The sequence below is a fragment of the Nerophis ophidion genome, linkage group LG28, assembly GCF_033978795.1.
Source record: "Nerophis ophidion isolate RoL-2023_Sa linkage group LG28, RoL_Noph_v1.0, whole genome shotgun sequence".
Classification (NCBI taxonomy): Eukaryota; Metazoa; Chordata; class Actinopteri; order Syngnathiformes; family Syngnathidae; genus Nerophis; species Nerophis ophidion.
The window spans coordinates 23389193-23518974 of NC_084638.1; the positions used below are offsets into that span (position 1 = coordinate 23389193).

The 129782-nt window shown below is 40.2% G+C and overlaps 4 protein-coding genes across 11 annotated transcripts in view; 1 reads left to right on the forward strand and 3 right to left on the reverse strand.

Annotated features, from left to right (window-relative positions):
* The window catches only part of agla (amylo-alpha-1, 6-glucosidase, 4-alpha-glucanotransferase a), a 145174-nt gene extending 125835 nt beyond the window's left edge, over positions 1-19339 (reverse strand). Inside the window, exons 1-5 of one of the 4 annotated variants that reach the window (XM_061890481.1) lie at positions 19201-19316; positions 17594-17686; positions 12958-13079; positions 4318-4528; positions 3948-4117 (exon numbers count right to left, since the gene is read on the reverse strand). In XM_061890481.1, the coding sequence (XP_061746465.1) occupies positions 3948-4117; positions 4318-4528; positions 12958-13045 (469 nt within the window). In that variant the 5' untranslated portion in view covers positions 13046-13079; positions 17594-17686; positions 19201-19316. Of the gene's footprint in view, positions 1-3947; positions 4118-4317; positions 4529-12957; positions 13080-17593; positions 17687-18881; positions 19005-19200 lie in introns of those variants that run through there. The other 3 variants (XM_061890482.1, XM_061890480.1, XM_061890483.1) reach the window with 3 other exon arrangements.
* A 7072-nt stretch (positions 19340-26411) lies between these two features.
* On the reverse strand, positions 26412-46844 carry LOC133544980 (uncharacterized). Its single transcript, XM_061890246.1, has 7 exons — positions 46624-46844; positions 43102-43246; positions 42932-43027; positions 40776-40920; positions 38802-38947; positions 33051-33190; positions 26412-26790 (listed from the first exon to the last, which is right to left on the reverse strand). Exons 1-7 carry the CDS (start codon positions 46721-46723, stop codon positions 26642-26644), a joined length of 921 nt encoding a protein of 306 aa, XP_061746230.1. The 5' UTR covers positions 46724-46844; the 3' UTR covers positions 26412-26641.
* A 5328-nt stretch (positions 46845-52172) lies between these two features.
* Positions 52173-107633, reverse strand: lg28h5orf22 (linkage group 28 C5orf22 homolog). Of its 4 annotated transcripts, XM_061891241.1 has the most exons (11): positions 107435-107633; positions 101396-101541; positions 95880-96029; positions 95669-95799; positions 85890-86164; positions 77153-77215; positions 69753-69874; positions 65256-65322; positions 61514-61653; positions 54433-54636; positions 52173-52439 (listed from the first exon to the last, which is right to left on the reverse strand). In XM_061891241.1, exons 1-10 carry the CDS (start codon positions 107501-107503, stop codon positions 54480-54482), a joined length of 1320 nt encoding a protein of 439 aa, XP_061747225.1. In that variant the 5' UTR covers positions 107504-107633; the 3' UTR covers positions 52173-52439; positions 54433-54479. The 4 variants fall into 4 exon arrangements, with proteins under 4 accessions (XP_061747225.1, XP_061747224.1, XP_061747226.1 ...); XM_061891240.1 differs by lacking the exon at positions 52173-52439 and having other exon boundaries at positions 53440-54636; XM_061891242.1 differs by lacking the exons at positions 52173-52439; positions 77153-77215 and having other exon boundaries at positions 53440-54636.
* LOC133545550 (zinc finger protein 771-like) lies at positions 107252-120875 on the forward strand. 2 transcript variants are annotated; one of them, XM_061891256.1, is made up of 2 exons: positions 107252-107306; positions 119956-120875. In XM_061891256.1, exons 1-2 carry the CDS (start codon positions 107285-107287, stop codon positions 120588-120590), a joined length of 657 nt encoding a protein of 218 aa, XP_061747240.1. In that variant the 5' UTR covers positions 107252-107284; the 3' UTR covers positions 120591-120875. The 2 variants fall into 2 exon arrangements, with proteins under 2 accessions (XP_061747240.1, XP_061747239.1); XM_061891255.1 differs by lacking the exon at positions 107252-107306 and adding an exon at positions 110510-110794.
* The last annotated feature ends 8907 nt before the right edge of the window (positions 120876-129782 follow it).

Sequence of the window (129782 nt, forward strand, 5' to 3'; positions counted from 1 at the left end):
TAGTGAGCAGTAGAGAATATGAACATATTTAGCTTTTTTCATTATTGACGTATTTCTTGCTTTCATATCATTGTTCCATCCACCTATCATTTCTTTAATTTCTTCTTTCAATTCTTCTTTAAATTCATGGGAGTATTTTTTGTAGTACCCCTGTATCATGTCCTGTGTCCTGTCTCAAATCTTGTTTCCAGGTGTGTCCTGTGTCGGCAGACACCGAGTGTTTCGGGATTTCAGTCTTTCCTTTAACTTTTGGCATCGCGGCAGGTCGATGACGTCAGTGCCTTTTGTGTCTTAATGGCAGTTGCTTTAGCGACTTGCGGCACTTATAACTTGTTTGTTTCAACAAATTTGTACCTTTCGCCGTTCAGAGATCAATTTAAGGTATCAGTCTGTCAACTTGTATCACTCTGCGACGTTGGAAGCACTTTAAAACAGCTGTAAACTCGCCGTAGCTTTTGGTTGCCAGGCAACCGCTTTGAAATGCGGTAAGACGCTGATGGCTTGCGTCTAACTGCTTTTTTCAGCGTATCAGTGCCTCTACACTGACCAAAATCAGGTCGAAGATGCCAGGTGACTGTCCTGTGGCTGTGATCGCAAATAAGTGGTCAAAATCTTCAGACTCAACAAAAACTCCGGTAGCAAAAGCGGAGCCTTTTTCTTTGCGTCCTTTCTCATTGACAGGAAGTGTCATCTTGTCTCATCAGTCTTGTACATATTAGTCTTTAATTACTAGTTATTTGTTCATATTTAATGTTTACTTTGTCCAAAGAGAGCGCAGTCTACTGAAGTTAAATTCCATTGCTTTTGGAGGGCCCCTGGTGGCCGCGGGGCCCTAAGCAAGCGCTTAGTTTGCTTATGCCTTGGGCCGGCTCTGGGTCAGACCATAAGCCGCACACCGCATAAACTGTAGTAAGCCAAGAAAAGCATAAGCCTCTCCCTCAGGAAAATATTCCAACACGACAACAACCACTGTCTGGCTTTAGAGGCCAACGGTAAAGGTGATCAAGAATGTCTCCACACCTTAAATTAAACTACAGGAGTGGCACAATCCGTGTGTCTCGAGCAAAGCGAGTTATTTACCTGTGCGTTGCAGTCATGCTATTTTGAATTCGCTAACCCTAACTTAAGTGAGAGGTATTTTGCGTTCCGGAACATGTCGGAACGCAGAAGCCGCAGAATCACGCGGGCTGACGATATGCACAAGCCAAACTGAAATGCTAACATTAGCATGCTATCATCAAATGCCAAGTTTAATGATGAAAATTGCAAAAAAAAAATTCACCTGCAAATAGTTGACAAATGTTAAGTAAAAACGTTATATGACTGGGCCTAATTAGCAAAAAAAAAGTTAGCATGCAGATATTAGCATGCTGGCAGTTGACCTACAAGCATACTTGCCAACTTTGAGACCTCCGAATTCGGGAGATGGGGGGTTTGGTGGTAGCGGGGGGTGTTTATTGTAACGTCCCGGAAGAGTTAGTGTTGCAAGGGGGTCTGGGTATTTGTTCTGTTGTGTTTATATTGTGTTACGGTGCGGCTGTTCTCCAGAAATGTATTTTTCATTCTTGTTTGGTGTGGGCTCACAGTGTGGCGCATATTTGTAACAGTGTTAAAGTTGTTTATACGGCCACCCTCAGAGTGACCTGCATGGCTGTTGACCAAGTATGCTTTGCATTCACTCATGTGTGTGTAAATGCCGCAGAATCACGCGGGCTGGCGATATGCACAAGCCAAACTGAAATGCTAACATTAGCATGCTATCATCAAGTGCCAAGTTTAATGATGAAAATTGCAAAAAATGTTTCACATGCAAATAGTTGAGAAATGTTAAGTAAAAACGTTATATGACTGGGCCTAATTAGCAAAAAAAAAGTTAGCATGCAGACATTAGCATGCTAGCAGGTGACCTACAAGCATACTTGCCAACTTTGAGACCTCCGATTTCGGGAGATGGGCGGTTTGGTGGTAGCGGGGGGTGTATATTGTAGCGTCCCGGAAGAGTAAGTGTTGCAAGGGGTTCTGGGTATTTGTTCTGTTGTGTTTATATTGTGTTACGGTGCGGATGTTCTCCCGAAATGTCTTTTTCATTCTTGTTTGGTGTGGGTTCACAGTGTGGCGCATATTTGTAACAGTGTTAAAGTTGTTTATACGGCCAACCTCAGTGTGACCTGCATGGCTGTTGACCAAGTATGGTTTGCATTCACTCACGTGTGTGTAAAAGCCGCATATATTATGTGACTGGGCCGGCACGCTGTTAGTAAGGAGAAAAAGCGGGCGTGACGACAGGTTGTTGAGGACGCCAAATGCAGTTCCTTTTAAGGCACGCCCCCAATATTGTTGTCCGGGTGGAAATCGGGAAAAATTCAGGAGAATGGTTGCCCCGGGAGATTTTTGGGAGGGGCACTGAAATTGGGGAGTCTCCCTGGAAAATCGGGAGGGTTGGCAAGAGCAAGGAGCATAATGACTTTGGAACCGTTGAAATCCGTTGAGAAATGGGGGCTATGTAGAAGTTTGTGTCCATCCATTTTTAATGGGGAGAAATTCCTGGTAATTTTGGGTGTACTGGGAATTTCCGGAACTGGGAAACATGCTGACTTGAACATACCGGATGAGAGGAGTATGGGAATGGTGGAACGGTTCGAGTGGCTGTCCTTTGTCACCGATTCTGTTCATAACTTTTATGGACAGAATTTCTAGGCGCAGTCAAGGCGTTGAGGGGTTCCGGTTTGGTGACCGCAGGATTAGGTCTCTGCTTTTTGCAGATGATGTGGTCCTGATGGCTTCATCTGACCGGGATCTTCAGCTCTCACTGGATCGGTTCGCAGCAGAGTGTGAAGCGACCGGAATGAGAATCAGCACCTCCAAGTCCGAGTCCATGGTTCTCGCCCGGAAAAGGGTGGAATGCCATCTCTGGGTTGGGGAGGAGACACTGCCCCAAGTGGAGGAGTGCAAGTACCTAGGAGTCTTGTTCACGAGTGAGGGAAGAGTGGATCGTGAGATCGACAGGCGGATCGGTGCGGCGTCTTCAGTAATGCGGACGTTGTATCGATCTGTGTGGTGAAGAAGGAGCTGAGCCGGAAGGCAAAGCTCTCAATTTACCAGTCGATCTACGTTCCCATCCTGACCAATGGTCATGTGCTTTGGGTCATGACCGAAAGGATAAGATCACGGGTACAAGCGGCCGAAATTAGTTTCCTCTGCCAGGTGGCGGGGCTCTCCCTTAGAGATAGGGTGAGAAGCTCTGCCATCCGGGAGGAACTCAAAGTAAAGCCGCTGCTCCTCCACATCGAGAGGAGCCAGATGAGGTGGTTCGGGCATCTGGTCAGGATGCCACCCAAACGCCTCCCTAGGGAGGTGTTTAGGGCACGTCCAACCGGTAGGAGGCCACGGGGAAGACCCAGGACATGTTGGGAAGACTATGTCTCCCGGCTGCCCTGGGAACACCTCGGGATCCCCCGGGAAGAGCTAGACGAAGTGGCTGGGGAGAGGGAAGTCTGGGTTTCCCTGCTTAGGCTGCTGCTCCCGCGACCCGACCTCGGATAAGCGGAAGAAGATGGATGGATGGTTCGAGTGGGGTGAAAAATGTTAGAATTTGCAAGTTTAAAAATTGGCCCTTTTCATTTTCAATGGGAAACATGTCCCGGAGAACCCGGACTAAATTTATTCGGGGGTAAAAATTTCTTATGGCAAGCCAGTAAAACAGTGCTGTAAAGTAATGTTGACATGGAATGACATTTAGATAATTGTGCTGAATTCTGTTGAGGGAGAAGTTCATATAAGCTTTACATTGTATCAACGTGCCATCTCTTCAGTGTTGTCCCAGGAAAGGACGTCATAAAAGAAATAATATTTACTTACTAATAGACTTTTTTTTTTTTTTCAATATTTAATTTTGCAAGGAACTCACCTTCAGCAACTTGTACAAATGTAAAAAAAAAAACACACACCTGATTCCTTTGCAACTCTCAGTCTGGCTGGCCAGTCGTCCAAGTCCCCCAAACACTTGGACAAATATGTCTGAATGGTGACGCAGTCCAAAGGAAGGACATGGTTGTCTGGTCCCACGTGAAGGAGAGGGTTGATCACGATGTAGCCTCCTCCCGACTTTTCTGCGTCACTGTTAGAAAATACGTACGATATTATTGTCACGCGCTCTGTGATGGTTTGGTCTTTTGCTTGTGCAACTTTTCAATAACCAAAATATGAGCACTCTAATCAGGACCTTTTCGTAACTGTAAAGGCACCCAATGCGACCATTCTTAAAAAAAAAATCTGAAGTGATCGGACCGCTGACAGTAGTTACAAGCAAGATCTTACCCAAACCCAAAGTAGTACTGATAAGAACCGGCCACTTTGACATCCAGAGAGCAGAACTTATCAGAATCATCCTCCCGTCCTGACGACACGTTCCAGGACAAAACACGGAAAGTGTTCCGTTCAAACCGCTTTCCTTCTGGTGGGTAGTTGGTTTTCACCGTAACTTTCCGTCCTTGGAGACTCGGACCGAGACGGAACTGGAGCTCAAAACCTGAAGAGACATGAACCATTTTCAAGTAATTAGGTCTGCAGTCTTTACAGTAGACCATTACCCTTAGATGTTGTGTTACAGGCAACTCATCTCACCTGTTGGTACCTGGTTTTGTGTATTTGGGATCAAAACTATAGAGCAGGGGTAGGGAACCTATGCCTCTTGAGCCAGATGTGGCTCTTTTGATGACTGCATCTGGCTCTCAGATAAATCTTAGCTGACATTGCTTAACACGATTAGTAATGAATAATTCCGCTGGTAATCACGATGTTAAAAATAACATTCAAATTATAAAATATTCTCATGCATTTTAATCCAACCATCCTCTTTTTAATCGCACCTGTTCAAGATGTCGCATTAATGGTAAGAAGTATTATATTTATTATTGGTTAGCTTTAGAACAGGGGTAGGGAACCTACGGCTCTAGAGCCAGATGTGGCTCTTTTGATGACTGCATCTGGCTCTCAGATAAATCTTAGTTGACATTGCTTAACACGATTAGTAATGAATAATTCCGCTGGTAATCACAATGTTAAAAATAACGTTCAAAATATAAAACATTCTCATGCATTTTAATCCATCTATCCGTTTTGTACCGCACCTGTTCAAGAAATAACAATGTTATTAAAAATAATTAGAGACTTATTATACTCTAAAAATGTTGGTCTTACTTAAAGGGGAACATTATCACCAAACCTATGCAAGCGTCAGTATATACCTTGATGTTGCAGAAAAAAGACCATGTATTTTTTTAACCGATTTCCGAACTCTAAATGGGTGAATTTTGGCAAATTAAACGCCTTTCTGTTTATCGGTCTTTTAGCGATGACGTCAGAACGTGACGTCACCGAGGTAACACACCCGCCATATTCATTTTCACATTACAAACACCGGGTCTCAGTTCTGTTATTTTCCGTTTTTTCGACTATTTTTTGGAACCTTGGAGACATCATGCCTCGTCGGTGTGTTGTCGGAGGGTGTAACAACACTAACAGGGAGGGATTCAAGTTGCACCACTGGCAAGAAATCTGCCGCCAGACCCCCATTGAATGTACCAGAGTGTCTTCACATTTGACCGGCGATGCTAAGACAGACATGACACAGAGATGTATGGATAACCTGCAGATGCATTTGCAACCATTAAGTCAACAAAATCACAAAGGTGAGTTTTGTTGATGTTGTTGACTTATGTGCTAATCAGACATATTTGGTCACGGCATGACTGCCAGCTAATCGATGCTAACATGCTACACTAATCGATGCTAACATGCTATTTACGCTAGCTGTATGTACATTTGAAACTAGATACCCACATTCAATGCGAAACAAACACTTACCAATCAACGGATTTAAGTTGCTCCAGTGTCACAAGATGCGAAAGTCCTGATCATTTGGTCCGCACATTTTACCGGCGATGCTAATAAGGCAGCCATGCTATGGGCCACTTCATTAGGTACACCCACGCTATGGCCAAATAGCGTCAATAGCTATTTGCTCAATAGCTTCAAGTTCTTCTTCAATTTCGTTTTCGCTATCTGCCTCCATATTCCGACCATCTGTTTCAATACATGCGTAATCTGTTGAATCGCTTAAGTCGCTGAAATCAGAGTCTGAATCCAAGCTAATGTCACTATATCTTGCTGTGGTAACCGCCATTGTTTGTTTGTATTGGCAGCCCTGTATAACATCACAGGGAAATGGATAGTGGTTTCGAAGATAGCGAAAATAAGGCACTTTAAAGTTTTATTTAGGGATATTCCGGGGCCGGTAAAATTTTGAAAAAAACTTCAAAAAATACAACAAGCCACTTGGAACTGATTTTTATTGTTTTTAAGCCTTTTGAAATTGTGATAATGTTCCCCTTTTAAAAAATGCACGCATTTAATTGTATTCAGTGGTAAAAAAAAATATTATATAGCTCTCACGGAAATACATTTTGAAATATTTGGCTTTCGTAGCTCTCTCAGCCAAAAAGGTTCCCGACCCCTGCTATAGAGGCAAGGTTGAGATATTAATAAAACACTTTTGCCGCTTTCCAAACGAACTGTCTGAAATTTTGAGACGACTGCGACATATTTTGCCTTAAACCCACCATGTGGTAGAGCAGTGGTTCTCAACCTTTTTTCCGGGATGTACCCCGTGAACATATTTTTAATTCAAGTACCCCCCTACTCTGGGGCTTTTTTAGCGCCCCCCAGTGGCTCTCTGGAGCTTTTTCAAAAACGTATGAAAAATGGAAAAAAATGTTTTAATATGGTTTCTGCAGGACTACGCTGCAATGACATGACATGATACGTAGCAACGACAATAATCCAGCCCTGACTGGAAGACAAAGCAGGTACAAATAGGAGTGGGCTGATTGACACCAGGTGTGGCCAGGTGCCAATCAGTCGCAGCTGAGGGGAAACAGCGCACAGGGGAAAAAAACAGGAAACAGACAAAATAAGAGCGCTGACAGGAACTAAAAACAGGAAATACTAAACGCACACAGACAAAAAACTGAAACACAAACAAACTGTCAGGGCAAGCCTGACAAACAGATGATACAAATGATAGTTAAAAGGTGCATCAACTAAAAGCTTTACTAAAAAGAGAAGTTTTCAAATGGAAGTTTCAACACAGTCAAGATCACAGAAGGACTGGTGCAAATTGTACCAGAGTCTGGGACCCATAGCCTGGAATGCCGGATCTACACAGGTTTTAAAACAAGTTTTTGAAGACTATATGCTGTCAATATTCAGTGTTTTATCGTTCATAGATAATATTGTTAATACCACATTCTGTAAATTCTGGGGGTCTCACGTACCCCTTGGCATACCTTCAAGTACCCCCAGGGGTACGCGTACCCCCATTTGAGAACCACTGTGGTAGAGGTTTACCCAAAGTGCTTTGCGAGAGTTCACCACGAGAGTGCGCAAGCGTGATCATATCACACCCATCCTCAAATCACTCCACTGGCTCCTTATTGCAACCCGGGCTCAAGTCAAGATTAACCTGGTAACTCATCAATGTATCTACGGCAACGCCCCCTCTTACCTCAAGGACCTAGTTTCCCCTCAACCTCCGCTCCTCAAACACTAACCTCCTCAAACCCATCAGGACAAAGTTACAATCAATGGGCCGTCGGGCTTTCTGCTCGACCGCACCCGAACTCTGGAACGATCTCCCCGATCATCTTAGAGCACCACAGTCTGTCGACAGTTTTAAGAAGGGACTAAAACCCACCTTTTTAGCACAGCTTTTATCTAATTTTTAACTCTGCCTTCTTGTTTTTAAATACACTGCTTGCCTGTTTATCCAGTGCTTTCATTTCTATCTTTATCTATGTTTCTGTTTTATCTAATGTTTATCTAGGGTGTGTCATGTTTTCATTTCTATTTTATTTTTTGTATTATATATTCTAACTTTCTACTTTTTTTTTTTTTATACATTGTAGCACTTTGAGATTTTAACAAATGTAAAGTGCGTTACAAATTAATTATTATTTTTTAATTTTTTATTCAGTTGTAGTCCAAAGTTGTAGTCAATTTCTAGGGATATAGTGGGGCAAAAAAGTATTTAGTCAGCCAGCGATTGTGCAAGTTCTCCCACTTAAAATGATGACAGAGATCTTTAATTTTCATCATAGGTACACTTCAACTGTGAGAGACAGAATGTGGAAAAAAAATCCAGGAATTCACATTGTAGGAATTTTGAAGAATTTATTTGTAAATTATGGTGGAAAATAAGTATTTGGTCAACCATTCAAAGCTCTCACTGATGGAAGGAGGTTTTTGTCAGAGTTGCCACTGACAGTTTGTTTGTGTTTTAGTTTCTCCTCTGTGTTTTTAGTATTTCCTGTCCTTAGTTCCTGTCTAGTGCTCTTATTTTGGTTCAGCTTCCTGTTTGTCTCCCTGTGTCCTGTTTTCACTCAGCTGCGGCTGATTGGCATCTGGTCACACCTGATGTCAATCAGCCAGCTCCTACTTTACCTGCTTTGTTCCTCATTGTATTGTCGTTGCCACATGTTGCTCTTGTCGTGTCGTTTTAATACAGCTACTACCTGTCGTGCTACATTTTGTCCTGGCCGTCGTAGCGGTAAGCTGTTTCTGTTAACATTAGCCATTTCCAGATTTTCCTATTTTCTACCTGCTAGCTTCCACGCTAGGTCCTTTTTTGTTTCTTGTTAGCTTCTATGCTAAAGACCCTTAGTTTGTAATTCCGCCCATGTGCGTGCTTTTTGTTTGTACCCTTTTGGTTTTGGTTTTGTCTTAGTATTTAATTAAATCATGTTTACTTACCAAATGCCCGCCTCCTTCTCTGCATCTTGGGGTTCGACAACAAATAACTCTGACAGTTTTGGCTCAAAATCTCACGATACATGGCCCCATTCATTCTTTCCTTAACACGGATCAATCGTCCTGTCCCCTTAGCAGAAAAACAGCCCCAAAGCATGATGTTTCCCCCCCATGCTTCACAGTAGGTATGGTGTTCTTGGGATGCAACTCAGTATTCTTCTTGCTCCAAACACGACGAGTTGAGTTTATACCAAAATGGATACATGGATGATACAGCAGAGGATTGGGAGAATGCCATGTGGTCAGATGAAACCAAAATAGAACTTTTTGGTATAAACTCAACTCGTCGTGTTTGGAGGAAGAAGAATACTGAGTTGCATCCCAAGAACACCATACCTACTGTGAAGCATGGGGGTGGAAACATCATGCTTTGGGGCTGTTTTTCTGCTAAGGGGACAGGACGATTGATCCGTGTTAAGGAAAGAATGAATGGGGCCATGTATCGTGAGATTTTGAGCTAAAACCTCCTTCCATCAGTGAGAGCTTTCAATGGTTGACCAAATACTTATTTTCCACCATAATATAATGATATAATATAATAACATAATAAGAATACACCCCTATTTTAATGACTGGTGGGCATCGAGGTGCCGGGTTCGATTCCCTCGAGGATGCGTTGACGTGAACACAACAAAGGTAGGACCTTTAAAAGATTTAACAAAAAGGGAGCTCTGAACAGAAATACTGGAGCAAATAAAAGGCAAACCAAAAACGCTAGTATGAAAACTAGGAAGTAAAACTAGACAAACTAAAATTAAACGTTGGCACAAAAGAGAAAACAAATCATCAGTATGTAAACTTGGAAAAAAACAAGTGGCTTAGCGTGAGAAGCTAGCGAGAATAGAAAATCAAAAACCCAGACGTACAGTTGCGTGAGAGCAAACTATGGACCCAGACCGAATGAACAGAGAAGACTGGCTTAAACAGGAGGGTGATCATTACTAGCAGGTGTGCGGGGCGAGACTAGCAGGTGGACTGATGAGTGACCATGGTGACAAAGCAAACAGGAAATAAGGAGTTAGATGGAGAGATATACAAAATGGAAAAATAAATAATATGTGGAGATCCGAGCAGCGGATCGCAACACCTATAACATCACAGATGCTGGCTTTTGAACTTTGCACAGATGGTAGCTTTTGAACTTTGCGCTTATAACAATCCGGACGTTTCTATTTCTCTTTGTTCCGGAGGACAGGACGTCCACAGTTTCCGAAAACAATTTGAAATGTGGACTCGTCAGACCACAGAATACTTTTACATTTTGCATCAGTCCAACTTAGATAAGCACAGGCCCAGCGAAGCCGGCGGCGTTCCTGGGTGTTGTTGATAAATGGCTTCTGCTTTGCATAGTAGAGTTTTAACTTGCACTTACAGACGTAGCAAACAAACTGTAATTACTGATGGTGGTTTTCTGAAGTGTTCCTGAGCCCTTGTGGTGATATCCTTTACACACTGATGTCGTTTTTTTGATGCAATACCGCCTGAGGGATCGAAGGTCACGGGCATTCAATGTTGGTTTTCAGCCTTGCTGCTTACGTGCAGTGATTTTTTTTCTCTCCAGATTTTATGAACCTTTTGATGATATTGGCAACACTAAATTGGCCCTAGTGTGTGAATGTGAGTGTGAATGTGGTATGTCTATCTGTGTTGGCCCGGCGATGAAGTGGCAACTTGTCCAGGGTGTACCCCACCCTTCGCCCAAATGCAGCTGAGATAGGCTTTAGCAACCCCGAGACCCCAAAAAGCGACAAGCAGTAGAAAATGGATGGATGGATTTACACAACCTGCCAACTTTGCTGGTGTTGCGTTTTGTAACATGACATTAAAGGCCTACTGAAAGCCACTACTACCCACCACGCAGTCTGATAGTTTATATATCAATGATGAAATATTAACATTGCAACACATGCCAATACGGCCGCTTTAGTTTACTAAATTGCAATTTTAAATTTCCCGCAGAGTTTCTTGTTGAAAACGTCACGGAATGATGACGCGTTTGTGACGTTTCGAGTTGGAGGGGACATACTAGCTCAGCACCACTTACGGCTAAAAGTCGTCTCTTTTTATCGCGCAATTACACAGTAATTTGGACATCTGTGTTGCTGAATCTTTTGCAATTTTGTTCAGTTAATAATGGAGACTATAAAGAACAATGCTGTTGGTGGAAAGCGGTGTATTGCAGCTGTCTTTAGCACCGAGACACAGCCGGTGTTTCTGTGTTTGTTGTGAAGCTTTAACACAGAGCGGTCAAGCGAATATATTTCTCTACGTCAGGGGTGCCCATTACGTCGATCGCGGGGGGTGTGTCAGTCGATCTCCAGCCAGGCTTTTAAAAAAAATAGACCTAAAAATTAGTGATCATCAATCTTCACCAAGACGTCACTTAAATGACATTCACGGTACCGGAGGGTCTTGTGAGATGACGCTGGCTGCTGCAAGATCATTATTATGAAAATATGACCGAGAGGAAGACGAGAAACACTTTTTATTTCAACAGACTCTCGCGCCGTACCTTCCGTCAAAACTCTAAAGGCCGACTGCACATTTCCTATCTTCACAATAAAAGCCCTGCTTCATGCTGCCTGCGCTAACTAAATACAGAGTCTTGGAAAACTGGCGTGCACAAGCGATCCCTCAGAAAGCTGGCGTGCACATCACTTGTGCACGCCAGCTTTCCGAGACTCTTATTTTGTTAGCGCAGGCAGCATGAAGCAGGGCTTTTATTGTGAAAATAGGAAATGTGCAGTCGGCCTTTAGAGTTTTGACGGAAGGGACGATGCGAAAGTCTGTTGAAATAAAAAGTGTTTCTCGCCTTCCTCTCTGTCATTTTTTCATAATAATGAACTGGCAGCAGCCAGCGTCATCTCACAAGACCCTCGGGTGCCGTGAATGTCAATCAAGCAAGCTACGGAATTTGCCGCCAATGTTTTTCTTGTAAAGTGTATGGAAGCTGGATGAATTAGATGCCAAAAACCAACCACTTTCATGTGGTATTGTACAGAAAGGACAACTTTTTTTCTCCTCCATTTGAAAATGTGGGCGTTATCATTACTGTCTGATTCCAATCAATGCAAGTCATCAGAATCAGGTAATACACCAACTTATATTCTTGTCTTTGTGAAAGAAAGACATCTATATGTGTTACACATGCTTGTATTATCATTAAACACATTTAACTTGTTTACAAAAATGTCTCTTTCATAAATAAATAAATATAAATGATATATATAAATGAGGTAGATCCCCTCGAGTTGGTCAATTGAAAAGTAGCTCGCCTGCAGAAAAAGTGTGGGCACCCCTGCTCTACGTCAACCAGCATGTTTTGGATGGGAAAATTGTGTTCTGTATATCTTACCGGAGACATCAGTGGATTATTCGTCCTCCTGCAGTAGCTGTCAAAAAAGGCAGCTGTGAGCTTGGCTCCTCCGCCTCTCTCTGAGACACTGCGTGTTCACCGCAGCCATCCGACTTTGAGGTATGTCTTTACAATCTCACTAAAACTCTATTAAAAAAATAAGCAGATAAGGGATCTTCCAGAATTATCCTAGTAAATGTGTCTAATTACATCTGAAACGCTCACACTGCCGCCGCCCTGAGCCGTCGCTTTTTATTTTATTTTATTTTATTGTCTAGTCCTTCACTATCAATATCCTCATTCACAAATCTTTCATCCTCGCTTAAATTAATGGGGAAATTGTCGCTTTCTCGGTCCGAATTGCTCTTACTGCTGGTGGCTCACATCCTAAACAATGTGAGGATGTGAGGAGCCCTCACACCGGTGACATGATGCGCACATACTTCCGGTAAAGGCAAGGCTTTTTTATTAGCGACCAAAAGTTGCGAACTTTATCGTGGATGTTCTCTACTAAATCCTTTCAGCAAAAATATGGCAATATCGCAAAAAGATCAAGTATGACACATAGAATGGACCTGCTATCCCCGTTTAAATAAGAACATCTCATTTCAGTAGGCCTTTAATTGCTCCAAATGTTTGGGGAAAAGCCTCAGATAAAAAAACAAGAAGAAAAGAGTTCAAGACTGATTATGTAACGGACGTGAGAGAGTAAATTCAAAGCTGAAAAGAAGCCTCACCTTGATCAAGTCTGAACAGGGTCCGGGACAAATCATCTTTGTCATTCAGTATTAGTACTCGGATCTGCTTCAGGTCTTTGGGCAGCATCTTGAAAGCGTCTCTTAGGCCCAGTCCTCGTCACCTGGAAAGGACACCTCACTTCATCATCAAAATAGACAAATGCTGCAGGTTGCCAGACCTGAGGGATATCTGCATGAGTTCGAGTCTTCTGGATACGCCACAGCCGAGACTGATGTCTTGCCAAAAACTGAATCTGCTGATGCATTCTCTGTTTATGGATGGGTGTAGAATCCGGTATTTTTTGGCACAGACCGAATCCCGCCAGGCCTACCGGGCATCGATTCACACGTAAAATCCAACAGTGCCATGTTTCGGTACTTGGTTTGCCGGCTTTTTGCACTTTGGCACTTGCCGATCACTCCAGCAGCACTGAGAGCAGACTCAGCCGGACTATGGAAGGTCTTTATGACTAGCATTTTTAGCAGTGGATTCCCCAAAATAGCAAGGCAAAAAATAAAATCCATCAAGCAGTGCGGCTTCATAGCTTACCAAATTCGTACTAAAACATTCCGATAGATTTTTGAGCGCCGTGTGTAATGTTCTATATTTTCAATGGAACATATAAAATGTTGGTGTTTACTTGAGTCATATTGCAGTCTACACGTATCTCTTATGTGTAAATTTCCCGCGAAGTGTCGTGTTGAAAACGTAGCGGTATGATGACGCGTGCGTTTGACGTCTCGGCTTGTAGCGGACATTATTTTCCAGCCTGATCCAAGCTATTAGTAGTCTGCTTTTAATCGCATAATTACACAGTATTCTGGACATCTGTGTTGCTGAATCTTTTGGAATTTGTTCAATTAATAATGGAGAAGTCAAAGTAGAAAGATTTGGTGGGAAGCTTTAGCCTTTAGCCACACAAACACACGGTGATTCCTTGTTTAAAATTCCCGGAGGTGAAGCTTTACTATGGAACAGAGCGGTCAAGCGAACATGGATCCCGACTACATGTCAACCGGCAGTTTTCGGTGAGAAAATGGTGGTAATAAGTCGGCTATTACCGGAGAGCAGCGGAGCCAGCGTCCTCCTGCAGCTGCCGTGACTTCCCTCAGAGACTCTGGCGTCAACACACCCGTGGAAACACCCCTCCGACTTTCAGGTACTATTTAACTCACTAAAACACTAGCAACACAATAGGCGGATAAGGGATTTCCCAGAATTATCCTAGTAAATGTGTCTATAAACATCTGAATCGCTCCCACTGCAATTGCCTTTTTTATTTTTAACTTTCTCTACGTCAACCAGCATGTTTTTGGATGGGACAATTGTGATATATATATATATATATATCTTACCGGAGACATCAGTGGATTATTCGTTCTCCTGCAGTAGCTGTCAAAAAAGGCAGCTGTGAGCTTGGCTCCTCGGCTTCTCTCTGAGACACTGCATGTCATTGCAGCCATCCGACTTTGAGGTATGTCTTTACAATCTCACTAAAACACTATTAAAACAATAAGCAGATAAAGCAGGGGTCGGGAACCTGTTTGGCTGAGAGAGCCATGAAAGCAAATTATTATAAAATGCATTTCCGAGAGAGCCATGTAATCATTTTTAACACTGAATACAAATAAATGTGTGCATTTTTAAGTAAGACCAACATTTTAAGAATATGATAAGTATCTTCTTCTTTTTAATAACATTTTTATTCTGAAGCTAATGAATAAAATAGTTCTTACCATTAATGCGACTTCTTGAACAGGAACGGTAGAAAACGGATGGATGGATTTAAATGCATGAGAATGTTTTATATTTTGAACGTTATTTTTAACACTGATTACCAACAGAATTATTCATTACTTATCGCTGTGTTTTTCAACCACTGTACCGCGGCACAGTCTGGTGTGTCGTGGGAGAGATTATGTAATTTCACCTAATTGGGTTGATAATATTTTTTGCAAACCTGTAACTATAATTTAAAAATGTGCTGTTATTGAGTGACTGTGCTGTCTAGAGCTCGGCAGAGTAAGCTTGTAATACTCTTCCATATCAGTAGGTGGCAGCAGGTAGCTAATTGCTTTTGTAGATGTCGGGAACATGGTATGTCGTGATCACAATATGCGGGAGGCAGCATGTAGGTAAAAAGGTATCCAACACTTAAACTATATATAAACAAAAGGCGAGGGCCGCTAAGAAAAGGCATTGAAGCAAAACAAAACTAAAACTGAACTGGCTGCAAAGTAAACAAAAACAGAATGCTGGACGACAGCAAAGACTTACAGTGTGCGGAGCAGACGGCGTCCACAAAGTACATCCGTACATGGCATGACAATCAACAAATTCCACTCAAAGAAGGAGTGCGTCCGCACAACTTAAATAGTCTTGATTGTAAAAACAAAGCAGGTGCGATGAATAGCATTCAGGGAGGACATGAAACAGCTACAGGAAAATACCAACAAAAGAAGAAAAGCCACCAAAATAGGAGCGCAAGTCACACAGGAAAACACCGAAAAAACTCAAAATAAGTTACGGCTTGACAGTACACCTACATAGACACAAGAGCTATTGCGAGAACAATTTTTTTTTTGTCAATATCGGCTATTGAGTTTAATTTTTTTTATGTTTTCTGCTGGTGGTGTGACTCAGAATTTTTTCAATGAAAAAAATGTGTTTTGGCTCAAAAAAGGTTGAAAAACACTAACTTATCATGTTAAGCCAGGGGTCGGGAACCTTTTTGGCTGAGAGAGCCAAGAAGCCAAATATTTTAAAATGTATTTCCCTAAGAGCCATATAATATTTTTTTTTAACACTGAACACAACTAAACATGTGCATTTTTAAGTAAGACCAACATTTCTAGAGTATAATAGGTTTCTTATTCTTTGTAATAACATTGTTATTCTGAAGATAACTGTGGAGGGGGCGTGGCCTGCCGGCCTGCAGTGAACTGGGGTGTGCCAGGACTGGCCTCTGAATAAGCGACAGGTGCGTAGACGGCCCACCTGGGCCTTTTTTATCTAATCACCTGTCACTCTGTTATAAGCAGCAGCCAGGAGGAGAGACGGGGTTGGGGCTGGAGCCAGAGCGCGAGCGAAAACGAAAGAGAAAAAGACAATTGCTGGAAAGCAACTGAGAGACTTATTGAAAAATAAAACAATATTGTAACCCTGAAACAGGCTCTCATTTCGGTGCTTGGTGGTCTGAAGAACCCCCAGGAGGGCAAGCCCCACACTAACCAATAATAAATAAATAACTTCTTACCATTAACGCAACGTCTTGAACAGGTGCGGTAGAAAACGGATAGATGGATTAAAAAATGTACGAGAATGTTTTAAATATATATATATATATATATATATATATAGAGCTTCACGGTGGGAGAGGGGTTAGTGCGTCTTCCTCCCAATACGAAGGTCCTGCAGTCCTGGGTTCAAATCCAGGCTCCGGATCTTTCTGTGTGGAGTTTGCATGTTCTCCCCGTGAATGCGTGGGTTCCCTCCGGGTACTCCGGCTTCCTCCCACCTCCAAAGACATGCACCTGGGAATAGGTTGATTGGCAACACTAAAATTGGCCCTAGTGTGTGAATGTTGTCTGTCTATCGGTGTTGGCCCTGCGATGAGGTGGCAACTTGTCCAGGGTGTACCCCGCCTTCCGCCCGATTGTAGCTGAGATAGGCGCCAGCGCCCCCCGCGACCCCAAAAAGGGAATGAGCGGTAAAAAATGGATGGATGGATGGATGGATATATTGCCATATAAAAATATGGCAATATCGCAAAATGATCAAGTATGACACATAGAATGGACCTGCTATCCCCATTTAAATAAGAAAATCTCATTTCAGTAGCTCTTTAACAATCTTGACGGTCTTCCTGGACCAAAAAAATACAGGTATTAGGTAAATATCTGTAGTCGTGGGCAGAGTAGCCAGAAATTGTACTCAAGTAAGAGTACTGTTACTTTAGAGATTTATTACTCAGGTAAAAGTAAGGAGTAGTCACCCAAATATTTACTTGAGTAAAAGTAAAAAGTATGTTGTGAAAAAACTACTCAAGTACTGAGTGACTGATGAGTAACCTGTTCGTTTAATGATTACGGCAACAAATAATGCACAAAAACATAAAAATATCAATGAGCAAATTCAGAGCCAGGAATATCTCTTAAGCAACCAAAACAATAATATATATTAAATAATGATACATTGAAATAAAAAAAATTAAGGCAAATTGAGCCACAATAACTTAACAGCACCATAGGCTCAGTAGGCATTCATTGATTGATTGATTGAAACTTGTATTAGTAGATTGCACAGTACAGTACATATTCCCTACAATTGACCACTAAATGGTAACACCCCAATAAGTTTTTCAACGTTAATCAATTACTTAATAAATGACCAAGTCGAGGTGATCTACCTCATATATACATACACACATATCATATATATATACATATATATATATATACATACACACATATCATATATACATATACATACCTTTATATATACAGTATATAATTTATATTTATTTATTTTGCCGTTTTTGTTCACATGTTAAAGGTGTTTTAATGAATATACATGCATGTTTAACATATAGATTCCTATCTTTAATAAAGACAAGAATATAAGTTGGTGGATTACCTGATTCTGATGACTTGCATTGATTGGAATCAGACAGTATAGTGCTGATAACGTCCCGGTTTTCAAATGGAGGAGAAAAAAAGTTCCTCTTTTCTGTCGAAAACCACATGAAAGTCGTTGGTTTTTGGCATCTTATTAGTCCAGCGTCCATATTCGTTTTTATACACTTTACAAGAAATACATTGGCGGCAAACTCCGTAGCTTGCTGGCTTGTTTGCGCTGGCTTTCGGAGACTCTTATTTTGTTAGCGCAGGCGCGATGGAGCGGCACTTTTATTGTGAAGACAGGAACTGTGCGATCAGTCTTTAGGCTTTTGACGGGAAGTACGGTTGAAATAAAAAGTGTCTTTTTTCCTTTACACTTTTAATTGATTGGTTGATTGATTGAAACTTTTTTTAGTAGATTGCACAGTTCAGTACATATTCCGTACAGTTGACCACTAAATGGTAACACCCCCATAAGTTTTTCAACATGTCTGGTTCTACGTGTGACGGTCACGTGACCACCTGGCTCTGTTTGATTGGTCCAACGTCACCAGTGACTGCATGTGATTGGTGAAACGCAGGCATGCGTAGTTCCTACTTTGAATGCGTGTCTGACAGAAACAAAACAAACAAAGCGTGCATTAACAGATCGATAAAAAAAAAAGTAGCGAGTAGCGAGGTGATTGTAGATAAATGGAGCGGAGTAAAAGTAGCGTTTCTTCTCTATAAATATACTCAAGTAAAAGTAAAAGTATGTTGCATAAAAACTACTCTTAGAAGTACAATTTATCCCAAAAGTTACTCAGGTAGATGTAACGGAGTAAATGTAGCACGTTACTACCCACCTCTGGTCGTGGGCCAATAAGAAACAAGGTGCGGGCCACAAATGGCCCCTGGGCCTCACTTTGAACACCCCTGGCTTACAATTATAGTACCTGACATAGTAATTATATCTCATTTTGATAACCGATAATTCACATGGAAATAATGAGGTAGTTGCCCAACCAGAAGAAACGGTCGCAGTCATTGGAGAGCCTGAAATCCTTCCTTCCGACCACAAGGTCAGGAATCCAGCTGATAATGTCAACGTGTATTTATAAAACTATATCACTGGTAGCTCACTTGGCATACGTTGCCCCTGTCAACCCTCCACCGCCACAACAATTTAACATGAATACCTGCACGGCGGAACTAAAAACGGGCATAAATGCGGGACAACGTCGGGCTAAAGCCACTGAGGTTAGCCGCTAACGGACCGGACGCCAGATTCCGTTTAGAACTGAAAACATTCCAGTTTGTCTTACCCACTGGCGAACGATACGACGGGACGTCAAATGACACGCAACGTATTTTCAATGCGTTCACACCGGCCAACTGTTCGGCATACTTCAATTCCCACCAAGTGTCTGCATTTGCAAGAAAAAACGGATTGAAAGCGAACTTCATAGGTGACGCAGTGGGAGGAATAAACCCTGTTAAAAGTCTAAAAGGTAGTAAAGTCACAATGGCAGTTCGACATTAACAAGGCATGACAATGAAAACACCCACAAATTTGTTATTTACACCCAGGTTCGGCCGCTTTGTCGAGCAATGACAATGTAAATAAGGTTGACATAAAAGTACCTGTTTCGTGAGTATTCTCCTTCCTCTTAAGAAGTCTATTCGCGGGGCAAAGTGTGCATTTGTGCAACAACTCCGCTGCACTGGGGCATTCGCGAGGGGGCGTGGCATGTGCGCAGCAGGCTGTCGGGCTTACCGTAATAACAGTGGGAAAAGCGCAACACGTTTTGGGTGAGTCAAAACCCAAATAGACATCATTAGTGCACAAAAAAAATCCGAATCGCAATTCTTATTCATCCCAATACTAAATGGATTCATAATAAAAAAAAAAAAAGTATTATTATTTGTATTTTTTTTATGAGAACTACATTTTTAAAGGCCTTGTAACGCCAAATTTCTTCCCCTCCTACAAACCCCCGCCCCCCCATTTACTTCCGGGGTCATGATTAATACAGACGTTTTGTTAACGCTATATTATAAAAATATAACGCTATATTATAAAAATACAGACGTTTTGTTAACGCTATATTATAAAAATATAACGCTATATTATAAAAATATAACGCTATATTATAAAAAATACAGACGTTTTGTTAACGCTATAATATAAAAAAAAAAAATAAAAACTTTTTTTTAAATCTTTTTTTAAAGGTTTATTTATACATTTCAACAATTACAAACAGTAAGTCAAACAACAATATAAAACATTATAAAACATTATGAAAACAGTACAAAACAGCGCCAGGGGGTTGTAAGTTCAAAATAATAAAAATAGAATACAAAAAAAAATATATATATATATATAATAAACAAAATGCAAAGTCGTAGGCTTATTCAGATTCATCAAACAACTTAAATTTGGAACACAGCATCATCGTTTTCACAGCTTTTTTGTTGTTAGAGGTAGAGAGCGTTTTAATGTAAAGTTCCAGATCTTTTTTAAAGGCACAAAAGATAGGACGGGTATTAAGAAACTTACATTTATGAATATAAAACTTAAGCCAATAAAATAATGAGGTTGCAAAGGTAGAATTCCTTTTCAAATTTTTGTTCATACAGTGTAAAACCAAAAATCACATCTTTAAAGTAAAGCACAAATTTGTCATAAATATTGTCCAGGATGAAGCGACAGATGCCCTGCCATAGTGATGGAGTGTTTTCACAAGTCCAAAACAAGTGGTTGACAGTCTCTGGGTGCATGTTACAAAAGGTGCAGGTAACATCAATGTCCTTCTTGTATCTAACCATCACAGTCTTTACAGGGTAATAGCGATGGATGATTTTAAATGATATCTCTTTGACTTTGTTGGTAAGTAAATACCTGTTAGGAAGGGACCACGTTTTGATCCAACAGATGTCATTTACAACATTATTCCATAAGGAAATTACATAGGAGACAGACACACAATCATTTTGGAATAAGCTGCGGATTTTTCTGTTATTTTTTTGATCAAAGCAAAGTTTCCCCACAGGAGTGTCAAGTGGATCATTCACAATTTTTACTGCAGAAAGAGGAGGTGTGTAAGCCCTGTACAACATAATAACACCTGTTGGGATGGCATCAAATACAATAGCAAATTGTTTGGGAGTCACAGGTATCTTAAATTGGTTGAGAAATTCTGGTAATTAAAAAGTTGACCTTGCTTATTGAAAAGCTGACTCACTAAAATAATGTTATTGTTAAACCAATTATTGAGGAAAAGAGATTTCCTTTTGTAACATATGTCTTTATTGTTCCAGATGAAATATTTGGTAGGTGAAAAATTGTGCTTGTATACAAGAGAGCATGCTAGAAGGGCTTGTTTGTGGAAGTTTGAGAGCGCAGCAGGAATCCTATCAATGTTATAATTTTTTAAAAACTATTTACAAACACAAGCTATGGGATGACGCATTTACTTCCGGGGTCACGTTTCCTCTTATGTCAGTGGTCCCCAACCACCGACCGTGGCCCGATTGGTACCGGGCCGCAGAAGAATTTAAAAAAAAAAAAAAAAAAAAAAAAAAAAGTTTTTTTTTTTCTTAAACATAAAAAGCACAATATACACTTACAAATAGTGCACCAACCACAAAAAAATCCCTTTTTCATGACAAAGAAGAAAAAATAAAAAATTAAAAAAAGGACACCCCCCGCGGGACAAATTATCAAGCGTTTACCGGTCCGCAGATATAATGTTTCGCATTAAATGTGGGTATCTAGTTTCAAATGTACATACAGCTAGCATAAATAGCATGTTAGCATCGATTAGCGTAGCATGTTAGCATCGATTAGCTGGCAGTCATGCCGTGACCAAATATGTCTGATTAGCACATAAGTCAACAACATCAACAAAACTCACCTTTGTGATTTTGTTGACTTAATGGTTGCAAATGCATCTGCAGGTTATCCATACATCTCTGTGCCATGTCTGTCTTAGCATCGCCGGTCAAATGTGAAGACACTCTGGTACATTCAATGGGGGTCTGGCGGCAGATTTCTTGCCAGTGGTGCAACTTGAATCCCTCCCTGTTAGTGTTGTTACACCCTCCGACAACACACCGACGAGGCATGATGTCTCCAAGGTTCCAAAAAATAGTCGAAAAAACGGAAAATAACAGAGCTGAGACCCGGTGTTTGTAATGTGAAAATGAATATGGCGGGTGTGTTACCTCGGTGACGTCACGTTCTGACGTCATCGCTAAAAGACCGATAAACAGAAAGGCGTTTAATTTACCAAAATTCACCCTTTTAGAGTTCGGAAATCAGTTAAAAAAAATACATGGTCTTTTTTCTGCAACTTCAAGGTATATATTGACGCTTACATAGGTTTGGTGATAATGTTCCCCTTTAAGCAAACTCCACGTTCACCCTCTGTAGCAGCTCAGGATCAACAGCCCCTCTGTCATCATGGCTTCCAAGCCCCCACTGCGCCTTGGCCTTTTATATCCTGCAGAGACTGGTACAAATAACAACATAGCAACAACATTGTTACGTCTCGCCTCGATTACTGTAACGTATTATTTTCGGGTCTCCCCATGTCTAGCATTAAAAGATTACAGTTGGTACAAAATGCGGCTGCTAGACTTTTGACAAGAACAAGAAAGTTTGATCACATTACGCCTGTACTGGCTCACCTGCACTGGCTTCCTGTGCACTTAAGATGTGACTTTAAGGTTTTACTACTTACGTATAAAATACTACACGGTCTAGCTGCCGATTGTATTGTACCATATGTCCCGGCAAGAAATCTGCGTTCAAAGGACTCCGGCTTATTAGTGATTCCCAAAGCCCAAAAAAAGTCTGTGGGCTATAGAGCGTTTTCATTTCGGGCTCCAGTACTCTGGAATGCCCTCCAGGTAACAGTTCGAGATGCCACCACAGTAGAAGCATTTAAGTCTCACCTTAAAACTCATTTGTATACTCTAGCCTTTAAATAGACTCCCTTTTTAGACCAGTTGATCTGCCGTTTCTTTTCTTTTTCTCCTATGTCCCACTCTCCCTTGTGGAGGGGGTCCGGTCCGATCCGGTGGCCATGTACTGCTTGCCTGTGTATCGGCTGGGGACATCTCTGCGCTGCTGATCCGCCTCCGCTTGGGATGGTTTTTCATGCCGGCTCCGTTGTGAACGGGACTCTCGCTGCTGTGTTGGATCCGCTTTGGACTGGACTCTCGCGACTGTGTTGGATCCATTATGGATTGAACTTTCACAGTATCATGTTAGACCCGCTCGACATCCATTGCTTTCCTCCTCTCCAAGGTTCTCATAGTCATCATTGTCACCGACGTCCCACTGGGTGGGAATTTTCCTTGCCCTTATGTGGGCCTACCGAGGATGTCGTAGTGGTTCGTGTTGTGGTTTGTGCAGCCCTTTGAGACACTAGTGATTTAGGGCTATATAAGTAAACATTGATTGATGATTCCAAAATCTGTATCGTTTTCAACCCAATAAATATAAACATTTCATGTAGCCCATCAGTGAAATCATAAGATTAGTGTACTCCCCAAAATAGTTGATTGTCTATCTGAAATACTTCTGTTCTTTCCTGGCTGCATCCAAGAGTTTTTTGTTTAGGGTGAACTTCTTGTACATCTCCGTGCAGGGTTGGGTGAAATTGACACACACTTGCAGCTCAGCCTTGACGCTGTCCACATCCAGACGATTCCTCTCGTTTCTCCATGCAGTTGTCAACATTGTTTATCCGTACCCGCATGCGGTTCAATCGCAGCTTTCTTACGTCGACATCACATCGACAAAGTGTGCAGAAGCCATGGAATGAGTCTCGACTGCTTTTCGAGGTGTAACTTTCTGTCAATGTCATGCCGCAGCAACACATGGACCTTTGTTTACTTTTTTAACCAATGATAAGCAGATTTGTATCCGACACCGCTCTTAGACAATCATTTGATATGTTACTGCGTTGGGGGCATTTTTTCACGGTCTATGATTGGCTATCGCGCTGCAGCAGCCCAGCAAAGATGAAAAAACTCCGCTCTTCAATCCTATGGTGCCTCAAAATCCGGTCACCTGGTCTCCCTATACGGAATATGTACTGTACTGTGCAATCTACTAATAAAAGTTTTAATAAATCAATCAATCAATCAATCAAAATGAAACATATGCCAACTGTTAGTTTGTTAATGTTAGCATGGTAGCATGCTACATTTAAAATACAAGCTTTTTGTGCTTATTTTTCAACCGTTTAACCTAGAGCAGGGGTCGGGAACCTTTTTGGCTGAGAGAGCCAAGAAGCCAAATATTTTAAAATGTATTTCCCTAAGAGCCATATAATTTTTTTTTAACACTGAACACAACTAAACGCGTGCATTTTTAAGTAAGACCAACATTACTAAAGTATAATAGGTCTCGTATTCTTTGTAATAACGTTGATATTCTGAAGCTAACTGTGGAGGGGCGTGGCCTGCGGGCCTGCAGCAAAGCGGGGTGTGCCAGGACCGGTCTCGAAATCAGCGACAGGTGCGTACATGGCCCACTTGGGCCTTGTTATCTAATCACCTGTCACTCTGTTACAAGCAGCAGCCGGAAGGAGAGACAGGGTTGGAGCTGGAGCCAGAGCGCGAGCGAGAACAAAAGAGGAAAAGACAATTGCTGGAAAGCAACTGAGAGACTTTTTGAAAAATAAAAAAATATCGTAACCCTGAAAAAGGCTTTCATGTCGGTGCTTGGTGGTCTGAAGAAGCCCTAAAAAAAACAATAATAAATAAATCATGCAATTTCTTGAACAAGTGCGGTAGGAAAAAGGATGGATGGATTCATGTTTAATATTTTTAACATTATTTTTAAAATTTTGATTACAAGTGGAATTAGTCATTACTTATCGTGTTAAGCAGTGTCAGCTCAGATTTATCCGAGAGCCAGATGCAGTCATCAAAAGAGCCACATCTGGCTCTAGAGCCATTGGTTCCCTACCCCTGACCTAGAGCATGGGTGTCAAACTCTGGCCCGCGGGCCAAATTTGGCCCACCGTGTAATTTAATTTGGCCCTTGAGGCAATATCAAATTAACATTAGAGCTGGCCCGCTGGTATTGTAACACCGCATTCACCGCTAATACTCATACTTACCAACCCTCCCGATTTTCTCGGGAGACTCCCGAATTTCAGTGCCCTTGCCGAAAATCACCCGGGGCAACCATTCTCCCGAATTTCTCTCAATTTCCACCTAAACAACATCATTGGGGACGGGCCTTAAAGGCACTGTATTCAACGTCCTCTACAACCTGTCGTCCCGTCCGCTTTTTCTCCATACAAACATTGTGCCGGCCCAGTCACATACTATATGCGGACTTTACACACAAACAAGTGAATGCAAAGCATACTTGGTCAACCGCCATACAGGTCACACTGAGGGTGGCCGTATAAACAACTTTAACACTGTTACAAATATGCGCCACATTGTGAACTGTGATAGCAAAATTACTTATACTTGTTTAAATAGATGATGTTCTTTGAACTGGGTACCAAAAGTTGTTTATTAGGTTGAGGAATGTGACGCTCTGCAAGAGGCCTCTAATCTGATCGGGCTCTTTCTCCTGTGTCTTTGATGTGACATGTGGACTATAGTTGACGTGGGCATGTGTTTTTCCTCTTCCTGACCCTCAACAGAGCTAAATTGTTCCCCTTTCCTGAGTGAACGACACCCTTTCCCCTTCACAGGACTTTGGGTATTCATTCCACTGGTGTACTGTATGTAAATGAGCATGGAGGGTGGGACTTCTGAGAATGTATAATTGTCATGTCAAATTCTAAAGGAGTTAGAACAAGCTGGAACGAACAGATGTGTCGTTCTGGTTTGGTCTCGCTTTGCTAAGCTTGTTATCAAATAGACTCCCTTTTTGGACCAGTTGATCTGCCGTTTCTTTTTTTTTTCTCCTATGTCCCACTCTCCCTTGTGGAGGGGGTCCGGTCCGATCCGGTGGCCATGTACTGCTCGCCTTCGTATCGGCTGGGGACATCTCTGTGCTGCTGATCTGCCTCCGCTTGGGATGGTTTCCTGCTGGCTCCGCTGTGAACGGGACTCTCGCTATTGTGTTGGATCCCCTTTGGACTGGACTCTCGCGACTGTGTTGGATCCAATATGGATTGAACTTTCACAGTATTATGTTAGACCCGCTCGACATCCATTGCTTTCGTCCTCTCCAAGGTTCTCATAGTCATCACTGTCACCGACGTCCCACTGGGTGTGAGTTTTCCTTGCCCTTATGTGGGCCTACCGAGGATGTGGTAGTGGTTTGTGTTGCGGTTTGTGCAGCCCTTTGAGACACTAGTGATTTAGGGCTATAAAGGGCTATATAAGTAAACATTGATTGATTGATTGATCATTTGTTTGTTACTTTAATAAATCATTTTAAAGCTAAAAGGATTGTCTTTAAGAAATGTCCACAACAGAACCCACACCAAACAAGGATGACAACCACATTTAGGGACAACATCCGCACCGTAACCCAACATAAACACAACAGAACAAATACCCAGAACCCGTTGCAGCACTAACTCTTCCGGGACGCTACAATATTTGAAAATCGATTTTGCATGTCACTATAAAGTTATACAAGACTTGCTCGTTCAATATTCAATGCAAAACTTGTTTGGGTCCCTATTAAAAGGTTCATTTGTTCAACCTTGGCCCGCGGCTTTGTTCCATTTCAAATTTTGGCCCACTCTGTATTTGAGTTTGACACCCCTGATGTACGCTGTCATCTTGCCGACAGAGAGTGCGAGAAAAATAGGGGAATGCAAGCTAGATCCAGGGGAGTGTGGTAAACAAAACTGAACTGTTGATCTTGGTGGAAGATGGCTTTTAATATTGACCTTATAATTGACAAAAGTGGTTTCATGTTTACATATTGTGCACATGTCTATAATGACATACAAAATACTGTGGTTATAAATTCGGTATTACTTCAAAAAGTTGGGGTTTGCAGGATGTATGAGTAGAAAAGCATTAGTGGTCGGTCTTACCCAAGGGAAAGTGTACTGCGGTCTTAAAGAATGGCCAAAATCCTGGGTATTTAGGATAAGATCTTCACTTTGCTTCCATCAAGGGGCGAAACCAGCAACCGCGTGGAGCCCGGAGAGAAGAGGGGTCTCCATTTATTCCTCCAGATGACGTTACAGACTCGGAACACCAGCAGGATGCACGCCAACACCAGAAGAGTGACTGAAGTGAAAGGGATCCGTGCGGATTATTCATCAAACAGGTAGAAACATACAATAATAGAACTTGGACATTATAAAAATACATTTGTTTGTATCCATGATCAAATGTCAACTTTCTTTAACAGTAGAACTACCAAGGCTTTCTTATCCCCCCCCTGCAAATCCCAGAAGGCAGCCAAAAGGCAGTTAAGTTTAACATTTACCAGTCAGTGACCGACAATTAGCCACCTTTCTTTTGTGAATGCAGTGGAATGTTACTGTAGGACTGTCAGTAATATTAAAATCTCTAATCTGAGAATTTCTTATGTAGGACATATTTAAGTGCAAAACTTCCATTGACTTTTTAGGTTAACATTTTATTTGAGAGTGTTTTTGTTTCTGTTAAATCTTCTTGTAAAATGTAAATCTTTTTCTCAAAATATTCCTACAGTGAATAACTGTTTTTTTTCATAATTGTGTGAATGCTCAAAGCCATCACACACATTTTTTTCAACATCAAAATTCATTAAACTTCTTCTTCGTTCCAGATTTTGGTACGCTCAACCTTTCACATTTTTCATCCGATTCAAACCGTTCCAACTTCAAACTGTTCAGCCTATTCGAGAATTGCGGGCTTTCCCTTTACAAATTTCCAAAATTCCCAGATTTCCCAGAATTCCAGGTTTCCCGGGACATTCAAAAGGAATTGGCCATTTTTCAAACTTCCACCATTTCCACATTTTTCAATCGATTCAAACCATTCCACCTTCAACACATTCCACCATCCTGGAAATTCAAACTACCTTTGTTCCAAGTTTAAAAAAAAATCAAGGATTTTCTAGAATTCCTGGTTTTCCAAAGCCCTATTTCCACTCTTTTTTTTGGTGACTACTCCTTCCACATTTTTCAACGCATTGTAACCGTTCTACCGTCAAAACATTCCTCTTAATTCCCGGTTTTCCCGAAATTCCGTAATACCATTTCTCAATTCAACTTGTTACTACTTCAAAATTTCTCGACCGATTTGAAAAATTCCAACACCAACCATTACAACTCATTCAAGTTTTTTTTAACCGTTTAAAAAAAAAAACTCTGCTTTTCCCAAAATTCCCACATTTTTGGGAAATTCTCATTGAAATCAATGGGACATTCTTCAAAGTTCCAGAACTCACACATTGTTTCATCTGATTCAAACCGTTCCAACTTCAAACTGTTCAGCCTATTCGAAAATTGCGGGCTTTCCCTTTACAAATTTCCAAAATTCACAGATTTCCCAGAATTCCAGGTTTCCCGGGATATTTTTCAATTTCAAAAACAATTGGCCATTTTTCAAAATTCCACCATTTCCACATTTTTCAATCGATTCAAACCATGTCACCTTCAACACATTCAACCATCCTGGAAATTCTAACTGCCTTTGTTCCAACCTAAAAAAAATCCATTATTTTCCAGAATTCCTGGTTTTCCAAAGCCCTATTTCCACTCTTTTTTCTGGTGACTACTCCTTCCACATTTTTCAACGCATTTTAACCGTTCTCCCGTCAAAACATTCCTCTTAATTAGGACAAAATTTATGTTGTTTTTTAAACTGGAAAAATTCCCGGTTTTTCTGAAATTCCAGGAATTCCGTAATACCATTTCTCAATTCAACATGTTACTACTTCAAAATTTCTCGACCGATTTGAAAAATTCAAACACCAACCATTACAACTCATTCAAGTTTTTTTTAACCATTTAAAAAAAACTCTGCTTTTCCCAAAATTCCCACATTTTTGGGAAATTCTCATTGAAATCAATGGGACATTCTTCAAAGTTCCAGAACTCACACATTTTTTCATCTGATTCAAACCGTTCCAACTTCAAACTGTTCAGCCTATTCGAGAATCGCGGGCTTTCCCTTTACAAATTTCCAAAATTCCCGGATTTCCCAGAATTCCAGGTTTCCCGGGACATTTTTTCCATTCAAAAGGAATTGGCCATTTTTCAGACTTCCACAGTTTCCACATTTTTCAATCGATTCAAACCATTCCACCTTCAACACATTCCACCATCCTGGAAATTCAAACTACCTTTGTTCCAAGTTAAAAAAATTCCATGATTTTCCAGAATTCCTGGTTTTCCAAAGCCCTATTTCCACTCTTTTTTTTGGTGACTACTCCTTCCACATTTTTCAACGCATTTTAACCGTTCTACCGTCCAAACATTCCTCTTAATTCCCGGTTTTCCCGAAATTCCGTAATACCATTTCTCAATTCAACATGTTACTACTTCAAAATTTCTCGACCGATTTGAAAAATTCCAACACCAACCATTACAACTCATTCAAGTTTTTTTTAACCATTTAAAAAAAAAAACTCTGCTTTTCCCAAAATTCCCACATTTTTGGGAAATTCTCATTGAAATCAATGGGACATTCTTCAAAGTTCCAGAACTCACACATTTTTTCATCTGATTCAAACCGTTCCAACTTCAAACTGTTCAGCCTATTCGAGAATTGTGGGCTTACCCTTTACAAATTTCCAAAATTCCCAGATTTCCCAGAATTCCAGGTTTCCCGGGACATTTTTTCCATTCAAAAGGAATTGGCCATTTTTCAGACTTCCACAGTTTCCACATTTTTCAATCGATTCAAATCTTTCCACCTTTAACACATTCTCCCATCCTGGAAATTCAAACTACCTTTGTTCCAAGTAAAAAAAAAAATCCAGGATTTTCCAGAATTCCTGGTTTTCCAAAGCCATATTTCCATCTTTTTTATGGCGATTACTCCTTCCACATTTTTCAACGCATTTTAACCGTTCTGCTTTCAAAACATTCCTCTTATTTCCTGGTTTTCCCGAAATTCCGTAATACCATTTCTCAATTCAACATGTTACTACTTCAAAATTTCTCGACCGATTTGAAAAATTCCAACACCAACCATTACAACTCATTCAAGTTTTTTTTAAGCATTTAAAAAAAAAAAACTCTGCTTTTCCCAAAATTCCCACATTTTTGGGAAATCCTCATTGAAATCAATGGGACATTCTTCAAAGTTCCAGAACTCACACATTTTTCATCTGATTCAAACCGTTCCAACTTCAAACTGTTCAGCCTATTCGAGAATAGCGAGCTTTCCCTTTACAAATTCCCAGATTTCCCAGAATTCCAGGTTTCCCGGGACATTTTTTCCATTCAAAAAGAATTGGCCATTTGTCAAATTTCCACCATTTCCACATTTTTCAATCGATTCAAACCATTCCACCTTCAACACATTCCACCATCCTGGAAATTAAAACTACCTTTGTTCCAAGTTAAAAAAAAATCAAGGATTTTCCAGAATTCCTGGTTTTCCAAAGCCCTATTTCCACTCTTTTTTTTGGTGACTACTCCTTCCACATTTTTCAACGCTTTGTAACCGTTCTACCGTCAAAACATTCCTCTTAATTCCCGGTTTTCCCGAAATTCCGTAATACCATTTCTCAATTCAACTTGTTACTACTTCAAAATTTCTCGACCGATTTGAAAAATTCCAACACCAACCATTACAACTCATTGAAGTTTTTTTTAAGCATTTAAAAAAAAAAAACTCTGCTTTTCCCAAAATTCCCACATTTTTGGGAAATTCTCATTGAAATCAATGGGACATTCTTCAAAGTTCCAGAACTCCCACATTTTTCATCTGATTCAAACCGTTCCAACTTCAAACTGTTCAGCCTATTCGAGAATTGCGGGCTTTCCCTTTACAAATTTCCAAAATTCACAGCTTTCCCATAATTCCAGGTTTCCCGGGATATTTTTCCTTATCAAAAAGAATTGGCCATTTTTCAAACTTCCACCATTTCCACATTTTTCAATCGATTCAAACCATTCCACCTTCAACACATTTTACCATCCTGGAAATTCAAACTACATTTGTTCCAAGTTAAAAAAAAAATCAAGAATTTTCCAGAATTCCTGGTTTTCCAAAGCCATATTTCCATCTTTTTTATGGCGATTACTCCTTCCACATTTTTCAACGCATTTTAACCGTTCTCCCGTCAAAACATTCCTCTTAATTAGGGCAACATTTATGTTGTTTTTTTAACTGGAAAAATTCCCGGTTTTCCCGAAATCCAAGGAATTCCATACTACCATTTCTCAATTCAACATGTTACTACTTCAACATTTCTCGACCGATTTGAAAAATTCCAACACCAACCATTTCAACTCATTCAAGTTTTTTACTATTTAAAAAAAAAAAATCCCTGCTTTTCCCAAAATTTCCAAATTTTTGAGAAATTCCCATTGAAATCAATGGGACATTCTTCAAAGTTCCCGAACTTCCACATTTTTTTATCTGATTCAAACCATTCCAAATTCAAAATATTCAGCTTGTTTGGGAATTGTGTGCTCCACTTCAACAATTCTAAAAATAAAAAAAAAACAAGATTTCAGTTTAACTTTGACATTGGCGCATTCACACGCTATTCCTTCAGGACTTTATTTAGTCTTGAAAAATTTCATCATTTGAAATTTGAAAGTTCGACTCCTACCTTGTTTACTTCCGTGACAACCATCTTAAAGTTTTGTAATGAATCAGAAATATTAAGCAGGACAGTGTTTTGCATTTTTCCCATCATGCATTGCAAAGGATTTAAAGGGGTATGATTTTGAATTACGTGTTGTGCTTGGACATTTTTTTATAACATCCACAAAGTTCAGTGAGCAAGTTGTGTTATTTGTGACCATGTTTTTTTTTTTTGGAGTGGGTCATTAAAGGGGAACATTATCACAATTTCAAAAGGGTTAAAAACAATAAAAATCAGTTCCCAGTGGATTGTTGTATTTTTTGAAGTTTTTTTCAAAATTTTACCGGTCCCGGAATATCCCTAAATAAAGCTTTAAAGTGCCTTATTTTCGCTATCTTCGAAACCACTATCCATTTCCCTGTGACGTCATACAGGGCTGCCAATACAAACAACATGGCGGTTACCACAGCAAGATATAGCGACATTAGCTCGGATTCAGACTCAGATTTCAGCGGCTTAAGCGATTCAACAAATTACGCATGTATTGTAACAGATGGTCGAAATTGAAGAAGAAATTGAAGCTATTGAGCGTATAGCTATTGACGCTATTCGGCCATAGCGTGGGTGTACCTAATGAAGTGGCCCATAGCATGGCTGCCTTATTAGCATCGCCGGTAAAATGTGCGGACCAAACGATCAGGACTTTCGCATCTTGTGACACTGGTGCAACTTAAATCCGTCGATTGGTAAGTGCTTGTTTCGCATTATATGTGGGTATCTAGTTTCAAATGTATATACAGCTTGCGTAAATAGCATGTTAGCATCGATTAGCGTAGCATGTTAGCATCGATTAGCTGGCAGTCATGCTGCGACCAAATATGTCTGATTAGCACATAAGTCAAAAACATCAACAAAACTCACCTTTGTGATTTCGTTGACTGAATCGTTGCAAACGCATCTGCAGGTTATCCATACATCTCTGTGCCATGTCTGTCTTAGCGGTCAAATGTGAAGACACTCTGGTACATTCAATGGGGGTCTGGCGGCAGATTTCTTGCCAGTGGTGCAACTTGAATCCCTCCCTGTTAGTGTTGTTACACCCTCCGACAACACAGCGACGAGGCATGATGTCTCCAAGGTTCCAAAAAATAGTCGAAAAAACGGAAAATAACAGAGCTGAGACCCGGTGTTTGTAATGTTTTGAAAATGAAAATGGCGGGTGTGTTACCTCTGCGACGTCACGTTCTGACGTCATCGCTAAAAGACGATAAACAGAAAGGCGTTTAATTTGCCCATTTAGAGTTCGGAAATCGGTAAAAAAAAATACATGGTCTTTTTTCTGCACCATCAAGGTAAATATTGACGCTTACATAGGTTTGGTGATAATGTTCCCCTTTAACCTGAATTACTGACGCTTTGCAGCAATTGTGCGATTGGATATTTAAAAAACAAGTTGGAGGCAGATTCCTTATTAAACTTACGGCCCTAATCTAGTGGTACACCAAATAATCAATTAATTTAAGTACAGTGTTTTGATTTCTTATATTCAAACACAGTGTTGCTGTTCAAACCATGTGTAACGTTACAGTTGCCCAAAAATATTAAATACACTTGTTGGATAAAACCTCTGCCTTGTTTTTTGATGAATACTTAGGCCTGCTACGCTACTGTATTTTTATGTTGAACCATATTGTTTTCTACTCCCTCTCCCAATATTGTTCCGCTCCTTCTTTTCTGTGTTGCATGGAGGCATGTTGTGCACCTGAATTAGATAAAGGACAAGTGAACCCACCCATGAAAATGGTGTTGGGGGTGGGGTCAGCCGGGACAAAATGATTCCAGATGTTTCCAAGCAGCGCCACAATCACGACGGGGTACACGGTCAGAATGTTGCGCACCCAGCGATCCAGGATCCAGTTTTCAAGGATGAACCTAGACAGAAATTAATGTTAGCATTCCTTATTTCACTTGGATGATTTACACAGCTGATAAACATTATTATTGTTAGCATGATGTACACAAACCCCGTTTCCATATGAGTCGGGAAATTGTGTTACATGTAAATATAAACAGAATACAATGATTTGCAAATCCTTTTCAACCCATATTCAGTTGAATGCACTACAAAGACAAGATATTTGATGTTCAAACTCATAAACTTAATTTTTTTTTGCAGATAATAATTAACTTAGAATTTCATGGCTGCAACACGTGCCAAAGTAGTTGGGAAAGGGCATGTTCACCACTGTGTTACATCACCTTTTCTTTTAACAACACTCAATAAACGTTTGGGAACTGAGGAGACTTAATTGTTGAAGCTTTGAAAGTGGAAATCTTTCCCATTCTTGTTTTATGTAGAGCTTCAGTCGTTCAACAGTCCGGGGTCTCCACTGTCGTCTTTTACGCTTCATAATGCGCCACACATTTTCGATGGGAGACAGGTCTGGACTGCAGGCGGGCCAGGAAAGTACCCGCACTCTTTTACTACGAAGCCACGCTGTTGTAACACTTGTCTTGCTGAAATAAGTAGGGGCGTCCATGATAACGTTGCTTGGATGACGACATACGTTGCTCCAAAACCTGAATGTACCTTTCAGTATTAATGGTGCCTTCACAGATGTGTAAGTTACCCATGCCTTGGGCACTAATGCACCCCCATACCACCACAGATGCTGGCTTTTTAACTTTGCGCCTATAACAATACGAATGGTTATTTTTCTTTTTGTTCCGGAGGACACCCCGTCCACAGTTTCCAAATATAATTTGAAATGTGGACTCGTCAGACCACAGAACACTTTTCCACTTTGCATCAGTCCATCTTAGATGAGCTCGGGCCCAGCCAAGCCGGCGGCGTTCCTGGGTGTTGTTGATAAATGGCTTTTGCTTTGCATAGTAGAGTTTTAACATGCACTTACAGATGTAGCGACCGACTGTAGTTACTGACAGTGGTTTTATGAAGTGTTCCTGAGCCCATGTGGTGATATCCTTTACACACTGATGTCGGTTTTTGATGCAGTACCGCCTGAGGGATCAAAGGTCCGTAATATCATCGCTTACGTGCAGTGATTTCTCCAGATTCTCTTAACCTTTTGATGATTTTATGGACTGTAGATGGTAAAATTCCTAAATTCCTTGCAATAGCTCATTGAGAAATGTTCTAAAACTGTTCGACAATTTGTTTACAAAGTGGTGACCCTCGCCCCATCCTTGTTTGTGAATTACTTAGCATTTCATGGAAGCTGCTTTTAAACCCAATCATGGCACCCACCTGTTCCCAATTAGCCTGCACACCTGTGGGATGTTCCAAATAAGTGTTTGATGAGCATTCCTCAACTTTATCAGTATTTTGTTGCCACCTTTGCCAACTTCTTTGTCACGTGTTGCTGGCATCAAATTCTAAAGTCAATGATTATTTGCAAAAATAAATTGTTTATCAGTTTGAACATCAAATATGTTGTCTTTGTGGCATATTCAACTGAATATGGATTGAAAAAGATTTGCAAATCATTCTATTCCGTAATATTTACATCTAACAATATTTCCCATCTCATATGGAAACAGGGTTTGTAATAACAATAAAGCAAGTAACCCTTTCAAAGTTTCAAAAAAGTGCCATAAGTTTCAAAAAAAGTGCCCAACATTACATATTTGGTCAGAATATGACTTTAGTTACGGTGAGGCTAGTTTTCTGGATTGTCTTCGCTGACGCCCATAAAGCAAAGGAAAAGGTGTAATATTGTTTGTGGTACGGCGCCATCTTTAGGACGAGTTCGCTCACCACAAGTGCTGCTGGGTGAGCGTCTACAGTATTTCCTTCCGTTTAGTGCTTTCAGCCGGAAGTACAAGTATGGATCCTTCATCACTATAAGCAACATTTGTAAGTTTTACAATATAACTACAACAATTCTTACTGACTAAACCGTCCCATGTGTGATGTCTGTAGGAGTTTTTTTATGCATATTTGTACGTGCTGTTGTTGTATAGCATCGTTAGCATGAGCTAATATGTTAACACGTTTACAAGTGTCAGTGTTAGCATTATTAACTTACAAAGGCATTCTTTTTGTGTCGTTTCAATTTCACAAATTCCTCAGTAAATTCACCAAAACGTCACGGAGGAGTTATACAATATTTCTTTCTGTTGAGTGTTTTGAACTGGAAGTAGAAGTCCAACGCCGTCTTCTAGTCATCTATAGCGTTTCTACTCGTACGGATTTTTCATTCATCACTCCATGCAACGTTTGCAAGTTTTACAATATAACTACAACAATTCTTACTGACTAAACCGTCCCATGTGTGATGTCTGTAGGAGTGTTTTCATGCATATTTGTACGTGAAAAACGTTTCTCACTGACGGCCATAACGCAAATAGTTTTAAAACAAACCAAGCCGACACTGAAATGGTGTGTTATCGTTTGTGCTAAGGCGCCATCTTTTGGACGAAATTGCTGCATTGCTCTTCTGTTTAGAGCTTTGAACCGGAAGTACAAGTGCTGTTCTGTCCTCTAGCCGTCCATAGCGTTTCTACTCGTATGGATTCTTCATTTATCACTCCGAGCAACTTTTGTAAGTTTTGCAATACAACTAAAAAAATTCCTACTTACTAAAGCGTTCCGTGTGTGATGTCTGTAGGTGTCTTTTCATGCATATTTGTATGTGCTGTTGTAATGCAGTGAATAGCATCGTTAGCATGAGCTAATATGTTAACACGTTTACAAGTGTCAGTGTTAGTATTATCAACTTACAAAGGCATTCTTTTTGTGTCGTTTCAATTTCACAAATTCCTCAGTAAATTCACCAAAACGTCACGGAGGAGTTATACAATATTTCTTTCTGTTGAGTGTTTTGAACTGGAAGTAGAAGTCCAATGCCGTCTTCTAGTCATCCATAACGTTCCTACTCGTACGGATTTTTCATTCATCACTACATGCAACGTTTGCAAGTTTTACAATATAACTACAACAATTCTTACTGACTAAACCGTCCCATGTGTGATGTCTGTAGGAGTGTTTTCATGCATATTTGTACGTGAAAAACGTTTCTCACTGACGGCCATAACGCAAATAGTTTTAAAACAAACCAAGCCGACACTGAAATGGTGTGTTATCGTTTGTGCTAAGGCGCCATCTTTTGGACGAAATTGCTGCATTGCTCTTCTGTTTAGAGCTTTGAACCGGAAGTACAAGTGCTGTTCTGTCCTCTAGCCGTCCATAGCGTTTCTACTCGTATGGATTTTTCATTTATCACTCCGAGCAACTTTTGTAAGTTTTGCAATACAACTAAAAAAATTCCTACTTACTAAAGCGTTCCGTGTGTGATGTCTGTAGGTGTCTTTTCATGCATATTTGTATGTGCTGTTGTAATGCAGTGAATAGCATCGTTAGCATGAGCTAATATGTTAACACGTTTACAAGTGTCAGTGTTAGTATTATCAACTTACAAAGGCATTCTTTTTGTGTCGTTTCAATTTCACAAATTCCTCAGTAAATTCACCAAAACGTCACGGAGGAGTTATACAATATTTCTTTCTGTTGAGTGTTTTGAACTGGAAGTAGAAGTCCAATGCCGTCTTCTAGTCATCCATAACGTTCCTACTCGTACGGATTTTTCATTCATCACTACATGCAACGTTTGCAATATAACTACAACAATTCTTACTGACTAAAACATCCCATGTGTGATGTCTGTAGGAGTGTTTTCATGCATATTTGTACGTGCTGTCGTAATGCCGTGAAGCTAGCGTTGTTACCTTAGCTAATATGCTAACACGTTTACGAGTGTCTGTGTTAGTAGTATTGACTTACAACGGCATTCTTTTTGTGTTGTTTCGGTTTCGCAAATTCCTCATTAAATTCACCAAAACGTCATCGAGTCTGTTTAGCTGATTGGGCAGCTAGTGTGTCCATGACGATGACTTCTGTTTTGTTTGATCAGCCATTTTACTGCCAGACACTGTTTGGGTACAATTAATGTATGTAAATAAACATTTACACAATATTTCTGTGCAAACAACGTATATTTCTGAGGCTTATAGTCCGGTGACGCTAATATATCAAAACATGTTTTTTTCTTCTGACATTTAGTGGGTGCGGCTTATATACTTTATAGTCCGGAAAATACAGTATTACTAGTTAAAGGGGAACATTATCACCAGACCTATGTAAGCGTCAATATATACCTTGATGGTGCAGAAAAAAGACCATCTATTTTTTTAACCGATTTCCGAACTCTAAATGGGTGAATTTTGGCGAATTAAACGCCTTTCTGTTTATTGTTTTGGTGGCGATGACGTCAGAACGTGACGTCACCGAGGTAATACTGCCGCCATTTTCATTTTCTACACATTACACAAACGGGTCTCAGCTCTGTTATTTTCCGTTTTTTTCGACTATTTTTTGGAACCTTGAAGACATCATGCCTCGTCGGTGTGTTGTCGGAGGGTGTAACAACACTAACAGGGAGGGATTCAAGTTGCACCACTGGCCCGAAGATGCGAAAGTGTCTGCCGCCAGACCCACATTGAATGTGCCAGAGTGTCTCCATATTTTACCGGCGATGACAGACATGGCACAGAGATGTATGGATAACCTGCAGATGCATTTGCAACGATAAATTCAACAAAATCACAAAAGGCGAGTTTTGTCGTTGACTTATGTGCTAATCAGACATATTTGGTTGCGGCGTGACTGCCAGCTAATCGATGCTAACATGCTATGCTAATCGATGCTAACATGCTATGCTAATCGATACTAACATGCTATTTACCGGCGATAACAGACATGGTACAGAGATGTATGGATAACCTGCAGATGCATTCGCAATGATAAAGTCAACAAAATCACAAAGGTGAGTTTTGTTGATGTTGACTTATGTGCTAATCAGACATATTTGGTCGTGGCGTGACTGTCAGCTAATCGATGCTAACATGCTATTTACCGGCGGTGCTAAAGCAGACATGGCACAGAGATGTATGGATAACCTGTAGATGCATTTGCAACTATATTACGTTTCCTTCCACCCACATCTAATGCGAAACAAACACTTACCAATCGACGGATTTAAGTTGCTCCAGTGTCACAAAATGCGAAAGTCCTGATCGTTTGGTCCGCACATTTTACCGGAGATGCTAACACAGCTATTCGCTCAATAGCTTCAGTTTCTTCTTCAATACTTTCATACTCCAACCATCCGTTTCAATACATGCGTAATCTGTTGAATCGCTTAAGCCGCTGAAATCCGAGTCTGAATCCGAGCTAATGTCGCTATATGGTATTCCCATTGTTTGTTTACATTGGCAGCACTGTGTGACGTCACAGGGAAATGGATAGTGGTTTCGAAGATAGCGAAAATAAGGCACTTTAAAGCTTTATTTAGGGATATTCCGGGACCGGTAAAATTTTGAAAAAAACTTTAAAAAAAAGAACAAACCACTGAGAACTGTTTTTTATTGTTTTTAACCCTTTTGAAATTGTGATAATGTTCCCCTTTAAAGAAGATTATTCACCACACAATACTAAGTCTTTGGACCTCTTTGGTCCGCTTACCATAAAACCAGCTCAGCAAACAGGATGCAGAGAGACACTGTGGCTGCCGTGCTCCTGACCACGCCCCACAGTTGAAGAACCAGAGTGAAGTTGATCAAAGAAGCAATGGCCGTCCAGGTGGTGTAGAGAGCCAAACCATTCTGGACCTTCAAGTTTTAATTTCAAAATGTTATTGAAGGAAGATCAATCATTTTCCAACAGGAAAAAAAACGCACAGGAAGGAAAAGTGGTAGTGTGTTCGAAGGTTTTACTGACATGAACATTCCAGAATTCATATGGTAGGTTTTGATAAGTCACCTACCGGACTAAAAAGGATTGTTTGGTTTATTTATTTCTTTATAAACAAAATGTAATTATTCTCCTTTGTTTTTATTTTTGAGTTTAGATACCTGCCCTGCTATGAGGTGGTGACTTATCCAGGGTGTACACTGCCTTCCGCCCGATTGTAGCTTACATAGGCACCAGCGCCCCCCGCGATCCCAAGAGGAATAAGCGGTAGAAAATGGATGGATGAAGTTTAGATACCTATATTTGTATATTCAATCAAGTCTATGTATATTTGTTCCTCATGAAAAACAACAATAAATACCAAGTTTAATTAATTTAAAAAAACTTGCAAAACCTACATGAATTCATCACAAACAGAAATGACAATGTCAGAATTAGTACACTTTGTTTTTTAACATCGTATCGTTTTGTATCTTATAGCTTTGTATTTTAATGACTATGTCTGTTTATTCACATGCCAACACTCATCCGTCAGCAGGAGTCGTAGAAACTACCTGAACTGTGAACTTTGCTTGGACTTCCAGAAAGAGGTAATAGACTGATATCCTTTACTTGTTCCATTTCCGTATCGTTCCACCGACAGTGGTCTCTTTTTCACCGAGTTTCTGTTAATTGCCTTTGCGCCCACCCCAGTCTTGCGTAAGTCTACAATCTTCTCCCTGTGGTCCTTTCCCAGCTTCGTGGTGGAATCAGTTCCTGTGACAGCATTTTCCACAAGGACGAGGACTAATTTGTGGGATTTACAGACACGTACCAGGTGTGGGGGGTCACAATGCGTGCTGGTGGCAGGTAATGTCAAATAAGAATGACAAACACATTTCGGCAGAACATCCACACTGTAACACAACAGAACAAATACCCAGAACCCCTTGCAGCACTAACTCTTACGGGACGCTACAATATACACCCCCGCTACCACCATACCCTACCCCCCCAAACCCCGCCCACCTCATTTATTAGCCTGTGGAAAAATTTAATGTTGATATTTACCTCAGAAGGCTGCAAGTAGAAAAGAGGCATAACATTTTTCATTCAAATTTTATTTAATATACTATTGATGTTTTTTCGTTTCTTTTTTGAAAGTGGATTTTGCACTATTAAGTTATATAAGCGTCGCTCGTTCCATATTTAGTGTTAAAGCAAATCAGTGTCGCAAATTGAGCCCTAATTAACGTTTTATTCACGCACTTTCTCTTGCTACTTCAAGGCTTGAATGTTTGATTCATTCATTGTTATTTTATTTTCAAATGTATTATTAGCCTGTGGAAAAAAAGTTTGTTTTGATCTTTACCTCAGAAGGCTGCAAATAGAAAATAGGCATTCCATTTTTGTTTAAATTGTATTTGATATGCCATTGATATTTTTTTTATTATTATCATTATTATTTGAAACTCAATTTTGCATGTTACTATAAAGATATATAAGCCTTGCTTGTTCAATATTCAATGAAAAACCTGTTTGGGTCCTGATTAAATGGTTAATTTGTTCAACCTTGGCCCGCGGCTTTGTTCAGTTTTAAATTTTGGCCCACTCTGTATTTGAGTTTGACACCCCTGATCTATACGTTTGATGACTTTGTAGATCTTTGTAAGACAGCATCAAGATAGATTGGTTTTCCTTTGTTTTCTCAAAATCAGCTAGAAGTGAGTTACTGGCTTTTGCCCTTGGACGGGAGAGTTGACCTACCAGGATTCTGAGACAGGACAGATCTTTAGGGTAGTAGGTCTTCAGCCACAGTCCATAATAGTCTGTGGCAAAGCAACAGACGCTCAAGGCGCTGCAATTGGAAACCAATACCAGGATCAAAACGACCAGGGCAGCCAGCATCAACCTAAAACGGGGAAGAGATGGAACAAAAATCAATCTGGGAGCCAAGTCTGGGAGCCAAGTAAGTAAGTAAGTAAGTAAGTAAGTAAGTAAGTAAGTAAGTAAGTAAGTAAGTGAGTAAGTGAGTAAGTGAGTGAGTGAGTGAGTGAGTGAGTGAGTGAGTGAGTGAGTGAAACAAAAATCAATCTGGGAGCCAAGTCTGGGAGCCAAGTAAGTAAGTGAGTGAGTGAGTGAGTGAGTGAGTGAGTGAGTGAGTGAGTGAGTGAGTGAGTGAGTGAGTGAGTGAGTGAGTGAGTGAGTGAGTGAGTGAGTGAGTGAGTGAGTGAGTGAGTGAGTGAGTGAGTGAGTGCGTGCGTGAAACGGGGCGGCATAGCTCAGTTGGTAGAGTGGCCGTGCCAGCAACTTGAGGGTTGCAGGTTCGATTCCCGCTTGTGCCATCCTAGTTACTGCCGTTGTGTCCTTGGGCAAGACACTTTACCCACCTGCTCCCAGTGCCACCCACACTGGTTTAAATGTAGCTTAGATATTGGGTGTCACTATGTAAAGCGATTTGAGTCACTAGAGAAAAGCGCTATATAAATATAATTCACTTCACTTCACTTATCCCGACACCAATATTTTTAAAGTGAATTTCGATACTTTTCTAAATAAAGGGGACTAAATTGGCATTATTGGCTCTATGTTAACAAAATATCGTACAGTACATTAAACATATTTTTCTTATTGCAAAGAACAAGTTTATCCTTAAATAAAATAGTGAACATACTAGACAACTTGTCTTTTGGTAGTAAGTAAACAAACAAAGGCTCCTAATTAGTCTGCTGACGTAATGAAGTAACATAGTGCAGTGGTTCTCAAATTGGGGTACGCGTACCCCTGGGGGTACTTGAAGGTATGCCAAGGGGTACGTGAGATTTTTTTTAAAATATTCTAAAAATAGCAACAATTCAAAAATCCTTTATGAATATATTTATTGAATAATACTTCGACAAAATATGAATGTAAGTTCATAAACTGTGAAAAGAAATGCAACAATGCAATATTCAGTGTTGACAGCTACATTTTTTCATAAATATTGATGTTAAAGATTTCTTTTTTTGTGAAGAAATATTTAGAATGAAGTTGATGAATCCAGATGGATCTCTATTACAATCCCCAAACAGGGAACTTTAAGTTGATGATTACTTCTATGTGTAGAAAATCTTTATTTATAATTGAATCACTTGTTTATTTTTCAACAAGTTTTTAGTTATTTTTATATCTTTTTTTCCAAATAGTTCAAGCAAGACCACTACAAATGAGCAATATTTTGCACTGTTATACAATTTAATAAATCAGAAACTGATGACATAGTGCTGTATTTTCCTTCTTTATCTCTTTTTTTCAACCAAAAATGCTTTGCTCTGATTAGGGGGTACTCGAATTAAAAATGTTTTCACAGGGGGTACATCACTGAAAAGAGGTTGAGAACCACTGACATAGTGTGTCATTTATCATTGTATTATTTAGTCAACATTATGGGGGACAAGCAGTAAAAATTGATTATTAATCTACTTGTTCATTTACTGTTAATAACTGCTTACTTTCTCGGTCAACATGCTCGACCTACACTTCTGTTGAAATGTAATAATCACTTATTCTTCTGTCAATCCAACAAAACAATACACAGTAGAGATGCGCGGATAGGCAATTATATCATCCGCAACCGCATCACCAAAGTTGTCATCCACCCGCTGTACACCCGAACTAACATTTTATCAGAACTGCAACCGCCCGCCACCTGCCCGTTGAAATACATCAGAGGTCGGGGGGGCGGGGGATTTGCTGCTAGCGGGGTGTATAAAATAGTCAGGCATTGTCATGGATGCAAAGGATTCTGGGTATTTGTTGTGTTGCGTTTATGTTGTGTTACTGTTGTGTTATGTTGTCATTCTTGTTTGGTGTGGCTTCACTGTGTGGCGCATATTACTAAGAGTGTTAAAATTGTTCATGCCTTTTAAAAAGGGTCAACATACTCTCGGTCCCACAGGAGCAGCCAGATCATGTTCAGCAGCATGTTGGCGGCCCAGCAGACGTAGAAGGTGTAAGGCAGCAGACTTTGAGCCCAGGATCTGCGGAAAGAGACAAATATGTTCAGACGCACCTTGGAACAGTCGACTGTGCTGCGGCGGCCGTCCTTGCTTACCCTCGGAACACAAACAAAGTAATATAAATGACCATCAAGGAGAGCCAGGTGTAGATGACACCCCAGATGGAGAAGGTCCAGCTGGCGGGAGTGATGTCCGTCTCATAGCGGCCCGACACATTGCCTGTTGAGAAATGGAAGGGACCTGCAGGGTAGAAGCGTCGACAAGTTACCTTTCAAAATAAAGCAGGTTGGACACATTTTAGTAGTGTCAGGATGGTCCCTGGGTCATAGAAGTCTAGGGTCAAGACCACACCAGGTCATGATGAGGAACGCAATCATAGCCTGATTGATAATCATCCTTTTACAGTTATCTCCATTATTATGCATTCATCATTTCACAAAATACATTTTTATAAAAGCACAGATTTAACGGTGTTTAACTGGAATGTATTTACTTACTAAAAACTAAGCAACAGGATGTGTCAAAACGAAGAACACAACAAAGGTAGGATCTAACCAATTTATTAACAAAAGGGGAGCTCTGAACAGAAACACTGGAGCTAATAAAAAGGGAAACAAAAGATGTTAGCGTGAGAGCTAGGAAATATAAAGAAATAAGACTTGGCATGAAGGCACAAAAGTAAAAACAAAGATGATTAGCATGTGAGCTAAAGATGACAAGGAGGCTTAGCTAATGAGCTAGCGAGAACAACATACCTGACGTTACGTTATATGAAAGCAAGCTAGAGTCCCAGAAAGAATAAACAGAAGAGGCTGGCTTATAAAGGGAAGGTGATTAACAGAGACAGGTGTGCAGGGACCGGGAGTAGCAGCTGAAACTAATGAGTAACCATAGAAACGAACGTAACAGGAAATAAGCATGTCAAACAACGGAGTGATATCAAAATGAAACAAAACAACAATAATATGAGAAGATCCAAGTACGGATCTGTGTTGCTGAATCTTTTGCAATTTGTTCAATTAATAATGGAGAAGTCACAGTAGAAAGATGGAGTTGGGAAGCTTTAGCCTTTGGCCACACACACACACGGTGATTCCTTGTTTAAAATTCCCGTAAGGTGAAGCTTTACTATGGATTAGAGTGGTCAAACGAACATGGATCCCGACCAAATGTCAACCAGCAGTTTTCGTTGAGAAAATTGTGGTAAAAAGTCGCCACTTAACGGAGATCAGCTGAGATTGTGCCGTCCGTAATGCTGCCGTCGAATTCCATCAGACACTGGCCTCAAGACACCCATGGATACACACTTCCGACTATCAGGTACTATTAAATTCACTGAAACACTAGCAACACAATAGAAAGATAAGGGATTTCCCAGAATTATCCTAGTAAATGTGTCTAAAAACATCTGAGTCCGTCCCAATGCAATCATGTTTTTTTTTTCCTAGTCTGTCACTATCAACATCCTCAAACACGAATCTTTCATCCTCGTTCAAATTAATGGGGAAATTGTCGTTTTCTCGGTCCGAATAGCACTATTTGTTGGAGGCTCCCATTAAAAACAATGTGAAAATGTGAGGAGCCATCAAACATGTGACGTCATCGTCTGCGACTTCCGGTAGAGGCAGTGCTTTTCTTTTAGCACCGAAAGTTGCAAACATTATCTTGGATGTTCTCTACTAAATCCTTTCAGCAAAAATATGGCAATATCGCAAAATGATCAAGTGTGACACATAGAATGGACCTGCTATCCCCGTTTAAATAATGAAATATCATTTCAGTAGACCTTTAATTCTAAACATTTCTTCACAAAACAACAAATCTTTAACATCAATATTTATGGAAAATGTCCACAAAAAAAATCTAGCTGTCAACACTGAATATTGCATTGTTGCATTTCTTTTCACAGTTTATGAACTTGTATTCATATTTTGTTGAAGTATTTTTCAACACATTTATTTATAAAGGATGTTTGAATTGTTGCTATTTGTAGAATATTTTTGAAAAATCTCACGTACTTCTTGGCATACCTTCAAGTACCCCCAGGGGTACGCGTAACCCCATTTGAGAACCACTGGTTTAAAACATAAACAACTAGCTAAAATGCTAACAAAAAAATTAAACATTTTAACATCCTGGCAAAGTACGCTAATAGTTAGCATGCTACTTGCTTGGCAGAATAGAGCATCACAAACCATATTTTTAGGCTTAAACATACAAAATTAGCTCCATTTTCTAGTCCAGGGGTCGGGAACCTTTTTGACTGAGAGAGCCATGAAAGCCAAATATTTCAAAATGTATTTCTGTGAGAGCCATATCCTATTTTTTAACACTGAATACAACTAAATGCGTGCATTTTTAAGTAATACCAACATTTTTAGAGTATAATAAGTCTCTTATTCTTTTTAATAACATTGTTATTTTGACGCTAACCAATAATAAATAAAATGTCATGTCTGTTGATCATGTTTTTGTTTGGCCATGTGCTGTTTGTCTTTTGGACTCTATAAGTTCCTGTTTTTTTCCACTCCCTTGTCTGGTTTCCTTGGTTACTCATTTTGTCTCTGGTGGACAAAATGCCCACTCACTTGCTTCCCGAGCACTAATCAGAGGCAGTATTTAAGCTCGTCTTTGCCAGTCAGTCGCCCTGTGCTGACTTGTTTCATGCCTTGCCATAGTTTCGTGCTTCATGCCATGCCAAGTAAGTTTTGTTTGTGTTCATAGTCTGTTTATGCGTTAGCTTTGTGCGTCCTTGGGCAAGGCCCTTTACCCACTTGCTCCCAGTGCCACCCACACTGGTTTAAAAGTAACTTAGATATTGGGTTTCACTATGTAAAGCGCTTTGAGTCACTAGAGAAAAGCACTATATAAAATATAATTCACTTCACTTCCTTAGCCCAAGTTGTGCCTCCGCTGTGAGCGATTTTTGTTTGTATATTTCTTTAGTTGTTTGTATATTTCTTTAGTTAAAATTAAAGAAAACGGATGGATGGATTTAAATGCATGAGAATGTTTTATATTTTGCACGTTATTTTTAGCACTGTGATTTTCAGTGGAATTATTCATAATTATCGTGTTAAGCAATGTCAGCTAAGATTTATCTGAGAGCCAGATGCAGTCATCAAAAGAGCCACGTCTGGCTCTAGAGCCATAGGTTCCCTACCCCTGTTCTAGTCTAATGGGAAGTTGTATGAACGGCTCACAACTAAAAAAATACCCAAAAAGAGCCGTTCTAAAGACTCGATTCGTTCGTGAACGTCACATCTCTGACAAGGCAAACCAACCAGCAAAATGTAGAACAGACTTTTTAGATATTCGTCCACGAACAGTTTGAAACTCGTGTCGATTCAAGGGTGGAATTATTCACGCCCACGACGGAAAGGCGATCATTTCACGACCAAATCGGAGCTGGTGTGATTTTGACGATGCGTCCTTTAACTTTGGGAATGCAACAGTGACGTCATCGGCGTCGCCCAGAATGTTCCTCGTGGACACAGTAACAGGGTTTTGAACTTGACAACGTGGACAAAAATCACGGACTAACACGAAGCAGCTGACTACATTTAACGTGGGAGTTGGGACGAGACATTAAAAAAATAAAAAATGTTTCTGCTCACCTCTGCCCGATCCCGCCAAGGCGTTCACCACCAAAACGGCCACGAAAAGCACCGCACAGGCGATAATGACCACGATGCGTGGAATACTGCTTTCCCTCATCGTTGTTTATTGATGTATCTTCTTCTTGTTGTTGTTGTTGTTGCTGCTTTCTTTGTCAGCGAGCACGAGCAGCCTCCTCTTTTGCTGGCTGGAGCGCGCGCACGTTTTTCTCTCACGTGACGTGCGGACCCGCCCACGTGCGCGTGACGTTGACGAGTCGTGGAAAAAGTTTGCAGTTTTGTAGTCGTCTGCTTCGAACAACCAAAAAGCAGTGAAAACGATGATGTTGTGTTCCAAATTGAAGTTGTTTCTGGAATTGAGTGAACCTATGGATTTGCACTTTGTTTGTTATACATATATATATATATATATTCATCCATCCATTTTCTACCGCTTATTCCCTTTTGGGGTCGCGGGCGGCGCTGGTACCTATCAGCTACAATCGGGCGGAAGGCGGCGTACACCCTGGACAAGTCGCAATCTCATCGCAGTATGTGTATGTGTATATATATATGTATATATATATATATATATATATATATATATATATATATATATATATATATATATATACATATATTTATAAGTGTATATATATATATACATATATATATATATATATACATATATATACATATATATGTATATACATATATATATATATATATATACATTATATATATATATATATATATATATATAGCATTCTATTTTAGTTACTTTGAATTTACATTCCCCTGGCGTGGTTTTTTGTGCTGTTTTTGTTCTTTATTATTTCTCAACAGTTTGTAAATATTGAAATTTATAAATAAAAATGTATTAAAAAAAAGTTTGGTAATTTTCTTGTGCAATTCTTGATTATTGCAATTGGTTTCATTGTAGAATCGTTGCACAAAAATTATAATCAGGGGCGTCCAAACCATTTTGATATCTTTTTTAATTTAAAAACAACATATTTTGTATATATTGAAGGATTATTATTGTATCTATTTAAAGATTATAGTGCATGTGCCTCACAATGCGAAGGTCCTGAGTATTCCTGAGTAGTCCACTAAATTGGCCCTAGTGTGTGAATGTGAGTGTGAATGTTGTCTGTCTATTTGTGTTGGCCCTGTGATGAGGTGGCGACTTGTCCACGGTGTACACCGCCTTCCGCCCAAATGCAGCTGAGTGAGATAGGCTCCAGCACCCCCCACACCCCAAAAGGGTCAAGTAGTAGAAAATGGATGGATGGGTAGTTGAACATTTCAGCTTTTTCTTATTACATTTTGATTTATTGCTCTTTTTTTCTAAAATGTTTACTGTGTTTTACCAGATATCAAATCAACTTTATTTATAAAGCACATTTAAAATTGACCACAGGGGCAGGTTAAAAGATAAGACAAGGACCGAGCAAACAACACAACACAAACTGAACATGATAAAAAATAAATAAATACAACTTAAAAACATAAAAACAGGCGCCATTGCAGGATGGATATCACTCAGTGTTAAAAGCCAAGGAATAAAAGTATGTTTTTAAGAGAGATTTAAAAACAGGAAGAGAGGAGGCTTGTCTAACACTCAGAGGTAGGTCGTTCCAGAGTTTGGGAGCAGCAGCGGCGAAAGCTGTGTCATTTCTAAGCTTCAGCCTTGTGTCAGGGACCGTCAGTAGCAGCTGATCGGCTGATCTTAGGGATCGGGTGGGGCAGTAAGGCTGAAGGAGGTCGGAGAGATATGTTGGCGCAAGGTTGTTTAGACATTTAAAAGCAAATAGGAGTTTAAAATTGATTGGATAACGCACAGGGAGCCAGTGAAGGGACGCTAATATAGAGGTGATGTGCTCACGTCTGCGGGTCTGTGTTAGCAGACGAGCAGCAGAGTTCCACATGCAGGGCATTGCAGTAGTTTAAACCATTCCAGATAAAGGCGTGAATTAATTTCTCGAGATCATGTCCTGACAGAAGTGGTTTCGCTTTTGCTATTTGGCTTAATTGATAAAAGCTTTTTTGAACGACGGTGCTGATTTGTGTTTCGAATTTAAAATCTGAGTCAAACTTTACCCCCAGGTTTGTGACACAGTCGCTGAGATACGGGGTCAGAGTGCCGCGGTCATCGTTGGGGGCTGGGAGAGCGACTTGGGCCGAACAACATAACTTCTGTTTTGTCTTCATTTAGACTCAGGAAGTTAGCTGAAAGCCGGGCTTTGATGTCGTGCAGGCAGTCAATGAGACGTTGAACTGTGTTGTTTTGTGCCATGGGAAAATAGATCTGGCAATCATCGGCATAAAAATGAAATACAATACCATACTTCCTAAAAATAGAACCAACGGGGAGAAGGTAAAGCGCAAATAGGATTGGGGCCACGATTGAGCCCTGGGAGACCCCATGTGGTAAAGGAGCTGTAGAAGGCATAAAAATGTCTATTTTACACAAAAACTCCTGTCGGCTAGGTACGACCGGAACCAGTTGAGGGCGGCGCCCTTAATACCCACACAGTTCTCAAGACGAGTGATTAAGGGGGCGTGGTCGACAGCAGACAGATCTAAAAGCACCAGGACGACATATTTGCCAGAATCAGTTGACAGGAGGATATCGTTAAAAACTTTTAGAAGCACTGACTCTGTGCTGTGGAGGGCTTTAAAACCGGACTGGAATAGCTCAGTCATAACATTATCCTCTAAGAAGGGCAACAACTGACTGTAGACAACCTTCTCTAATATTTTGGAAATGTACGGAAGATTAGAGAGAGGTCTAAGGTTAGAGAGGAGAGAGGGGTTGAGGCTTGTTTTTTTAAAGGGGAACATTATCACAATTTCAAAAGGGTTGAAAACAATAAAAATCAGTTCCCAGTGGCTTGTTTTATTTTTCGAAGTTTTTTTCAAAATTTTACACCTCACGGAATATCCCTAAAAAAAGCTTTAAAGTTCTTGATTTTCGCTATTCGCGATGCAACTGTCCATTTCCCTGTGACGTCATACAGGGCTGCCAATACAAACAACATGGCGGTTACCACAGCAAGATATAGCGACAATAGCTCGGATTCAGACTCGGATTTCAGCGGCTTAAGCGATTCAACAGATTACGCATGTATTGAAACAGATGGTCGGAGTATGGAGGCAGATAACGAAAACGAAATTGAAGAAGAAATTGAAGCTATTGAGCGAATAGCTATTGACGCTATTCGGCCATAGCATGGGTGTACCTAATGAAGTGGCTCATAGCATGGCTGCCTTATTAGCATCGCCGGTAAAATGTGCGGACCAAACGATCAGGACTTTCGCATCTTGTGACACTGGAGCAACTTAAATCAGTCGATTGGTAAGTGTTTGTTTCGCATTAAACGTGGGTATCTAGTTTCAAATGTACATACAGCTAGCGTAAATAGCATGTTAGCATCGATTAGCATAGCATGTTAGCATCGATTAGCTGGCAGTCATGCCGTGACCAAATATGTCTGATTAGCACATAAGTCAACAACATCAACAAAACTCACCTTTGTGATTTTGTTGACTTTATCGTTGCAAATGCATCTGCAGGTTATCCATACATCTCTGTGCCATGTCTGTCTTAGCACCGCCGGTAAAATGTGAAGACACTCTGGCACGTTCAATGGGGGTCTGGCGGAAGATTTCTTGCCAGTGGTGCAACTTGAACCCCTCCCTGTTAGTGTTGTTACACCCTCCGACAACACACCGGCGAGGCATGATGTCTCCAAGGTTCCAAAAAATAGTCGAAAAAACGGAAAATAACAGAGCTGAGACCCGGTGTTTGTAATGTTTTGAAAATGAAAATGGCGGGTATGTTACCTCGGCGACGTCACGTTCTGACGTCATCGCTAAAAGACCGATAAACAGAAAGGCGTTTAATTTGCCAAAATTCACCCATTTAGAGTTCGGAAATCGGTAAAAAAAATACATGGTCTTTTTTTCTGCAACATCAAGGTATATATTGACGCTTACATAGGTCTGGTGATAATGTTCCCCTTTAAGGAGAGGTCGTACAACTGCATGTTTAAACTCTACTGGAGCTATTCCAGAAGAGAGGCTACTATTAATAATGTTAAAGGGGAACATTATCACCAGACCTATGTAAGCATCAATATATACCTTGATGGTGCAGAAAAAAGACCATATGTTTTTTTAACCGATTTCTCAACTCTAAATGGGTGAATTTTGGCGAATTAAACGCCTTTCTGTTTATCGCTCATGTGGTGATGACGTCAGAACGTGACGTCTCCGAGGTAATACAGCCGCCGTTTTCATTTTCAACACATTACACACACGGGTCTCAGCTCTGTTATTTTCAGTTTTTTTGACTGTTTTTCGGAACCTTGGAGACATCATGCCTCGTCGGTGTGTTGTCGGAGGGTGTAACAACACTAACAGGGAGGGATTCAAGTTGCACCACTGGCCCGAAGATGCGAAAGTGTCTGCCGCCAGACCCCCATTGAATGTGCCGGAGTGTCTCCACATTTTACCGGCGATGACAGACATGGCACAGAGATGTATGGATAACCTGCAGATGCATTTGCAACAATAAAGTCAACAAAATCACAAAGGTGAGTTTTGTTGATGTTGACTTATGTGCTAATCAGACATATTTGGTTGTGGCGTGACTGCCAGCTAATCGATGCTAACATGCTACGCTAATCGATGCTAACATGCTATTTACCGGCGGTGCTAAAGCAGACATGGCACAGAGATGTATGGATAACCTGCAAATGCATTTGCAAATATATTACGTTTCCTTCCACCCATATTTAATGCGAAAAAAACACTTACCAATCAAAGGATTTACGTTGCTCCAGTGTCACAAGATGCGAAAGTCCTGATCGTTTGGTCCGCACATTTTACCGGCGATGCTAACGCAGCTATTCGGCCATGCTATGGCTATGAATAGCGTCAATAGCTATTCGCTCAATAGCTTCAGTTTCTTCTTCAATACTTTCATACTCCAACCATCTGTTTCAATACATGCGTAATCTGTTGAATCGCTTAAACCGCTGAAATCCGAGTCTGAATCCGAGCTAATGTCGCTATATTTTGCTGTGCTATTCACCATTGTTTGTTTACATTGGCAGCACTGTGTGACGTCACAGGGAAATGGACAGTCGCATCGCAAATAGCGAAAATAAGGCACTTTAAAGCTTTTTTTTAGGGATATTCCGGGACCGGTAAAATTTTGAAAAAAACTTCTAAAAATACAAGAAGCCACTGGGAACTGATTTTTATTGTTTTTAACCCTTTTGAAATTGTGATAATGTTCCCCTTTAAGGACACTTGATCCAATAGTAGCAAATACTTTTTTAAACAGGCGAGGTGGGAGGGCATCTGCAGGTGAACCGGAGGGCTTCATATGACTAACTGTGTCATTTAAAAAAGAAACTTATGGAAAACAGAAGAGAAATGCAGAAGAACAGAAGGGTCATATGAAGGCTGGGATAAACTGGCTCTAGTTGACACAATTTTGTCAGTGAAAAAATGGAGAAATTTTCACAGATTTCAAAAGAAGCATCAGAACCAACAAGTTTGAGGGCATCAATGACAGTGTTAATAGTTTTGAACAGAACTCTGAGGTTTTTACAGTTAGAAGATATAATCTGAGATAGATAGATATATTCATCTCTGCTTTTACAGTCATCTGAAAGGAAAGCAGGCTTACTCTAAAAATGGCAAAGGACACATGCAGCCTGTCCTTTTTCCATCTTCTCTTTGCTCTGCCTAGCTGCACGAGTGACGTCATTCCGCCAGGGCTGAGGCGTGGCTTTAGAACGGCGGCACTTGAAAGGAACGATCTAGTCCAGTGTTTGAAAACAAATAAAGTTGAACCCAGAAATCAACTTTTCAGTATTCGGACATACAGAGGCTGCAGAATTATCATCACAAAGAGTTGAAATATATAATATAATATATATATATATATAAAATAATAAAAATGCTAATATTACGATTGTGTAACCACCTCAGAAAACACTAGGCTCTCCAAGTGCCGCCATAATGACTGACATTACAATGCAGTAGCGTAGTAGGCCCAAGTATTCATTACAAACAAGGCAGAGGTTTTATTCAACAAGTATATTTCCTATTTCTGGCCACTGTCCCTTTTGATTGATTGATTGGTCGGGGGTTGGGCGAGGGGCGTGGTTAAGAGGGAAGGAGTATATTTACAGCTATCCATCCATCCATTTTCTACCGTTTATTCCCTGGTGCCTATCTCAGCTTCAATCAGGCGGAAGCCGGGTACACCCTGGACAAGTCGCCACCTTATCGCAGTATGTGTAGAAATCTTTATCTATAATTGAATCACTTGTTTATTTTTCAACAAGTTTTTTGTTATTTTTATATCTTTTTTTCCCCAAATAGTTCAAGAAAGACCACTACAAATGAGCAATATTTTGCACTGTTATACAATTTAATAAATCAGAAACTGATGACATAGTGCTGTATTTTACTTCTTTATCTTTTTTTTTTCAACCAAAAATGCTTTGCTCTGATTAGGGGGTACTTGAATTACAAAAATGTTCACAGGGGGTACATCTCTGAAAAAAGTTTGGAAACCACTGCTCTAAAAGCCGTAGCTGTTATTGTCACTTATGCATGCACAGTAGATGGCAGTATTGTCCTGTTTAAGAGTGTCACAACATTGCTGTTTACGGCAGACAAAATGCTTTACGATAGACGAAAACGTGACTGCTGTTGTTGTGTGTTGTGTGTTGTTGCCGCGCAGGGAGGACGTTAATGAGACTGCCTAACAATAAACCCACATAAGAAATCATTTTACAGTTATAACGTCAGTGGGCAGGCACTTTGTTTTTATTGTAGGAAAGCGGACGTGAAAACAGGATGTCGACACGTCACTCGGGTCCGCATGGAGCTGGAGGGGGCGTGGCCTCCAGCTCCGCCTGAATTTCGGGAGGTTTTCGGGAGAAAATTTGTCACTGGAGGTTTTCGGGAGAGGCGCTGAATTTCGGGAGTCTCCCGGAAAATCCGGGAGGGTTGGCAAGTATGTATGGCGTTCATATGTTGTCAATATTCAGCGTTTTATCGATCATAGTTAATATTGTAAAACCTACATTCTTTATTTTCATGTACATTCTGGGTGTCTCATTCAGTAAAAAAAAATGAAAATTCCATTCCGTTTTTTAAGGCGGTCTGTCAAAATGTTTTTAGCATTTAATCAGACATTATTGTGAGGTTTCGTATTAGTGTTCCTAAAAATATATATACCGGCCCCCAGACACATCTTGTTCTCTAAATTGTATGAGAATGGATATATAATTAATAATTATATATTAAAAGTATGTGGAAAGTTTGACTCCTACCTTGTTTACTTCCGTGACAACCTCTTTCAAGTTTTGTAATCATTCAGAAATATCCTACAGCTAAAATGTGCCAAACAGGGATAAGTGTGGAGATTGTTTTGCATTTTTCCCATCATGCATTGTAATGTATTTAAATGGGAGAATTTTTTATGGAGCTTTTTTATATCTACAAAGTTCAGTGACCATGAGTGTTGACTTTTTGTGTTGGTTGCATTTTGTTGTTGTTGCGCCATGACTAGGGTAGGTTGTTTGGAGAGGGCGAAATGTAAAAAAAAAATGCTGGGCTGTGTACACCTCAAAGTGCAATTCATGGTAAATAACCTGCATTACTCACATTGTTCATTGTCAGATATTTAAAATGTAATGTTTTGTTGTTGCGCTATGACTAGGGAAGGTTGTTTGGATTGGGTCACATGTCAAAAACACTTCAAGCTGCAATTCACGCTCAATAATCTTAATTACTCACACTGTTCACAAGATGGAGGCAAACTTTCAGCAATGATATTGTCAGGCTCATTGTACCGGACTCTGAAAAGCAGGGAGTTCTGTGTTAGCATTGTCATAGTCCTTTTGTATGTCCAATGCTCCATATTGGTTCTCAAGTACAGCCAGTACTCTGCCTTGAACTGAGTCCACTTGTTCTGCGGGGCAGTACTCATCCAAACTGGATCTAAAACACATGAGACAGGTTAACAAACATTAACATTTTTACCAGGAGCTAAGTCTGTGATGTCAACTTTATGTTAGCAACCGTGAGCCCTGGAAAAAAATAATGGACTCAGCAGACTTAGAGGACTTATTCCATTGATGGAATAAGAGACGGAAAGTCAAGGTGTGCATGTATTGAAATTGTAATGACAGCCATCATTACCTGACTGTACTGATGTTTTCTTCAGGCAGTCGTCTTCATAAATCTCATTGGAACCAAAACCAAACCAAAGTTCCAGCATCATCACCTTGCATTCATCACTGAATAGGACTTTTATCCATAGTCCCCCCTTGATTTTCTTTAGTCCATTGGAAGCTTGTTTTTTTCCTGTTTAGGTGTCAATGGCCACTTTTTGCTTTAAAGTCTTCTGATATTTTCCTTGGTGTACCATGTTTGCACCTGGTCCAGACTTTAGACACAGCTGACTGTGAACAATCAATATCTCTTGCAAGATTACGTCATGATTTACCTTCTTGAAGAAGTTTGACAATCCTCTCGTTTGTTTTAATCAACAAACGTTTTAATCTTGTTGGAGCCATGATTCATGTCAATCCACCTGCTGCAACAGCTCTCCAAAGGAGTGTTCCCACTCCTTTTTAACTGCAGACTAATGAACAGATTTAATCTGAAATGAACATTTACAGGGTGATTCTAGCGTTTTTTTTTTCCCTCAGAATTGAGTGATTCCATTATTTTCACTGTGCTTGAGCTAAAAAGGAAACTGTAACTAACATAATTTATATTCTTGTATGTTTCTTAAAGTCAGATAAATGCCATTTAAATTTTAATTTTGCCTATTGTTCACAATCATAATTAAAGCCATGACGATGGATGGAGTTTTTCAATGTCTTTTAAAGATTAGATAAATAAAAATCCACTTACAGCAAACCCAATGGGAGGTATTCTATTTTGCCCATGAAATCCAATAAATACCCGTTCAAAAAGCGCCAACATGCTGTCATGAATATTGACAAAGATTAGTTATATTGTTATTATAAGCGCTAACGCAGACAAACTATTTTTAGCGGCACTGTGATCAGCTTGTGTACAGTTTCGATATGATTGACTGGTAAAGTGTTTCCTCACGTCCTTGCTCTCTGGAGGTTTATTCTAGATCAGTGGTTCTTAACCTGGGTTCGGTGAGTCGGCCTCAGGGGTTCGGCGGAGTTTCTGCCACGGAGGTAAAGACACATCCGACTTATCGTGTAAATAAACACTTCTCCCTATCAGCGTATTATGGATACCCCCAAACAATGTTCCCTCTAATTTTCCATCTGATTTGCAGGTTTTTCGATCAATTGATTGAAACTTTTACTAGGATATTGCAAAGGAAGAGAAAACATTATATGAAACAGTACAGTTTACACCAGGGCTCGGGAACCTTTTTGCCTGAGAGAGCCATGAAAGCCAAATATTTTAAAATGTATTTCCGTGAGAGCCGTGTAATATTTTTTAACACTGCATACAACTAAATGTGTGCATTTTTAAGTAAGACCAACATGTTTAGAGTGTAAAAAATCTCCTATTCTTTTTAATAACATTCTTATTCTGAAGTTAACCAATAATAAATCAAATACTTCTTACCATTAATGCGACTTCTTGAACAAGTCTGGTAGAAAATACATGAGAATGTTTTATATTTTGAACGGTATTTTTAGCACTGTGATTACTAGCGGAATTATTCATAATTATCGTGTTAAGCCAGGGGTGTCCAAACTTTTTCCACTGAGGGCCGCACACTGAAAAATCAGAGAAAGCGGGGGCCATTTTCATAATTTTTATTTTAAAAACCAATATATGTATAAAAAATATACATTTAGGCCTCCACTCAGTTATGATCACAGGGACCCCAAAGGGTTTTGGTCTAAAAAAATATTAAAATTGTGTCATTATTCAGTATTATAATTCTTATTATTATGCAAGTTTTAAATCTCTAGATCAACATTAAAAAAAAAATGGAAAAAACACAAAAGATGCAATATTTTCACCCAATAACTTTTTTAGGTGGGATATTTGACATTATATAATAATTGGAGCCTTAATTTTGGATTTTGATTCATTATTATTTTTTGAGCAATGACACTTAAAAACAAATAATTGGGGATCCAAAAGTGTCCTACTTACTAAAGTGTTTAAAAATAAATTATACATTTTTTTTACAGTTTTTTTACGGTTTACTTTTAGCACAATAATCTCGAGATCAACTTCAGATATATGCGTCAATTTTAAGTTTTATTGTTGTTTATGTTTTGTTTGTTTGTTTTAGGCCCTTCTTTAAAAAAAAAACAGCTCAGTTTTTTATATGGTAAAACACAAAATATGCAACATTTTCCCCCAAAATATCTCAAAGTGGAATATTTAATGTGAATTAATCGAAGCCTTGAATAGGTCAATAATTCAAAATGACATTGATTTTGATTCATTATTATTTTTTAAAGAAAGAAACAGCCTGCATGGCAGCTTTGTGTTATAAGAGTAAACATTGCAACAATTTCTTGTTACATATCACCTGTTTGCTCTTTAATACCACTTTTTATGTTTTAAATTTTTTTTAAATTGTATTCTTAAAATGACTCGCAGGCCGCACTTTGACAAGATTTATCTGAGAGCCAGATGAAGTCATCAAAAGAGCCACATATGGCTCTAGAGCCATAGGTTCCCTACCCCTGGTTTACACAGTACAGTACATATTCCATACAATTGACCACTAAATGGTAACACACAAATAAGTTTTTCAACTTGTTTAAGTCTGGGTCCAAGTGTATCAATTCATGGTAATGTGTGCAAGGTGTGTAATTTGTTGTGAGTTCATGCACAGTTTTTTTTGTTCTTTGAACAAGGTGATGTTCATGCACGGTTCATTTTGTGCACAAATTAAAAAAAAACGTGACTTTTTCTTGAATTTGAAAAAAAAAAAACATTTTATTTTTCACTTAAGTACTGTTCGGTGAATGCGCATATGAAACTGGTGGGGTTCGGTACCTCCAACAAGGTTAAGAACCACTGTTTTAGATCATAAATCGTGCCTCCCACCTGAATAGTAGAAGGATGAGGACGTACTTAGACAAGTTGGTAGACTTTGACAGTCAATTTATACCCGGAAATGTCGAGAATGACACAAAAAGACACTTGGTTCCAACCCCCTTTTCTTTCAATTATGAGTCATTCTTCATCTAAACAGGAATATATGAACATCCTAGCAGTCTGTATCTTAATGACAGCAGACTTTGTACAGTAAGTGATATTTTATCATGTTTGTTGGCTCTCATGAAGTCTGAAGTGAGTAATAATTGGTGATAAAGAAAGAAAAAAATAGGAATATTGTAATGCGTTTTTAAAATTAAAGTGATCAAAATTACGTAAATATTAAATGTTATTATAAATGTTACTACATTATATATAACTTTACATCATGTATATAAAACCCTAATGGAGGTGTTTGGATGTTTTTTGTTATTATAAGTGCTAATGCAGACAAACCGGTATTTTAGCGGTGGCGTGATTAGCATGTGTACAATTTCGACATGATCGACAGATGAGGTGTTTCCTCGCGTCCTTGCTCCCTGGAAGTTTATCCTAGATCAGAAATCGTGCCTCCCACCTGGATAGTAGAAGGATGAGGACGTACTTAGACAAGTTGGTAGACTTTGACAGTCAATTTATACCCGGAAATGTCGAGAACAACACAAAAAGATGCTTGGTTTCAACCCCTTTTTTTATGAGGGTTATGAGTCATTCTTCATCTAAACGGGAATAAATGAAAATCCTAGCAGTCGGCATCCTAATGACAGCAGACCTTACACAGTAAGTGATTGTTTTAATGATTGTTGGCTAGTCCACTTACAGTAAACCCAATGGGAGGTATTCTATTTTGGCCATGAAATCCAATAAATAACCATTCAAAAAGCGCCACCAATATTCCATTTACGTTTGGTGTCATGAATATTGGCAAGGATTAGTGATATTGTTATTATAAGCGCTAACGCAGACAAACAATTGTTTGCGCCGCCATGATCATAATGTGTACAATTTCGACATGATCGACTGGTGAGGCGTTTCCTCGCGTCCTTGCTCCCTGGAAGTTTATTCTAGATCATAAATCGTGCCTCCCACCTGGATAGTAGAAGGATGAGGACGTACTTAGACAAGTTGGTAGACTTTGACAGTCAATTTATACCCGGAAATGTCGAGAATAACACAAAAAGAAGCTTGGTTCCAACCCACTTTTTATGAGGATTATGAGTCATTCTTCATCTAAACGGGAATAAATGAACATCCTAGCAGTCGGCATCCTAATGACTGCAGACCTTACACAGTAAGTGATTTTTTTTATGGTTGTTGGCTAGTCCACTTACAGTAAACCCAAAGGGAGGTATTCTATTTTGGCCATGAAATCCAATAAATAACCATTCAAAAAGCGCCACCAATACTCCATTTACATTTGGTGTCATGAATATTGGCAAGGATTAGTGATATTGTTATTATAAGCGCTAAAGCAGACAAACTATTTTTTGCGCCGCCATGATCATAATGTGTACAATTTTGACATGATCGACTGGTGAGGTGTTTCCTCGCGTCCTTGCTCCCTGGAAGTTTATTCTAGATCATAAATTGTGCCTCCCACCTGGATAGTAGAAGGATGAGGACGTACTTAGACAAGTTGGTAGACTTTGACAGTCAATTTATACCCGGAAATGTGCGAACGACACAAAAAGACGCTTGGTTCCAACCCCCTTTACTTTCAAGTATGAGTCATTCTTCATCTAAACAGGAATATATGAACATCCTAGCAGTCGGCATCCTAATGACAGCAGACTTTGTACAGTAAGTGGTGTTGTATTATGTTTGTTGGCTCTCATGAAGTCTGCAGTAGGTAATAATCGGTGATGAGGAAAGTAAAAAATGTGAATGTTGTGATGCGTTTTTTAAATTAAATAAAAGTGATGAAAATACGTAAATATTAAATGTTAATATAAATGTTACTACTTCACATATATACTTACATCATGTATATAAGAGACTAACGAAGGTTTTTGGATGTTTTTGCAGGGCTTTACAGGCAGAATTGAGCGACTCCTAGAGGCTACATTGTAAGTGGACTTATGATCACATTTATTTAATAGTTAGAATGCATTAAAAAAATATCCATCGTCATGTCTTTCACATTAATTGTAAACGATCGGCAAAATTCCCCACAAAAGTGCAGTTGCCCTTTCAAATGACTATAGTTTAGTGCAGGGGTCGGCAACCTTTACCACTCAAAGAGCCATTTTGACCCGTTTCACAAAATAAAGAAGACAATGGGAGCCGCAACCATTCTCGCGAATATCCGCTGATGGTCACCCAGATAACAACAATAAGGGTGTGCTATGAAGCCATTGCCTTTGATGCCTCCTACAACATGTACAAACAGCTTGCCAGTCCAGTAATATGTTGTATGTGGCTTCCACAGACACGTAGGAGATTGCAAGGCATACTGGGAGATACAGGTTACACTGAAGGTTGTGATATGAACAACTTTAGCACTCTTACTAATATGCGCCACACTGTGAACTCACACCAAACAAGAATGACAAACACATTTCGGGAGAACATCCTCACAGTAACACATTATAAGCGCAACATAACAATTACCCAGAACCCCACGTATCCATGACTCTTTCAGGCTATATTATACACCCCGCTAGCACCAAACCCCGCCCTCCCCTCCGTGCGTCGGTTGAGGTGGGCAGGGTTGGGGGTGCGGGGGTGTATAATATAAGAGTCATGGATGCGTGGGATTCTGGGTAATTGTTATGTTGCGTTTATGTTGTGTTACTGTGAGGATGTTCTCCCGAAATTTGTTTGTCATTCTTGTTTGGTGTGGGTTCACAGTGTGTCGCATATTAGTAAGAGTGTAAAAGTTGTTTACAACCTTCAGTGTAACCTGTATCACCCAGCATGCCTTGCAATCTCGTACATGTGACGATAGAAGGAGCAAAATGCATGCGTCCGGTCGGTATGCAGATAGCATGGCGTAAAGGCGGGCGCGATGACATGTTGTAGAGGACGTGAAATGTAAAGCCATCACGGCTCGCACTCAATATTGTACTCCGAGCGAAAATCTTAGAATGTTGACCCCAGGTGATGTCCGGGAGAGGCACCGAAATCCGGAAATCCCGGAAACAATCTGGGGCAGGGGTCGGGAACCTTTTTGGCTAAGAGAGCCATGAAAGCCAAATATTTTAAAATGTATTTCTGTGAGAGCCAAATAATATTTTTTTAACACTGAATACAACTAGATGCGTGCATTTTTAAGTAAGACCAACATTTTTGGAGTATAATAAGTCTGTTATTCTTTTTAATAACATTGTTATTCTGAAGCTAATCAACAATAAATAAAATACTTCTTGCCCTTAATGCGACTTGTTGAACAGGTAGGGTAGAAAACAGACGGATGGATCAAAATGCATGAGTGTTTTATATTTTGAACGCTATTTTTAACACAATGATTACCAGCGGTATTATTAATTACTTATCGTGTTAAGCAATGTCAGCTAAGGTTTAGCTGGGATCTGAACTGAGGATGTTGTTGAGGCTTGTGCAGCCCTTTGAGACACTGGTGATTTAGGGCTGTATAAATAAACATTGATTGATCGATGATTGATTATCTGAGAGCCAGATGTAGTCATCAGAAGAGCCACATCTGGCTCGAGAGCCATAGGTTCCCTACCCCTGGTTTAGTGTCATGTCTGTTAGGTTTTTGTTCTTCAAAATTAAACAACTGAACTCCAAGTCTGCTGATTCCATCACTTTTTATCCAGGGCTTGTATTCTCCACTTGAAAGCCAATGGTTTACCTGGACATGGTCACCAGAGTGGGCTTGGGCAGGTGCGCCAGGAACAGTTGCACGGCTGACACAAGCCGGTCGATCTCGTCATCGGAGCTGATATGATGAGGCAACTCAGACGAGTCGCAGGTTAAACCGGCCTGATGTACCTGAGAGTGAAAGCAGGCCGATAAAGTACTGTTACTCAGGACCGAGGCGAGGGAGAGACCGGTGGAAGGCAGGGAGCTCAACTCAAGAGTTTAGGGGCCACATTGCCAGAAAGCTAAAGACCGGGGGACCAGACTTCTCCCTTCACTATTATTCTTATTTTGTAGGACTTTGATTTTGGTCTTTTTATTTTGTCAAAGTTACATATACTGTAGTATTTGACATACTACAGTTCTAGTACAAGTACCATCAAAAAAAGCTACTCAATAAATGTAGTCACTGACCAGTTATGGTTTAAGTTTACTTTGCACATATATACAGTGTCAATATGTTACATCATTTCATCAACAAAACCCAAAACCAGTGAAGATTTGTAAATCCTTATTAAACTATTTTCAATTGAATAGAAAGGAAAGACAAGATACTTCACGTTCGAACTGGAAAACTATTAAATTTTTTGCAAATATTAGCTCATTTGGAATTTGATCCCTGCAACATGTTTCAAAAAAGCCGGCACAAGTGGCAAAAAAAAAATAGAAAGTTGAGGAATGCTCATCAAACACTTATTTGTAACAGGCTAATTGGGAACAGGTGGGTGCCATGATTGGGTATAAAAGCAGCTTCCATGAAATGCTCAGTCATTCACAAACAAGGATGGGGCGAGGGTCACCGCTTTGTGAACAAATACGTGAGCAAATTGTCGAACAGTTTAAGAACAACATTTCTGAATGAGCTAATGCAAGGAATTTAGGGATTTCACCATCTACGGTCCATAATATTATCAAAAGGTGCAGAGAATCTGGAGAAATAACTGCATGTAGGCGATATTACGGATCTTGGATCCCTCAGGCGGTACTGCATCAAAAAGCGACATCAGTGTGTAAAGGATATTACCACATGGGCTCAGGAACACTTCAGAAAACCACTGTCAGTAACTGCAGTTGGTCGCTACATCTGTAAGTGCAAAGTAAAACTCTACTACTCTATGGGCGGAATAGCTCGGTTGGTAGAGTGTCCGGCCAGCAACTTGAGAGTTGCAGGTTCGATTCCCGCTTGTGCCATCCTAGTTACTGCCATTGTGTCCTTGGGCAAGACACTTTACCCAGCTGGTTTAAATGTAACTTAGATATTGGGTGTCACTATGTAAAGCGCTTTGAGTCACTTGAGAAAAGCGCTATATAAATATAATTCACTTCACTTCACTACTATGCAAACCAAAAGTCATTTATCAACAACACCCAGAAATGCCGCTGGCTTCGCTAGGCCCGAGCTCCTCTAAGATGAAAAGATGCCAAGTGTAAAAGTGTTCTATGGTCTGACGAGTCCACATTTCAAATTATTTTTGAAAACTGTGGATGTCGTGTCCCCCGGAACAACAGGGAAAAGAACCATCCGGATTGTTCTGGGCGCAAAGTTAAAAAGCCAGCATCTGTGATGGTATGGGGGTGCATTAGTGCCCAAGGCATGGGTAACTTACACATCTGTGAAGGCGCCATTAATGCTGAAAGGTACATACAAGTTTTGGAGCAACATATGTTACCATCCAAGCAACGTTATCATGGACGCCCCTGCTTATTTCAGCAAGACAATGCCAAGCCATGTGTTACAACAGCGTGGCTTCATAGTAAAAGAGTGCGGGTACTCGACTGGCCGGCCTGTAGTCCAGACATGTCTCCCATTGAAAATGTGTGGCGCATTATGAAGCCTAAAATACCACAACAGAGACCCCGGACTGTTGAACAACTTAAGCTGTACATCAAGCAAGAATGGGAAAGAATTCCACCTGAAAAGCTTCAAAAATTGGTCTACTCAGTTCCCAAACATTTACTGAGTGTTGTTAAAAGGAAAGGCCATGTAACACAGTGGTAAAAATGCCCTTGTGCCAACTTTTTTGCAATGTGTTGCTGCCATTAAATTGTAAATTAATAATTTTTTTAAATTAATTTTGTCAGTTCAAACATTAAATATCTTGTCTTTGCAGTCTATTCAATTGAATATAGGTCGAAAAGGATTTGCAAATTGTTGTATTCTGTTTTTATTTACGATTTACACAACGTGCCAACTTCACTGGTTTTGGGTTTTATACATATTCTCATTTCTTTGTTCATTAATTTTCTTTAATCCATTCCATAATTTGACTGATATGCAAAAGTTTTTGAGTGTTGTACGTGCATACGAATGTTTCAAGTCTCTTTTTCCTCTGAGGTTATATTTCTCTTCTTTAGATGAAAAGAACTGTTGTACATTTTCATTATGCCGTTTATGGGCAAAATATGGCCAGTAATGATTTTCAATCCGGCTGCCTGACGTTCTGCATAATTTTTTTAGACCTTTAACCTTAAAACTGTCGCCGCCAGTATGATGTGCAGTGCTGTTTTTAAATGACCGTAAGTCTTGAACTATAGAAAGTATTTCAATGGTTGAAATCCGCGCTTTTGATTGTTATACGAGTTATTACGGTAATCTATGTCACAGCAGCTCCGACGAGGAACAAAACAGAGTGGGCGGGGTCTGTTTTCTGAGCAGCCAGCCCGAAACGCTTGTATCAGAAGCAGTTTTTTACGTGATAATAAATCACATTGTAGGAGTTTATTAAACTTGGCATTCATATTTGGATGTGTTTTGTAAAAGATACACAATATCGAGGAGCTCTGTCTGGGAAGTCAAAAAGGAGCGATATTCATTCGTTGTTAATATTCAGTGTTTTATTGTTCATAGTTAATATTGTAAAGCCCTCTTTCTTTATATTAACGTACATGTTACGTGTCCCATTCAGTAAAAAACTGTACACTTCAATTGAGTTTCTTGAGGTGATCTGTCATAACGTTTCTAGAATTCTCTCGGACATTGTGACTTTTGGATTAGTGTTCCTGAAAAAAGGGACCCAAACACACACACACTGTACGGCAGATTTTTACAGATAAATGTGTATATATTATTTATACACACATTAGAGATGCGTGGTTTGTGGTCTCATCCGCGGAGTACGCGGATAACCCGCGGGTCGGGCGGGTGACATGACGAAAAAAATAGATTTAATTAGTTGAACCATCCAGAAATATTTGATATGCATGGTTCTGGGATCGGTATCCTTTGGCATTCAAAGCGCCATTTAAGACCCGTGTCATATAGCGAAGAAGACAATAGGAGACGCTATTATTCCCCTGAATGACTGCCGGTAGTCACCCAGAAATTAAGTATTAGGGCGTGCTATGAAGCCATTGGCTTTGTCGCCTACTACAACATGTACGATCTGCTTGTCAGTCCAGCAACATGTTGTGTGTGGCTTCTGCAGCAACACGCACACGACTGCAAGGCATACTGGGTGATACAGACTACACTAATGGTTGTGATATAAACAATTTTAACACTCTTAGTAATATGCGCCACGCTGTGAAGCCAAACCAAACAAGATTGACAAACAGATTTCGGGAGGACATCCTCCAAGTAACACAACATAAATGCAACACAACAAATACCCAGAATCCTTTGTATCCATTACAATCCTGACTATTTTATACACCCTGCTAGCAGCAAACAATTGTCGTCACACATTTCCTTAAAAGAGAAAAGATAATGCTGTGTCATAGTTGACCATTCTCACCATTTCGTAGTCCGGCTGAGGATTTCTCGACTTCAAACTGGAGACCAGGTGGGCAAAACAAGCCTTTCTGAAAAAGTGAGATCGAGCATCTTTACGCAAGAGCTACTTCTTAAAAGGGAACATTATCACCAAACAAATGCAAGTGTCAGTATATACCTTGATGTTGCAGAAAAAAGACCATGTATTTTTTTAACCGATTTCCGAACTCTAAATGGGTGAATTTTGGCAAATTAAACGCCTTTCTGTTTATCGCTCTTTTAGCGATGACGTCAGAACGTGACGTCACCGAGGTAACACACCCGCCATATTCATTTTCACATTACAAACACCGGGTCTCAGCTCTGTTATTTTCCGTTTTTTCGACTATTTTTTGGAACCTGGGAGACATCATGCCTCGTTGGTGTGTTGTCGGAGGGTGTAACAACACTAACAGGGAGGGATTCAAGTTGCACCACTGGCAAGAAATCTGCCGCCAGACCCCCATTGAATGTACCAGAGTGTCTTCACATTTGACCGGCGATGCTAAGACAGACATGGCATGGAGATGTATGGATAACCTGCAGATGCATTTGCAACCATTAAGTCAACGAAATCACAAAGGTGAGTTTTGTTGATGATGTTGACTTATGTGCTAATCAGACATATTTGGTCACGGCATGACTGCCAGCTAATCGATGCTAACATGCTACACTAATCGATGCTAACATGCTATTTACGCTAGCTATAAATGGGTTGTACTTGTATAGCGCTTTTCTACCTTCAAGGTACTCAAAGCGCTTTGACACTACTTCCACATTTACCCATTCACACACACATTCACACACTGATGGAGGGAGCTGCCATGCAAGGCGCCAACCAGCACCCATCAGGAGCAAGGGTGAAGTGTCTTGCTCAGGACACAACGGACGTGACGAGGTTGGTTCTAGGTGGGATTTGAACCAGTGACCCTCGGGTTGCGCACGGCCACTCTCCCAATTCGCCACGCCGTCCCTATGTACATTTGAAACTAGATACCCACATTTAATGCGAAACAAACACTTACCAATCGACAGATTTAAGTTGCTCCAGTGTCACAAGATGCGGAAGTCCTGATCGTTTGGTCCGCACATTTTACCGGCGATGCTAATAAGGCAGCCATGCTATGGGCCACTTCATTAGGTACACCCATGCTATGGCCGAATAGCGTCAATAGTTATTCGCTCAATAGCTTCAATTTCTTCTTCAAGTTCAGTTTTCCCTATCTGCCTCCATACTCCGACCATCTGTTTCAATACATGCGTAATCTGTTGAATCGCTTAAGGCGCTGAAATCCGAGTCTGAATCCGAGCTAATGTCGCTATATCTTGCTGTGGTAACCGCCATGTTGTTTGTATTGGCAGCCCTGTATGACGTCACAGGGAAATGGATGGTCGCATCGCAAATAGCGAAAATCAAGAACTTTAAAGCTTTTTTAGGGATATTCCGGGAGGTGTAAAATTTTGAAAAAAACTTTGAAAAATAAAACAAGCCACTGGGAACTGATTTTTATTGTTTTTAACCCTTTCGAAATCGTGATAATGTTCCCCTTTAAAGAATATTCATATTTAGAGTGCTTTCAAATGACATTTGAAACAGGCTGGAATAGGCTTGAGCAGTTGGATGGACTAAAATTATTGAAGGCTGAGGACAGAAGACAGGACGTGTTTCCTTGCTAGTCGAGCGGAGGCTTGTGCTATAAGTGCCGTAACGGACGTACATTTTTAATCAAATCAAATATCCTCAACATCCGATGTCAACGACGTCCAGTTCTACACAATTTTATATAGTTCCTATACACTCTAGAGCCACATGCAGCTTTTTAGAGGCGCGCTGGTGGCTACATGGAGCTTTTTCAAAAATGTATCGAAATGGAAATAAAATTGGTTGAAAAATATATTTTTTGTTGTAGAATGGTTTCTGTAGGAGAACAAACACAACACATACCTTCCTAATTGTTAGAGATCCCACTGTTAATTAATATGTTTGTGCTTCACTGATGAGAGTATTTGGCGATCGCCGTTTTGTCCAACGGTCCTTGAACTCACCATTATGTGGACCGTGACTCTACAGTTTGTTTACATGGACAACTTTCTCCGACGCTGCCGCAGAAGGACGTGTTTTATGCCACTCCTTCTTTGTCTCATTTTGTCCACCAAACGTTTTATACTGTGCAAACAAAGGTGAGCTTTGTTGATTTTATTTACTTGTGTGGAGTGCTAAACAGGCATATTTGGTCACTGCATGAGTGCAAGCTAATCGATGCTAACATGCTATTTAGGCTAGCTGTATGTACATATTGCATGCTACTCGTTTGTAGCTATATTTGAGTTCATTTAATTTCTTTTACTTAAGTCCTCTGTGTATTTATTTTATATCTGCATGTCTGGAGCCTATCTCAGCTGCATTCGGACAGAAGGCGGTGTACACCCTGGACAAGTCGAACCCTCATCACAGGGCCAACACAGATTCACACTCACATTCAGACACTAGGGCCAATTTAGTGTTGCCAATCAACTTATCCCCAGGTAAATGTCATAGGAGATGGAAGGAAGTCGGAGTACCCGGAGGAAAAACTGCAGAGACGGGGAGACCACGCATACTCCACACAGAAAGATTCCGAGCGCAGGATCGAACCCACAACCTTCGTATTGTGAGACAGACGCAGAAACCACTCTCGCACCGTACTGCCCTATATTCCGCTCATCCTGGACATTCAAATTAACACTTTCCCAAGTTCCAAACCAAGTCCCGTTTTTCGCGGAAATTCAAAATCTTCAAAATTCAAATCATTCCAACATTCAAACTATTCTTACATTCATACTACATTCTGTCAGCATTTCAGTTCAACTTCAGCAACGGAGCATTCACAAGCAGTTCCTTCAATATTTGCCTCATCTAGTTATTGTGTACTATTGACTTTGTATATATTAAAGAAAAAAAGGAACTTGTTAAAATATTGTGTTGATGCTGTTAAACTGTCAATAGCAATCATCATTAGTGAAGTGCGATGCCACAAATTTTCTTTCCAATTCCGATAATGAGTGAAATTCAGTCTGGCATCGATCTGGTACTTTGTGCAAAAATACCAAATGTGTTTGCTAAAATTCTAAAAGTTATGTATTTTCAAATACTAACATATTTATCCGAAAAAAAAACAAAAAAAAACAACGTAAAAATTTAGTAAAAAAAGAGCAAAAATTTGGAGTTTAAAACTAATAATTATTAATATACTTAGTCTGTTTTTAGCATTTACATCAAATAAAAAATATATCAAAATTCCCCAACCCCATACTTGACTTCTCAGTTTGCGGCCCCTGTTGCAAAACCTTTAGATGCCCCTGATCTAAAATATTACAAACTCTCAAATAAAAATATAACATACTATTACCAGTACTCTAAAAATAATAAAGTCTAAAATAAAAACGTTTCTAAAAATATTACAAAAAAAACAAACAATTTCCCTTGTGGATCAATAAACTGTGTCTAAGTCTAAGTAACTATTAAAATATAAACAAATGTAGTTAGTTAATTGATTTAAAAAAAATATCAATTTGAAACAATACAACAAGCACAATAAACACTTAAATAAATGATAAATGGGTTGTACTTGTATAGCGCTTTTCTACCTTCAAGGTACTCAAAGCGCTTTGACACTACTTCCACATTTACCCATTCACACACACATTCACACACTGATGGAGGGAGCTGCCATGCAAGGCGCCAACCAGCACCCATCAGGAGCAAGGGTGAAGTGTCTTGCTCAGGACACAACGGACGTGACGAGGTTGGTACTAGGTGGGAATTGAACCGGGGACGCTCGGGTTGCGCACGGCCACTCTCCCCACTGCGCCACGCCGTCCCTTAAATGTGTAATTGAGAATTGATAGTTTCCCGCAGGCAGAAGTTTTGACACAATTGTATTATTACTAATATTTTCATTATTTGTATTTTATTCCTACAGGGGAAAACAACAACAGTAAAAATGTAAGAAAAAAAAATCAGCGAGTAATGACAAAAAGCTGCAATGTTTAAACGTATAATTTATACTACTAAATTTAGTCATATATTATACAAAGCTGACACAATATTTGTTTTTAGCATAAAAAGAAAAGATATCAAAATGAACCCCTTTTCTGTATTGCTCTGGTGGAAAAAGTTTGGACACCCCTGAACTAAAGTATCAAAAGTATCGATATTAACATTTGAGAGGCGAAATTAGAGCATAAAGATCTGGTATCTGCAGTATCGATATTTCATAATAAATACAATGTAAAGTTTACAGTTAATACAAGTGATCGGTATCGGTATCGGCCCATCTCAGTCCTAGATGATTGGAATCTGCAGCATAAACCCCTAATCGGAACATCCCTAATGAAGTCAGTTAAAAAGAACTGAATAACTGACGTTTGATGTAATAAAATGGGTGACAACAACTTCCCTCAAATGAAAACATAAAAAAAATAAAAATAAAAAACTCACCCAAGTTTGCTGACCCACTGAGCAACAATCTCTTCTGTGTCGTCTTCCAGGAGATCAGCGAAGGCTGCTTCCAAGTCCTCCAACTGACGGGTCCGCTGGTCCACACACTCGCCAAGCTCCTCCTGGACGCACAAGCGTGGACGTCAACACGTCAACAACTTTGACATTTTTCTAAACCCTTCTTAAATGGGTAAATGGGTTGTACTTATATAGCGCTTTTCTACCCCTTTTTTTTTAAAGAGCCCAAAGCGCTTTGACAGTATTTCCACATTCACACACTGACGGTGGGAGCTGCCATGCAAGGCGCTCACCAGGACCCATCAGGAGCAAGGGTGAAGTGTCTTGCCCAAGGACACAACGGACGTGACTATGATGGTAGAAGGTGGGGATTGAACCAGTAACCCTCCGATTGCTGGCACAGCCACTCTACCAACTTCGCCACGTCGTCCCCTTTTATACACAGATTAAATTGTATCCCCGTTACCTTCATTCCTCTTGCTAGCAGTTTTTTATGATTTAGAATGCACAAAAAGGACTAATACTGGTGTTACATAAGGGTTGTGAATGACAGGCACAATTCCAAAGATTATAAACAATATGTTTTATTTTTGCATCCTAGAATCACTAAGGCTTTGAAAGTAGGAGTAGAAAAGTTCCAAAGACTGTATTGGGCATATTTAAAGTTAAAGTGGTCCTATTATGCAAAACCGTTTTTTTAAACTTTTGGCACCTGTTTTCGTTTACAGCAGAACCTCGATTTTCCAAATGTTTCGATCTATAAACTTTTTTTTATTGAATAGGCCTCTTTGTGCGAACCTAACATAAGTACATAAAGTTGAATATATTGCCTCAGATTCAGATCAATTGATCTGAATACTTTGTTATGTTGATTCTTCATGTTTAGGATAATGATGTTCTCCGGTGTGGAACAATGCCTAAACGTCGGGCATAAAAAAGCTTATAATATTTTAAAAAAAAGCTATTTATGGATCATAAGCAATATTTTTTTTGCATCGCATCCTAGAATCACTAACAACTTTGAACATAGGGAAAGAGTAAACAAGTTCCAAAGACTGTACTGGGCATATTCGAAGTTAAATTGGTCTTTTAACATAAAAAAGCATGAAATATTAAAAAAAACAACTATTGCTTTAAGTTATGGATCATAAGAAATATTTTTTGCGCCAAAACAACGCTTTGAAAGTAGGCAAATAGTTGAGAAGTTCCAAAGACTGTACTGGGCAAATTTGAAGTTAAAGTGGTCTTAATATGCAAAACCATACTTTTGTTTACCTTTTGGCAACTGTTTTTGTTTACAGCGAAACCTTGATTGACCAAACTTTTCGATTTAGAAATATTTTTGATTGAATGCGCCTTTGTGTGCGAACCTAACAGTTTCTTGCAACAAGGATAGTCCAGTCTACAAAATGCAAGATTTGAAGGCTAAGCTATCCGAACAACAAAGTCACCGTCTCTGATTTGTGTTAGAGTAGTGGTTCTTAACCATTGCTGGGCACCCCCCAAAAAATATCTGCTCCGTTTGGGCCGCAGAGGTACTCTGTTGTAATACACTTTTCCACCACTTGTGGCAGTAATGACAACATCCAGAAGAAGTCTGGAGCTGAAGTCAAGAAACACAAAAATGATGACTAAAGGGATGAAAATATATTTTTATTTGCGCTTTAATAACATATATATTATCATTACTTTAGTTGACTTATTTTAGCACTACATAATTGAATCTCAATGTTTTTAATCCGTTGTTTTTTTTCCAATCAGTCTGACCTAAACCTAAGATTTATGTGTAATATACATCAAATCAGTTAATCATTTGACACAGATGTAAACTGAAAGTAGGTTAGATATAATTATTGAATACCATTAAAATCAGAAGAAAGATACAGTTAATATTAAAGTGGGCCCCGGGGCCCCTCTGTAGTGGAAAAGTTGAGTCCCAAGCTCTTCCTGGACACACAAGTGTGGACGTCATCACGTCAACAACTTTCAACATTTTTTAAACCCTTCTTGCGACAAGAATAGTGCAGTCTATAAAATGCAAGATTTGAAGGCTAAGCTATCCGAAGAACAAAGTCACCGTCTCTGATTTGTGTTAGAGTATTGGTTCTTAACCATTGCTGGGCACCCCCCAAAAATATCTGCTCCGTTTGGGCCGCAGAGGTACTCTGTTGTAATACACTTTTCCACCACTTGTGGCAGTAATGACAATATCCAGAAAAAGTCTGGAGCTGAAGTCAAGAAACGCAAAAATTATGACCAAAGGGATGAAGACATTTTTCTTTTTGCTTTAAAACATATATACTAATTTAGTTGACTACATAATTGAATGCCAAACTTTCTTTAATCAGCTAACTAGTTGGTTAGTACCAATCAGCCTGACCTAAGCCTAAGATTTATGTGTTAAATAAATCAAATCAATAAATCATTTGACAAAGTTGTAAACTGTAAGTAGGTTAGATATAATTATTGAATACCATTCAAATTAAAAGTAAAATGGTGTTAACATGAGAGTCTATAGAGGAAAAGTTGGGCCCCAAGGTCAAAAGGGTTAAGAACCTCTAGGAAACAAAGCAAAATAGTCCATCCATCCATTTTCTACCGCTTATTCCCTTTTGGGGTCGCGGGAGGCGCTGGCGCCTATCTCAGCTACAATCGGGCGGAAGGCGGGGTACACCTTGGACAATTCGCCACCTCATTTCAGGGCCAACACAGATAGACAGACAACATTCACACTCACATTCACACACTAGGGCCAATTTAGTGTTGCCAATCAACCTATCCCCAGGTGCATGTCTTTGGAAGTGGGAGGAAGCCGGAGTACCCAGAGGGAACCCACACATTCACGGGGAGAACATGCAAACTCCACACAGAAAGATCCCGAGCCAGGGATTGAACCCAAGACTGCAGGACCTTCGTATTGTGAGGCAGACGAACTAACCCCTCTTCCACCGTGAAGCCAAAATAGTGTAATACCTAATAACAGTTCCATCCAGCCATCCATTTCCTACCGCTTCATCTCTTTGGTTCTCAATAATTAATTAATTTCTTATCCATCCATCCATCCATTTTCTACTGCTTGTCCCTTTCGCATTATCAGATTATGTAGAAGGCAAATATAGAAAAAAATGAGCCAAAGGAAGAAAATGTACATTTTAACCATTCAAACAGAACATTTGAATTAGTTCCTTATCCTCATTTACGAAATAGACAGGGGCTCTTAACCTTTTTGGCCTTGAGTATGGCGTCACATTAGTGCCAAAAATCCAAGCGCATAAAAACTGTTATCGCGCGCTGATTCTCCACTTCGTGCGTGAGTGCGGCGCCTTTTTTGCATGCGCGCGGTGCCTATGTGCGCGCCCACCGTCTTCATTTTGGCACTTTGTGGGCGGTTATTCTCACACAGCCCCTTCTTTCTGATTGGTCAGGCAAAAATAGCTGAGGGCCAACCAGAAGTATAGCAGGGCGGGTCATGGCCAATATGTATCAAAATAATACAGCTCTTGTCGACAAACAAATTCTCAAAAGTCCAAATTTTGTGGAGTTGTGGAAAATGCCAATTGAATTTTATCTAAAAGTCTTTGAAGTAGGTAATGTCTCATCTGTTGAGAGAACATCAATTAGTTAATGAAGTTTTAAGATATCTCTATTTTCATACACATACAACCAGTCCACAGATGTCAGTCAATGATGGAAACTATATTTTCAAATATGTTTTCTTTCCTCTCTTTTCTGTTTTAAAAAATATTTGTATTTATCTAATATTTGTATATGTAAATATTGAATGTATGCCACATCCATCCATCATCTTCCGCTTATCCGAGGTCGGGTCGCGGGGGCAGTAGCCTAAGCAGGGAAGCCCAGACTTCCCTATCTCCAGCCACTTCGTCTAGTTCTTCCCGGAGGATCCCAAGGCGTTCCCAGGCCAGCCGGGAGACATAGTCTTCCCAACGTGTCCTGGGTCTTCCCCGTGGCCTCCTACCAGCTGGACATGCCCTAAACACCTCCCTAGGGAGGCGTTCGGGTGGCATCCTGACCAGATGCCCGAACCACCTCATCTGGCTCCTCTCGATGTGGAGGAGCAGCAGCTTTACTTTGAGTTCCTCCCGGATGGCAGAGCTTCTCACCCTATCTCTAAGGGAGAGCCCCGCCACACGGCGGAGGAAACTCATTTCGGCCGCTTGTACCCGTGATCTTATCCTTTCGGTCATGACCCAAAGCTCATGACCATAGGTGAGGATGGGAACGTAGATCGACCGGTAAATTGAGAGCTTTGCCTTCCGGCTCAGCTCCTTCTTCACCACAACGGATCGATACAACGTCCGCATTACTGAAGACGCCGCACCGATCCGCCGGTCGATCTCACGATCCACTCTTCCCTCACTCGTGAACAAGACTCCTAGGTACTTGAACTCCTCCACTTGGGGCAGGGTCTCCTCCCCAACCCGGTGATGGCACTCCACCCTTTTCCGGGCGAGAACCATGGAATCGGAATTGGAGGGGCTGATTCTCATTCCGGTCGCTTCACACTGGGCTGCGAACCGATCCAGTGAGAGCTGAAGATCCCGGCCAGATGAAACCATCAGGACTACATCATCTGCAAAAAGCAGAGACCTAATCCCATGGCCACCAAACCGGATCCCCTCAACGCCTTGGCTGCGCCTAGAAATTCTGTCCATAAAAGTTATGAACAGAATCGGTGACAAAGGACAGCCTTGGCGGAGTCCAACCCTCACTGGAAACGTGTCCGACTTACTGCCGGCAATGCGGACCAAGCTCTGGCACTGATCATACAGGGAGCGGACCGCCACAATAAGACAGTCTGGTACTCCATACTCTCTGAGCACTCCCCACAGGACTTCCCGAGGGACACGGTCGAATGCCTTCTCCAAGTCCACAAAGCACATGTAGACTGGTTGGGCAAACTCCCATGCACCCTCAAGAACCCTGCCGAGAGTATAGAGCTGGTCCACAGTTCCACGACCAGGACGAAAACCACACTGTTCCTCCTGAATCCGAGGTTGGACTATCCGGCGTAGCCTCCTCTCCAGTACACCTGAATAAACCTTACCGGGAAGGCTGAGGAGTGTGATCCCACGATAGTTGGAACACACCCTCCGATCCCCCTTCTTAAAGAGAGGGACCACCACCCCGGTCTGCCAATCCAGAGGTACCGCCCCCGATGTCCACGCGATGCTGCAGAGTCTTGTCAACCAGTATGTATGCCACAATGGGGGACTATTAATTTTCTTTCCTCTATCTACTTTAAGTTTACACCAGAGTCTACCTGAACCCACTTATCTATGCGTACTTCATATCAGGACCACAAGACTAGCATATGGGCCTAATTATTGATGTTATGATAGCAATTACTATTTTAGTAGAATAATGAATGACAGGTCATCACTACAATTAAATAATATGGTTTTAATATTACTATACAAAGTATTTACGCTTCTGCAAACAACTCAAACTATGGAGAATTAGATATCAGCCCAGATCAGTACAGATGGCAGAGTTAAAAATATGTATTTAAAAAAAACAACAAAAAAAGCTAGCTCCATACATTAGGCAAATTAAATCTGAGAGATAATAGTGTAAGACTTACTTGTTCAGCCATGATAGCCCCATGAAAACCTGACATTTATAACAAATCAAACCGTTTGGAAATGAGTTGAAAATTGAGCAAGTTATGGTTATTTAAATAGTACATGTTCCTTGACAACTATGTACTGGGCTTGGCCAGCTGCCTGAGGTAAGATGGCCGCCACGTTGCCATTGACTGACAGCGGTCAGAGCCAATCAGAAAGAAGGGGCTGTCTAACCATTCCCGCCCCCAAAGCGCCAAAACAAACATGAGAGCGCGAGGAGAGATGCCAGACCGAGACAGAGCGCGCACATATAGGTACCGCGCGTGCGCAAAAAAGCGAATCGCGCGCGCACTAAGGCACCACACGCGCGCAAAAGGGTGTCTCGCGCGCGCGCAAAGTGGAGAAACAGCGCGCGATAACAGTTTTTATGCGCTTGGATTTTTGGCACTAATGTGACGCCATACTCAAGTCCCAACTTTTCCACTAGAGTGGGGACCGGGAATCATTTAAATATTAACTCCATCTTACTTTGGATTTTGATCGTATTCAGTAATTATATGAAAAATGTGTTAATCACATTTAAAAAAAATTTTTTTTTAATTTAGAAGGTGCGGCTTATAAACCAGAGGGCCGAATAGTCTGGAAATAAAGTTTGTCTAAGTTTAAGTCTAAGTCTTCTCAAGCTTCATCCATCCATCCATCCATCTTCTTCCGCTTATCCGAGGTCGGGTCGCGGGGGCAACAGCCTAAGCAGGGAAACCCAGACTTCGGTCTCCCCAGCCACTTCGTCTAGCTCTTCCCGGGGGATCCCGAGGCGTTCCCAGGCCAGCCGGGAGACATAGTCTTCCCAACGTGTCCTGGGTCTTCCCCGTGGCCTCCTACAGGTTGGACGTGCCCTAAACACCTCCCTAGGGAGGCGTTCGGGTGGCATCCTGACCAGATGCCCGAACCACCTCATCTGGCTCCTCTCGATGTGAAGGAGCAGCGGCTTTACTTTGAGTTCCTCCCGGATGGCAGAGCTTCTCACCCTATCTCTAAGGGAGAGCCCCGCCACACGGCGGAGGAAACTCATTTGGGCCGCTTGTACCCGTGATCTTATCCTTTCGGTCATGACCCAAAGCTCATGACCATAGGTGAGGATGGGAACGTAGATCGACCGGTAAATTGAGAGCTTTGCCTTCCGGCTCAGCTCCTTCTTCACCACAACGGATCGGTACAACGTCCGCATTACTGAAGACGCCGCACCGATCCGCCTGTCGATCTCACGATCCACTCTTCCCCCACTCGTGAACAAGACTCCTAGGTACTTGAACTCCTCCACTTGGGGCAGGGTCTCCTCCCCAACCCGGAGATGGCACTCCACCCTTTTCCGGGCGAGAACCATGGACTCGGACTTGGAGGTGCTGATTCTCATTCCGGTCGCTTCACACTCGGCTGCGAACCGATCCAGTGAGACCTGAAGATACCGGCCAGATGAATCCATCAGGACCACATCATCTGCAAAAAGCAGAGACCTAATCCTGCGGTCACCAAACCGGAACCCCTCAACGCCTTGACTGCGCCTAGAAATTCTGTCCATAAGCTTCACTTAGCATTAATTTTATGATGTTGTTTAAATTTAGCCTAGCAGTTAGCTTAGCTATTAGCATGCCCTGCTCACTCTGCGTGTAACATGTTTAGCCTCGTCCTTCAGTGATAATACTAAAAAATGCAGTTTGTTTGCCGTAATGGAGGTGATTAGTAGTTTAGGAGCAGCTAGCATACACAGACTTTTCAAGTTATAAAAAGGATTACCTCGTTAGCATTAGCACCGGGTCCTCTGAAGCTATAGAGTTCCTGAAGGATGACGTATTCTTCCTACGTTGGGAGTGTCAGAGAGAAAGAATGTCAATTTACTTTGTCGACCTTTCACGACCTTGCACACAGTACAGTTTCAATGCCAGGAAATATTAGACGTCATGCGGGTTCACTTCCTGTTGTAGACACGTTGTGTATGGATCTTCACACGGACAACTCTGCGCTAAGAGACCCCGGCCTCTAACTGCTCAGACGGTTAGTGTGTTTTTACCAAAAGTTTAGATTTGTAACCCTGGTAACTCCTGTTAGCATTTCAGCTAGCTGGCGATTAGCACGCTAGCTTGCTTCTCTGAGAAATGGGCAGCCTTAATCACAGTTTTACAAAATATATTCAACTGTCATGAGTTTTACCGAGACCTTTCATGACAACTGGTAATTGTTACGGTCCTCATAATGACTAATAAAAAAGGAATGACTTAAATATGGTTTAACTCAGAGCTGGGCAAATATTTTGACTCGGGGGCCACATTGAGAGAAGAAAATGTATCTGGGTGTGCCAAAGTGTATGTGTTTATAAATTATATGTACACATTTAGCTGTAAAAATCTGCCGAACAGTATGTGTGTTTGGGTCCCTTTTTTTAAAGAACACTAATACCAAAAATCACAATGTCCGATAGAGTTCTAATAACGCTATGACAGACCCTCTAAAAAAAGGAATGTAATTTTAGAGTTTTTTAGGTAGGTAGGTCTTTATTGTCATTGCATAAGCACAACGAAACTTTGTTTTCAGCACAATCCTGTTCAAGATTAGACAAACAAACAGTGTACAGGGTTACAGAAGAAGAACGCTGATAGGTCGCCATAAGGCGCCCCGGCGTAAAAGATGGGAAAAAGGTAAACGCTGGGGAAGGATGAGTAAGAAAATACAATCCAGACTGGGCTTCTAAGGGGGCCCAGTTCGGAGTGAGAAAAAACCTCCATGCATGGCACACATTGAATATACATATATCACACCAACTTGCAACAGAGGGAGGGGAGGGTTTGCGAAGGCCCGCTGTTCGCTCTGTAGCGCCGCTCAGCCATCCACAGCCCCAGAGGAGATAAGCATTGGTGAAGGCGTTGACTAAAGAGTCATGTGTTCGGCTACAGATGTTGACAAAAAGGAAAGTCAAAAGCGTCTATCTTTGAGGCGTCTTCGGGAGATTTCCTTCAGAACAGCCTGTTCCATGCCAAGGCCATTCAGGGAGTGCAAATCGTAAATAAAAAGTTGTTTTCCTTCGAGAAGACAAAATATCGACTTATCTCCTCAGTTGTCCATGCTGGATCTCTTCCAGTTCCAATTAATTATTCCTTCTCTGCAAACTTTTCCAAGATGAGATCCATTTTGCGATTCAACTCAGAAATCGCCCAGGTCTGTGTTCCCACAGCCCGACCCAATCCTTCTATTGTATTGAACAGCCATTGGGCTCCTTGAGTGGCTGCAATCATCTTCCGAATTTGTCGATACACGAGAGCAATGCCCAGCCCAATCAGCAAGTGCCCCGTGATCACAGCTCCAAATAGGTAGATGTCTTCCACGTTCTCGATTGAAAGAGCTGAGAGGCACATGATCCTCCATGAGTTCCAGGAGTCCCGCACGTAACCCTCTTTTTCTTGTCGAAAAGACTGTGTCAGTTACGTCTCGTCTCGATTACTGTAACATACTATTTTCGGGTCTCCCCATGTCTAGCATTAAAAGATTACAGTTTGTACAAAATGCGGCTGCTAGACTTTTGACAAGAACAAGAAAGTTTGATCACATTACGCCTGTACTGGCTCACCTGCACTGGCTTCCTGTGCACTTAAGATGTGACTTTAAGGTTTTACTACTTACGTATAAAATACTACACGGTCTAGCTCCATCCTATCTTGCCGATTGTATTGTACCATATGTCCCGGCAAGAAATCTGCGTTCAAAGGACTCCGGCTTATTAGTGATTCCCAAAGCCAAAAAAAAGTCTGCGGGCTATAGAGCTTTTTCATTTCAGGCTCCAGTACTCTGGAATGCCCTCCCGGTAAAAGTTTGAGATGCCACCTCAGTAGAAGCATTTAAGTCTCACCTTAAAACTCACTTGTATACTCTAGCCTTTAAATAGACTCCCTTTTTAGACCAGTTGATCTGCCGTTTCTTTTCTTTTTCTCCTATGTCCCACTCTCCCCTGTGGAGGGGGTTCGGTCCGATCCGGTGGCCATGTACTGCTCGCCTGTGTATCGGCTGGGGACATCTCTGCGCTGCTGATCCGCCTCCGCTTGGGATGGTTTCCTGCTGGCTCCACTGTGAACGGGACTCTCGCTGCTGTGTTGGATCCGCTTTGGACTAGACTCTCGCGACTGTGTTGGATCCATTATGGATTGAACTTTCACAGTATCATGTTAGACCCGCTCGACATCCATTGCTTTCCTCCTCTCCAAGGTTCTCATAGTCATCATTGTCACCGACGTCCCACTGGGTGTGAGTTTTCCTTGCCCTTATGTGGGCCTACCGAGGATGTCGTAGTGGTTTGTGCAACCCTTTGAGACACTAGTGATTTAGGGCTATATAAGTAAACATTGATTGATTGATTGATTGATTGAATTGCGTGAGGAGTCAAGCTGATCATATTCATATTGAAATTTGGATTAGATGACAGCGCAAAGAAAGAGGCTTTTTAAAAAGTTCAGACAAGGACAAAGACAAAGAGAGCAAGCAGGGAAGGAGGGAACGGAGAATGCGACCGCCCTCACCAGAGGCTAGGATGAAAAAATGAATGGGACACCCAAAATGTATGTGAAAATAAAGAAAGTGGGATTTACAATATTAACTATGAACAATAAAACACTGAATATTAACAACATATGGACGTCGCTCCTCTTTTACATGGGATTTAGAATATTAACTATTAACAATAAAACACTGAATATTTACAACATATGGATGTTGCTCCTCTTTTACGTGGGATTAACAATATTAACTATTAACAATAAAACACTGATTATTAACAACACATGAACGTCACTCCTCTTTTACATGGGATTTACAATATCAACTATGAACAAAAAAACACTAAATATTAACAACATATGAACATCACTCTTTTATGTGGGATTTACAATATCAACTATGAACAAAAAAAACACTGAATATTAACAACATATGAACATCGCTCCTCTTTAGTGTGGGATTTACAATATTAACTATGAACAATAAAATACTGAATATTAACAACATATGAACGTCGCTCCTCTTTTACATGGGATTTAGAATATTAACTATTAACAATAAAACACTGATTATTAACAACACATGAACGTCACTCCTCTTTTACATGGGATTTACAATATCAACTATGAACAAAAAAACACTAAATATTAACAACATATGAACATCACTCTTTTATGTGGGATTTACAATATCAACTATGAACAAAAAAAACACTGAATATTAACAACATATGAACATCGCTCTTCTTTTACATGGGATTTAGAATATTAACTATTAACGATAAAACACTGACACTGAATATTAACAACATATGAACATCGCTCCTCTTTTACGTGGGATTAACAATATTAACAATAAAACACTGATTATTAACAACATATGAACATCACTCCTCTTTTACATGGGATTTGCAATATCAACTCTGAACAAAAAAAACACTGAATATTAACAACATATGAACATCGCTCCTCTTTTCATGGGATTTACAATATTAACTATGAACAATAAAACACTGAATGTTAACGACAAATGAACATCACTCTTTTATGTGGGATTTACAATATCAACTATGAACAATAAAAGACTGAATATTAACAACATATGAATGTTGCTCCTCTTTTACGTGGGATTTACAACATTAACTATGAACAATAAAACACTGATAAACAACATATGAACATCGCTCCTATTTTATGTGGGACTAACAATATGAACTATGAACAATAAAACACTGACTATTAACAACATATAAACATGGCTCCTCTTTTATGTGGGATTTACAATATCAACTATGAACAATAATACACTAAATATTAACAACATATTAACATCGCTTTTCTTTTATGTGGGATTTACAATATTAACTATGAACAAAAAAACACTGAATATTAACAACATGAACATCGCTCCTCTTTTACGTGGGATTTAGAATATTAACTATTAACAATAAAACACTGATTATTAACAACATATGAACATCACTCTTTTACGTGGGATTTACAATATCAGCTCTGAACAAAAAAAACACTGAATATTAACAACATATGAACATTGCTCCTCTTTTACGTGGGATTTACAATATCAGCTCTGAACAAAAAAACACTGAATATTAACAACATATGAACATCGCTCCTCTTTTATGTGGGACTAACAATATGAACAATAAAACACTAACACTGAATATTAACAACATATGAACATCGCTCCTCTTTTCATGGGGTTTACAATATCAGCTATGAACAATTAAACACTGAATATTAACAACATATGAACATCACTCTTTTATGTGGGATTTACAATATCAACTATGAACAATAAAACACTGAATATTAACAACATATGAATGTTGCTCCTCTTTTACGTGGGATTTACAGCATTAACTATGCACAATAAAACACTGATAAACAACATATGAACATCGCTCTTCTTTTACGTGGGATTTACAATATCAACTATGAACAATAACACTAAATATTAACAACATATTAACATCGCTCTTCTTTTACGTGGGATTTACAATATTAACTATGACCAATAAAACACTGAATATTAACAACATATGAACGTCACTCCTCTTTTACGTGGGATTTAGAATATTAACTATTAACAATAAAACACTGATTATTAACAACATATGAACATCTCTCCTCTTTTACGTGGGATTTACAATACCAACTCTGAACAAAAAAAAAAAGAATATTAACAACGTATGAACATCGCTCCTCTTTTCATGGGATTTACAATATCAGCTATGAACAATAAAACACTGAATGTTAACATATGAATGTTGCTCCTCTTTTACGTGGGATTTACAACATTAACTATGAACAATAAAACACTGATAAACAACATATGAACATCGCTCCTCTTTTATGTGGGACTAACAATATCATTTATGAACAATAAAAAACTGAGTATTAACAACATATAAACATGGCTCCTCTTCTATGTGGGATTTACAATATTAACTATGAACAATAAAACACTGAATATTAACAACTTAAGAACATTGCTCCTCTTTTATGTGGGATTTACAACATTAACTTTGAACAATAAAACATTGAATATTAAAAACATATGAACGTCGCTCCTCTTTTACGTGGAATTTAGGATATTAACTAAAAATAAAACACTGATTATTAACAACACACGAATGTCACTCCTCTTTTACATGGGATTTACAATATCAACTCTGAACAAAAAAACACTGAATATTAACAACATATGAACATCGCTCCTCTTTTACGTGGGATTTACAATATTAACTATGAACAATAAAACACTAACACTGAATATTAACAACGTATGACCATCGCTCCTCTTTTCATGGGATTTACAATATCAGCTATGAACAATTAAACACTGAATATTAACAACATATGAACATCACTCTTTTATGTGGGATTTACAATATCAACTATGAACAATAAAAGACTGAATATTAACATATGAACATCGCTCCTCTTTTATGTGGGACTAACAATATGAACTATGAACAATAAAACACTGACTATTAACAACATATAAACATGGCTCCTCTTTTATGTGGGATTTACAAGATCAACTATGAACAATAACATACGAAATATTAACAACATATTAACATCGCTCTTCTTTTACATGGGATTTAGAATATTAACTATTAACAATAAAACACTGAATATTAACAACATTTGAACATCGCTCCTCTTTTACGTGGGATTTACAATATCAACTCTGAACAAAAAAACACTGAATATTAACAACATATGAACATCGCTCCTCTTTTACATGGGATTTACAATATGAGCTATGAACAATAAAACACTAACACTGAATATTAACAACATATGAACATCGCTCCTCTTTTCATGGGATTTACAATATCAGCTATGAAAAATAAAACACTGAATATTAACAACATATGAACATCACTCCTCTTGTATGTTGGATTTACAATTCCAACTATGAACAACAATAAAACACTGAATGTTAACCAAAAATTAATGTTGCTCCTCTTTTACGTGGGATTAACAATATTAACTATTAACAATAAAACACGGAATATTAACAACATTTGGACGTCGCGCCTCTTTTACGTAGGATTGACAATAATAACTATGAACAATAAAACTCTGATTAACAACATATGAACATCGCTCCTCTTTTTTGTGGGACGAACAATATTAACTTTGAACAATAAAACACTGAATATTAACAACATATGACCATCGCTCCGCTTTGAACAATAAAACACTGAATATTAACAACATATCACCGTCGCACCTTTTTTACAGGGGATTTACAATATTATCTATGAACAATAAAACACTGAATATTAATAACGTATGAACACCGCTCCTCTTTTACATGAGATTTACAATATTAACTATAAACGGTACTGCATCAAAAACCAACATCAGTGTGTAAAGGATATCACCACATGGACTCAGGAACACTTCAGGAAACCACTGTCAGTAACTAGAGTTGGTCGCTACATCTGTAAAAGCAAGTTAAAACTCTACTATGCAAAGCGAAAGCCATTTATCAACAACACCGGCGAACGCCGCCGGCTTCTCTGGGCCCGAGCTCATCTAAGATGGAGTGATGCTAAGTGGAAGATTGTTCCGTGGTCTGACGAGTCCACATTTCAAATTATATTTGGAAACTGTGGACGTGGTGTCCTCTCGAACCAAGACGAAAATAACCATCCGGATTGTTATAGGCGCAAAGTTCAAAAGCCAGCATCTGTGATGGTATGGGGGTGCATTAGTGCCCAAGGCATGGGTCCATACAGGTTTTGGAGCAACATATGTTTTCATCCAAGCAACGTTATCATGGACGCCCCTGCTTATTTCAGCAGCGTGGCTTAGTAATAAAAAAAATGCGGGTACTTTCCTGGCCCGCCTGCAGTCCAGACATGTCTCCCATTGAAAATGTGTGGCGCATTATGAAGCGTAAAAATACGACAAGAAGACCCCGGACTGTTGAACAACTTAAGCTGTACATCAAGCAAGAATGGTAAAGAATTCCACTTTCAAAGCTTCAACAATAAGTTTCTTCAGTTCCCAAACGTTTATTGAGTGTTGTTAAAAGAAAATGTAATGTAACACAGTGGTGAACATGCCCTTTCCCAACTACTTTGGCACGTGTTGCAGCCAAGAAATTCTAAGTTAATTACTATTTGCAAAAAAAAAAAAGTTTATGAGTTTGAACATCAAATATCTTGTCTTTGTAGTGCATTCAATGGAATATGGGTCGAAAAGGATTTGCAAATTGTTGTATCCCGTTTATATTTACATCTAACACAATTTCCCAACTCATATGGAAAGGGGTTTGTATAATAAACACCTACGATATGATATATTATCTCCTTTATGCAGAAATTTGTTGTAAAAATCTGCTTTGGGCCGCGTTGCCCAGGTTTGTTTTAACTTATGTTGAAAAACAACACTTTTTTTTTTCTTAATTAAAGAAATAAGCTGTTGAGAACAGTTTTCTTCAATATGTTATTTTAAAATCAGGTCTTGGAAAGGATTGGGTTGGTTTATATGCAATCATTTTTAAATCAATACAGAAATATTTATCAATGTATTATTCGTTTTCTTGAGATTACCATATATTTAATATGCCTTTAAAAATAAATTACAAATATGTTCACATCATTTTTATTCATCACTGCTACAGTACACGATCTATTCTATATCTATAGAAGTACAGTAAATACCAAAATTACTCACTGCGCTTCACCTTTTCCACATTTTATGTAAGAGCCTTAATCCAAAATGGAATAAACTAATTTTTGTCCTCAAAATTGCTAATGTATCAAAACTAATGTATCAAAACTAAAAAAAAACTACATAAGTATTTAGATCACAAGTGCCCATTAAATCGATCGCGGAGAGTGATATCATGACATGTGATATCATGTGCCATACAGGCATGAAAAAAAAGGCCGTCACTTTTGTCACTTGATATGTCATCCACGCCATCCCGAGGTCTTGGCTGCTGCGAGCTCGGTATTAAGGAAAAAAAAACGACCGGCAGGAAGGCGGGAAGCAATTTTTGTTGTTTGTATGATCAAGTTCAAAAGATTGTTCAAAAAAGAACGTTTAGCATAATAAAACAACTGGAAATATGTCACGCGTCACTCCTCCCTGCTGTTTAAAGCCTATTGTGAAGACAGTTCCTGTTTTCACAATAAAAGCTCTGCTCCATTCGGCCTGCGCTAACAAAATAAGAGCCTCAGGAACCCAGCAAGCTACGGACTTTGCCGTCAATGTATTTCTCAAGCTCTGTTGGGTTGAATGGGACGCATTGGTTTTCATCCAGGATGTCTCTGTACACGGTTGCATTCGCCTTTCCCTCTATCCTGGCTAGTCTCCCAGTTGTCGAATGCTTTTTCGTGTGCATAAGTGAACCCGTAAAATAGTCAAAACAATGCAAATATCCCCTCAAAATGTGCTTCAACACATTTTTTTAAGAAAGTATATAAAAACATGGCGCGCCATACCTGAGTGTACAGTTCCTTGAATGGATTTTTACAGGAAAAAAAATCCAAATCGATATCCAGGATGTACGGCTCTGTCTGACTCAGCAATGTTGATATCCCCTTCACGACGTAACTGGTGGATCCTTCTTCATCTCCACCACCGCGATGGCTTCTCGTGGCGTCATGGCTGACCTGCACCTCTGCTCTTCTCGAGCAGCCGGCCTCCCCGAGACTTGAGCCCTCTCTTCTGGGTCTCTTGGCGAGACACGTCTCCGGGTCCTCCTCGCATTTCTTTTCTGTCAAGACAAATAGGAGAACATTTATTTCATTCATTTTTTTATTGATCTCCTTCGTTGATGTGCATTTTGATCGATACACAATAATACCTCAATTATGCAATTTAAATTCACACAACAATGCCTGAGAAGGAGCGGGATGAAGAAAATCTTATAGTTTCCTGCCCCTTTTAGACATAATACATAGTCATGGATATCATTTAAACCAACAAATACATCCAAATGTAATGAAATAATCAAAAAACACAAGAAAAAGTGCAAAACGTCATACAGTATAAACCATGGGTAGGGAACCTATGGCTCTAGAGCAGGGGTCGGGAACCTTTTTGGCTGAGAGAGCCAAGAAGCCAAATATTTTAAAATGTGTTTACGGAAGAGCCATATAATATATTTTTAACACTGAACACAAATAAAAGTGTGCATTTTTTAAGTAAGACCAACATTTCTAGAGTATAATAGGTCTCTTATTCTTTGTTATAACGTTGTTATTCTGAAGCTAATTTAGGAGTGGGCGTGGCCTGCGGGTCTGCAGCGAGGTGGGGTGTTGCCAGGACCGGCCTCGAAATCAGCGACAGGTGTGTAAATGGTCCACCTGGGCCTTTTTGAAGAACCCCCAAGAGGGCTAGCCCTACACTAACCTATAATAAATAAATTATTTCTTACCCTTAAGGCAACTTCTTGAACAGGTGCAGTAGAAAAAAGGATGGATGGATTCAAATGCATGAGCTTTTAAATATATTTAACTTTATTTTTAACACCGTGATTACAAGTGGAATTATTCATTACTTATTGTGTTAAGCAGTATCAGCTCAGATTTATCCGAGAGCCAGATGCAGTCATCAAAAGAGCCATATCTGGCTCGCGAGCAATAGGTTCCCTACCCCTGCTCTAGAGCAAGGGTGTCAAACTCAAATACAGAGTGGGCCAAAATTTAAAACTGAACAAAGCCGCGGGCCGAGGTTGAACAAATTAATCTTTTAATAGGGACCCAAACAAGTTTTTCATTGAATATTGAACAAGCAAGGCTTATATAACTTTATAGTGACATGCAAAATTGAGTTTAAAATAATTATAATAATAATTGAAAAATATAAATGGCATATCAAATCAAATTTAAATAAAAATTGAATGCCTCTTTTGTATTTGCAGCCTTCTGAGGTAAATATTAACATTAACTTTTTCCAGAGGCTAATACATTTGAAAATAAAATAATGAATAAATCAACCATTCAGGCCTTTTTACTGCTCAGTTAATGTCGGGGCTCAGGTGGATGGGGTTAGGGGGGCGGGGTTTGTTGGTAGGGGGCAAGGGGTGTATATTGTAGCGGTCCGGAAGAGTTAGTGCTGCAAGGGGTTCTGGGTATTTGTTCTGTTGTGTTTATGTTGTGTTACGGTGCGGATGTTCTCCCGAAATGTGTTGGTCATTCTTGTTTGGTGTGGGTTCACAGTGTGGCGCATATTTGTAACAGTGTTAAAGTTGTTTATATGGCCACCCTCAGTGTGACCTGTATGGCTGTTGATCAAGTATGCCTTGCATTTACTTACATGTGTGTAGAAGCCACATATATTACGTAACTGGGCCGGCACGCTGTTTGTGAGGAGGAAAAACAGACTTGAAGACAGGTTGTAGGGGACGCTAAAGGCAGTGCCTTTAAGGCACACCCCCAATATTGTTGTCCGGGTGGAATTCGGGAGAATGGTTGCACCGGGAGATTTTCGGGAGGGGCACTGAAATTCGAGAGTCTCCCGGAAAATCTGTGAATGCGGTGTTACAGCGGCACCGCTGTATAACACCGGCGGGCCAGCTCTAATGTTAATTTGATATTGCCTCAAGGGCCAAATGAAATTACATGGCGGGCCAGATTTGGCCCGCGGGCCAGAGTTTGACACCTATGCTCTAGAGCAGGGGTGCCCACACTTTTTCTGCAGGCGAGCTACTTTTCAATTAACCAACTCGAGGGCATCTACCTCATTTATATATATCATTTATATTTATTTATTTATGAAAGAGACATTTTTGTAAACAAGTTAAATGTGTTTAATGATAATACAAGCATGTGTAACACATATAGATGTCTTTCTTTCACAAAGACAAGAATATAAGTTGGTGTATTACCTGATTCTGATGACTTGCATTGATTGGAATCAGACAGTAATGATGATAACGCCCACATTTTCAAATGGACGAGAAAAAAAGTTGTCATTTCTGTACAATACCACATGAAAGTGGTTGGTTTTTGGCATCTAATTCATCCAGCTTCCATACACTTTACAAGAAAAACATTGGCGGCAAATTCCGTAGCTTGCTTGATTGACATTCACGGCACCCGAGGGTCTTGTGAGATGACGCTGGCTGCTGCCAGTTCATTATTATGAAAAAATGACTGAGAGGAAGGCGAGAAACACTTTTTATTTCAGACTTTCGCGCCGTCCCTTCCGTCAAAACTCTAAAGGCCGACTGCACATTTCCTATCTTCACAATAAAAGCCCTGCTTCATGCTGCCTGCGCTAACAAAATAAGAGTCTCGGAAAGCTGGCGTGCACAAGTGATGTGCACGCCAGCTTTCTGAGAGATCGCTTGTGCACGCCAGTTTTCCGAGACTCTGTATTTAGTTAGCGCAGGCAGCATGAAGCAGGGCTTTTATTGTGAAGATAGGAAATGTGCAGTCGGCCTTTAGAGTTTTGACGGAAGGTACGGCGCGAGAGTCTGTTGAAATAAAAAGTGTTTCTCGCCTTCCTCTCGGTCATATTTTCATAATAATGATCTTGCAGCAGCCAGCGTCATCTCACAAGACCCTCCGGTACCGTGAATGTCATTTAAGTGACGTCTTGGTGAAGATTGATGATCACTAATTTTTAGGTCTATTTTTTTTTAAAGCCTGGCTCGAGATCGACTGACACACCCCCCGCGGTCGACTGGTAGCTCGCGATCGACGTAATGGGCACTCCTGCTCTAGAGCCAGATGTGGCTCTTTTGATGACTTCATCTGGCTCTCAGATAAATTTTAGCTGGCATTGCTTAACACGATAAGTCAGTGTTTTTCAACCTTTTTTGAGCCAAAACACATTTTTTTCATTGAAAAAATTCTGAGTCGCACCACCAGCAGAAAACATAAAAAAAATTAAACTCAATAGCCGATATTGACAGAAAAAAAATTGTTCTCGCAATAGCTCTTGTCTCTATGTAGGTGTACTGTCAAGCCGTAACTTATTTTGAGTTTTTTCTGTGTTTTCCTGTGTGACTTGTGCTCCTATTTTGGTGGCTTTTCTTCTTTTGTTGGTATTTTCCTGTAGCAGTTTCATGTCCTCCTTGAATGCTATTCATCGCACTTGCTTTGTTTTTACAATCAAGACTATTTAACTTGTGCGGACGCACTCCTTCTTTGAGTGGACATTGTTGATTGTCATGCCATGTACGGATGTACTTTGTGGACGCCGTCTGCTCCGCACACTGTAAGTCTTTGCTGTCGTCCAGCATTCTGTTTTTGTTTACTTTGCAGCCAGTTCAGTTTTAGTTTTGTTTTGCTTCAATGCCTTTTCTTAGCGGCACTCGCCTTTTGTTCATATATAGTTTAAGTGTTGGATACCTTTTTACCTACATGCTGCCTCCCGCATGTTGTGATCACGACATACCATGTTCCCGACATCTACAAAAGCAATTAGCTACCTGCTGCCACCTACTGATATGGAAGAGTATTACAAGCTTACTCTGCCGAGCTCTAGACAGCACAGACACTCAATAACAGCACATTTTTGAATTACAGTTACAGGTTTGCAAAAAATATTATCAACCCAATTAGGTGAAATTACATAATCTCTCCCACGACACAGCAGACTGTGCCGCGGCACAGTGGTTGAAAAACACAGCGATAAGTAATGAATCATTCCGCTGGTAATCACAGTGTTAAAAATAACCTTCAAAATATAAAACATTCTCATGCATTTTAATCCATCCATCCGTTTTCTACCGTTCCTTTTCAAGAAGTCGCATTAATGGTAATAACTATTTCATTCATTAGCTTCAGAATAACAATGTTATTAAAAAGAAAAAGATACCTATCATATTCTTAAAATGTTGGTCTTACTTAAAAATGCACACATTTATTTGTATTCAGTGTTAAAAATTATTATATGGCTCTCTCGGAAATACATTTTATAATATTTTGCTTTCATGGCTCTCTCAGCCAAAAAGGTTCCCGACCCGTGCCCAATGACATATTTTACCTTCTTTAATATAAAAATACTCTTAGAAATTTTTTTTCGTACATGTGCAATATGAGATTTCCATGTCAGAGGGTCATCCTAAAAATCTAAGTTCAGAAACCCGTTCAATATCAATTCCATCTATTGACAGTTTGATTTGGCAGCAGAAACGTAGGTCCTCTCTATTTCATAATTTGGGCTTTTCAACTGGTTCAGTTCAAAACTTGGGCGACAAAACATTCTGGCAGAAAATTGCTAAAAACACGGGAGTGCTCCTGAGCTTGGACAAGCGGAAACACATTGGCACATCCTTGCATTAACATTTTAACCTTGCTAGCAAACAGAACACTGGGGTCCAAACGTGTGTTTTACATAACTGAGGCGTTCCTCAAGGCACCCCTTTAAGTCCTCTCCTTTTTAGCTGTAGAATTTTTTTTTTCATAATGTGAGTTATGTAACTGTAGCTTGTTTACTTCAGATGCAGTCATTTCATCAACTTCTTGAGCTACACTAGTGGTGTTCCTCAAGGTTCCGTCTTAGGTCCTCTCTTTTGCAACATTTGGGCTTTTCAAATTGTGGCCCCTGAGTTTAGTTCAGAACTTGGGAGACAAACATTCTGGCAGAAAATTCTTGAAACACTAAAGTGCTCCTGTTGTGTAGAGGAGCTTGGACAAGCGGAAACACATTGGCAGATCCTTACATTGACATTTTAACCTGGTTCGCAAACAGAACACTGGGGTCCAAAAGTGTGATTTACATAAGTTAGGCGTTCCTCAAGGCACCCCTTTAAGTCCTCTCCTTTTTAGCTGTAGAATTTTTATTCCGTAATGTGATTTATGTAACTGGAGCTTCAGGCATTTGTTCAACGTCTTTAGCTACACTAGTGGTGTTCCTCAAGGTTCCGTCTTAGGTCCTCTCTTTTGGATCATTTGGGCTTTTCAAATTGTGGCCCCAGAGTTCAGTTCAAAACTTGGGAGACAAACATTCTGGCAGAAAATTCCTAGAAACTCTACCGTGCTCCTGTTGTGTAGAGGAGCTTGGACAAGCGGAAACCCATTGGCAGATCCTTACATTGACATTTTAACCTGTCTCGCAAATAAAACTCTGGGGTCCAAACGTGTGATTTACATAAGTTAGGCGTTCCTCAAGGCACCCCTTTAAGTCCTCTCCTTTTTAGCTGTAGAATTTTTTTTCCGTAATTTGATTTATGGAACTGGAGCTTCAGGCATTTGTTCAACGTCTTTAGCTAAACTAGTGGTGTTCCTCAAGGTTCCGTCTTAGGTCCTCTCTTTTGGATCATTTGGGCTTTTCAAATTGTGGCCCCAGAGTTCAGTTCAAAACTTGGGAGACAAACATTCTGGCAGAAAATTCCTAGAAACACTAGAGTGCTTCTGTTGTGTAGAGGAGCTTGGACAAGCGGAAACGCATTGGCAGATCCTTGCATTGACATTTTAACTTGGCTATCAAACAGAACACTGGGGTCCAAATGTGTGATTTACATAAGTTAGGCGTTCCTCAAGGCACCCCTTTAAGTCCTTTCCTTTTTAGCTGTAGAATTTTTTTTTCAAATGTGATTTATGGAACTGGAGCTTCAGGCATTTGTTCACCGTCTTTAGCTACACTAGTGGTGTTCCTCAAGGTTCCGTCTTAGGTCTTCTCTTTTGCGTCATTTGGGATTTTCAAATGGTGGCCCCTGAGTTCAGTTCAAAACTTGGGAGACAAACATTCTGGCAGCAAATTCCTAAAAACACTAGAGTGCTACTGTGGTATAGAGGAGCTTGGACAAGCGGAAACACATTGGCAGATCCTTACAGTGACATTTTAACCTTGCTAGCAAACATAAAACACATCTTGTGATTTACATAACTCCCACGTTCCTCAAGGCACCTCTTTAGGTCCTCTCCTTTTTAGCAGTTATTCTACGTAATGTGATTTATCTAACTGTAGCTTGTTTGCTTCCCATGCTTCTTTAGTTTTACTTGTGGTGTTCCTCAAGGTTCCATCTTAAGTCCTCTCTTTTTCATCATTCTGACTTTTCAACTGGTGTCCCGTGATTCTTCAAAACACTCGAGTGCTATCATGGAGACTATCTTTGATCAGATTTAGCAACTCTGATAAAAATTAAATAGACTCCCCCCCACCTCCCTGTTCCTTACCTTTCTAAAACAATTAAGTTGAAAATCCCTGTCCTAGTGAAAGTACACCCTTATTTTTGCTTCGATCAGATGGTTGGTTGAGACCTCAGAGACCTGCAATGGCAAAATTCATATTTTAGTCATCTCTTATCCAAAATTACAGTTTGAGTCGAAGTGTTTATGGGTGCGGCGTTGTCTTCACTGCCCCGGTCTGTTTTTTTCTCCCAAATAAAACACTTTTATGACCCTCGCGCATTCTTAGAGCTTGCTGGAGATGTCGCTACTCGATTCTTCTCCCACCCTAACCCCTAGAGTAGGTCCATGACGATTACTTTCGTTTTGTTTCATCCCCCGTTTTACTGCCGTGCTACAGACACAATTAAGGTATGTAAATAAACATTTACAAAATATTTATGTGTAAATAACTCATTTCCCAACGTATATATCTGCGGCTTATAATCTAGTGTGGATAATATATGGGGAAAAACTTATTTTTTCCAAAATTTTGTGGGCGCGGCTTATTTGCCGGTGCGTTCAACAGTCCGGAAAATACAGGAGTTAGCCTTATGGACATGCCATCAATGATTGTGAGCATCCATCCATCTATTTCCTACCGCTTGTCCCTTTCAGGGTCACGGGGGATGCTGGAGCCTATCTCAGCTGCATTCGGGGAAAGAGATAAGTTTAGTATGTACTAAATTAGACTCGTCAGACCACAGAACACTTTTCATCAGTCCATCTTAGATGAGCTCGGGCCCATCGAAGCTGGCAGTGTTTCTGAGTGTTGTTGATAAATGGCTTTCTTTTTGCATATTAGAGTAACCAATTACACGTACAGATGCAGCGATGAACTGTAGTTACTGACAGTCGTTTTCTGATGTGTTCCTGAGCACATGTGGTGATATCCTTTACACACCGATGTCGCTTTTCGATGCAGTACCGCCTGAGGTATCGAAAGTCCGTAATATCATCGCTTATGTTCAGTGATTTCTTTAGATTCTCTGAACCTTTTGATGATATTGCGGACCGTATATGGAGAAAAACCCTAAATTCCATGCGATGGCTCGTTGAGAAATGTTGTTCTTAAACTTTTGGACAATTTGCTCACGCATTTGTTCACAAAGTGGTGACCCTCGCCCCATCCTTGTTTGTGAATGACGGAGCATTTCATGGAAGCTGTTTTTATACCCAATCATGGCACCCACCTGTTCCCGATTTGTCATGCCTGTTAATCTGGTTTTATGTTTGATCATGTTTTTGTTTGGTTTTCTGGACTCTTTTTGCGTTTACACTTCCTTGTTTTCTTGATCACCATAGCTACTCATTAGTTTTTACCTGGTTCCCCTGGTCACGCCCCGATCCTCAGCCTCTCACACCTGTTTCTAGTTACCACGGCCACTATTTACGTCACTTGCTTTCTGTTCATCGTTCTGGGTACTTTGCACTCTGCCTTATGCCTTCATGCCTGCATTTTGCGTACAAACCTTCACGCCTAGCCACGCTGTTAACCATTTAGACCACGTAAGATCTTTATATTTTTTGGCTCAGTGCAAGTTTTTTGTTTATTGAATATCTTTGATAGCATCTTTTGTTTATTTATAGATAGCCATGCCATTGTGCTGTTTTTGTTGAAGTTTTAGTATAGATTATTAGCCCCCACCGAGCGCGTCCTTTGTTTGGCCTTTTTTTTTTGTATTATAGTGTATTAATAAAAAAATATGTACTCACATCCATGCCTGACTCGTCCCACATCATCTCTTCATCGAGGAAGCAAAAAAAATCCTAGTCTCGGCATGACACAATTAGCCTGTTCACCAGTGGGATGTTCCAAATAAGTGTTTGATTAGCATTCCTCCACTTACTCTTTATTTTTTGCCACTTGTGCCATCTTTTTGGAAGCATGTTGCAGGCATCAAATTCCAAATGAGCTAATATTTGCAAGAAATAACAAAGTTTTCCAGTTCGAATTTGAAATATCTTGTCTTAGCAGTCTATTCAGTTGTTTATAAGTTGAAAAGGATTTGCAAATCGTTGTATTCTGGTTTTATTTACCTTTTACACAAGGTGCCAACTTTATTGGTTTTGGGTTTGTAAATCCATTACGAGGTATGTTGGGGAAAAATGCAAAACACAAGGAGGTTGTCACGGAAGTAAACAATGTCCAACTTTCACATACTCTTTATATCCAATTATATATACAAATATGATATACACACATATATATATGTATAACATATGTATGTATATATATACATATATATATATATATTAGGGATGCACCGATTAATCGGGAAGCGAATATATTCGGCCGAATATGGCAAAAAAAGCCACATTCGGCCATCGGTGGAATGAGTTAAAAACAAGGCCGAATAGTGGCGTGTGACGCAATTTTTTGACGCGGTGACGCAATCAACCAACGTGCAGTGACGCGGTGACGTTGGGATATGTTGTGTACCTGTATAAGTGTATGAGGTTACAAGCATACACTTATTGAGATTTAGTGGGGCCTCTGTTCACATTATTAGCCTGTTGTGTAGGCTACCTGTATAAGTGTATGAGGTTACAAGCACACACTTAATTGAGATTTACTTGAGCCTTCTGTTTACATTATTAGCCTATCTACTGTGGCTAAGCAGACTTTTGCCAAAAGGACAATAATTCATTTGTTTCGGGTCCATCCACTTTAATGCACTTTATTTTTTTTGGAATGCATGTTTTGTTTGAAGGCCTAATATAAATGAAAAACCTTGTGCTTTTTTTGAAAAGCAAAGGCTACTGGAATATTAAGAAAATGTCAAAATTCAATGAAAAATTACTTTATTTGAAAAACATGTCTAAATATTTATTCTAGGCTATTCATGCAATATTTAAAAAATTGTGAAAAACGGCATTCATTATTCCGTATTCGGCCTTCGGCCAAGATTTTAAATTTTATTCGGCTTCGGCCACAAATTTTCATTTCGGTGCATCCCTAATATATATAGCAAACAATTTTTTTAGACCATTATGGCCTCCAACTTTGGACACGTCTGGTCTATGCCATGAATGTGGTGGTAAATGATTGTCTCCATGGTGACGCCCAGTAATAATACCTGTAGTTTTTTAGTTTGTACTTGTTACTTGGGGTCCTAATCGATCTCCCGGCTGTCACCTGGGGCCACACAAACCTGGTGAAGACTGCTGACCATGGACCGGATTGACTCTGATCACATTTAAGCGGAGAGGTTTGGAGTTCTGGAGTTGGTCCTCCGGAACATACAAGCCGTCGCTGAGGAAGTAATGATCTCTGCTTGTCACTCTGTGGGAAGAAGGAGGAGGGGACAACAAATCAGTCAAAGAGAACCAGGAAACAACCTGCACAGGTGATCTCAGGCGTACCTGATGGTGGTGGTGGATAAATCCTTGCCCACGGTCATCGTGTGGTCCCCTTCCATTATTTGCTGAGCCCAGTAAGGATGCAGCCATGCCACCCCCGACACATGGCCCGCATAAACCATGGGCATAATCCAGTTCTCTATACTCAGCTCACTAGGGGAAAAGAAGGATACTCTTATTACTGCACTTTTTTACTTGAGTGCATGGATAAAACCTGTCGTTTGCATAAGATTGGCAATAAAAGTTAAAAACAGCGTCAGACTTTGTGTGTCTTCTTGTGGTGAATACAACACATTGTATTACTTTAATTTGATTTCCCGTGCCACGATGAGCGGAGATAGGCTCCAGCGACCCAAAAAGGGACAAGCGGTAGGAAACGGATGGATGGATGGATGATTTCACGCAAAAAAACAACAACCTTATTTGGCCATCGGTTCGATTAAGGGGAAACCCTGCACTGTTAAAACTGTGTAATGTAACAACGGTCAAAAATATTAGATATACTGTCATTGCTCAAAAACAATGATACATCCATTTTCTACCGCTTGTCCCTCTCGGGGTTGCGGGGGGTGCTGGAGCCTATCCCAGCTGCACTCGGGCAAAAGGCGGGAATAATAATGAATTAAAATAGATGTTATGAATTATTGACCTAATTGAGGCTCCAATTACTTCACATAAAATATTATACTTTAAAAAAATATTTGGGAAAAATATTGCACATTTTGTGGTTTTTGCCATCGAAAAAGGAAATGAAACAAAAAACAACAACAAACAAACAAATAAATTACATAGGGATTCTGTAACAGTGGTATCTGGGGCTCCATCTAGTGGTACGCCTACTCGATTAAAGTACAGCGTTTTAGTTTCCTATATCCAAACACAGTGTGACTGTTCGAACTGTGTGTAACGTTACAGTGGCCCAAAATATCAAATATACTTGTTAAATAAAACCTCTGCCTTGTCTTTAATGAATACTTAGGCCTACAGCGCTACTGTGTTTTAATGTTGGTCTTTAAGGTCTTTATGGTGTTCTCTGAGGTGGTACTTGCTGAAAAAAGTTTGAAGACCACTGGTTTATATCACTGCGGATATACAGAAACTCATGTATGAGTTCCATGGAATCCAGATATTAGAGGAGTCCTGATCCGACATCAAATAGCAAATAAAGGTCTGACAACAACAACAAAAAACAAATATAGAATGATAAGGGCTTGCATTAAAATGTGTGATACAAGCAGTCCTGCAGTATGTTTACTTGCGTAGGATATCATGTGCAATACAACCTGTCCCGCAACGTGTTTACTTGCGTGCGATATCATGTGCAATACAACCTGTCCCACAGCGTGTTTACTTGCGTCCGATATCATGTGCGATACAAGTATTCCTGCAGTGTGTTTACTTGTGTACAATATTATGCGCGATACAAGAAGTCCTGCAGTGTGTTTACTTGCGTGGGATATCATGTGCGATACAAGCAGTCATGCAGCGTGTTTACTTATGTGCAATATTAAGCGCGATACAAGCAGCCCTGCAGCGTGTTTACTTGCGTGCGATATCATGTGCAATACAACCTGTTCCATAGCGTGTTTACTTGCGTCCGATATCATGTGCGATACAAGCAGTCATGCAGTGTGTTTACTTGTGTGCAATATTATGCGCGATACAAGCAGCCCTGCAGCGTGTTTACTTGCATGCGATATAATGTGCGATACAAGCAGTTCTGCAGTGTGTTTACATGTGTGCGATATCATTGTGCGATACGTACAGTCCTGCAATGTGTTTACTTGTGTGCAATATAATTAGCTATAAAACCTGTCCTGCAGCGTGTTTACTTGCGTGGGATATCATGTCCGATACAACCTGTCCCGCAGCGTGCTTATTTGCGTGTGATATCATGTGCGATACAAGCAGTCCTGCTGTGTGTTTACTTGTGTGCAATATTATGCGCGATACAAGCAGTCCTGCAGCGTGTTTACTTGCGTAGGATATCATGTGCGATACAACCTGTCCCGCAGCGTGCTTATTTGCGTGCGATATCATGTGCGATACAAGTAGTCCTGCAGCGTGTTTACTTGTGTGTGATATCATGTGCGATACAAGCAGTCCTGCAGCGTGTTTACTTGTGAGTGATATAATGTGCGATACGAGCAGCCCTGCAGCGTGTTTACTTGCATGCGATATAATATGCGATACAAGCAGTCCTGCAGCGTGTTTACTTGTGTGCGATATCATGTGCGATACAAGCAGTCCTGCAGCATGTTTACTTGTGTGTGACATCATGTGCGATACTAGCAGCCCTGCAGCGTGTTTACTTGGATGCGAAATAATGTGCGATACAAGCAGTCCTGCAGCGTGTTTACTTGGGTGCGATATCACGTGTGATAAAAGCAGTCATGCAGCATGTTTACTTGCGTGGGATATCATGTGCGATACAACCTGTCCCGCAGCGTGTTTACTTGCGTGCGATATCATGTGCGATACGAGCAGCCCTGCAGCGTGTTTACTTGGATGTGAAATAATGTGCGATACAAGCAGTCCTGCAGCGTGTTTACATGGGTGCGATATCATGTGCGATAAAAGCAGTCATGCAGCATGTTTACTTGTGTGTGATATCATGTGCGATACGAGCAGCCATGCAGTGTGTTTACGTGCATGCAATATAATGTGCGATACAAGCAGTCCTGCAGTGTGTTTACATGTGTGCGATATCAATGTGCGATACGTACAGTCCTGCAATGTGTTTTATTTGTGTGTAATATAATGTGCTATACAACCTGTCCTGCAGCGTGTTTACTTTGGTGCGATAAAAGCAGTCATGCAGCGTGTTTACTTGCGTGCAATATCACATGCGATGCAAGCAGTCCTGCTGCGTGTTTACTTGTGTGTGATATCATGTGCGTTACGAGCATTTCTGCAGCATGTTTATTTATGTGTGATAAACATGCACCTGGGGATAGGTTGATTGGCAACACTAAATTGGCCCTAGTGTGTGAATGTGAGTGTAAATGTTGTCTGTCTATCTGTGTTGGCCCTGCGATGAGGTGGCGACTTGTCCTGGGTGTACCCCGCCTTCCGCCCGATTGTAGCTGAGATAGGCGCCAGCGCCCCCCGCGACCCCAAAAGGGAATAAGCGGTAGAAAATGGATGGATGGATCATGTGCGATACAAACAGTTATACAGTGTGTTTCCTTGTGTGTGACATCATGTGTAGGGATGCACCGAAATGAAAATGTGTGGCCGAAGCCGAAGCCGAATAAAACTTAAACGCTTGGCCGAAGGCCGAATACCAAATACCGAATAATGAATGCAGTTTTTCACAATTGTTTTTATATTGCATAAATAGCCTAGAATAAATATTTAGACATGTTTTTCAAATAAAGTATTTTTTTATTGAATATTGACATTTTTTTAATATTCCAGTAGCCTTTGCTTTTCAAAAAAAGCACAAAGTTTTTCATTTATATTAGGCCTTCAAACAAAACATGCATTCCCAAAAAAAATAAAGTGCATTAAAGTGGATAAACCCACAACAAATGAATTATTGTCCTTTTAGCAAAAGTCTGCTTAGCCACAGTAGATATGCTAATAATGTAAACAGAGGCCCTACTAAATCTCAATAAGTGTGTGCTTGTAACCTCATACACTTATACAGGTAGCCTACACAACAGGCTAATAATGTAAACAGAGGCCCCACTAAATCTCAATTAAGTGTGTGCTTGTAACCTCATACACTTATACAGGTACACAACATATCCCAACGTCACCGCGTCAAAAAATTGCGTCACACGCCACTATTTGGCCTTGTTTTTAACTCATTCCACCGAAGGCCGAATGTGGCTTTTTTCGCCATATTCGGCCGAATATATTCGGTTACTGATTAATCGGTGCATCCCTAATCATGTGCGATGTAAGCAGTCCTGCAGCGTGTTTACTTGTGCAATGCTGGACAGTTGACATCCAAACGTCCTCCAAAAAGCACACACTTTCTTCTGTTTTGGTCAAGTCATTTACAAAAGGTAAACATGCTAGGCCATATAAGCTTCAAAGAGCTAGCAGATAAGCACACAAATATGGAACAAGTGTCTTTAATTAAAGAATATTGCAGTCCAATACATGACATCTGTCAATATAAACAAGTATCAAATAATTATAGTTGAATATTACTGACACATACAAAGTATCCGAGGCAGAAGTGTATTAGAACGTATCAAGTAACAAACGTGTCCGCATCAGTCAACTCCTTTGTGGATATTATTATAAAATGAAAAAATGTCCAAGCACAACACATAATTCAAAATTACACCCATTTAAATCCATTATAGGGGTGTAACGGTACACAAAATTTTTGGTTCGGTACGTACCCCGGTTTAGAGATCACGGTTCGGTTCATTTTCGGTACAGTAAGAAAACAACAAAATATTAATTTTTTGGTTATTTATTTACCAATTTTGTAAACAATGGCTTTATCCTTTTAACATTGGGAACATTATAATAATTCTGCCCACGTTAATCCACATTAAACTGCCTCAAGTTGGTGCTTTGATGAAATAAAATGACAACTTTTTTTCTACATATAAAAAGTGCAACATTAAACAGTTTCAAGTCAACTCATCATGCTTAATTTATTACAGCATTTAGGAAGGCTGTAGTTGATTTTTATTATGTAAATGTTTTATATTTGTCAACATGTGATAGCGGGGACCCTGCCATTCAAAACTAGGCTGCTACATTACTAATGATTAATGTAACTATGGCTGAAAAATAGTACAATAGCAATAGGAGACTATTCATCCCTGAACACCATGGAGTTCATGTAGGCTTTATGATGCACTTACATTATTATATACACTATCAGAGACAGAACCTCTTCATTTAACATAATGCCCTTTTTTGCTGCTTCAACACACCTCAATCAACACTGTCCGTAACACACACACACACACAACGCAAAATGAGCTAACGTTACGCTAAAAGCTAACTAGCCTTCACCTAAAGCCAGGACTGCGAGTGAGCTGAGCTGCGGTTTGTTTCTAGACTGTCAACGGGCTCATAGTGATGTTTAGAAAGTAGTTGACTTGGAAGTGTTTAGTATAATTTGGGAAGAGTCCGTTGCTCCGCTGCTAAACACCTATCTGCTCGATGCTGAAGTGCTGACGACATGCGCTCTGAATACGCACTGCTGATTGGCTTGTTATCGCTACGGTTGTAACCAATCAAATGGTTGTGCGGGCGGGACAATGCTGGGTGCTGTGTAGGAGACAGTGGCAGAACGGAGCGGAGCAGCTTGTTAAGACTTTAGCATAGGCGGCTACTTCATATGTTCGTGTGGAACTCGTTCGGTACTCCTCCGCACCGAACCGGAACCCCCGTACCGAAACGGTTCACTACAAATACATGTACCGTTACACTCCTAACCCATTATAGTGCATGATGAGAAACATGCTAAACACTCTCCACACTTATCCATGTTTGGCACATTTTAGCAATCTTTATTATAAATGTCAATAAAATCCACATACCTTAACAACTTGTCCTTCTGGAATACGGTGTCAGCACACATGTTGACAGGGATCAACAGATCTGGGTGGGAGTCCAAATGAACGAGCTTAATGTTCTTCATAGGGAGATGTCTCGACGCAATGGCGCGGTAGATATGACAAACCACCTAATGAGGACAAGAAAAGGTGCACTTCAAAAGGAATAGTAAATGTCAACCAGTTGAGGTATTTCCTGAAGGAATTGCATGTGAACGCTACAATGCTGACGTTGAACTGTAATGCTGACAGAATGTAGAATGAATGAATGTTGGAATGGTTTGAATGTCGAAGAGTTTGAATTTCCAGGATAACTGGAATCTGGAAATGTGTTAGTTTGAATGTCCAGAATGAGTGGAATGTGCTAATGTTGGAATGGTTTGAATCGGTTGAAAAATGTGGGAATCGCGCAACTTGGAAAAATTTCCCATTCATTTCAAATGGAACTTCCTGGAAATTTGGATGAAATGGGGAAAGCATGATATTTTTTGAAAATGATTAGGAGCATGAATGGCCTGAATGAGCTGGATTTTTTGGTGTTGGAATTGTTTGAATCGGTCAAAAAATTTTGAGTTGGTAAAAGCTTTTAATGGAGTAATTCCTGGAATTTCGGGAATACCGGGAATTTTTCTACTTCCTTAATATACGTGTTTTTTGTCCTGAATATGAGGAGTGTTGTGACGGTAGAACGGTTGAAAAGGGTTGAAAATGTGAAAGGAGCAGTCGAACTTAAGGGTGGAAATAGGTTACCAAAAAACTGGAATTCCGAGAAATGTGTTTAATGTGGAAAAATGGTAGTTTGAATGTCCAGAATGAGTTGAAGGTGGAATGGTTTGAAAAATGTGGGAATTGTGCAACTTGGAAAAATGTCCCATTCATTTCAGAAGGAACTTCCTGGAAATTTGGATGAAATGGGGAAAGCAAGATATTTTTGAAAATGATTAGGAGCATGAATGGCCTGAATGAGCTGGATTTTTTGGTGTTGGAATTGTTTGAAATTGGTCAAAAAATGTTGAATTGGTAACAGTTTTTAATGCAGTAATTCCTGGAATTTGGGGAAAACCAGGATTTTTTCTACTTCCCTAACCAACTTGGCTTTTGTTCCTAATATGAGGAGTGTTGTGACGGTAGAACGGTTGAAAAGGGTTGAAAATGTGAAAGGAGCAGTCGAACTTAAGGGTGGAAATAGGTTACCAAAAAACTGGAATTCCTTGAAATTTGTTGAACGTGGAAAATTTGTAGTTTGAAGGTCCAGAATGAGTTGAAGGTGGAATGGTCTGAAAAATGTCCCATTCGTTTCAATAAGAACTTCCTGGAAATTTTTAATAATATGGGGAAAGCAGGACATTTTTTGAAAATGATTAGGAGCATGAATGGCCTGAATGAGCTGGATTTGTTGGTGTTGGAATTGTTTAAATCGGTCCAAAAATGTTGAATTAGTAACAGTTTTTAATGGAGTAATTCCTGGAATTTGAGGAAAACCGGGAATTTTTCTACTTCCCTAACCAACTTGTTTTTTTGTCCTGAATATGAGGAGTGTTGTGACAGTAGAACGGTTGAAAAGGGTTGAAAATGTGAAAGGAGTCGTTGAACTTAAGGGTGGAAATAGGTTACCAAAAAACTGGAATTTCTGGAAATTAGTTGAATGTGGAAAAATTGTAGTTTGAATGTCGAGAATGAGTTGAAGGTGGAATGGTTTAAAAAATGTAGGAATTGTGCAACTTGGAAAAATGTCCCATTCGTTTCAATAGGAACTTCCTGGAAAATGTTAATAAAATGGGGAAAGCAGGATATTTTTGAAAATGATTAGGAGCATGAATGGCCTGAATGAGCTGGATTTGTTGGTGTTGGAATTGTTTAAATCGGTCCAAAAATGTTGAATTAGTAACAGTTTTTAATGGAGTAATTCCTGGAATTTGGGGAAAACCGGGAATTTTTCTACTTCCCTAACCAACTTGTTTTTTTGTCCTGAATATGAGGAGGGTTGTGACAGTAGAACGGTTGAAAAGGGTTGAAAATGTGAAAGGAGTCGTTGAACTTAAGGGTGGAAATAGTTTACCAAAAAACTGGAATTTCTGGAAATTAGTTGAATGTGGCAAAATGGTAGTTTGAATGTCCAGAATGAGTTGAAGGTGTTGAAGGTGGAATGGTTTGAAAAATGTGGGAGGTGAGGGGATCAGTGAGCAGCAGCGGTGGCCGCGCCCGGGAATCATTTTGGGTGATTTAACCCCCAATACCCACCCTTGATGCTGAGTGTAAGTAAGTACAGGAAACACGTGGATCTACATGAGCTAGGACCTGGTTTTAAGAACCCTTTAAACCAGGGGTGTCAAACTCAAATACAGAGTGGGCCAAAATATAAAACAAAGCCGTGGGCCAAGGTTGAACAAATGAACCTTTTAATAGGGACCCAAACAAGTTTTGCATTGAATATTGAACAAGCAAGGCTTATATAACTTTATAGTGACATGCAAAATCAAATTTGAAATAGAAATAATAATAGTAATCAAAAAATATCACTAGCGTGTCAAATAAAATTTAAATAAAAATGTAATGCCTCTTTTCTATTTGCAGCCCTCTGAGGTAAATATCAAAATAAACTTTTTCCACATTTGCAAATAGATAACAATAATGAATGAATCAAACATTCAAGCCTTGAAGTAGCAAGAGAAAGTGCATGAGTAAAACATTAATTATTGCTTCATGGGGTGGGGGGGGGGCGTATATTGTAGCGTCCCGGAAGAGTTAGTGGTGCAAGGGGTTCTGGGTATTTGTTCTGTTGTGTTTATGTTGCGTTACGGTGCGGATGTTCTCCCGAAATGTGTTTGTTATTCTTGTTTGGTGTGGGTTCACAGTGTGGTGCATATTTGTAACAGTGTTAAAGTTGTTTATAAGGCCACCCTCAGTGTGACCTGTATGGCTGTTGAACAAGTATCCATGGCATTCACTTGTGTGTGTGTGTAAAAGCCGCATATATTATGTGACTGGGTTGGCACGCTATTTCTATGTAGGAAAAGAGGACGAGACGACAGGTTGTAGAGAACGCTAAAGGCAGTGTTGTTAAGGCACGCCCCCAATATTGTCGTCCGGGTGGAAATGGGGAGAAATTCGGGAGAATGGTTACCCTGGGAGATTTTCGGGAGGGGCACTGAAATTTGCGAGTCCGGGAAAATTGGGAGAGTTGGCAAGTATGAATATTAGCGGTAAATGTTAATTTCATAATGCCTCAAGGGCCAAATTAAATTAAAGGGCGGGCCAAATTTGGCCCACGGGCCGGAGTTTGACACCAATGCTTTAAACAATCTAATTTCATTGACAACCTGGTCCGGTGAAGATAAGGTCATTTTTCAAATAAATAATATTAAATAAAAAACATTTTCTTGAATAAAAAAGAAAGTAAAACAAAATAAAAACAATTACATAAAGAATAGTAATTAACGAAAATGTTTGTGGACCAACAGCACACACAATCATGTGTGCTTCACGGACTGTAACCCTTGCAGACTGGATTGTTCTAGATCAGGGGTCGGGAACCTTTTTGGCTGAGCGAGCCATGAAAGCCAAATATTTAAAAATGTATTTCCATGAGAGCCATATAATATTTTTTAACACTGAATACAACTAAATGTGTGCATTTTTAAGTGAGACCAACATGTTTAGAGTATAATAAATCCCTTATTTGTTTTAACAACATTCTTATTCTGAAGTTAACCAATAATAAATCAAATACTTCTTACCATTAATGTGACTTCTTGAACAAGTCTGGTAGGATGGATGGATAAAATGCATGAGAATGTTTTGTATTTTGAACGTTATTTTTAGCTCTGTGCTTACTAGCGGAATTATTCATAATTATCGTGTTAAGCCAGCGGTGTCCACCGCACACTGAAAAATCAGAGCAAGCGGGGGCCATTTTCATCATTTTTATTTGAAAAACCAATACAATATATGTATAAAAAATATACATTCAGGCCTCCACTCAGTTATGATCCCGGGGACCTCAAAGGGTTTTGGTCCAAAAAAATATTAAAAATGTGTCATTATTCAGTATTATAATTTTTATTATTATGCAGGTTTTAAATCTCTAGATCAGGGGTAGGGAACCTACGGCTCTAGAGCCAGATGTGGCTCTTTTGATGACTGCATCTGGCTCTCAGATAAATCGCTTATTCCCTTTCGGGGTCACGGGTGGCGCTGGCGCCTATCTCAGCTACAATCGGGCGGAAGGCAGGGTACACCCTGGACAAGTCGCCAACTCATCGCAGGGCCAACACAGATAGACAGACAACATTCACACTCACATTCACACACTAGGGCCAATTTAGTGTTGCCAATCAACCTATCCCCAGGTGCATGTCTTTGGAAGTTAAAAATAACATTCAAAATATAAAACATTCTCATGCATTTTTATGTTCAAGAAGTTGCGTTAATGGTAAGAAGTTATTTATTTATTATTGGTTAGTGTTGGGCTTGCCCTCCTGGGGGTTCTTCAGACCACCAAGCACTGACATGAGAGCCTGTTTTAGGGTAAAATATTGTTTTTTTTTTTTTCAATTAGTCTCTCAGTTGCTTTCCAGCAATTGTCTTTTTGTCTTTCGTCCTCACTTGCGCTCTGGCTCCAACCCCAACCCTGTCTCTCCTGCTGGCTGCTGCTTATTACAGAGCGACAGGTGATTAGATAAAAAGGCCCAGGTGGGCCTTCTACGCACCTGTCGCTGATTTCGAAGCCGGTCCTGGCAACATCCCGCTTTGCTGCGGGCCCGCAGGCCACGCCCCCTCGACAGTTTGCTTCAGACTAACTGAATGTTAGTCTGAAGACTCCTGTTATTACAAAGAATAAGAGACCTATTATACTCTGGAAATGTTGGTCTTACTTAAAAATGCACGCGTTTAGTTTTGTTCAGTGTTAAAAAAAATATTATCTGGCTCTTAGGGAAAAAAAATTAAAAATATTTGGCTTCTTGGCTCTCTCAGCCAAAAAGGTTCCCGACCCCTGCTCTAGATCAACATTAGAATAAAAAAAAGAAAAAAAAAACAGTTTTCACCCAATAACTTTTTTAGGGGGGATATTTGAGATTATATAATAATCGGAGCCTTAATTTTGGATTTTGATTCATTATTATTTTTTGAGCAATGACACTTAAAAACAAATTAATTGGGGATCCTAAAGTGTCCTATTTATTAAAGTGTCAAAAAATAAATTATACATTTTTTCTACTGTTTACTTTTAGCACAATAAACTCGAGATCAACTTCAGACGTATCCGTCAATTTAAGTTTTATTGTTGTTTATGTTTTGTTTGTTTGTTTTAGGCCCTTCTTTAAAAAAAAAAAAAAAGCTTAGTTTTTTATATGGTAAAACACAAAAAATGCAACATTTTCCCCCAAAAATATCTCAAAGGTGAATATTTAATGTGATGTAATCGAAGCCTTGCATAGGTCAATAATTCAAAATGACATTGATTTCGATTCATTATTCTTTTTTAAAGAAAGAAACTGCCTGCATGGCAGCTTTGTGTTATAAGAGTAAGCATTGCAACAATTTCTTGTTACATTTCACCTGTTTGCTCTTTTATACCACTTTTTATGTTTTTAAATGTATTCTTAAAATGTGCCGTGGGGCCGTTAAAAAATGACCCACTTTGGACAGCCCTGTGTTAAGCAATGTCAGCAAATATTTATCTGAGAGCCAGATGAAGTCATCAAAAGAGCCACATCTGGCTCTAGAGCCATAGGTTCCCTACCCCTCTTCTATATTGTAGGAACCACAATATTAATTACAATACCAAACTTCCGGTTTCACAATAAAAGTGCACCCCGTCACATCCGGCCCAACTGCGCTAACAAAAGTGGAAAATAGCTAACACACAATACAATGCTCGGACGTAAGCTTCTCGGTAATGCACGGACTTTATATGCTTAACTGGACAATGCTTTAGTGAAATAAAACGTTTAGTGAGATGTGTTTGAAGAATCACACCACGAATGTTTCAAACAGCTAAAAAAAATAAAAGCATGTGCTTACATTGTGGTGGTCCTCCACAATCCACACGGGTAAGTCTTTATAGAACCTCAATGGCGGTACGCAAGTCATTTTACAACCTAAATTCGCACCAAAAATAAATCAAAATGTCTATAATGGATATTTGTAAGCGTTAATCCGTGCGTTTTCTCAATAAGTAACAACAATGCTGTTGTGCGAGTGTTTACTTCTTCTTCTTTGGTCTATGAAGCTGGAGAACCATCGTGGGGTACATTACTGCCACCACATGGACTCGGAAGAACTTGCAGGAACAAAACAAAGCAGTAAATTGTTTTGTGATGTTATATTTAATAATAATTTAGAACATTTATTGTTGTGAGATGTCTATAATTTAAAAAAATAGTATCTCTTGACAGTATATATGGTTTTGTGTTGTTATTAATAGGTATTCTCGTTGTGTGCGTTTAGGAAACAACAACATCTACAGAAATCACCCCCCTCATTTACTTCCGGGATCATGATTAATACAGACGTTTTGTTAACGCTATATTATAAAAATACAGACGTTTTGTTAACGCTATATTACTAAAACATTTAAAAAACAATTCACAAACACAAGCTATGGGATGACATAAGAGGAAACGTGACCCCGGAAGTAAATGCGTCATCCCATAGTTTGTGTTTGTAAATTATTAAAAAAAAAATGTTTATAATATAGCGTTAACAAAACGTCTGTATTTTTATAAAGCAGCGTTATATTTTTAAAATATAGTGTTAACAAAACGTTTGTATTAATCATGACACCGGAAGTAAATGGGGGGGAAGGTTTTTGTAGGGGAGACGAAATTTGGCGTGACAGCCTTGTAAAGATTTAAAGGTTGTTTTCTTTCATTTATATTCCTAAATTATAAAATACGACGCCATAAAAGTCAAGTTATATGTATATTTTTGCTTTTAAAGTTCAATAATGAAGTTGTTCGAATCAAATTAGGAATGTGTCACACAAAAAAAAGACCGAATGCCCAGAATGGATCGCTGCAACGCAGACGTCATTACGTCATCAATGCTCACGTTTATGCATTCACACGCAATGTTTGGGAACCAAGATGAGGTGATAGAAAGACGGTAAACATATCATAAATCTATTTTCTGGCTGCATCAGACTATATGTTTAAATTTCACCTTTGCCTCAGTTTTCAGCAGTTTTCCATAACGCCACAAGACGGCAGCATTGGAACGTCATGGACGCTTCGGCTGCACCTGCTGTAAAACTTCCGTCAATTCGTAAAAGAAAAAGGCGTGTCTTTCCGATTATTTGGCAGGGGTGTCAAACTCAAATCCAGAGTGGGCCAACATTTTAAATGGAACAAAGCCGTGGGCCAAGGTTGAACAAATTAACCTTTTAAAGTTTAAAGTTTTGCATTGAATATTGAACAAACAAGGCTTATATAACTTTAGTGACATGCAAAATCCAGTTTCAAATAATAATAATAATTAAAAAAACATCAATGGCATATAAATAAATAATAAATAGGTTGTACTTGTATAGCGCTTTTCTACCTTCAAGGTACTCAAAGCGCTTTGACACTACTTCCACATTTACCCATTCACACACACATTCACACACTGATGGAGGGAGCTGCCATGCAAGGCGCTAACCAGCACCCATCAGGAGCAAGGGTGAAGTGTCTTGCTCATATCAAATACAATTTAAATAAATAAGTTATGCCTTTTTTTCTATTTGCAATCTTCTGAGGTAAACATCAATTTTTTTCCACAGGCTAATAATACATTTGAAAATAAAATAACAATAATGAATGAACCAAACATTCAAGCCTTGAAGTAGAAAGAGAAAATGCATGAATAAAACGTTAATTATTGGTCAGTTTGCTGGAAGTTTCCCGGAAGAGTTAGTGCTGCAAGGGGTTCTGAGTATTTGTTCTGTTGTGTTACAGTGCGGATGTTCACCCGAAATGTGTTTGTCATTCGTATTTGGTGTGGGTTTACAGTGTGGCGCATATTTGTAACAGTGCTAAAGTTGTTTAAACGGCCACCCTTAGTGTGACCTGTATGACTGTTGACCAAGTATGCCTTGCATTCACTTGTGTGTGTGTGTAAAAGCCACAAATATTATGTGACAGGTTGTTAGTATGGAGGAAAAGCGGACGTGACGACAGGTTGTAGAGAACGCTAAAGGCAGTGCCTTAAATGCACGCCCCCAATATAGTTGTCCAGGTGGAAATCGGTAGAAATTCGGGAGAATGGTTGCCCCGGGAGATTTTCGGGAGGGGCACTGAACTTCGGTAGTCTACCGGGAAAATTAGGAGGGTTGGCAAGTATGAGTATTAGCGGTGAATGCGGTGTTACAGCGGCACCGACGCTGTATAACACCGGCGGGCCAGCTCTAATGTGAAGTGAAGTGAATTATATTTATATAGCGCTTTTCTCAAGTGACTCAAAGCGCTTTACATAGTGACACCCAATATATAAGTTACATTTAAACCAGTGTGGGTGGCACTGGGAGCAGGTGGGTAAAGTGTCTTGCCCAAGGACACAACGGCAGTGACTAGGATGGCACAAGCGGGAATCAAACCTGCAACCCTCAAGGTGCTGGCACGGCCACTCTACCAACCGAGCTATGCTAAATTGATATTGCCTCAGGAGCCGAATTAAATTACACGGTGGGCAAGATTTGGCCCGCGGGCCACAGTTTGACACCCATGCTATATGGGGTTTTTATTCATTTATTTTGAATTATCCATCCATCCCATTTTGAATTAATTATAACATTTTTATTAAATGCAAATAATAACAATAATACAAATCAAATGGCGTCTGAGGGACGAACACACAAAATTCAGTACAAAGCCCGCTGTCGTAAAGAGTCGTAAGAAGTATTACAAAAAAAACAGCAACGTAATTGCAGTCCAAGGCAAAAATTATTTTCGAAAATAAGAGCACATCAATTATTTGAGTAGTGAACGACGTAATTGAATGAAAAATATATTTTGAATTTCAAAGTGTAGTTGTTGATTATTTAAAGTTATCTGTACATACTTTTGCGAGCCGTTGTTAAAAAAAAAAAAAAAGCCTTTATTTTGTAAAAGCTGCGGTCAAGTTCCGGAAGTTCCGCCAAATGATTTAACCGATTAAGCGGAAGTTAGGAAAAAGGACCCGTGAAAAATCGCCTACTTTTCGGAATTGTATCGACTAAAACATTGAAAATGTTGAAAGAATTGGTGCAGGAGCGACTAATGATGGCAGCCGATGAGATATTCGCGCTGTTTGAAAGAACGATAGCGTCGTACGAGGAGGAACTTTGTCGAACAAGAGAGGAGAAGGAGCGATATCGACAACATTTGGAAGCTGTTGGCGAGACCCAAATAATGTTGCGCATTGAAGGTGTGTTTACTTGTCTACTGACCTCCTCAATCTTTAAAATACACACTGTAAAAAAATCAAGACCATCGGTCACCAACACGGTGCCCGCGGGCACCAGGTCGCCCGTAAGGACCAGATGAGTCGCCTGCTGGCCTGTTCTAAAAATAGCTCAAATAGCAGCACTTACCAGTGAGCTGCCTCTATTTTTTAAATTGTATTTATTTGCTAGCAAGCTGGTCTCGCTTTGCTCGACATTTTTAATTCTAAGAGAGACAAAACTCAAATAGAATTTGAAAATCCAAGAAAATATTTTAAAGACTTGGTCTTCACTTGTTTAAATAAATTCATTTATTTTTTTACTTTGCTTCTTATAACTTTCAGAAAGACAATTTTTGAGAAAAAAAATACAACCTTAAAAATGATTTTAGGATTTTTAAACACTTTTAAATTCCTTCTTCTTCTCTCCTGACAATTTAAATCAATGTTCAAGTAAATTATTATTTTTTTTTATTGTAAAGAATAATAAATACATTTTAATTTAATTCTTCATTTTAGCTTCTGTTTTTTCGACGAAGAATATTTGTGAAATATTTCTTCAAACTAATTTATAATTAAAATTCAAAAAAAATATTATGGCAAATCTAGAAAATCTGTAGAATCAATTTTAAATCTTATTTCAAAGTCTTTTGAATTTCTTTTAAAATGTTTGTTCTGAAAAATCCACAAGAAATAATGATTTGTCTGTGTTAGAAATATAGCTTGGTTCAATTTGTTATATTTTCTAACAAGGTGCAGATTGGATTTTAACCTGTTTAAAACATATCATAAAATATGTAGTGAAGTGAAGTGAATTATATTTATATAGCGCTTTTTCTCTAGTGAGTCAAAGCGCTTTACATAGTGAAACCCAATATCTACGCCACATTTAAACCAGTGTGGGTGGCACTGGGAGCAGGTGGGTAAAGTGTCTTGCCCAAGGACACAACGGCAGTGACTAGGTTGGCAGAAGCAGGAATCGAACCTGCAACCCTCAACCGAGCTATGCCGCCCCTTTGTAAAATTAATCTTAATCAGGAAAAATTACTAATAATGTTCCATAAATTATTTTTTAAATTTTTTCAAAAAGATTCTAATTAGCTAGTTTTTCTCTTCTTTTTTTTCGGTTGTATTTTGAATTTTAAAGAGTCGAAATTGAAGAAAAACTGTTTCAAAATTTAATTTTCATTTTTTTCGTGTTTTCTCATCTTTTAAACCGTTCAATTAAGTGTTTTTTTCATCATTTATTCTCCACATAAAACCTTCCATGAGAGGAAAAAAAATATACGACGGAATGACAGACAGAAATACCCATTTTTTAAACATATATAGATTTATTTATTTAAGGTAAATTGAGAAAATTGGCTATTTCTGGCAATTTATTTAAGTGTGTATCAAACTGGTAGCCCTTTGCATTAATCAGTACCCAAGAAGTAGCCCTTGGTTTCAAAAAGGTTGGTGACCCCTGCTCTAGATGAAGCCCACATACCACAAGTGGTACGAGTATCTATCTGGTCTTTTTCAACCAATGTGCCGCGGCACAGTAGTCTGCCGTGGGAAATTACGCAACTTCACCTAATCGGTCCAAAAAATATTTCTTGCAAATCAATAACTATAATCTGCAAATACTGTGCCATTTCTCAGTGTCCGTGCTGTGTAGAACTCGACTGTAGAACTGTGATCCCAATATGCAGACCACAGCGTGCAGGTAAAAAGGTATGTAACGCTTAAACCAAAAATGAACAAAAGGGAAAGGAAAAAGCAATGAAGCATAGGGATGACTATGTAAAACGACAGTAAATCTGAACTGGCTACAAAGTAAACAGAAACAGAATGCTGGACGACAGCAAAAACTTGCAGCGTGTGGAGCAGAGACGGCGTCCACAAAGTACATCCGTACATGACTTGGGAAGCAACAACATCCACACAAAGAAGATTATCAACGACTTAAAGGCCTACCACGCAGTCTGATAGTTTATATATCAATGATGAAATATTAACATTGCAACAATACAGCCAGTTTAGTTTACTAAATTACAATTTTAAATTTCGCGCAGAGTTTCTTGTTGAAAACGTCGCGGAATGATGACGTGTTAGCCAAACACCACACATAGCTAAAATTTTCTCTTTTCATCGCATCATTACACAGTATTTTGGACATCTGTGTTGCTGAATCTTTTGCAATTTGTTCAATTAATAATGGAGACGTCAAATACGAATGCCGTTGGTGGATTGCAGCTGCCTTTTAGCACCGAGACACAGCCGGTGTTTCTTTGTTGCGAAGCTTTAACACAGAGCGGTCAAGGGAACATGTTTCTCTACGTCAACCAGCAAGTTTTTGGATGGGAAAATTGTGATATTAAGTCAGCTCTTACCGGACACTTCAGTGGATTATGGGGCCTCCTCCTGTAGCTGTCAAAATGGCATTTGTTATCTTGGCTCCTCCATTGGCTTCTCTCTGAGACACTGGCGTTCACCGCAGCCCTCCGACTTTCAGGTATGACTTTAGAAACTCACTAAAACACTATTAAAACAATAAGCAGATAAGGGATTTTCCAGATTTATCTTAGTAAATGTGTCTAATTACATCTGAAACACACCCACTGCCGCTGCCCGGAGCCGTCGCTTTTTCTTTTTTTTTTTCTTTTTTTTTTTAGTGCCTCACTCTAACTTTCCTCGTCCACAAATCTTTCATCTTCGCTCAAATTAATGGGGAAATTGACGCTTTCTCGGTCCAAATTGCTCTCGCTGCTGGAGGGTCACATTATAAACAATGTGAGGATGTGAGGAGCCCTACAACCCGTGACGTCACCCGCACATCGTCTGCTACTTCCGGTACAGGCAAGGCTTTTTTATTAGCGACCAAAAGTTGCAAACTGTATCGTGGATGTTCTCTACTAAATCCTTTCAGCAAAAATATGGCAATATCGCGAAATGATCAAGTATGACACATAGAATGGACCTGCTATCCCCGTTTAAATAAGAAAATCTCATTTCAGTAGGCCTTTAAATGGCCTTGCTTGCTAACACAAAGCAGGTGCAGGGAATAGAGCTCAAAGGAAGACATGAATCTGCTACAGGAAAATACCAAAATAACAGCACAAGACAAGAACTAACGCACTACACACAGGAAAACACCAACAAACTCAAAATAAGGCACAAGGAGGACTTGGTAGAGTTTCATTTTTTTACGTTTTCTGCTGGTGGTGTCCCTCTGTATTTTTAGATGAAAAAAATGTGCCTTGCCTCAAAAAAGGTTGGAAAACACTGGTCTAGATAATACGTATCGGATATGGTTTGGTGAAAATTCTGCGTACATTTGGCTCCAAAGTCACATTTATAACCTGCTTTTTAAGAGAGTCTGCAAGATCATTTGTGAGGGGAGGCGTACACAGATTGCAAATGAAACCATGCCCCAGCCTATCCAAAAGTATCATAATTTACCGTTTAAAATTGTACACTGTTTAAAATATATCCATCCATCTTCTTCCGCTTATCTGAGGTCGGGTCGCGGGGGCAACAGCCTAAGCAGGGAAACCCAGACTTCCCTCTCCCCAGCCACTTCGTCTAGCTCTTCCCGGGGGATCCCGAGGCGTTCCCAGGCCAGCCGGGAGACATAATCTTCCCAACGTGTCCTGGGTCTTCCCTGTGGCCTCCTACCGGTTGGACGTGCCCTAAACACCTCCCTAGGGAGGCGTTCGGGTGGCATCCTGACCAGATGCCCGAACCACCTCATCTGGCTCCTCTCGATGTGAAGCTCTGCCATCTCCCGGATGGCAGAGCTTCTCACCCTATCTCTAAGGGAGAGCCCCGCCACACGGCGGAGGAAACTCATTTCGGCCGCTTGTACCCGTGATCTTATCCTTTCGGTCATGACCCAAAGCTCATGACCATAGGTGAGGATGGGAACGTAGATCGACCGGTAAATTGAGAGCTTTGCCTTCCGGCTCAGCTCCTTCTTCACCACAACGGATCGGTACAACGTCCGCATTGCTGAAGACGCCGCACCGATCCGCCTGGTAATGTTTAAAATATAGTATGTCTTAAAGTCGTCCCCGTTATTCTCTTTCCAGAAGCGGTAGGAAAAGAGCTTCATGAATATTATATAGATTCACCCGGTCACAACATCACTCTCCGATCAATACAAGAGCCGTATGGAAATAATCTGCTTTTAGGCGCATTACGTCACTGCACGTCGGTGTTATTATGCGCATGACATGATAAAAATAAAAAATACTTAATCCTACCTTCTTTTTTTTATTATCTCACAGCCTAAAACCGGAAGTGGATGAGCGGTTTACTAAATGTTCAAATAAGTACATCCACTTCGCTGTGGAGTCACGACGGTTTCCAATTTTCGGTACTTCTGTGTGTGTTCAAAACAATTTATAAAAAGAAATCGAATATAAAAATGAGCTGATTATGACAACTGCTGTCCCGTTGTTGTTATATCTTGTTTTGTTACAACATTCCTGAGTGTCAGTTACAGTTTCAAGTCCAACGCGTCAGATGGCAGTCGTGTATAGTTTATGGCAGTGGTTCTCAAATGGGGGTACGCGTACCCCTGGGGGTACTTGAAGGTATGCCACAGGGTACGTGAGATTTTTTTTAAATATTCTAAAAATATCAACAATTCAAAAATCTATTATAAATATATTTATTGAATAATACTTCAACAAAATATGAATGTAAGTTCATAAACTGAAAAAAACAAATACAACAATGCAATATTCAGTGTTGACAGCTAGATTTTTTTGTGGACATGTTCCATAAATATGGATGTTAAAGGCCTATTTTTGCTGAAAGGATTTAGTAGAGAACATGGACGGAAGTAGCAGACGATGTGCGCGTGACGTCACATCGTCACATTGTTTATAATCATAGCCTCCAGCAGCAAGAGCTATTCAGACCGAGAAAGCGACAATTTCGCCATTAATTTGAACGAGGATGAAATATTCGTGGATGAGGAAAGTTAGAGTGAAGCACAAAAAACAAAAAAAAAGGCGACGTCTCCAGGCGGCGGTAGTGAGACCGTTACAGATGTAATTAGACACATCCATTTTTTTTCCATCCATTTCCTACCGCTTATTCCCTTTCGGGGTCGCGGGGGGCGCTGGCGCCTATCTCAGCTACAATCAGGCGGAAGGCGGGGTACACCCTGGACAAGTCGCCACCTCATCGCAGGGCCAACACAGATAGACAGACAACATTCACACACTAGGGCCCATTTAGTGTTGCCAATCAACCTATCCCCAGGTGCATGTCTTTGGAGGTGGGAGGAAGCCCGAGTACCCGGAGGGAACCCACGCATTCACGGGGAGAACATGCAAACTCCACACAGAAAGATCCTCAGCCTGGATTTGAACCCAGGACTGCAGGACCTTCGTATTGTGAGGCAGACGCACTAACCCTTCTGCCACCGTGAAGCCCCTAATTCCTAATAATTAGACACATTTACTAGGATAATTCTGGAAGATCCCTTATGTGGTTATTGTTTTATCCAATCCAATCTACTTTATTTATATAGCACATTTAAACAACAATAACGTTTCCAAAGTGCTGCACAGCCATGTTAAAAACAATATTAAAAAAATATATATTATGCTCCACCAATGACTGAATAAAAACAAAAAATAAATAAATATAAAACCAATACAAAAAAAACAATATAAAAACAAATATGATTAAAAACAATTTTAAAGGGTAAAGTCAATTAAAACAGTAAAATTGAAATCATAGGGTTTTAGTGAGATTGTAAAGTCATACCTGAAAGTCGGATAGCTGCGATGAACGCCAGTGTCTCTGAGAGAAGCCGAGGAGCCAAGATCACAGCTGCCTTTTTGAGCTGCAGGAGGAGGTCGCGTAATCCACTGAAGTCTCCGGTAAGAGCCGACTTAATATCACAATTTGCCCATCCAAAAACATGCTGGTTGCTGTAGAGAAACATGTTCGCTTGACCGCTCTGTGTTAAAGCTTCACAACAAACAAAGAAATACCGGCTGTGTTTCGGTGGTAAAGGCAGCTGCAATCCTATGCTTTCCACCAACAGCATTCTTCTTTGATGTCTCCATTATTAATTGAACAAATTGCAAAAGATTCAGCAACACAGATGTCCAAATTACTGTGTAATTATGCGATGAAAAGAGACAACTTTTAGCCGTAAGTGGTGCTGGGCTAAAATGTCCGCTACAACCCGCGACGTTTTCAACAAGAAACTCCTGGAAATTTAAAATTGCAATTTAGTAAACTAAAAAGGCCGTATTGGCATGTGTTGCAATGTTAATATTTCATCATTGATATATAAACTATCAGACTGCGTGGTCGGTAGTAGTGGCTTTCAGTAGGCCTTTAAAGATTTCTTTTTTTAGAAGAAATGTTTAGAATTAAGTTGATGAATCCAGATGGATCTCTATTACAATCCCCAAAGAGGGCACTTTAAGTTGATGATTACTTCAATGTGTAGAGATCTTTACTTATAATTTAATCACTTGTTTAGTTTTCAACAAGTTTTTAGTTATTTTTATATCTTTTTTTCCAAATAGTTCAAGAAAGACCACTACAAATGAGCAATATTTTGCATTGTTATACAATTAAATAAATCAAAAACTGATGACATAGTGCTGTATTTTACTTCTTTATCAACCAAAAATGCGTTGTTCTGATTAGGGGGTACTTGAATGAAAAAAAATGTTCACAAGGGGTAAATCACTGAAAAGAGGTTGAGAACCACTGCTTTATGCTGTGTTGGCTAGTCCGTTCAGTCCTTGCTGTCTAGTCATTTGTTGCGCCCTAAAAAGTGTTAATACCGTAAGCATTGTATCAATCAATCAATGTTTTTTTTTAATATATCCCTAAATCACAAGTGTCTCAAAGGGCTGCACAAGCCACAACAACATCCTCTGTTCAGATCCCACATCTTGTTGATTCATTGATTGATTGATAAGCAATGGACCAACTTTTTGATTCTAACGTGCATCTTAGTTCTAGTTTTCATTAACAAAGTGTTGAAATTGCCATGTAAAATCCATCCATACATTTTCTACCGCTTATTCCCTTTTGGGGTCGCGAGGGGCGCTGGCGTTTATCTCAGCTACAATCGGGCGTAAGGCGGGGTACACCCTGGACAAGTCGCCACCTCATCGCAGGGCCAACACAAATAGACAGACAACATTCACACTCACATTCACACACTAGGGCCAATTTAGTGTTGCCAATCAACCTATCCCCAGGTGCATGTCTTTGGAAGTGGGAGGAAGCCGGAGTACCCGGAGGGAACCCACGCATTCACTGGGAGGACATGCAAACTCCACACAGAAAGATCCCGAGCCTGGATTTGAACCCAGAACTGCAGGATTTTCGTATTGTGAGGCAGACGCACTAACCCCTCTGCCACCGTGAAGCCCCATGTAAAATCACCAATGTTAATAGCAAAGTTAATGTATATTAAACATCAAGCCCGTACATTTGTGGAAAAGCGGCGCTTTTATTGTGTCGGTTTCTTGGTGAGCATGAAAATGTCCAGATACAGTACCTATCAAACGAGTATGAGTAACATATCACAGGTGCCTTTAAAGCAGGGGTCGGGAACCTATGATTCTAGAGCCAGATGTGGCTCTTTTGATGACTACATATGGCTCTCAGATAATTATATCTATATAGCGCTTTACAAAGTGACACCCAATATCCAAGTTACATTTAAACCAGTGTGGGTGGCACTGGGGGCAGGTGTGTAAAGTGTCTTGCCCAAGGACACAACGGCAGTGACTAGGATGGTGGAAGCGGGAATCGAACCTGGAACCCTCAGTTTGCTAGCACGGCCACTCTACCAACCGAGCTATGCCGAGTAACCGTGTAATACTCTTCCATATCAGTAGGTGGCAGTCGGTAGCTAATTGCTTTGTAGATTTGGGAAACAGCGGGAGGCAGAGTGCAGGTAAAAAGGTGTCTAATGCTTAAACCAGGGGTAGGGAGCCTATGGCTGTAGTCTGGCTCTCAGATAAATCTTAGCTGACATTGCTTAACACGATAAGTAATGAATAATTCCGCTGGTAATCACAGTTTCAAAAATAAGAAATTATAAAACATTCTCCATCCATCATCTTCCGCTTATCTGAGGTCGGGTTGCGGGGGCAACAGCCTAAGCAGGGAAACCCAAACTTCCCTCTCCCCAGCCACTTCGTCTAGCTCTTCCCAGGCCAGCCGGGAGACATAGTCTTCCCAACGTGTCCTGGGTCTTCCCCGTGGCCTCCTACCGGTTGGACGTGCCCTAAACACCTCCCTCGAGAGGCGTTCGGGTGGCATCCTGACCAGATGCCCGAACCACCTCATCTGGCTCCTCTCGATGTGGAGGAGCAGCGGCTTTACTTTGAGTTCCTCCCGGATGGCAGAGCTTCTCACCCTATCTCTAAGGGAGAGCCCCGCCACACGGCGGAGGAAACTCATTTCGGCCGCTTGTACCCGTGATCTTATCCTTTCGGTCATGACCCAAAGCTCATGACCATAGGTGAGGATGGGAACGTAGATCGACCGGTAAATTTAGAGCTTTGCCTTCCGGCTCAGCTCCTTCTTCACCACAACGGACCGGTACAACGTCCGCATTACTGAAGACGCCGCACCGATCCGCCTGTCGATCTCACGATCCACTCTTCCCTCACTCGTGAACAAGACTCCAAGGTACTTGAACTCCTCCACTTGGGGCAGGGTCTCCTCCCCAACCCGGAGATGGCACTCCACCCTTTTCCGGGCGAGAACCATGGACTCGGACTTGAAGGTGCGGATTCCCATCCCAGTCGCTTCACACTCGGCTGCGAACTGATCCAGCGAGAGCTGAAGATCCTAAAACATTCTCATGCATTTTAATCCAACCATCCGTTTTCTACCGCACCTGTTCAAGAAGTCGCATTAATGGTAAGAAGTATTATATGTATTATTGGTTAACTTTAATAATAACAATGTTGTTAAAAAGAATAAGAGACTTATTATACTCTACAAATGTTGGTCATACTTAAAAATGCACAAATTTAGTTGTATTCAGTGTTGAAAAATATTATATGGCTCATTGTGAAATATTTGGCTTTCATGGCTCTCTCAGCCAAAAAGGTTCCCGACCCCTGCTTTAAAGTGTTTGTGTTGTTTGCGTCCCGCAGACGTCCAGCAGCTTATTGGTCATCGAGAAGAAAGTTCCCCTCAACCGCAGGGGGGGAACTCTACTTCAAAGGAGGAGGATCCCCAGCCACCCCACTTCAAAGAGGAAGCGGAGGAGCTGTGGATCACTCAAGCCAGGCCAGAAGAGGCCGACCTTGCCATGATGCCCCTGACTGGTGTCTCTGAGAAGACAGAAGACAAACCACAAGTGGACAACCTCCTAGCTCAACCATCATATAGTGAGGAGACCACGTCACACTCTCCTGAGGATGGAGACCCCCAAGAACCTATGAGCAGCAGCATGGATTATTCGGACTGCTACCAAAGGGAGACGGCTAAAAAATCTTTGACCTGCACAGTTTGCGACAAAAGCTTCCCTTACAACAAGGATATGACCCGACACATGAGAACGCACACGGGGGAAAAACCTTTCGGTTGTTCACTTTGCGGCAAAGGCTTCTCAGAGAAGTCGCACCTGTCGATACACATGAGAACGCACACCGGGGAGAGACCCTTCAGCTGCTCCGTTTGCGATCGGAGATTCTCCTGGAAGACCAACATGCTGTCACACATGAGGACGCACACGGGAGAGAAACTTTTGTACAGCTGCACAGGCGGTGGTCAAAAAAAGTCTTAAAAGACAAGGGAAACCTTTTTGATGCTAAATTTGTCATGAGGATAAACATTTTTTGGGAAGAACTCTGCTTAGTCTCACGCAGACACTGGTGGTCTACAGTTTGTGCCAATTATACTAAAACTGACTTATTTTATATTATGCTGCATTTGTTTCTGGGTTTTTAATACAAATACTAAAAGCAGTGAAGTCAGCACATTGTTTAAATCGTTAATAAAAACAGAATACAATGATGTGCAAATGCTTTTCAAACTATATTCCATTGAATAAACGGCAAAGTTCAAGATATTTAACGTTCAAATTGGAAAACGTTGTTATTTTTTGCAAATAGCTCATTTTGAATTTGATGTCTGCATCATGTTAAAAAAAGCTAGCACACGCGGCAAAAAAGACTGAGAAAGTTGAGGAATACTCATCAAACACTTTTTTTTAACATCTCACAGATGAACAGGCTAATTGGGAACAGGTGGGTGCCATGATTGGGTATAAGAGCAGCTTCTATGAAATGCTCAGTCATTCACGAACAAGGACAGGGCGAGGGTCACCACTTTGTGAACAAATGTGTGAGCAAATTGTCGAACAGTTTAGAACAACATTTCTCAACAAGCTGTTACATGGAATATAGGCGTTTCACCATCTACGATCCGTAATATCATCAAAAGCTTCAGAGAATCTGAAGAAATCACTGCACGTAAGGGATGCTATTGCAGACCTTCGATCCCTCAGGCGGTACTGCATTAAAAAGCGTCATCAGTGTGGAAAGGATATCACCACATGGGCTCAGGAACACTTCAGAAAACCACTGTCAGTAACCACAGTTACAGTTACATCTGTAAGTGCAAGTTAAAGGCCTACTGAAATGAGATTTTCTTATTCAAACGGGGATAGCAGGTCCATTCTATGTGTCATACTTGATCATTTCGCAATATTGCCATATTTTTGCTGAAAGGATTTAGTAGAGAACATCGAGGATAAAGTTTGCAACTTTTGGTCGCTAATAAAAAAGCCTTGCCTGTACCGGAAGTAGCAGACGATGTGCGCGTGATGTCACGGGTTGTGGGGCTTTGGAGTTTACAATCATAGTCAGCAGCAGCTAGAGCTATTCGGACCAAATAAGCGACAATTTCCCCATTAATTTGAGCAAGGATGAAAGATTTGGGGATGAGGAAAGTTAGAGTAAAGCACTAATAAAAAGAGAAAAGAAAAGGCGACGGCTCCAGTGGGAGAGTTACAGATGTTTTTAGACACATTTACTAGGACAATTCTGGAAGATCCCTTATCTGCTTATTGTGTTAATAGTATTTTAGTGTCATACCTGAAAGTCGGATGGCTGCGGTGAATGCCAGTGTCTCTGAGAGTAGCCGAGGAGCCAAGATCACAGCTGCCTTTTTGAGCTGCGGGATGAGGTCGCATAATCTACTAAAGTCTCCGGTAAGAGCCGACTTAATATCACAATTTTCCCATCCAAAAACATGCTGGTTGACGTAGAGAAACATGTTCGCTTGACCGCTCTGCGTTAAAGCTTCACAAGGGGCGGTTTAACTCGGTTGGTAGAGCGGCCGTGCCAGCAACTTGAGGGTTGCAGGTTCGATTCCCGCTTCCGCCATCCTAGTCACTGCCGTTGTGTCCTTGGGCAAGACACTTTACCCACCTGCTCCCAGTGCCACCCACACTGGTTTGAATGTAACTTAGATATTGGGTTTCACTATGTAAAGCGCTTTGAGTCACTAGAGAAAAAGCGCTACATAAATATAATTCACTTCACTAACAAACAAAGAAACATCTGCTGTGTTTCGGTGCTAAAGGCAGCCGCAATCCACCACTTTCCATTTGACGTCTCCATTATTAATTGAACAAATTGCAAAAGATTCAGCTACACAGATGTCCAAAATACTGTGTAATTGCGCGATGAAAAGAGACGACTTTTAGCCGTAAGTGGTCCCCTCCAACCAATAACGTCACAAACACATGTCATCATTCCGCGACGTTTTCAACAGGAATGTCCGCGTAAAAATGTAAAATTGTAATTTGGTAAACTAAAAAGGCCGTATTGGCATGTGTTGCAATGATAATATTTCATCATTGATATATAAACTATCAGACTGCGTGGTGGGTAGTAGTGGCTTTCAGTAGGCCTTTAAAACTCCACTATGCAAAGCGAAAACCATTTATCAACAACACCCAGAATCGCTGCCGGCTTCGCTGGGCCCGAATCCATCTAAGATGGACTTATGCAAAGTGGAAAAGTGTTCTGTGGTCTGACGAGTCCACATTTCAAATTATTTTGTTTTTGGAAACTGCGGAACGTCATGTCCTCCGGACCAAAGAGGAAAAGAATCATCTGGACTGTTCTAGGCGTAAAGTTCAAAAGCCAGCATCTGTGATGGTCTGGGGGGGTTTTCTGCTTGCTCTCCCTTCTGCTTGCATTTTTTGCTACTATCTGCTGCTATGTTCTTCTTCTCAATAGGACACAAAGAGCAACAGCTCTTGGATACTTACAAAACCAGTGGGACTATATTTTCTTTTACAGTATATAAGAGAGGCATTTTTCAATATTTTTACGACGTCCTCAACACTAAGGACACAGCAGCGGACAGCTGAGCAGAGGAGAACTACCAAAAAAAACCCTCCTCAGCAAGCAAGTGTCCAACTTAAGAACAGGTTTGCCCCACTGTTGGACAATGGATCCCCCTCTGATTGAACTGAATTATATTTATATAGCGCTTTTTCTCTAGTGACTCAAAGCGCTTTACATAGTGAAACCCAATATCTAAGTAACATTTAAACCAGTGTGGGTGGCACTGGGAGCAGGTGGGTAAAGTGTCTTGCCCAAGGACACAACGGCAGTGACTAGGATGGCGGAAGCAGGAATCGAACCTGCAACCCTCAAGTTGCTGACATGGCCACTCTACCAACCGAGCTAAACCGCCCCAAAAAGTTGACATATTGCCTGAATAACCCACCATCACCGCGCAGAAGGGTAAAGACCTGCTAACTTTAAACCACAGCGAAACCTAACGAGAGCTTCTGAAAATCTGATCGTGGGGGACTTTTATGTAAAAGATATGAAAAGCAATAACAACACCAAAGTACTCTGCTTTCCGAAGGACATGGAAAAAAGAATCCTGGAAATTGTCGCTGCACACCCTAGTGTGAGAAATATCATCCTGCACATTGGCTTTAAAGGCCTACTGAAATGAGATTTTCCTATTCAAACGGGGATAGCAGGTCCATTCTATGTGTCAAACTTGATCATTTCGCGATATTGCCATATTTTTGCTGAAAGGATTTAGTAGAGAACATCCACGATAAAGTTGGCAACTTTTGGTCGCTAATAAAAAAGCCTTGCCTTTACCGGAAGTAGCAGACGATGTGCGCGTGATGTCACTGGTTGTGGAGCTCCTCACATCCTCACATTGTTTACAATCATGGCCACCAGCAGCGAGAGCGATTCAGACCAAGAAAGCGACAATTTCCCCATTAATTTGAGCAAGGATGAAATCAATCAATCAATGTTTATTTATATAGCCCCATATCACAAATGTCTCAAAGGACTGCACAAATCATTACGACTACGACATCCTCGGAAGAACCCACAAAAGGGCAAGGAAAACTCACACCCAGCGGGCAGGGAGAATTCACATCCAGTGGGACGCCAGTGACAATGCTGACTATGAGAAACCTTGGAGAGGACCTCAGATGTGGGCAATCCCCCACCCCCTCTAGGGGACCGAAAGCAATGGATGTCGAGCGGGTCTAACATGATACTGTGAAAGTTCAATCCATAGTGGCTCCAACACAGCCGCGAGAGTTCAGTTCAAGCGGATCCAAGACAGCAGCGAGAGTCCCGTCCACAGGAAACCATCTCAAGCGGAGGCGGATCAGCAGCGTAGAGATGTCCCCAACCGATACAGGCGAGCGGTCCATCCTGGGTCCCGATAAAAGATTTGTGGATGAGGATAGTGAGAGTTAAGGAAAAAAAAAAAAAAGAAAGAGGGCAGTGGGAGCGATTCAGATGTTATTAGACACATTTACTAGGATATTTCTGGAAAATCCCTTATCTGCTTATTGTGTTACTAGTGTTTTAGTGAGATTATATAGTCGTACCTGAAAGTCTGAGGGGTGTGGTGACCGCCAGTGTCTCTGAGGGAAGGCAAGAGAGTCACAGCTGCAGGAGGAACGACACAAGCTCCGCTCACGTCCACGGTAAGAGCCGACTTATTACCACAATTTTCTCACCGAAACCTGCCGGTTGACATGTGGTAGGGAACCATGTTCGCTTGACCGCTCTGTCCCATATTAAAGCTTCACCGTCATCTTTAGGGAATGTAAACAAAGAAACACCGGCTGTGTTTGTGTTGCTACAGCCTGCCGCAATACACCGCTTTCCACCAACGTCTTTCTTCTTTGACGTCTCCATTATTAATTGAACAAATTGCAAAAGATTCAGCAACACAGATGTCCAGAACACTGTTTAATTATGCGATTAAAGCAGACGACTTTTAGCCGTGATCTGTGCTGGAAGAACATGTCCGCTACAACCCGTGACGTCACGCGCACGCGTCATCATTCCGTGACGTTTTCAACAGGATACTTCGCGGGAAATTTAAAATTGCAATTTAGTAAACTAAAAAGGCCGTATTGGCATGTGTTGCAATGTTAATATTTCATCATTGATATATAAACTATCAGACTGCGTGGTGGCTAGTAGTGGCTTTCAGTAGGCCTTTAACTCAATTCGCAGTGCAGTATTACCCCAACTTACAAGCTTATTTGGAAAACACTAAATGCTTCCGGTGAGTATGAACATATTTTTGGGAAGCATAGTTCTGAATGCACCCCACACCTTTGCCACCGCTTAACTCCTTAGGGGCGGTGGCAAAAGGGCTGCACTTCGCCATCGAAAGCCCCGCCTTGTCATCCCCTCCTGTTGCAAGTCCCGTGGTTTCTGTGCTCAATTGTTTCCCTCTGCCTCCTGACTGCTGTGGACGTTTTTTCGTTCGGTTTTAGGTATTAAAACAGGGAAGGGCATTCTCAACCCGCGACACCTGCAGTGAGCAAACCCGTGAAAAAGAAAATTTAACTTTTCAGTCCTTTGTTTGGGTTTGATGACAACTATTAAGGACAAAACAATATAGCCGTCAGCGAAATAAAAAAATGCATGAATTATCCGCACCTTTTTGTAAGCCGCAGGGTTCACAGCTTAAGAAAAAAGTAGCGAATTATAGTCCGGAATTTACGATAGTCACCTAAAAGGGGATGATTCGCGCATGAGTTTGCTCCTCAAGGTCAAATATTTTTACATTATTTTAGTTTTTTGTATACTATAATTTATTCCAGTAGTCGGCTCTCCAAGTATTACCATCATGACCAACATTAAACAACAGTAGCGTAGTAGGCCTAAGTATTAATTAAAAACAAGGCAGAAGTGAAATTTAATGAGCATATTTAATATTTTTGGCCACTGTAAAATTACACACTGAGTATCTGAAAATAAAAACACTGTAATTTAATTGAGTGATTCTTTGGCGTGCCACTAGATGGGGCCCTCGTACCACAGTTTGAAAATCCCTATTCTATTGTATTGGTTTCCAAAACAGTATTTATTATCTAAAAAGTATTTTTTTCTTGTTAAAAGGCATGTTCTATGTTAAAATTGTGGCATTTCGAGACGACCAAACACGGATTAAATTGATTTTAGCGTTTCTGAGTTCCGAGCTTGGTCCTTGAACGCATCGTGTAAATTGAGGTGGCGTATCACCAGATCCTCCTTCTTTTAAAAGGGGACCATTGATGTTTTTAATCTACATTTACCAGATTTCCTTGTGGTCAAAGTGAGTGATTCTCCAACTGTGTAGTGGTACATGAGCTCCAGTTAGTGGTAGTTAATAAAATTTTCAAATACAGTGTTACTGTTCAAAATGTGTGTAATGATGCAGCGGTCACAAATGTGAAAAATACTTGTTAAATAAAATCTCTGCTATTTCCCCCTATGTATACTTAGACCTACTACGCTACTGTACTTTAATGTTGGTCATTATGGTGGTACTTTGACAACCACTGGGTTAGGTATGCTTTGGTACAAATTTGGACATTACTAACCTACTTGCCGTTTGTGTCTGTGAGAGGTTTTTTTTTTTGTGGGGGCGTTCCCTTTAGATAGCAAATGAAACCACGTCCCGCCTTCTCCAAAAGTATCAGGATTTTTCCTTTTGAAAATGTACACTGTTAAATATACAAAACCCAGTTGTGTAAATGGTAAATAAAAACAGAATACAATGATTTGCAAATCCTTTTCAACTTATATTCAATTGAATAGACTGCAAAGACAATATATTTAATTGTCGAACTGGAAAACTTTATTTTTTGCATATATTAGCTCATTTGGAATTTGATGCCTGCAACATGTTTCAAAAAAGATGGCACAAGTGGCAAAAAATACTGAGAAATTTGAGGAATACTCAAACACTTACTTGGAACACCCCACAGGTGAACAGGCTAATTGGGAACCAGTGGGTGCCATGATTGGGTATAAAAGCAGCTTTCATGAAATGCTCAGTCCTTCACAAACAAGGATGGGGTGAGGGTCACCACTTTGTGAACAAATGCGTGAGCAATTTGTCCAACAGTTTAAGGACAACATTTCTCAAGGAGCTATTGCAAAAAATTTAGGGATTTTACCATCTACGGTCCATAATATAATTAAAACGTTCAGAGAATCTGGAGAAATCACTGAACGTAAGCTATGTTTTTACGGACCTTTGATCCCTCAGGCGGTACTGCATCAAAAAGCGACATCAGTGTAGAAAGGATATCACCACATGTGCTCAGGAACACTTCAGAAAACCACTGTCAGTGACTACATTTGGTCGTAAGTGCAAGTTAAAACTCTACAATGCAAAGCGAAAGCCATTTGTCAACAACACCCAGAAACGCCGCTGGCTCCACTGGCCCCGAGCTCATCTAAGATGGATTGATGGAAAGTGGAAAAGCGTTCTGTGGTCGGAAGAGTCCACATTTTAAATTGTTTTTTGGAAACTGCGGATGTTGTGTCCTCCGAAAAAAAAGGGGAAAAGAACCTTCTGGATTGTTCTAGGCTCAAAGTTCGAATGCCAGCATTTGTGATGGTATGGGGGTGTATTACATACAGGTACATACAGGTTTTGGAGCAACATTTGTTGCCATCCAAGCAACGTTAGCATGGACGCCCCTGCTTATTTCAGCAAGACAATGCCAAGCCACGTGTTACAACAGTGTGGCTTCATAGTAAAAAACTGCGGGTACTAGACTGGCCTGCCTTTAATCTAGACCTTTCTCCCATTGAAAATGTGTGGCGCAATATGAAGCCTAAAATACCACAACGGAGACCCCAGACTGTTGAACAACTTAAGCTGTACGTCAAACAAGAATGGAAAATAATTCCACTTGAAAAACTTCAAAAATGTGTCTCCTCAGTTCCCAAACGTTTACTGAGTGTTGTTAAAAGGAAAGGCCATGTAACACAGTGGTAAAAATGGCCCCTGTGCCAACTTTTTTGCAATGTGTTGCTACCATTAAATTGTAAGTTAATGAATATTTACAAACAAAAACAAAAAGTTTCTCAATTCGAACATTAAATAACTTGTCTTTGCAGTCCATTCAATTGAATATAAGTTGAAAAGGTTTTGCAAATCATTGTATTCTGTTTTTATTTGTGAATTACGCAACTCGCCAACTTCACTGGTTTTGGGTTTTGTACATCTTGAAGACGTAATATCCCGAGCCTGGGATTGAACCCATGACTGCAGGACCTTCGTCTTGTGAGGCAGACGCACTAACCCTGTGTGAATGTGAGTGTGAATGTTGTCTGTCTATCTGTGTTGGCCCTGCGATGAGGTAGCGACTTGTCCGGGGTGTACCCCGCCTTCCGCCCAATTGTAGCTGGCCCCCCGCGACCCCAAAAGGGAATAAGCGGTAGGAAATGGATGGATGGATGGGAGACGAAGCCGAAAGTGCCCCAAGATCACGTGGTTGCAACCCAGCCACCACCTTCAAAATAAAAGCTCTACAGGAAACGTCATTATCATTTAAGACTTACAGAAAAAAAGCTTTGTATTGTTCAGGGAGTAGTAAAAGTTATTCTTATATAAAACTTTATAAAAAAAACATCAACAATCATCATTATAACTGTTTTTTTGATAACATTAGTGGTAATGGACAAAACACGTGAAAATAGTTATGTTGTGGTGTTCTATTTTCTATATAACCGTAATACAACTAAACCAACAATTGCACCGATTTTTGACATAGTTTAACAGCTATTGCTGTTCGGCATCTTTCTTCCTCAGCTCACATCTTGAGCGTTTTTTTTAAATATTTTTTTACTTTTGATTGATTGATTGATACTTTTATTGGTAGATTGCACAGTACAGTACATATTCCGTACAATTGACCACTAAATGGTAATACCCCAAAAAGTTTTTTTTTTTTTTAAAGGTTTATTTATAAATTTCAACAATTACAAACAATAAGTCAAACAACAATATAAAACATTATAAAACATCATGAAAACAGTACAAAAGAGCGCCAGGAGGTTGTAGGTTTTTTTTTTAATCACCGCCACAAGATGGAGCCGGTGTGACGTCACGCTGTCGACAAGTGCCGTAAAGCGGGCAGCTAAGGCGTAAAGACAAAAGCGCGCGTTTGATTGCGTTTGGTCGCGGATTGGCAACATCAAAATGGCGTTGAACAGGATGTCGTTCACTAAAGAGTTTGTCATGGAGCAAATGTCGATGGCTTCTGATGACATATCCGGAATGTTTGAGAAAACCATAGCGTCGTACGAAGAGGAGCTTTCTCGAACGAGAGAGGAGAACGCGCGACAACGACAACTACTGGAAGCTAGTTGCCAGACTCAAGGCGTGATGCAACAAGGTATATTTATGCTCCAATTATTCCTTTTAAATACTTTGTCATGGATTTACTTATACATTATATTTATTTTTATAATGACTTAGATAGTTGAGAATATTCACAGTCAAAATAATATGCAAAATGGCGGCCATTGTACGCAGATGATGTCACACATTGTTGTACTACTTTGTGTCGGTGGCTACTTTATCAACAAACGGAGAAAAAGTATACTTTACGTTGGACTGTTTAGGTTTATAATGCATAGCAGTAGAAGTGGAGTAACCCATTTTTACGTGGTTGCCC

Bases quoted from the DNA above. Each gene is read 5' to 3' on its own strand.
- LOC133545550 (XM_061891255.1), top strand. From the start codon at position 110,617: ATGTTGAAAGAATTGGTGCAGGAGCGACTAATGATGGCAGCCGATGAG. The intron at 110,795-119,955 runs GTGTGTTTACTT...TGCGTCCCGCAG, and splicing joins AATAATGTTGCGCATTGAAG to ACGTCCAGCAGCTTATTGGT.
- LOC133544980 (XM_061890246.1), bottom strand. From the start codon at position 46,723: ATGAGGGAAAGCAGTATTCCACGCATCGTGGTCATTATCGCCTGTGCG. The intron at 43,247-46,623 runs GTGAGCAGAAAC...TCTACCCTGCAG, and splicing joins CTTGGCGGGATCGGGCAGAG to GTCCCTTCCATTTCTCAACA. The intron at 33,191-38,801 runs GTAAGCGGACCA...ATTTCTGTCTAG, and splicing joins TTTGCTGAGCTGGTTTTATG to GTTCATCCTTGAAAACTGGA.
- lg28h5orf22 (XM_061891241.1), bottom strand. From the start codon at position 107,503: ATGACTTGCGTACCGCCATTGAGGTTCTATAAAGACTTACCCGTGTGG. The intron at 61,654-65,255 runs GTGAGAATGGTC...TTTCACTCTCAG, and splicing joins CTCAGCCGGACTACGAAATG to GTACATCAGGCCGGTTTAAC. The intron at 54,637-61,513 runs GTAAACCATTGG...CATGTGTTTTAG, and splicing joins ACTCTGGTGACCATGTCCAG to ATCCAGTTTGGATGAGTACT.